This window comes from Magnolia sinica, chromosome 4 (genome assembly GCF_029962835.1).
Source record: "Magnolia sinica isolate HGM2019 chromosome 4, MsV1, whole genome shotgun sequence".
NCBI lineage: Eukaryota > Viridiplantae > Streptophyta > Magnoliopsida > Magnoliales > Magnoliaceae > Magnolia > Magnolia sinica.
Genome location: NC_080576.1, coordinates 3555767 through 3699945, shown reverse-complemented (window position 1 = coordinate 3699945; position 144179 = coordinate 3555767). Strand labels below are relative to the sequence as shown.

General features: G+C 40.9%; 3 protein-coding genes across 9 annotated transcripts; 2 read left to right on the top strand and 1 right to left on the bottom strand.

Moving 5' to 3' along the window:
* Positions 1–27225: 27225 nt before the first annotated feature.
* Positions 27226–29160, bottom strand: LOC131242183 (phenolic glucoside malonyltransferase 2-like). Its single transcript, XM_058240661.1, has one exon. The coding sequence runs from the start codon at positions 29111–29113 to the stop codon at positions 27722–27724; it is 1392 nt and encodes a 463-aa protein (XP_058096644.1). The 5' UTR covers positions 29114–29160; the 3' UTR covers positions 27226–27721.
* A 16146-nt stretch (positions 29161–45306) lies between these two features.
* LOC131242177 (probable disease resistance protein At4g27220) lies at positions 45307–134784 on the top strand. 7 transcript variants are annotated; one of them, XM_058240656.1, is made up of 4 exons: positions 45307–45601; positions 59659–62646; positions 62856–63110; positions 63552–64340. In XM_058240656.1, the coding sequence occupies exon 2, from the start codon at positions 59664–59666 to the stop codon at positions 62583–62585; it is 2922 nt and encodes a 973-aa protein (XP_058096639.1). In that variant the 5' UTR covers positions 45307–45601; positions 59659–59663; the 3' UTR covers positions 62586–62646; positions 62856–63110; positions 63552–64340. The 7 variants fall into 7 exon arrangements, with proteins under 7 accessions (XP_058096639.1, XP_058096638.1, XP_058096635.1 ...); XM_058240655.1 differs by lacking the exon at positions 45307–45601 and having other exon boundaries at positions 59490–62646; positions 62856–63050; positions 64008–64340; XM_058240652.1 differs by lacking the exon at positions 45307–45601 and having other exon boundaries at positions 59490–62646; positions 62856–63050; positions 63982–64340.
* Positions 107483–134363, top strand: LOC131242178 (disease resistance protein At4g27190-like). The gene is made up of 2 exons (XM_058240657.1): positions 107483–107565; positions 131399–134363. Exon 2 carries the CDS (start codon positions 131404–131406, stop codon positions 134320–134322), a length of 2919 nt encoding a protein of 972 aa, XP_058096640.1. The 5' UTR covers positions 107483–107565; positions 131399–131403; the 3' UTR covers positions 134323–134363.
* Positions 134785–144179: the final 9395 nt, after the last annotated feature.

The window sequence follows — 144179 nt, the reverse complement described above, 5'->3', positions numbered from 1 at the left end:
AGGTACTATGTAGCTGGTGTGGCTGGCATACCAGCCAATCGGCTTCCCACTTTCATGGGAAGGGATTGGCCAGTATACTAACTGTTGTGTGTCCTATCATGAGATATTTGTCATATCCAAATCGTCCGTAAGATTTGAACCTAAAAATAAGACATCTAAATATCAAGTGTACCACATTGTAAAAAAACAGTAGGTGATTTAACTTCTACCATTGAACCCCTTGGGGGATTTCTGAAGTTTTGGATAATGTGATATATTTTTCCTTTTCATGCCGGTGGGTGTGACCTTACAAAGAGATTAGATGGAAAATAAACATTATGGTGGCTCTAAGAATGTTTTAACAGTAAGAAGCATTGTGCTCACTGCTATTTGTGGTGTGGTCCACTTGAGCTTTGGATATGATTCATGTTTGATTTTATGCTCTAAAATGATTTTTCTAAACAGATGAGCGGTGTAGATAAAATAAATACATCATTATGGGGACATGTAACTTTGATCTCTTTAAATTGTTTGCACAAATTTAGAGCTGGAGGAGCGTGGATACATGTCCACACCAGTCAAGTCGGTGGCGTGCGGTACACCAGCTAATCCGCTTTCGAAAATAACATAGATGCAGAACCCAACGTTTCCCGGCGTACCAACTCATGTCTGGCAGTGCCCTAGGCGTTGGATTCTCACCACCAACTTCCACTTCAGCACTCATTACAAGGAAACTAGTGAATGGATCTTTGATGGGATGTTATTAGCATGTGACCCGGCTGTCATGGAAAGGGGCGGATTGGCTAGTGAACCTCACACCAGCTATATAGCTACTGTATTGACATCAGCAAGCCCGGTGGGTCAGATCATGAGGTATATGATATATCCAAACCATCCATCCATTTGGTGAGCTCATCTTAAGGTTAAGATGAAAAATAAGATAGATATAATTATCAAGTGGACCACACTGCAAAAAGTAGTGGGGGATTCAACGTCTACCACTGAAACCCTTTTTGGGGTTCCAGAAGTTTTGGATCAATATGAAATTTGTTTTTCCTCTTAATTCAGGTCTTTGTGACCTTATGAACAGATTTGATGGAAAATTAACGCTATGGTGGGCGCTACGAATTGTTTAACCATGAAAATCATTATCTCCTTTGCTATTTGTCGTGTGGTCCAGATGATCTTTGAATATGATTCATTTTTTGGATAATGCTCTAAAATGATCTCTGAAAATAGATGAACGGTGTAGATATAATAAATACATCACAGTGGGGCCCATGTAACTTTGATCTCCTTTGAGCCATTCGGACAAGTCGGAGCTCGAGGAGCGGTAGCGCTTGTCTTCGCACGACAAATACCTACAGCTATATAACTGGTGTGTGGTACACCAGCCAATCCGCTTCCATAGAAAGCCCCCAGGTGACGGAAACAGATCGGCTACTCCCCCTGCCACCAGCCCGGTGGTTGGTGTTTGGTGTTGTGGGCCCCACCATGATGTATGTGTTTCATCCATTCGGTTCATCCATATTTACAGATCATTTTAGGGCTTTTCCCCAAAAATTAGAGGGATATAAATCTCAAGTGGACCACACCACACCACAGGAAAACAATAGTGACTGAATATCCACCATTAAAATCCTCATAAGGCCCACTGTACTGTTTATTTGACATCCAATCCATTTATTAGGTCATACAGGCCCAGGTGAAGCGAAAAAACAAAGATCCGCTTCATCCAAAACTTTTATAGCCCCAAAAAAGTTTTTAATGGTTGACGTTCATTCAACACTGTTTCCTGTAATGTGGTCCACTTGACATTGTGATATACCTTATTTCTAGATTCATAACATAAAATGATCTAGAAAAATGGATGGACGGCATGGATGAAATACATACACTATGGTGGGGCCCACAGAGCACCAACCACCAGCCATTAGCGGGTGGCCGGGGGAGTAGCCAATCCGTTCCCTGGGTGACCACCAAAATGGCTGGGCTAGTTAAGATGTGATCTAAAAAATTAAGCAGATCCAAAAACTAAAGTGAACCACACCACAACAAACCGAAGGATTGAGCGCACACCTTTTAAATCTCCCCGAGCTTGGAATAGGCAGGGGCAGGGATGGTACTCCGAGCAGGGGTTGTACTCAACCAGAGTCCAGCCCCTGGTAGGCGCAAGGGTAGTACTACATTAAACATGTAATGTTTATTTTTGCAATTTTTTTAATATATAAAATCAATGGGTCCCATCATGATACATATGTGTTTGATCCATGCCATCCATCCATTTTAACTGCTTATTTAGGCTATAAGCCCAAAAATGAGACAGATGATAAGCTGAAGTGGACCACATCATAGGAAATAGAGGGTACGATGATATCCACCTTTAAAGTGGAAATTTGTGTAAGGCCCATGGTGACGGCCCATGATGACATATATCTATTATCATCTAACTTGTTTAGAAGGTCAGAAAGACAAGATAAACTACAAAACATAAATATCATCTTGATCCAAAACCTTTTTGGCCTCGAGGAGTTTTCAACAGTGGGCGTTCAATTTCCGCTTTATCATGAGGTGTGATCTACATGCGCTTTGGATTCACCTTTGTAATGACTCGAATAGATGGTCCCAATCCATACATGTATGCATGTATCAAATCAAACCACACACTATGCACCATTCACATGTTGTACACATGTGACACACATGCAAAAAAGAGAAGAAATAAATGAATTTAATAAAATTTTATAACGTTTGAATTCCACGCACTCCACCCATCTGGAACATCACATCTCACTATAGTCACCTTTATCATCTAGCCAATGTATCCCCACATTCATCTAAACCGTTTAAAGAATTCAATTCCTAACCTACTTCCCAATAGATGATCAAATCAATTAAAACCATTCAGTGGCGAACTGTATCATCTGGATTGTTGAATTAGAATCTGCGATGTGGAGTACCCATTTAGAAATTCAAACCATTCATTATCTGAACCGTCTAAGTATACATCTAATGGACTGTATTCTACCTTCAGATCTTGCTTATATGTATCTTATTTTAGATATGAGTTTAGGTGTTAGAATGAGAGGTGTTACGTAGGTTGGAACCTAATCATATTAGCAGTAATTATAGTACTTAAACTAAATAGTTTTAAAATTTTATTTTTCTCTTCATGCATGAAAACCATTATTAAACTTAGCATTTAAAAAGCAAAACTCACTTGTATGTTAAGAGTTGTAATTTTGCTTCGCATATGAAGCATATGCATAGATATTTATGGCATAGGCCTATAAATAGGGGTTTAGCCATTAGCTTACATTACGAAGTGAGAGTGTGGGTCTAGTTGAATTTGAGTTTGGGCCCACCCTTAGAATCATAACAATAGTTGGTGTGTGCATGGTGCATCTGTGAGTAAGTCAAGACTTGATTTTAGATGTACTGTGTACATTAAGTATATACATCAGGTGTGTATTACATGAGATTTGGTCCACCACTTCAAATCAGGTAGGTGATCTTAACTTGAAGTTTAAAATTTTCAGTCAATTGTTATATTATTTTATTCCAAAATTTAATAGCAATATTGCTTAAATTAATTATTAATGTAGTTAAGCTTTTTACTTAAAATTTATTTAATTATTTAGCTTAATTGTTAAAATTTTGAAATGTACCTTGAAACAATTATTGAATTAAATCGGTTTGGTTCATAGTAAAATTTTATTTTAATATTCAAATTATATATATAATCTTAATTAGTTTAGAATATAATATAATTTAGTTAATAAATTATTGAAAGTATAATTTGATTTATTTATCTTTAAATCAAATTTTAAATTCTAAACTTTTAGAAATTAATAATTTAAATAAATTTTGTTCATCGGCCTTAGAAATTATTTAATAAATTATATTATACTTTAGTTGATTTAAATTAATTTCATCTAAAGTTAAATTTAAATATAAATTAATTATTAAATTGTAAAAATACTTAATTCATATAAATCTATTAAATTTTAATTTAATATCAGAACAATATAAAAAATATATTTGTTAAGTTTATGTGATAATTAAAATAAATTTTAAATTTTAGAATTTGGTGAATAAAAATAGTAAATATTTTTGTGATAATATTTAATATTATTTAAGTAAAAATATTTTGATTTTAATTAAAGTTAGAATTTAAAATAAAATTTCTTATACATTATTAAATCTTAGTAATTCTTAAATTTAATAATAGTAAAAATAATATTTTATTTAAATATTTTAATTATTAAAGTTTTAATGAAATTATATTTAGAATGATTAATTAGAAATAAAAAAATTATATTGTTAATGTTTTCAATTCGAAGCAATGATTTATTTTAATATATTAGATGTAACATAAGCAAATAGGGAGATCATGTCCCTTAGGTGCAAGACCTTAAAGCTAGCAAGTAGGGTGATTGTGTCCCTTGGGTAAAAGACCCTAGAACTCACTGGATCCTTTAGAGTCTCCTTTGTATACGGAGTATGAATACAATTGTATGTGTAGACATACGTCAGAGGTATAACTGGAGCAGTAGCTTGACCAGTTAACGTATAAATTGATCCTTTATCACGAGGTACCGGTGCGTGGACGTTAATGCAATGTTGCCATCTACTTGGGTATGGTGTTGTAAGAGATGACATATATTGTTTATGAGAATTTATAAAAATCATCACATGCATAACATTTTTACAATTATTTCGCTTAAATTCATGTTATCTTATTATCCATATTATATTTTTCTCTTTTGTTTATAAAAAATTTTGATATAATCTGAACATTTTAAATTTTGAGTAAGAAATGTCTCTATTGCGCTGTTTTGCTCACCTTACTATAAAAAATGCACAGGTGCAAAGCTAGAATACTACAAGTAAATGGGCCTCTAATATTAGTTTTTATTTTTCTAGAAAGTTAGGTCTAATTTATATTTCAATTCAGTTTTTATTATTTAGGTTTATTTTAAATTTCAAATTTCAATATACAAAATAAAACTATCAAGAGAGTAAGAATTTAATAAACAATATATTATTTCAGTGGCATTTTCCTTTTAAATGACTCTAAATGTTTATTAAATTTGATGAAATTATGTGACTTATAATGAACAACAGTATATTAAAACTCACGAACTTGAGATTCGAGTCCGGAATACCCTATTTGGGTACCCGAATGTCGGGGCGTAACAACCTTATTTTCTGACTTATCCCCTAAGCTGATAAAATAGATGGACAATGTCGATTAGACAAATATATTAAGGTGGGCCGCTCAATTTTTATGTATCTTAATCTTCTTCACCTCAAGGTAAATAATTATTGATGTTTATAAGAATTTACTATGGTAAATGATACACCAAAATAGCCTAACAACACTTGAGGGAACATCATCATCTGAGTCTGTCCTGTGGAATTAGATGAAAAAGTGGATAGACCAATTGGTTGTAACATTAACATCATGTCCCGTCAAGCTGGATACTAGGTACAATTCCCTCGCCTGTCGTAAGTGTCGGAAGCGTACTGGCTGGTGTACCACACACCAGCTATATAGCCGGTGTATTGACGTCAGCAAGTTTTGTGGGTCCCATCATGGGATATGTGTTATATCCAAACTGTCCATCCATTTTTCAAGCTCGTCATAAGGCTTGTTATGAAAAATAAAACAAATCTAACGTTTAAGTGGACCACATTGAAAAATGTAGTCGGGGATTGAACGTTTGCCATTGAAACCATTTTGCGGTTCACGGAAGTTTTGAATCAATATGAAATTTGTTTTCCTCTTCATCCAGGTATTTGTGACGTTATGAACAGATTGGATGGAAAATAAATGTTATGGTGGGCCCTACAAAAATTTTAACGGTGAAAATCATTATCTCGGCTGCTGTTTGTGTGTGGTCCAATTGATCTTTGGATATGAATAATTTTTTTCTGGATAGTAGTCTAAAATAATCTCAAAAAATGTGTGAACAGTGTAGATATAAGAAATACATCATCGTGGGGGCCATGTAACTTTGATATTTTTTTGAGATCGTTCATACAACTCAGAGCTCGAGGAGCGTCAGTGCTCGTCTTCGCACAACATGTACCTACACCAGCTATACATCTAGTGTGTGGTACACTAGCCAATCCGCTTTCCGCCGGTCCGCCGACACAACACGCAGGGCCACTGAGAGCCACCATGATGTAGGGATTCATGAACACCATTCATTCAATTTCCCATATCATTTTTAGAAATAAGCAGGAAAAAAAGAGAGAGCCAAATTCAAGGTTGAAGTGGATCACATTACACTAAGCAACCTAGATAGTAACTCCCATAGTTGAAACTTTCGTAGGGCCCACCATGATGTTTATTTGCCATCTAACCAATTCATAAGGTTACATAAGCGAGAATATAGTCAAAATAAAAATATCAACTAAATTTAAAACATCTAAGGATTAAAGAAGTTTTTAATAGTAAGAGTATAATATTTAAAACATCTAAGGATTAAAGAAATTTTTAATAGTAAGCATATAATTTTTAATGTGATCCACTTGAGCCTTGGATATGGCTCATTTTTTAGATTATATCCTAAAATGAATGGACATAAGTTTTCAAACTCATATCCACAAGGCACCAATGTTGGCACTGGCGGGTCAGTACGCAGTATATATCCATGCAGATTAGCCACTAACATAGGTTAAGGGCCTGTTTGGGAGTGTGGATTTGAAATCCTCCTATTGTGTTTGGCACCTTGAATTGGGAATCAACTTTAATCCAAATGTAGCTATGCATGGTATATTTACGGGGGTTTGAATTTAATTACTAAATTAATTTTACCATCTCTAATTAGTGACGTATGTAATGTTTGACACAATGGTTATAATAAGCCCCTTGAATATATGCTTTGCCAAATGACCCCTAAATCCCTCCAAATTCATGGTGCCAAATGACCCTGAGTAGCGAGAAAGTCACTAATGAAGTGACATCACCAAGTTATGTGGGCCCCATCATGATGGATGTTTTGTATCCATATCATCCATTCATTTGGAGAGATCGTATTAAAGCATGAGTTAAAGAATGAATCATATCCAAATCTCAGGTGGACCCCACCACAGAAAACAATGGGGAGAGTGACGCCTACCATTAAAAACTTCAAAGGGCCATAAAAGTTCATAATCAAGATGATATTTATGTTTTCCCTTCTTTCATGTGTGTGTTAACACATGAACAAGTTGGATCTCAAATAAAAATCTAAGTGGACCTTGGGAAGGTTTCAACGGTCGGCATCACTCTTACCACTATTTTCTATGATGGGGTCCACTTCAGCTTTGGATCTGCCTTATTCCTTAGATGATTTCCTAAAATGATCTCTTCAAATGGATGAAATATATATATATATATATATATATATATATATATATATATCACATACATCATGGTGAGGCCCACAAAACGTGGTGACGTCACTTCAATAAGGAGTCTCGGTAGCCAACCTGTTAGTAGCTCGAGATGTACACAAGTCAAATTGAGTCAAGCTTGGCACAACTCAACTCGGCTCGGCCACTAAATGACACCAACTCGAACTTGGCTCGGTTCTTGAGCCTGACTGGCTAACACGGCTTGGTTCGGCCAACAGCTCAGGCTAGTTCGAGCCGAGTTCGAGCCTATGCAGCATTTTCTCAAACCCATGGAGTGCACCTTTGATTTCTCACAGTATGCAACATAACAGTAGCAATTTTTAGGTATTTCATCGAACACTCAATAAACAACATCAAAATCAAAATTTAAGGGTAGTTTTATCACGTAATATATATTTTTTAACAGCGATTTATTTCATATCCATACCTTCCTTGCCACCAGCCGATCCCACGGAGAATATATGCACCCGAAGCAACACTTCGTTGAGTCATTTCTTCAAACACTCGGTGAGCAGCATCAATATCAAAATAACTAAGTCACCGAACTGGTTTGATTCGAGTTCTATTCGAGTTGAGGTTAGATCTGAGTTGATTCGAGCTCGGCCAAGCTCGAAATCAGCTTGAAAATTTTTTCAAGCTTTAAAAATTAGCTTGACTTGGCTCGAACTCAATTTCAAATCAAGCCTTTTCAAGTCAAGTTGAGCGAGTTAACCGAGTTAACTTGGTTCGTGTATAGCTCTATCAATAGCTAATACACGTCCCCTCTATTTGGATGCAAATTTCTTCAAAAAGCCTTTTGCATGAAGTTCTTGCATGAGGATGCTGGGTGAGACCCATTGCAATGTATTTGAGAAATCCATTCTGTCCATACGTTTTGCGAGATCATTTAGGACTTGCAACAAAAAATGAGGTGGATAAATAATTCAAGTGGGTCACCCAAGAGGAAAAATTGGGGAAAGAAATTCCTGCTATTAAAACATTCTTGGACTCTACCTTAATGTTTATATTTTATCCAAACCGTTTATAAGGTTATTCCCAATGGGATGAAGTGAAAAAATCCATAAAGATAGCCCAATAAGAAACTTTCATGCCCATAAGAATGCTTTAATGGTGCTCACTAAATTTCCATTGTTTCCTCTTGTGTGGCCCACTTGTATTGTGGATATGCTTAATTTTTGGTCGAATGTCTTAAAATGTTCGACCAAAAATAAGCTTGCAAAACGGATGGACGGGGTGAATTCTGAAAAACATCTCGGTTGGCCCCACCCAACATCCTCATGCAGGAATTTCATGCGAAAGGCTTTCACAAAAAATCTGTGTCCTGTCTATCCGGGCTTATTGCAAGGGGAGCATATTAGATAACGTGCTCCCACGGGTGAAACCATGAAACCCTTCCACATGGGGTTAATATCTGGTTTGTGTTACTTGGGTAGAGTGCGACATCGTTATGACCCCGGTGAGATGAGTGTGAGCCTTGAGCATTAGGCCACCTTATTGTACGAATTGGATATCCATGTCGTTTTTCTATTTTTTTTTAAGGACTATTTTAAGCTATGTACCCAAAAAATGAAGCAGATAAAAGTTTTAAATGAACCACACCGCGGGAAAGAGTGGTCAATGAACATGCACCATTCAAAGCGCCTTAGGGTCCACCATAATTTTTATTGACCATTCAACCTATTGATAAGGTCAGGTAGACCTAGATAAAAGAAAAAAATAAAATAAAATATATCAGCTTAATCCGAAACTCTTAGGGCGTGTTTGGCCAGACCGATCCCGTGGGATTTGGAGGGATGGAATGGAATTTAAGGTAATGATGGTGGTGTCAGCGGATGTCGTCTAAACCCATGGGATGGAACAAATTCTAGGATGACAGAGTGCGTGTTTGGGATGGCAATTGGATTCGGTGTAGACCGTGGATTTGCAGCCAGGCGTGTTTGGAGTAGACCTCTACTGTATCCAATGCCCGCGCATTTCGTCGGCTATGTGGGCCCCACTATGATGTTTGTGTCTCATCCATGCCATCCATCTACTTATTGGATGAGCCACTGTGATCTTCCTTTGTTTTTGGGGTGTCTGGTCGTTGTAAATTTTTACCATCTTTGAATCTGGTTAGACTCCCATGATAGTTTATCACCGTCTAAGAGTGACACTAACTCGTCCAAGTTAATTCTTGTATGGACATCCAGACCGTCAAGGTTGCGGGGCACATTATTGATGGAGTATACAACAATGATAGTGTACGGTGGAAGAGGCATTGCCATTTTTTTAATGGTGGTGAACGGTCACAGGAACTCAGATGAGGCGTGGGGTATAGCAGTATATATCTTTTTTTCTTTTTTCTTTTTATTTTTTTCTTATTAATTTCTTAAACCGATGGAGGGAATGGAGAAAATGGTGGCATGGATTCACCGAATCCGATCAAAATCCCACGCAGCGTTTACGAGGGCGGCGTCATCACCCGTACAGATACTGGCCAAACAACTGGTGGGATGGACGAGTCTGGATAGCCACAGAAAATCGACGGATATCTCATATCCAGCGCCCGGCCAAACACGCCCTTATGGCCTATGAAAGGTTTGTAAAGGTCAATAACCATTGTTTCCTATGGTATGGTCCACTTAGGGCATATTTGGACAATCAAGAGGGATGGAATTAGGTGGGATTAGGAGGCTTATCCTGCGCCATCCCATCCCGTCTGCTGTTTAGGATGGGGGGGATGTATTTCATCCACTGTGTCCTTGTAAACGCCACCCGGATCCTGCCAATCCCGAGATGCATGTTTTCATTACTACGTGGGACCCACCGAGATATTAATGAGATATCCACTCCGTCCATCATTTTCACCAGCCTAAATTTAGCCACAAACCTGTTTTGAGGCAGATATCCATCATTGAGTGGGGCACACCACGAGAAGCAGTGGAGATGCAAACTCATCCATTAGCGACAGTCCAAACACTCTACGGTGTATCCCATGGGCTATCCCAAACCCATGGGATCAGGGGAGAAACACTGACACCACCATCATTACATTAAATTCCATTCCATCCCTCCTAATCCCATGGGATCGGTCGGCCAAACATGCCCTTAAAATTTGTATATACTTCATTTTGGGACCATAGTTGAAAATAAACAAAAAATACGAATAAAAGGAAAAAGATTCACAAAATCATACATCTTTATGGGCACTGGTCAGGGTCCCACCCACATAGCGGGTTTGGGTCTCAAAAAACCCCGCTCCACTCACCATGGCAAGCACCATCCACAAGCAAAACTTAACCGCGGCCCCATAACCAGTGATGTGGGACCCCTGACCGTAGGTCCCACCTCGATATATTCATTATATATCCATTTCATTCATTTGTTTTTTCCAGTTATTTTACGATAGTCTTAATAATGATGTAGATATAAAATTCACAGGAAACCATAGTTATCGAATACCTACTATTAAAAAAAACTTTCTAATTTCTATAGCAATGGTTATTTATCATCCAACCTAATTGATAATGTCAACAAAAATTGAATGAAAGGACAAAGCAAAAACCAGCTTGAAATAAAACTTTTCTCTAACTCATAAAAGGTTATTAATAGCTAAAACCACTGTTTTCGGTGTTTGGTCTACCTAAAATTTTCGTCTGTAAAATAAGCTGAAAATACTGATAAAGGGTGTAGAAATACAGTTCATACATCAAGGTGGGCCCTGCGGTCTAGGTCTCACCCACATGGTTGCTTCGGAATCGAAACCAAGTGTCGCTCGCATGCAGCTGTTGTTAGGAAAAAGATGCATCCGGCTACTGTTAGGAAATAGCTCACCCTTGAAAAAGAGAGTCAGATAACGATACTGTTCCATCTAACGTTGAAGTGTTGTACGTGACATTTCTGGGAAAGTCCACGTTTATCACGCCGTGAATGCCCTCGCTGAGATGCGGTAATTAATGGATAGGCAATCCTGACCGTCTATCTAGACAAACTCATGACAAAAACGCAGGATGAAAAACTTACTAGACTATAATGTTCATTAGCCATCCAACCCGTTGATAACATCACATGGACCTGGATGAAGGCAAAACGCAAACATCAGCTGCATCCAATATTTTCATGGCCCACAAAGTGTTTTTTAATGGGTAATAATAACTGCTGTTTTCTGTGGTGTGGTCCATCCAAAATTTTATATCTGCTTCGTTTTTGAATCATGCCCAAAATGGATGGATGGCATGGATATAAGGTTCCCAGCCATATTGCTGGTTATGGGATGGCAGCTAAGTCGACTACAGTGAGTAGAAGAACTGTTGCACGAAGAGCTCTGGCGGCAAATGCAAGTCTACTATCGTCTGCAATAATTTAACTTTATAATATATATTTTAAAAAATAAATTAGAAAAGTAGTTAACTAATATGGAATATTTTATTATCTTTTTAGAAAAAGGTTTTTGAAAGATACATCATTATTTAATATAATTATTATTCTACTACCTTCTGCCACAGTAGCTTTGCAAGCAAATGTTAGATGTACTCCACCTTATGTTAGCCAAAGAGCTCAAAATAAACTCTATTCACGATTGAGGTGGATCATATGATTGAAAATAGTGTATAGGGTAATGCTTACCCTCCAAACATTTTCTATTAGTGTGATTGAATCACAAATTGGTATGACTTTTCAAGCCATATATAAGCTTTATTTTTGTTTTTTAGATTTTGTGGAATTTAAAGGTGATAGTGAATGTTGAACAATTGTGAGCCTAGTAAAAATCAAAGGTAGATGTTACTCTCCCAACTGTTTTATTTCAAATGTTTTACTTGATATGGACCACCAAAATCATATGTCAACATAATACTTATTTATTTTATCACTGGGACGTTCCCATGAGGTCGACCTTGGAGTACCATTTCCCATATATAATTCAATCAAAAGGATCCTATCTCTCTCTTTATATTCTAACTATTAGATTTGTAATTTTATAGATGGCCTCATGCCAAAAACAACTGATGGACATATATATATATATAGAGTCTCTGTGTGTGTGTGTGTGTGTGTGTATATATATATATATATATATATATATATATATATATATATATATATATATATAATTCAATTAAACTGACCCTATCTCTTTCTCTCTATATTCTAACTATTAGATTTGTAATTTCTTGAACAGCCTCATGCCCAAAAAAGTTGACCTATCATTGATGTGGCCACACCAAAAGCAACGGTTGGAATAGAAATGTCCATGCTTGATTATACATGGTCTATCTTAATGATTATATAAAATTCACTCCATCTGTTAGATGACACACTAAAATTTAGTTAAAAATCAGACCTATGATTTAGGTGGGCCTCCCGTGCACACTTTCCAATTGTGTTGCCCACCTAATTCATGTATAGGGTTGATTGTGGACCGATCCTGTGATTAAAATAGGGCAAACCACTGCTGGTGGGGTGGATTTCACATAAACATCATGAAGGAGCCTACCTAAGCCGCAACACCTTGCTCGTACCATGCAACCCAACTTATTTTAAATTTTTTGATGGAAGGTATCCAATGATGATTACATTAATTATTTCGGAGCTGGTTGAAAAACTTTTTGAAAAGGTGTTGGGATGTCATGTAGGGCCGGCTGTTGAACTTGTTTCCTATCACGGGTCTTTTAGATGATTCCAGCTCGAGTGGAGCTGTGGAGAGATACAGAGCAATCAAGGTTGACTCTTGTGAGATGGAGACTGCGTGGTAGCTCTCCACCGTTGAACTCCATGGTGGACGGATATATATCATCTCACTTTAGTTCATGAGCTCCAAAGTGAAAGCATATCCAAAGATTAAGTAGACCACACCACGTGAAATAATGGAGATTGAATGCTTACTGTGAAAACTTCTTAAAGGCCATAGAAGTTTTGAATGAAGCTCATATTTCTTTTTTCCTTTTATCCGGACTGTCTGCCCTTACTAACAGGTTGATGACAGATGGACATCATGATGGTCACTAGGAAGGTTTCAACAGTGGAAGTCAATATCCTCACAGTTTTATGTGGTGTGGTCCACTTGAGCCTTGGATATGCTTTAATTTTGGGCTCATGCCTTAGCAAATCGGTTAGACAATGTGGATAAAACACATAAAATAGGGTGGGCTATGAGTTGATGTTTGGGTCACTATGCAATGGCAATTAGTGTCTCACTCACATTCATCCCTTTTCTCATATTATTTTAAACTATGCGCCCAAAAATAATGCAAATCCAACGCTTAAGTAAATACAAAAGTCAAATGTGGTGTGGTCCATTTGAGCATTGGATCAGTCACATTTTTGGGCTCATACTTTAAAATAATTTGAGAAAAGGGATGTACGGTGTGGATAAACAGATACGTCATGGTGGGCCCCACACATATCCGCTTGCTCATGCTAGAGACAGGCGAGATAGGATGCAATCCGTTCAACCTTACCGTAGCGTCTCCTGCTTGATGTATTCATTCTATATCCATGCCATCAATTCATTTTTCTAGATCAATTCATTCTATATCCAAATTCTAGGTGGACGATACTATTGAAAACGGTAGTGATTGAATGCCATACCATTAAAGACTTCCTAAGGCCTACTGTAATGTTTTTATAATGTTTAGTTTTCATCCAACCTATTGATAAGGTCACATAAACCTGGATGAAGGAAAAAAAAGTATCAACTTTCCACAACTTTTGTGGCCCCCTAATGATCAATCGCGGCTATTTCTTATCGGATGGACCAACTGAGAACTGGATCTGCTTCATTTTTGGACTTGTAACCTAAAATGATCTAACAAACCAGATCAACGGCGTAGATATATAGAATACATACATTAAGGGGGGCCCCACAGTAAGGGCCGAACGGTCTTCAGTGAGGCAGGGGCCATTTATTTAATACTTTGGACCTTGAATCATACCGACAGTTTTTTATGCACCTTCTCTAACGAACGTCAACCATATATTGATTTACGATGGTCTGTCGTAAAATTGGGACAACGGTCAGTTATTTAATACTCTGGTAGGGTACGTCTAGTAATACTCTGGCAATCGTAAGTTGTAAACTATACCGACTAATCTGAGGAATCCACTATCTTAAGCAACGGTCCTAAAATTAGATTGGTTGAGCAATCGTACTTCTAATCCGCGGATATTTGTCTCTTGAAATAAAATCGTTGGATAATTTGCATTTTTGACCATCCAATAAATCTGCACCAATTCTGATGTAGAGGGGTCGCGGACAGTTTCATGGCCAAGATGGATCAGAAAAGGCCCGGTCAATGATAGAAGTGATCCGGACCATCGGACCTTAGATCGGGCGTATCTCGAAATCTGGAATGAGTTATCTGACGTAAAATATATGATTTTGGGATAGAATGAGCTACTTTAGTCAACCAACCCTGCTATGCCGGGTTGCACAGCTCGGAATTATGAAAAACCCCTTGATCAACGATCGTTTCCCTGTTTTAATTTCGTTTTTACTATAAATAATAAGTTTTAGTTTGATTATAACTCTTCATCCGTCAGGGCTTTAGGAGTTGCGCCCAACGTGAAAAAAGCTTAGAATAATTAAGAGAACGGTTTGGTGAAGCCAAATAGGACACTTACTGTTTTTGGCAGAAAACCTTGCGCACTGGTAGACATCACGACCGTCTATAAATAGTAAGTTTACTATTTATAGTAAGTCGCGAATTCTAGGAATTTTAGTTGTAGTTTGATTCTGATTTCTTTCACATTACTTGGTACCCTTATTTAAAGGATTGTAAACTCGTTTTTATTCATTTATTAATCAATTTCAAATTTACTAGAATTTATTTCTATTTTCTGTTTTCCTTCCTCGTGGATTCAAAAAGTCTCTGTGAGGAGTCCAGAGAAGTTTTGTGGATTCGGAATAGTTATCCTCTTGAGGAAGACGGTGCTCGACCTCATGTCCTCCCCTACGTCAAATTCGATAGTCAGGAAATCAGATAACGTAATTTTCTGCTCAACTTATAAGCAATATCTAAGTCACGGAGTATCATCAGTCGCACTTTGCCAGAGTATAAACATTTTAATATTTCTTAAAACTTCTGCAGATCATATAATCTCGGAGTGATTGCAGCGTCACAGTCCTCACTCATCACTTCCAACGCATACCTAATCAGCTGCGGGAGACTTTCGTGGATAGGTTGAATACAGCACATCCTGATATTGCAGTAAGATACGGACGCTGATTGGATGAGAAAGTTTTTGGAAGGCGGGCCCACAGTGATGTTTGTGAGAAATCCATCTGATCCATCCGTTTTTTAGATAATGCAGGACGTGGGCAAAAAAATTAAGCAGATCCAGAACTCAAGTGCGGGCTGCAGGACTGCAGATTGGGTGGGAAATACTGACCATTGAAACCTCCCTAGAGTCTACCGTGATTGAGCCGATCAGGTGGTGTTGCCGACACCACCACCAGCAATGGTGTGTGATGTGTTGGGTGCTGTGGGCCAATGTGATGTGTGTATTATATTCACACAGATGAACCATTCATCTATTATGCCCTTTCATTTATGGGCATGAATCCAAAAATGAAGAAGATTAGAAAGTCAAGTGGACCGCACCACAAGAGACAGTGGTGATTGAATGCTCACCATTTAAAACTTGTGGGGCCACCAAAGTTTTGATCAGGTCGATATTTGTGCTTTCCCTTTGCTTATGTCTGAGTGACCTTATTAACTTGTTAGATGACAAATAGATATTACATTGGGTCTTACAATTGTTTCAACAGTGGGTGTTATTATCCTAATTATTTCTTGTAGTGATCTCTTGGATTTGCTTCATTTTATTTTTATTTTTTCATGTCCTGAATGAAAGTAAAAATAAGGGAATGGCATGAATATAATACACATGCATCGTGACTGCGACCTACAGTATTCAACACATGTTGGCAACACCACCTAATTCACGTTCCTCACCCAAGGACATTCTTGATGGAGCGGTTTGGATGGTGATCCCAGCACCAGCAAGCCAGGTGGTTTCAAAGCTTTGTGTGCCTCACCATAATGTATGTGTTTTATTCATGGCATTCATCAATTTTTTCTGTCATTTCAGGGCAGGAACTTAAAAATATGTTTTTATGTGAAGTGACGCTTGCTATAAAAGTTTTGGATCAAGCCCACATCTGTGTTTTCCCTTCATCCTAAGTTACATTACTAGATGCATAGTTTGGATGGCAAATAAACATTTCTATGGGCCTCTAACAAGTTCCTAAAGGTAAGCACTAGATCTCCATTATATTTTGTGGCGTTGTTTACTTGAGCTTTGGATCTGCCTCATTTTTGGGCCATATCATGGTGGTGCCCCACAGCTTTGACCGCAGCTAATTGAATAGTGTTTGGGTCACCAGCCAAAATCTGTCCATTCTTAACAAATCATCTGCAGGTCCAGTCATGGAGACCCAATTGCCTATAATTCAAGCATGGGAATTGCATTCAACTCGACCGTGGCCCAGTGAAAATGCCCAGGTAGGCCTGAAGTGACAGGGTGAGTGCCAAGCGCTGAAACATCATTTCGCTTTAGAGGAAGTTTTGCTTTTCACGTGCTTCTGCGTTGGGCTGTGATGCCACAATATTTAAAGGGAAGCGGATTGGCTGGTGTACCTCACACAAGCTATATAGTATTTCCGTTAGGTGGGTCTGATCATAAGAAATGTGTTATATCTAAAATATCTATTCATTTGGCTAGCTCATCTTAAGGCTTGAGACGAAAAATAAAACATATCTAACTATCAAGTGGACCACACTGCAAAAAGCAGTGGGAAATTGAACGTCTACCATTGAAATCTAGAAATCCCTTTTGGGGTCACAAAAGTTTTTGATCAATATGAAATTTGCTTTTACTCTTCATTCTGGTCTTTGTAGCCTTAAGAACAGATTGGGTGAAGATTAAATGTTATGGTGGCCCTATGAATTATTTAACGGTCAAAATCATTATCTCCGCCACTATTTGTGGTGTGGTCCAGATGATCTTTGGATATGAATCATTTTTTGGATAATACTCTAAAATGATATTTAAAAATAGATGAACGGTGTAGATATAATAAATACATCACTGTGGAGCCATGTAACTTTAATCTTCTTTGAACCGTTCGTACAACTGGGAGCCCGAGGAGCGTCCGTGCTCGTCTTCGCACGACACGTACCTACAGCAGCTATATAGCTGGTGTGAGGTGCACCAGCCAATACGCTTCCATTTAAAGTGAGATTCTTGTAGCCAAAAAAAAAAAAAAGTTCGCAGTCAACCAGAGTGATTGTGGTTATGAGGACAACCTGGCCAGATGAGAACGTACTTGGTGAGCTGTCAGCTTTGCAGATCTACGGCTTGGAAAGTTAAATTGTCATTTTATATAGGATTTTTTATTTTTAAAACAGGTGTTACATCTGACATGCACATCTTAAACGGAAGTGGATTGGCTGGTGTACCACACACCCGCTATATAGCCGGTGTTTTGAGGTCAGCAAGCTCTGTGGGTCTCATCATGAGGTATGTGTTATATCCAAACCGTCCATCCATTTTGGGAGCTAGTCTTAAGGCTTGAGACGAAAACTAAGATAGATCTACCTATCAAGTGGACCACACTGCAAAAATAAGTGGCTGATTGAACATCTACCATCGAAACCCTTTTAGGGGTCACAGAAGTTTTGGATTAATATGAAATTTATTTTTCCACTTCATCCAGGTCTTTGTGACCTTATGAATAGATTTGATGGAAAAAAAAATTTATAGTGGGCCTACAAATTTTTTAACAGTGAAAATCATTATTCCTGCTTCTATTTGTGGTGTTGTCCGGTTGACCTTTGGATATGATTATTTTTTGAATAATTCTCTAAAATGATCTTGAAAAATGAATGGTTATAATAAATACAATTAATACATCACTGTAAGGCCCATGTAACTTTAATCTCCTTTAAACCGTTCATACAACCCGGAGCTCTAGCATCAGTGCTCGCCTTGGCACAACACCTACCCACACCAGCTATATAGCTACTGCCTGGTACATCAGCCAATCCGATTCCATCTAAAATTTACCTGCAACAACCAATGATGTAACTTGCAGAAAAAAGTACCACACTCCATATGTGGGCATTGTCACTGAAAACCTATATGCAAAAATAAAATAAAATGATTTAGGCTTTCCACCTTCATGTCAGTGTCATCCATCTGTTTCTGCAGCTCATTTCAAGAAACGAGCTGTCCCTTGAAAGAAATTTAAAACTTGTGGGCTACACAGCAAGAAACAGTGATGAGTGAACATCTAAAATTGAAGCCTCACCAGTGACTATAGAAGTTTTGATTCAAGCTAATATTTGAATTTCACCTTAATCAAGTTGTTAGAATAACCTCATACATAGGTTGGAAAGTATGTAAACATCACAGTGGAGCCAGGGAGTTCCAAATAAGGTGTTTCCATCCCCACTGTTTTGTGTACCATGGCACGCTTGGGTTTTGGCTGTCACTATAACGGTCCACAAAATATTTCCTTCTCACGACTTTTAATAGCCCCCTTATGGAAGGTGGTGGAAACCAACTTGGATGGACCTTCTGACTGCACACACGTGCCTGAGATTTGGACATTCATCAAGCAGGGAATAGTGAACATGCCAATTCAGTGATACGGTTTGTGAAACTTGTACTAGAAAAATGGGGAGCTGGGAAAAGCATTTCAACAGTTCAAATTCAAGAGACCTCTGGGTCCACCTAAATTCGATCTATTAGAACTCAGTTTGTTTTCTATCACGTACAATGTATGAAGGTGTGTTAGAATCGATATAGTGAATTGATTCAAATTGATCACCTTTGACGCCAAGTGTGGAAATAGGCAGATATGTCTAACTTAATAATATGTAACTAGAATTTGAAAAGATCAATCGCTCACTTATAGAATATTTGTAATAATCAAGTGATAGTCAGAAAGTGGGATTCTTCATTTGAAGATAAGTTGCACCTTGACTTTTAGAAGAAAAGACTTTTTGGTATACTAGTGTAGTTAAACAAGAGGAACTACTTACAATCAATCATGAAAGAGCGGCCGTAAAGATGCTTTTTCTTAAAAAACTACTTATATTGGATAAGAACTAAGTTTAGTGTATGATCGCAAACTTAAATTATAACTAAGAGTTTATCACTATTGGATTATCACTACTCCTAAGATAGATTGAATTAAGATAAATTGATAGATTTGATTTGTTTATTGAAATTGATTGTGTCTTGCTTTATTTTTTAAACGTTTTTTCTTCTTTGTTGTACTGTTATAATAATTGAGGCGCTATCATCTAAATTCTTCTTTTATTATATTTTGCCTTTTGATTGTTCATCTTGTCTCAGCCAAACTCTATTCTTCTTTGTCATGGCTTGCTCTTCAAGTGCATTGTGATTCTAAATGTCTTGTATGTATTGCTTTGTTGATCATTGGATGACATGTAGCATTAAATCGATGCTAGCTATAATTCTACAAAAATTGATCAAAATATCTTAGAAAAATCTTTTCATACACCTCTTACATCTCATGTAATATCACATGTCACCCCTATTGACTTTTCCCCAAAAAAAAGGGTACAACATGGTCACTAAATTTTTGTTATATATCATGTTCATAATGCACACTATGCATGGATGGCCCAGATCTCTCATGTGTGTCATCTAATGCAGGAACTTGGGGCTTATCCCATCTAATGTGGGAAGCAAAACAGTTGGATGTGTCATGCGGGCTGTGCATTCTATTAGCCTTTTGACTACTGAGGCATTATCTTCTTAGGTGGCTAAGTGCACTCCTCTATCACATGTGGTGAAATATGACATATATTTGAAAAAAATCTGAAGCATTTGTTGGGTGGATCATAATCCTCTTTAACTTACCTAAAAATCAGAATGATTAAATCATCATATGGTCCAACAATTTCTTTAATTTATTTATAGCCCTTCATCATTGTTTCTTAAGCATCCTGATTTTTTTGGACACAGCCTGCATAATGCTCACACAGACCAACCTGATTACTTAGATAAGCGACACAGGGAAGGATGTGATGAGGTCAATCACTATCTTCTTCAAGGATAACTAATCTAAATCTATGGAGTTTCTATGGACTCCTCACATAATTTGCCTGAATCCATGGGCAAAGAAAATTGAAAATAATTTTTAATAATTTTAAAAATAAATTAATTAATGATAAAAATGAATTTACAACCCTTTAAATAGTGATATCGAATTAGGAAGAAATTTCAAATTCAAACTCCAATCCAAACTCCCTATCATTTATTTATAGATGGCCATGATTTCCTCTAGACTTCCTTTTTGGCCAAAAATAGTAAGTATCCAATTTAGCCTAATCATGTTATTTTCCTAATTTTTCTAAGCCCTTTTCATGATCGGCATGAGTCTGAAACTTAGTATAAATAGTAAAAACAAAAATAAAACAAACATTTGACCATCGACAGGATTTTTAAGGTTTTGACGATCTGAATCACTTCCACCTCTGATCAAGTCTTCTATAATCCATCTTCACCTGCAGCCCGCTCTACATCAATAAGATTTAAAACAATGTGGCCCATTTGATGAATGCCTCAAGATATTACACACATATGATACATTGCCTCGTGTAAGAGGCACCTAACAAATAGGTGCTTTTCAGAGGAATCTTTTTACAGTGTTTAATAGGACATCCATACTGAGGCACATGCACTCTGGCTTAGTATGTGAGGAATCCATGTATCTCAATCCAAACAGTCCAGATCATGGCTCCTGTATAAATTCAATTCATAGCTTGGAAATGCTATATAACTTCAATTGATTGATAAGCATGAAATGGACGGTTAGGATGTAATAATGTCAATAATCCAAACTAATTAGAAAGAGAAAAGTCCATTAAATGAAGGCTATTTTCATACGATTTGATTCAGAGACCCTGCCCCACCTATTGTACGGATATAACTTAGGCAGCGTGCATGCATGCGTATGATTAAGAGCGTGGATGTCTCTTTCTAAAAAGTAAAAAGTAAATAGGTGTTTACAGTGGTCAATTTCTCTAGAACAATAAAAAGTAAAAAGTAAATAGGTGTTTACAGTGGTCAATTTCTCTAGAACAAGAAAAAGAGAGGAAAAAAAAGTAAAAATCATGGATGCGTAGTGCACAATTTCTTTATCAGACTGTTCAGGTGGATGTTGGGAATTCGTCACTGTGGGGCCTACCATGATGTATGCGTTTTCAGCTCATTTCAAGGCACAAATATAAAAATGAAGCAAAATCAATTTTAGGTGGATCACACGACAAGAAACAATATTGTTATTGAATGCCTACTGTTATGGAAAGATCCAAGCTCCTTATAATCCCGAGGATGAACATCATACTAATCCAATGGGGCACATGAACTTCCGAGGTGATAAGCGTAGCTGAAGGATTCACTATTAAGTTGCAGCAACACTCCTACTCTGAGGCTATGATCGGCTCGGACCAATCTGAGACCGAAACAAATAGTGTAGCGTTCAGACTGAATACTCCAAGCCAATCCTCTACTGACCGACCAGATACGAACAATATAAGTTGCGGGAAAACTGAACTCGACAGGACAGGTCCGCCGCTTGATTCAGAGCTCGAAAGGAGGACCTCCAAAATGCTTAACATATAAATAAAGCTAAGTCACACTTTGTACAGACCAAAAGCTCGGTTCGAACTCATAAATCAATAGCAAGGTGCGCTTCCATCGAAGAAGGACGTCCATCTGAGTCAGGGCTTCATCCTCATCTTCATCATTATCTTCGTCCAACAAAAAATGTCCCGAGCCGAGGCCGGGGCAGAATGTAGGCGCCTCATGCGCTAAAATAGGAAACTACCTTAATCAGAAATGACCGATTTCCTCACTCACAGATATGCACGATATGCTATACGATCCCAGGATTGCAGGCAGTATCTCCATGATTCGCAAAATCTCGTTGATGGAACAAATTGTGTCGAGATTGACGGACCCAGTCTGTCCAATGATCAGGCATAAATACAAGGGAAACCCCATTGCTACAGATACGCAACATCTTACACTCTCCCTTGGTTCCTCAACTTAGACTCAGATTCCCTTGACCTGACTTAGGCATCGGAAGGTCCCCCGGCTTAACCAGGGTCTCCTTTGCTTGTTAGTGTGCAGGCTCGAAACGTTGAAGCGAGTCGGACCTCGATATTTGAAGTGGAGAGCCGTCCAGATTTTGTCCTCAACACCTACCATTAAATATTTTTGAAAGCTACAAAAGTTCTGGATCAAGTTGATATTTGTAAGGCCCACTATGATGTATGTGTTTTCAGCTCATTTCAAGGCACAAACCTAAAAATGAAGTAAAATTAATTTTAGGTGGACAACATGACAAGAAACAATATACTATTAAATGCCTACCATTAAATTTTTTTTGGGGGGGGGGGGCACAAGTTAATATTTGTGTTGTGTTTTCCCTTTTGTTCAAATTTGTGTAACTTTATCAATAGTTTGAATGACAAATAAATATCATGGCAGGTCCTAGTAAGTTTTTAATGGTGGACATTCTACCACTATTATTTTCCGTGGTCTACCGAATTTTGGTTATGCTTCAATTTTTTGGGTCACACCCCAAAATAAGAGGAATGGGTGAAGTGAATATAAAGCACACGTATCACGGTAGGCCCACAATCATAGATCCACAGATATCATAGATTACCCAATCACAGAGTAAGCAAAAATCCCTGAAAGATGTCTCCCTTTGGACGTGGATTGGGTGGTGCCACTGACCTCTCCACCCACAGAGTCGGATGCGGATTGCGTCCTACGCTGGGACGGTAATCTGTCCAGGTGGGGCTTTGTGGGGCCCACTGTGATGTAAATGTTTTATCCACGCCATTCATCATTTTTCTCATATCATTTTAAGAAATTTTTAAAAATTGAGGGAGGTCCAACACTTAATTGGACCACAAAATGGGAATTGAACGTCCACCATTAAAAACTTCTTGGGAGCTGGAGAAGTTTCGGACCAAGCTGATATTTGTGTTTTCACTTCATTCATGTCTACATAACCTCATGAATAGGTTGGATGGTAAAAAAAATATATAACAGTAGCCCTTAAGAAAGGTTTCAACGGTGGTTGTCATTATTTCCCTTAGCTTCCTTTGGTATGATCCATTGGAGCTGTTGACCTCCCTCATTTTTGGGATCATATCTTAAAATGACATGAGGAAAACGATACGAACGGCGTGGATAAAATACTTACATTATAGTGAGCCCCACGGATCCCTAACCGGACCAATCCACGTCCCACATAGTCCCTCTCTACATTTTCTTGCCACCACCGAAGTAATGGTGGCAGGGCCAATAAGCAATCATCAAGTGGGCCACGTGTACCTTGAAAGTAGACTGATGCGCAGGATTTTCCAACCACGGTCAGTAGGTAGATTTCCTACAACACCTGTAGCAAAAAGTGAGTAACATGGGCCACTATGATGAGTCTGTGACATCCACTCCATCCAATAATTTCTTCATATCTTAAAAAATATGAGCTCAAAAATCAGGCTAATCTAAAGTTAAGTGGACCAAAGATAGAGAACGGTGGAGATGGACCATGATTGTGATGAGACGTCACAGCTTCGTGGGATTCTCAAACTATTTTCATTGATTATCGACGGTATGGATGACCTTCACCTTGCACACGCTTGTACACACGAGATGAACCCCATCTTACACACAAAAGTTTGAATGCTAGCCGTTAAGAATCTTATTTTAAATTTCAGTTGCTTAAATTCGTCTATTATCTCATGATCATTCTTGACTGATTATGTAGGGCCACCTTGGATGTAGGCCGTTTATCATGTCAGATATTCGATGTGGGTTGTCCATCATGCATGGTCCACCTTTAATATGGACCGTCCATCATACTGGCCTAACTTTGAAGTGGACTGTCCATTATATGGAGTCTGACCTGAATGTGGATCATTCATCATTAGAAGTCCTTAATGTGATCAGCCCTCATCTAGGCCACACCTTACTATGGATCATCCATCATGTGGGGTCTACCATCGACGTTAGTTAGCGTCTATCATGTGGAGCCAGCTATTAATGTTAGCATCCACCATATGCGGCCCAACTTCAATATCCACTTCTGATCATATGGAGCCCACTTTTGACGTGGCCTGTCAATCTGAGGGGCCCACCTTAGATGTGGGCCAGCCATTTATGTGGACCATTTACTATAGGGGGCCACCTTGATGTGGGTAATCCATCATGTGGGGCCAACCTTCAATGTCCACTGCTCATCTTGTGGAGCCCAACTTTGATGGACTATCAATTGTGTGGGCCCCACCTTAAATGTAGGTTGTCTGTCAAACATGTGTCACTTTGGATATAGATCATTAGGGGCTGACTTTGGATGTGGACCATCTATGATGTGGGCCCATGTCAATACGAGTCATACATAATGTGGGGGCTACCTTCGATGTAGAACATCCATCATGTGGGACACACTCTTGAAGTGGACCACCCATCACGTGAGGACTACTTGGTATGGACATTCCATCAAGTGAAGAGGTGAGGAGGAGGGAGGGAAGTCTAAGAGTTATAAAAAAATAAATAAATAAACAAAATACTTTTGAAGTTATTTTAATCACATAATTTACCTTCATAGACTATAGATATTACTCTTGGGCAATTCTCAACTCCCGATCAAGGGTTCGAGTACCCATAGGTGGTGAAATTCCACTAGCGTGAGTAGAGCTGTACACGAGTCGAGTCGAGCCGAGCCAAGTATCACCCTATTCGTACTCGGATCTTAATGCCCGCTCGTACTCAGCTCTACTCGACAATCGAGCATGGAATCCCTGCTCGTGCTCTACTCGCGCGAGTATGAGTCGAGTACGAGCAGAAATCGAATCGAGTCGAGTCGAGTCGAGTCCGAGTATTCGAGGCGAGTAGCCGAGTCCAACTCAGGCAATCCTTGGATCTACTTGATACGAAAAATAGACAGTTGAGAAGAGTACTAGCACACTGTTCTACAACCAGATCAAAAAGGTCATGATATTGGTGGATGAAATCTTTCAATCTTTGTATTTTTTTGGAATGGTCCATCTACACTGTAATCAATAAACCAACGGTCTAAACCAACTAGTCAGAAGTGAGAACTAGTGTGTACTTTGTAAAGATGCAGTGCACACGTATCATTTGACACTTATGCAATTCCATTTCCAGCCACCCTTCCTTCCATGGTGGACCTTTTAAATGTAGGGTTGCAGTTCAAAACTGCAATAGCACACGTGGCAAACATGTAACCAAATCCATCAAAACCGTTCAAATAGTGGGCCATGTCGTAGATGGGACATTCCAAATATCATACAGAATAAACAAATATGAGATCGAATGAACGGTCAGGTGGTTTTAGAAGTTGGACCATAGGCTCCACCACCTGTTCAGTTAAAAATCACACTTTCAAGGATAACAACACTAAATATCAAGTGGGGCCCACTTTATGAACGGTTTTAGATCGGGATAAATATTGCAAAATGTATAATTAATATACGCGTGAAAATGGATATTCATACTCCTAGGGAGTATTAATGTTTTCTAACGTTATTATTGTGGCCGTCTCTTCTCTCTGTCTAACTCTGAAACGCTCCTACGTTTCCTTTCACGTCTCCCTACCTCTCTCTAGTTTCCACCCTCCAAGACAATGTAGTACATTTCTCAGGGTCCACTCAGCAAGGCCCGAGTCAAGTACATGAGTCGAGTACCTCTCAACTCGTACTCTACTTGTAATCAAAATGAGTCTCAAAAACCCACTCATTCTCGGATCAAACTCATGACGAGTGGAGTTGAATTGAGTAATTCTGAGTCGAGCGAGTCGAATAACTGAGCATACTCTGCTCGTGTACAGTTCTAAGCGTGAGTGTGTGGGGGTGTGTGAGTGTGTTAAAAAAAATAAAAAATTTCTCGGGGGGCACGGATTGGATACTGACAAGGTCAGTGGCCAAATAGCTATTGAAGTGACCTTACCAAGGTCTGTGGACCCAACCATGATCATTTCATGGCATTACAAAGAGAATGAGATAGATCTAAATTTCAAATGAACCCACCACAGAAAACGGTGGGAGCTGTCACACCCACCGTTGAAACATTTACAGGGCCCACAGTGATGTATTTTTGAGATCCACCCTATTTATAAGTTAACATAGAGATCGACGAAGCGAAAACAAAAATATCAGCTTCATCGGAAACTACTGCAGCCCTGAAGAAGTTTTGAATGGTGGATGTCACTGTCCTCACTATTTTCTACGGTGGAGTCCACTTGAACTTTAGATCTATCTCCTTCTCTCTGTAATGCCATAAAACTATTTCTAAAAATGGTTGGCCGGTATAGATACAACACATGTATCATGGTGGGGTCCACATAGCTTGGTGACGTCACTTTAGTAGCAATTTGGCTACGGACCTTGTTAGTATCCACTCTGCGCCCATTCCGAAGACTGATCCATTACCACGTGACCTTGTTGGATGCAAGGTGGATATATTTTAAATCCTTTCCCTGCATTAGAGAGTAACTTTAGGTAGGTATCCAGCTAAGGACCAGGTGCTTTCCATGTTACATTTACGCAGTCAAAAAGGTCGGTATCCAGCTAAGGACCAGGTGCTTTCCATTTTCCATTTACCCAGTCAAAAAGGCTCTGGCTGTACAAGGTGGAGCGAAGAGAAGGCAAGGCTCACCAATTTATGAGATGCGTTGGCTATTGCAAACACATCAAAGGTTGGAGGTTATCTACCAGCTCACTTCTTATTCACTGGACGTGCCTGTTTTTTTTTTTTTTTACAAGGCCCACCATGATGTGCATGTAATCCCATGTTTAGCTTAGAGCAAAAAATTAGACAGGCTTGTGATTTAGGTGAGCCACATCAAGAGAAATAATTGGAAAATAGATGTCCACCATTGATTTTTAGAGGTATATTGTGATGATTATATGAAATCCACTCCAACTATTAAATGCCACACTAAAACTTAAAATTAGATTCATCCGTATTCAAATGTACCACACTAAGAAAAACAGTTTGAAGAGTGAGAGCCTTTACCTGTGAAAATTCACCGAGTAGCGCCCACCCGAGCAGCCAACCTTTTTTTTTCGTGAAATAATCCCTTTCCCTGAAAGGAGAGAGAGAGTCCCTCCTGGTAGCGGATTAATAGTAGCTTATATAGATATAAATCCAAGCTGATTCCATCTGTCCGAGTGTGGACCTATCAATATCACTCTGCCATCTGTCCTGCGGAGAGATGGATATACCATCCGTCTATTCCCGCCCTTTCACAATCAACAAGGTGACGGACGGTTGGAAATTAAGAAAGACTTGCCAGGCCTTCCTTGAACAGCGAATCAAAAACGTTCATTTCGTAATCGGGTAGTGCCAGACCGATCTCAACCCCACCTTCTTCATCTCTGCTCTCGGCAAGAGACATCGCCCCCGTTCCTTCTATTGAAAGCACCTCCACCTTCTTAGGCCTCTCCCACCCAAAATCCGTATCGTAGATTCGGAACCGGGGCGACCCGGCAATAGAGAAGACCCGATCGCTCGCTAACTCCATTGCCCTCCGAATCCAACTCTCGGCACCTTTCAAAACCTCGTCTCCTTCCAACCCGCGAATCGCTCTCCCAATTGACTCGGCCGCGACAACCACCCCATCCTCCTGAGTCAACTCGCCCACCACCGCATGCGCAAAGCACGCGCCAATGCAGTTCCCAAAATACGGGGCGGGTAGCGGCGGGTCCAGCCGAGCCCGATAATCCACCGCGAAGACGAGGTGGGCCATCTTCTCATCATCCTCAGGTCCACGTGCCATGACGACGCGCACCCACACGTATGCGATCGTTAGGACGAAGGACGAGAGACGGGAATCTTTCTCGCTCCCATTGACTCGTCGAGTCGCGACCCAGCTCCGTAGTCGCTCGATATGGGCTCGACTCAGTAAGAAGGTGGCTCGTACCGCGTGCGGTTGGCTCTTCACGTCGAGAGCGTCGAGGCAGTCCTTGGCTTTGACTTTCTCCATCTCGAGGAAGTGCTTTGTGGTGAGCCAATCCATACCATTGGTGACGGTCCTGTCGTAAATCGGGAGCTGCTTGATCGACGAAGCATCTCCGGTTCTACAAATCGACGCCCAGGATTTCATGAAGTGTGTCGAGGTCCACCCATCCGCTGCCACGTGGTGCACGGAGATGCCGATGCAGAAGCCCGAGTTGGGGAAGAGAGTTACCTGCAAGGACAGGACGGGCGCGGGGAGCGAATCGGAACCGGGCAGGTGAGGCGCGAAAGGATGGAAATCCGTTACGTCTCGTGGATGGGACCCGATAAGATGTTCGAAATCGGAGTCAGATTCGGCAATGGTGAGCAGGACCGAGTCGCCGTCGGCGTAGAGGATCTCGTGGTGGCCGGTTTCAGGAGAGTGGGTCAGGTTTCCGGCGAGGGGGTAGAAGATCTGGAGAGCAAGGGAGAGGGAGCGCTTGAGGTTGGAGAGGAGAGTGGTGGTGTTGGGATCGGAGAAATTGTAGAAGAAGAGCCGTTGGACTGGTGGGATCTGCATCCATATGATGTCAAAGAAGGTGAGTCGGAGAGCGGTTGGTTGGACTGAGTCGGGTGGGGGAGCGACTCGGCAGTGCTCGAGCACTTTCAGGCAGCTTCTCCGCGGGCGGTCCATCACGAAGAGAGATGGAGAACAGCTGAAATTATTGCACATGAGAACTTTGAAACTCTGGATGAGTCTGATGGATGACACGCAGGCTCCCAGGAATTGCAAACGTGTCGTTCAAGTAACCTAAATTCAACTCGCGAAAAAGGGTAAAAGGGCAAGCGGATCGGCTGGTGTACCTCACACCATCACACCACCTGTATAGGTGCTGTATTGACGTCAGCAAATTTCGTGGGTCTGATAATGAAATATGAGTTGTATCCCCTTCCAGTTGGCGAGCTCGTCCTCATGCTTTGGCACGAAACAGAAGACATATATAGCTATCAAATGGACCACACTAAAAAAAAGCAAAAAGGGCTTGAATTGTCTACCATCGAAACATTTTTTAGAGTCACGAAAGTTTTGTATCAACGTGAAATTTGTTTATCCTTTTTATAGAGGTCTTTGTGACCTTATAAATAAATTGGATAGAAAATAAATATTATGATGAGCTCTACAAATTGTTTAATGGTGAAAATCATTGTCTCCGCTATTATTTGTGGTGTGATCCAAGTGATCTTTGAGTATGATTTATTTTTTGGATAATGCACTAAAATGATGTAAATATAATAAACACATCACTGTGGGCCATGTAACTTTGATCTCCTTTGAACCGGATCTTCGGGAGCGTCAGTGCCCGTCTTCGCACGACACGTACGCAGCTATAAAGCTGTTGTGTGGTACACCAGCCATTCAACGCGTATCTTATTAGCTGGAGTCATCGCTGATGACATGGACCAATGAGAAGTGGTGATAGTAAATTTTCCCGTGCCTTCTTTGCAGACTATCCTCACTCGTCCACCGTGACTCCGGCTAACAAGATAGGCCAGATTTCTCTCCCAAATAGATGCCTGCTGCCTGATGTGACTTTTTAGCATGTGAAACTTCTTTGGGCTGAATAATGATTTATATCTTAGATCCACACGTTACTGCATAAATTTTTACATATCATTCGAGAGTATGAGCAAAAAAAAAAATGCACGTTCAAAGCTTAAGTGGACCACATTGTAGAAAGTAACGGCGATTAAAATGTCGAAACCTTCTTACGGTCCATTATGAGATTTATTTGCCATCTAACCTATTCATAAGGTCACACTAACCTGGATAAAGGGAAAACACAAATATGAGCTTGATAAAAGCCTTCTATGGCCTCAAGAAAATTTCAACGATAAGCATCCAGTACCTACTGTTTTTGTAGTTTGGCCTACTTGAGCCGTAGATTTGCCTTTTTTTATTCCTTCATTCCCTAAAATGGTGTGGAAAAATGGATGAACGGTGTGGTTCTAATATATATATATATATATATATATATATAGGGAAAAGATACTATGCGCCTCGACCTCAGCAAATTTCATGGGTCTGATAATGAGGTATGAGTTGTATCCCCTTCCAGTTGGCGAGCTCGTCCTAATGCTTGGGACGAAACAGAAGACATATATAACTATCAAATGGACCACACTAAAAAAAAGTAAAAGGGGCTTGAATTGTCTACCATTGAAACATTTTTTAGAGTCACGAAAGTTTTGTATCAACGTGAAATTTGTTTATCCTTTTTATAGAGGTCTTTGTGACCTTATAAACAAATTGGATGGAAAATAAATATTATGATGAGCTCTACAAATTGTTTAATGGTGAAAATCATTGTCTCCGTTGTTATTTGTGGTGTGGTCCAGGTGATCTTTGAGTATGATTTATTTTTTGGATAATGCACTAAAATGATGTAAATATAATAAATACATCACTGTGGGCCATGTAACTTTGATCTCCTTTGAACCGGATCTTCGGGAGCGTCAGTGCCCGTCTTCGCACGACACGTACGCAGCTATAAAGCTGTCGTGTGGTACACCAGCCATTCCACGCGTATCTTATTAGCTGGAGTCATCGCTGATGACATGGACCAATGAGAAGTGATGATAGTAAATTTTCCCGTGCCTTCTTCGCAGACTATCCTCACTCGTCCACCGTGACTCCGGCTAACAAGATAGGCCAGATTTCTCTCCCAAATAGATGCCTGCTACCTGACGTGACTTTTTAGCATGTGAAACTTCTTTGGGCTGAATAATGATTTATGTCTTAGATCCACACGTTACTGCATAAATTTTTACACATCATTCGAGAGTATGAGCAAAAAAAAAAAAAAAAATGCACGTTTAAAGCTTAAGCGGACCACATTGTAGAAAGTAACGGCGATTAAAATGTCGAAACCTTCTTACGGTCCATTATGAGATTTATTTGCCATCTAACCTATTCATAAGGTCACACTAACCTGGATAAAGGGAAAACACAAATATGAGCTTGATAAAAGCCTTCTATGGCCTCAAGAAAATTTCAACGATAAGCATCCAGTACCTACTGTTTTTGTAGTTTGGTCTACTTGAGTCGTAGATTTGCCTTTTTTTTCTCCTTCATTCCCTAAAATGGTGTGGAAAAATGGATGAACGGTGTGGATCTTTTATATATATATATATATATAGGGAAAAGGTACTATGCGCCTCGACCTCAGCAAATTTCGTGGGTCTGATAATGAGGTATGAGTTGTATCCCCTTCCAGTTGGCGAGCTCGTCCTAATGCTTGGGACGAAACAGAAGACATATATAACTATCAAATGGACCACACTAAAAAAAAGTAAAAGGGGCTTGAATTGTCTACCATCGAAACATTTTTTAGAGTCACGAAAGTTTTGTATCAACGTGAAATTTGTTTATCCTTTTTATAGAGGTCTTTGTGACCTTATAAACAAATTGGATGGAAAATAAATATTATGATGAGCTCTACAAATTGTTTAATGGTGAAAATCATTGTCTCCGCTGTTATTTGTGGTGTGGTCCAGGTGATCTTTGAGTATGATTTATTTTTTGGATAATGCACTAAAATGATGTAAATATAATAAATACATCACTGTGGGCCATGTAACTTTGATCTCCTTTGAACTGGATCTTCGGGAGCGTCAGTGCCCGTCTTCGCACGACACGTACGCAGCTATAAAGCTGCTGTGTGATACACCAGCCATTCCACGCGTATCTTATTAGCTGGAGTCTTCGCTGATGACATGGACCAATGAGAAGTGATGATAGTAAATTTTCCCGTGCCTTCTTCGCAGACTATCCTCACCCGTCCACCGTGACTCCGGCTAACAAGATAGGCCAGATTTCTCTCCCAAATAGATGCCTGCTGCCTGACGTGACTTTTTAGCATGTGAAACTTCTTTGGGTTGAATAATGATTTATGTCTTAGATCCACACGTTGCTGCATAAATTTTTACACATCATTCGAGAGTATGAGCAAAAAAAAAAAAAAATGCACGTTCAAAGCTTAAGCGGACCACATTGTAGAAAGTAACGGCGAATAAAATGTCGAAACCTTCTTACGGTCCGTTATGAGATTTATTTGCCATCTAACCTATTCATAAGGTCACACTAACCTGGATAAAGGGAAAACACAAATATGAGCTTGATAAAAGCCTTCTATGGCCTCAAGAAAATTTCAACGATAAGCATCCAATACCTACTGTTTTTGTAGTTTGGCCTACTTGAGCCGTAGATTTGCCTTTTTTTTCTCCTTCATTCCCTAAAATGGTGTGGAAAAATGGATGAACGGTGTGGATCTAATATATATATATATATAGGGAAAAGGTACTATCCGCCTCGACCTCACTATTAGCTCCTGTGAGGTCGAGCTGTGTGGGCCCCACCGTGATGCATGTCGACCAAATCTCAGGTGGACCATAATAAGAAAACAGTAATAATTGATCATTAAAAACTTTTTGAGGGCTGATGTTTGTTTGCTCTCTTCATTTAGGTTTTTGTGACCTTATCAACATGTTTGATGGTAAATAAAGATTCCGTTGGCCCCATAAGTTTTTAATGGTAGAGATTTAATTATGACTATTTCTATGGTACAGTCTACCTAAGATTTGGATTTCCATCATTTTTGTAAGCTCATGACATGAAACGAGCTCTCAAAATGGATGGACAGTATAGATGTAAGCAAATACATCACAATAGGCCCCATAGCTGGGGACCCACCGACATTAGTGTATATGAAGATCCACCCAAACCATGCCCACTTAACCCGAAGGGGATTGTGACCCCAACACCGCCCACACCGTGGGGGCCAGCATAATATGTGTTTTCTTAAAAGCTATTTAAATAAATGAGTTTGCATATTTAAATACCTTAAATAAATCCTAAGATGCAATTTTATAAAATAACTAAGAAAACAAATATTGAAAAAAAAAAAAGTATAAATTTCCGTATTCAAGTGTATAGCTGAGTAAAAATTATCCGGCAAGCTTTTCATTTAAATCCAAATTTTAATCTGACTCGAATGGCCTCTTACGTTGAAACTTCATTAATTTCTTTATGGACTTCTTCGAGTCCATTTGTGATGGTCATGTGATTGCTCCACATCCTACGATAGATTCCTTCCACTTGAAAAAACTTGTCAATGAGTTATCATCTAGCTTTGGTTCATGAAATTCATAAAGGTGTGCATGAGATTTACATGTCTTTAGGAAGATCAACAACATAAACGTTATCACGGTGGACGTCATTATTCCCACTATTTTATGTGGTATAGTACACTTGAGTTTTGGTTTGCTTCAATTTTAGGATCATAACTTAAAATGATATCAAAGACCCATAAAACACATACATCACGGTAGGCTCTACATAGTATCCGTACACAATCCGCGACCCATAAAACACATACATCACGGTGGGCTCCACATAGTATCCATACACAATCCGCGTGCGCAAGCAGTAACAAAACTCACTCCGATCCAACAATCTTATTCATTTGAATTGACCCATTCAATATAGACCAAATTCATAAGTCTATCGGTTAGTTAGGATAATGCCACTTGTACGGTGGAACAGGTACCAAGACATATGAATGACCGCAATCTGTATTGAGTCGTGCTAACGAAAACGTGTACAGGGGAAATTGCAATTTATTATTCTAAAATGGCAAAAGATTCAAGCTCGCGTGCTATAGACTTTAGGGCTTGATGGAACAAGCACCAACGAATTTTGGGTATACTAGTTTGATGACCTCTGTAAGGTGGGGGCCACATTGGACATGCAAAGACAAAATAAATAAATAATAATAATAATAATAATAATAATAATAATAATATTAAAAAGGCCAGCATACGTAACAGGAGTTCCCGTGCAGATTTTAACTTATATATTTAAAGTTTAAAATAGACTTGAGGAATCTCCTTTTTTGAAACAAGAGTTTCACAAACGCCAATGCAAAATGACGAAATCCAATTTTAAAGAATTAAACAAGCCCTACAGGGAAAGATCCGGTGACAATTCAAGTATATGTGAGAAAGGAACTGATCACCGGAAAATAAAAATGGTTAACATTTAAAAGTCCATGAAAGGGTGTAAGTAGTGTTGGTTCTAATAAAGAGATTGACAGGAAATAAGACGTATTATTGAGAGACTGGAGGCACTTGTTACGGAAACGGATTGGTTACTCCCCCTGCCACCAGCCAATGGCTGATGGTCCGTGACCTGTGGGCCCCACCATGATGTATGTGTTCATCCATGCCGTCCATCTATTTTCCCAAATCATTTTATGGTATAAGGCCAAAAATGAGGTATATCCCAATCTCAAGTGGACCACATTACAGGAAAAAGTGTTGAATGAGTGTAGACCATTAAAAACCTTTTGGGGGCCATAAAAGTTTTGGATCAAGCTGATTTTTATTTTTTTCCCATCATCTATACCTGTATGACCTAATCAACAGATTAGATGTCAAATAAATAGTACAGTGGGCCTTAGGAGGATTTTAATGGTGGATATCCAATCAATATTGTTTTCCTTTGGTGTAGTCAACCTGAGGTTTATATCCCTCTCATTTTTGGGATCAAGCTCTAAAAGGGGATGGTCTCAGGGGGAGTAGCCAATCCGTTTCCACCTGTTACAGTCACGTGCATGCATGAGATGTCATGTATGCCCATGCGTAAATGACATATCCCACGACAAGAAGGTTTTTTCTTCCTACTTTCTTTACCCAATTGGACTAAATAATATTAGAAAATAAAGAAATTGATGTAGAGCGGGTTGTGGACAACTTCCTGGTAAAAATGAACTAGAAAAGGCCTTATTAGAAGTGAAACTGGTCCAGATCATTAGAGCCTTAAAACGAACATATCTCACAAACCGGAATGAGTTATTCTATGCACCATATATGATTATGGGTAGGGGAAGCTATTTTAGCCAACCAACTACATCGGGTTGCCCATGCCAATTTTGCAAGATTCCATTAAATTGTCAGTTGAAAATTCGTTTTATTTTTGTTTTTACTATTTATAATAAGTTTTAGTTTGATTATAACTTTTCATTCTTTGAGTTTTAGGAGTTGTGCCAGCATGAAAAGGGCTTGGAAAAGTCTTAAAAAGTTAAGAAGATAACATAGTTAAGCTAAATAAGACATTATTTTTGGCCAAAAACCATAAGTCTAGCAGAAATCATGACTATCTATAAATAGTACACCTAGATCCATAGCTCAAGTTGTAGACTGAGTAAAAGATACGTAGTTTCAACACTGAGGTTTTGGTATCGATTCCCTAGTGGGGGTGGTTAAAAGTGCAGTGTGAACTTACAGTGGGTGTACTAACAAGCTAACCAAAAAAAAATAGCTATCTATAAATAGTAAGTTTAATATTTATAACAAGTCACGGCTTTTAGAGAATTTTAGTTATAGTTTGATTATGAAACTTCTCCTAAAGTTTATATCACTGTTTAAGAGATTGTAAACTCATTTTTCATTGTTAATGAATTTATATTTGAATTTCTATAAAAAAATGTTTCTATTTTTTTATTTTCTTCATGGATTCGGCATATCTCTATAGAAATCTAGAGAACCTACAAGGATTTGGAGTAATTACCGCCTAGGGAAGACAAGAATGGATGTAATTTGCCTCTTACAAACTACCAGCCGCAACATGTGGGTAGGGTTGCGAAAGAGACAAAAAGTTTCGAGAGAGAGAGAGAGAGATAGATGAGGTGGGCGTGGGTAAGGCTGTCAATGGCCAATGGCGGGTGTGGGTGGAGCGATGGCCAATGGCATGAGTAGAGGGAGATTTTTACGTATTATTATTTTTTTAATTACAAAGCTGCCCTTGCAAAATCTAATGGGCCAGGCCTGACCAAACTTGGGCTGTTAATAGGCTCTTGTACATGGTCCAAACCTGACACTATTCAGAAACGGGCTTTAAGTTTTAAGTTCGAGCTCAGTTTGAGGCCTGATACTCTAATTCAAATCAGGCCCAAGTTGGCGAGGCCTGAAAGCCCGCGGGCCAGCCCAGTCCATTGATAGCCCTACTCAAAAATCCTGATCAGATCTTGATTTCTTGGTCGATAACCAGGGCTTTCCAATCCAGGGATCACATTTGGAAGGTCGGGATGGGTCTTTAGGTTTTGCAAGTGGGCCAACAAATGCAATGGACCTGGAGCATTGATCCTCCTCCTCTCTCTCTCTCTCTCTCTCTCTCTCTCTCTCTCTCTCTCTCTCTCTCTCTCTCTCTCTCTCTCTTTTAGAGATGGTCAATCATTACTGGGCCCATCAGATCAACCGTCTGGATCACCAAACCATCCCACTTGTACGAAACAAGGACCCAAGGAAAATCACCTGTCCGGGGCCTGAACACATGATAACATCTCAATCTGGTCCGGGTTGTTTAGATACACACCACATGAACCCACTTTAATAAATGGTGCTTACTTATGCTGCATACCTGTGTCATCCAATAGTTTAATATTGATTTTTCTATCAACATGTACATAATGTCAGATCTCTCTCGCCATAGAAACTTCTCCGGAGATTTTCGAATTTTGAAGCTTTTCTTCAGATATTATGGTAAAAATCCTGCCGAAAATAATAAATATTTATTGTACATTATTAAATAAGTTTAAATTTTAGATTTATATTTTGACAACAAATTTCTTTAGGTTTTTGCAATTTTTTTTTCATTAATATCACAATAATGAGGTTTTTGAAAATCTTGCAAGAATATTATTTAATGTATTTCTTATAATATTATTATAATATTTTCAAAATCTCGCTGATATTATATTTGTGAAGCAGCACATGGGCATGTTATTAAAATCAAGTAACCTAACCGGTGAGACAAAACCAAAACACTTTTTCAAATGAAGTTTTTAAAACTAGGCTGGGTTTTCTATTTATAACGAATGTGGAACTCCCTTGTTGTGCACCAAATTGGACTTGTGGTTCCCTAACAATCAAATTGCAAATTATTAGTGGTAGTCCAAGATCACATGGTTTGGACAACATAGCATTTTAATCAATAATATCGAAGTGGATATTAAATAAAAGGAAAATTTTCCACATACGAACTCATCCTCATCAGAACCTATGAGAGCCGGCCTTTCAAAACTCATCCTTGATGTTGCACGTACATTGTGCAGTCCACCATACAAATCCTTCATCTGGCTTCAATAAGGGTCATGCAAAATGTAGACGTGTCACGGATACATTCCTAGCATGGTTGGGCAAAAAAAAGAGGTGGACTGTAAATTGATCGTAACTTTTGGTGCGGGTATTGTTATGGGGCGCACAACCTATCAATCTTTACTGAAACGGGTCATTCGATGTGAACCAACCCACAAAGTGGGTCACATCTATCCATTGCATCAGAAAAAGCGTGCTTTCATCTAGAAACAAAATTTTAAGGAAAGTTACTATTTTTAATAATTCTGAATTTTTTAGTATTTTCTTATTTTTAAAGTTTTATATTTTCTTATTTTTTAGAAGCAACTTGTAATTATGCTACGACTCTTCTAGCAAAAGTTTATTTAGAATTTTTATTTTTAGAAATTAGGTTTTAGAAAAATTTTATTAGAATTATGATTTTTTTAGAATTAGAATTTTGCTATTTTTTATAATTACAAATTTTGAATTTTTTCTCTATATTAATAGTGTAACAAAGACATACATAACATATGATTATTAATTAATTTACAAATTTTCTAAATTATTATTTCTATTTTCTTACTTTTTTCCTTGTGGATTCAAGAAGACTATGTGAGGAGTCTAGGAAAGCTTCATGGATTCAAAATATATTTATCCTTGAGGAAGACGGTGATTGACCTTATCACGTTCATCCCTACATCATTAGGTGGCTCCAGTTGAAATCAAGAGTGGGTTTTTCCTTCCACCTCGTTCCTTTAGATAACAGCCCACTCATGTTTTGGATCAAGTTGATTTTCAGGTCTTAATATTTCATGAGGTGTGATGTACTTGATAAATAGGCTGGATGTACATGTGTGGAATGAATTTTCAAGAAAGTTTTTTATGGTGCGATTTTTAAAAGATCATTACCAGTAAACAATAAAACTCATCAATAATTGTAATGAGAAAATATTCATTTATTAGATGGTTGGAATGATATGATCAAAGCAATTGTTGTTCAACAACATATCAACGGTTGTCTTTGTTCGGTCATCATATGCATGTATCATCTGTATGGAATACAATGTGTAGTTATGAAATACAGTGCCACTGGAGGCAGTGAATCGTTTCTAATAAACCCAAGAGCTCATCTCAATATCCAGTCATTGAGTCAACTTGATAAATAATAGTTAAATTCAGAAGTGCCTTTGAGAAATATTGAACGTTTGAAATGCTGTGAATCATCAAAACAACTAACTTCTACAACACAGTCGATAGCATGTTGGTACATTGTATTAACAGGCACACTCACTCATTGAGTGATCCGATCCAAATCACAACGCCCAAGGCACATGGGTTGGAAGAGTTGAAATTGAATCATGGTTGTCATCGAGCTTCCTACTACTCATAGAGGTGGGCATCGGCTTGAGTCGGACCGGATTGGGTCCAACTCAACTTGATCCGATTTTTCAAGAACCTGACCCGAACTCGATCTGATCCGGGACCATGTCCAGCAAGGCTGACTCGATTCGATCCGAATCCTTATTGGCCTAACCCGAACCGAGTCCGACTCGGTCTGGAAAACCGAATCGAGTCGGATGAGTTGAGTCTAGGGAGAGAGAGAGAGAGAGAGGGAGGGAGAGAAATGAAGAGAGAAAGAAGGAGATGTGGGAAACCAGGAGAGAAAGAATGAGAGAAAGGAAGAGAGAAGGAAGGAGAGGAGGAAAATTGGGAGAGAAAGAGTGAGAGAAAGAGGAGAGATGGGTGGGTGCGGTGCCTCCTTCGGGTAGAGAAAGAGGGGTTAGGGTTCGTTCGGATTTCGAATCGGATCGGTCCGAATTGACCACGATCCGAATTCGATTCGATGTACGATCGGATCTGAGTGGTCTTACTCGATCCGCACCAATCCAGGCCTTCGGTTCGGTTCAGATCGTGTCGGATCCACCGGATCGGGTAGGATTTGCCGGATCGGGTGGGATTCTGCCAAGCTCTGACTACTCAGTCCAAAACTTCATTGTGTCGAGTTGACTCGGATGAAATTTAAGCTTAGTTAAGACTGCATGTAGGGGTGTCAATAAGCTAGGATTGGAGTTGCTTCCAATTTGGATCCTCTGCTTGCCATGAACCAAAAACTCATGTTTGTTACAATATGATTGGGCCATATCATCACACACTAAAATTTAATGCAACCACTTGGGGTGAAGGAAAATAGAATTTGCCTGCTTGTGACAAGCAGAAGATACGGATTCAATTGCTTCAGCCCAAAATTTGAATTGTTCACTCCAAGTTTATTTAGAATTTTAAATTTGCCTGGCCGTGAGCCTGCCCATTAACAACCCTGTTTGTATATGCCTATTGTTGGAAACGGATTGGCTACTCCCCCACCACCAGCTTGGTGGCTGGTGTTCGGTGCTTTGTGGGCCCCACCATGATGTATGTATTTCATCCATTCTGTTCATCCATTTTTACAGATCATTTTAAGGCTTAGTACCAAAATTGAGAGGGATATAAACCTCAAGTCAACCACACCACAGGATAAAAAAAAATAGCGATTGGATATCCACCATTTAAATGCTCTTAAGGCCCACTATACTGTTTATTTGACATCCAATATGTGCAAAAAGTTTTTAATGATTGACGCTCCTTCAACACTATTTTCTGTAATGTGGTCCACTTGAGATTGGGATATATCTCATTTTTGGTCTAATACATAAAATGATCTAAAAAAATAGATGGACGGCATGGATGAAACACATACATCATGGTGGGGTTCACGGAGCACCGACCACCAGCATCTATTTCCCTATTGTTAAGGTTGGGATTTCCTAGATGGAAATTAAGATAGGAGGACACGCAAGCTTGAAATCTTGGTCGTGGCATATATAACTCTAATTGACCGTCCAAGTCATATAACCCAATCTAAGGTAATTATAAAATAATAGTAATAATTGAAAGATATTAATATCTGATTTATAAAATTTTATTTGGTGAATTTGAACCGTTGATTGTTTTTCATGTTAACTGTCCATTAGACATCTACCAACCAAGGCATCAATTCGGGGTAGCTATTTTTCTAACAAACTATCTAAAGCGATGCCAATTTAATTTGAGACACACTCATGCCACATGTACAATTTATTAGCTCCCGTGTATCATCTATCATACTCTGCCAGAGTATGAAACTTATTATATTGTCTGGATGCAGCCAGTCGAAGCATGCGTTTCTTAACCTTAAACAGGAGAATCGCATAAATCGATTGTACTTTGAACTTCCACATACAACCATTTCTTCCTATCAACATATCATATTTGGAAACAAATCATATCGGTGTAAAAGGTGAACCAGCCTATGAAGATCATCTGATGTAAAAATCAGACTGATCCACTAATCAAAAAGGACACAATATCGAAATCAATGTAAAGTTCATGGTATGACTCAGGGTACTAGTGTGGCTCATCCAATGAATGGATCGGCACAATCTCATATAAATTACTCATCAATGTAGGGTTTCATATTTTTCACGGTCGGATATTCTACAAAAAACAAATTGGCGGAAGAAAATGGTGGATTTATGTGGAGTTCACATACTGCCACTGTACGTGATCATTTCTTTCTTAAATGGTTAGATTTCGGATCCGCATATTTTTGTGAGAATTTCTCTTTTTAATAAATAAGGAGAGAAACTTTGATATTCTGGCAGAGTGTAGTGTGATGGATGATACACAGGCACTTAGAAATTGCATACGTGGCAAACAAATAATCCAACTAAACCGATCAAATTAGGATTATTTGATTAGATGTATTAAGAACTAAAAATTAGGCTTATTTGATTATCTGATTATCAGATTGGTGGACATTTATTTGATGGTTAAAAATGAATATAAAAAAATCCAATGGTCTTGCTTAAAAAAAAAAAAAAGCATCCACGAATAAATGTCAGGATTGTTCAAGAAATCGATTCTAATTTAGTGCCAGTGGGGTCCACGATTTACGCAGTTAATTTGGGTCAATATATGCCACGTGTAAAATATCCAGGTGCCTGCGTATCAATCGTCATACGCAGCCGAAGTATCTCGTAGCTCTCTATAAATATGTATTCTATTCGACATTTCAAATCGAAACTAATAAACAAGTCATCTTCTCATAGAAAGATGAAGGGCTCTTGTCTCCCTCTCTTTGTTGTGCTTCTCGTCTTCCTCTCTTACGGTGATTTTTCTATTTTACAGCTGTTTTTATATATATTTTCCTGCAGAGTGCACGTGATCGCATGTCCGCGTTCATCATGATCACGGTATCTTAGGGGCAATGTGCACGGTGGGGCCCACCGTGGTTCTGTTGGACCCATGTGGGCCCCACCGGCCAATTCCCAGTATCATGTAGCATGCTTCAGGGACATCTGAATGGTGAATAAGGTGGGCCCCACTATGAAGATGGCCTGGCAATAACAAGCCTGGTTTCTGGTTACTGGTTAGCTCATCAGTGGGCTGCATGCATTTTGAATGTTGATTCGGGCCTAAACTGTCCCGCCCCTAGACCCGGCCCATTGCCACCCTTACTGCCATCCAAAACACATGCCTATTTGCTCCACATGTGTCGGATCCAAACCATCCATTACGAGCAATGTCAAGTAAATCTACAATAACACTGAAATCAGAGCCATCCATTCCTCAGGTGTGCCAAGAAGAAGGTGAATTTGAAACCTTGGTCGACATTCTCTGTTTGTTGTCATCTAAACGTGCCTTTTACAGTTTTCTGTTGCTGACCATCCATTAGTAAGGGTACGTTTGGTTGCACCAAATATCACGAAACCAAACGCACCCTCAGCCATTGATTTTATATATGTGATTTGGTAAATCCAATGTAGGAGAGTTTTTGGGCCCCCCCTTATATGCAGTTTGAAATTTACGATCACCAGACCCTGTGCCCCACTTGTACGGACCCAACCATGTGAACATTTTTCACATCCTGATGCATCAGGACCACTTATATCAAGCTTCTTGACCCCATGATTTGATTGGTTCTCTATGTGACAGGTGGCATGGTTGCTGCTGTGGACCATTGGTGTCTTTTCCCCAACGATTTTTACATATGCGCTGATCCCAGTTGTAACGAATGGTGCGCCACGTACTACATCAAAGGATCTGGATCTTGCACTGATGTGGACACATGTTTATGCAAGGCTTTATGTTCTTCCGGACACGAATAGCTTCATCACTGCTTATGATGGACGGCCTAAATAAGCTCTTCTTATTTTTAATTAAAGTGAGTATGGTAATAAATTGGTATTCTGAAATGCTGGCAGGGGACCTTTTTATCGGTTCTGATTTTATTTTAATTATCTTATAATGTATGCTCGTGTTGAGATGCTTTCCTTGAAATACACAAAAGCTAATCCGATGGCCTTCATGTTTGGCAAATCCTACATGATTCCCTTATTCTACGAGGAGTTACGACGTTTGTTCCTCCACGGGTGCTTGTGTATGGTCACTGTCATCCGTTGGGCCGATCCAAATATCCATGAGATCACACGTGAGGAAATAGTGCTGATTGAACGCTTACCGTTAAAAACTTCTCGGAGCCCACTGTAACCAGATCTGTAATGTTTATTTCATTTCCAACCCCTTTATAATGTCAAACTTCCATCTCCATTCACCACATTTTCTAGTGGTATCGTCCACCGAAATTTGGATTTGCATAATTTTTTAAATAACGTTTTAAAACGATCTAAAAATCAAATGGGTTGCATGGATATATAATACATTCATCAAGGTGGTCCGCCACTAATGTATTACCCGAATAACACCTAATCCACTGGCAGTAGTTGTATGACACATGCGTTGTTAGCAAACATAAAGGGGACATGCAATATCGTAACATATGTACAGAGTGAGTATATGTTCGCGTGTATGTATGCTGGTGACAGAAAATCATTATGAATTTATGGCAATTGTTGATGCAAAAATCCAGCTCACCCTTGCCAAGCTACAAGCACTCGCTCTGAGCCCTATGAATCTACACAAGAGAGAGACAAAGGAGACCCTGGTTAGAGCGGGGGACCCTCCAATGCCAAAGTCCGGATAGGAATTTGGGTCTAAGTTGTGTGGGTAGGTTTCAAGTGAGAGATTTTTCGTACCTGTTGAAGCCAATGAGTCACCTATTTATACCTTTTGGATCGAACGATCGTGTCCGTCTTTCTCGACATAACTCATGCCATTTAGTGTGAACGACGCATACGCTAAAGTTGATAGTTACCCTAAGATCGTGCACCGGATATTACTCTGTACATGCGTTACTAGAGTTAAGTCTTGAGCACAATTGTAGGGCACATTTCCATTCAAGCCGATAGTTCGAGTCCTTCCTAAGACAGTTTAATCATGTTGTCGATATGACGAGGTGTGCAATGACGTGAAAGCCTCACCAAGGAGCTTAGACATATTAATATAACTCATCTCAGATCGAGGGTTGTCTTATCTTACTCGGCTATCCCTTTTCCCTCACATGGCCGCTCAACTGGCCGAGCTATACTTGCCCAATTAGGGTCGGCTCAAATTCTCTCATAACAACAATCTTATAAATAAATAAAAAAAAAAAAAAAAGAGTTACCTTCCTTGCAATATGGAAGTGGATTAGTTGTGTATTACACACTACCGAGCTAGCTGGTGTGTTGAGGTTACCAAGTCTCATGAGCCCCCATCATAAGGTATGTGTTATATTCCAAGTATTTTTTAACTCAATGAGCCCGTCCTAAGGCTTGAGGATAAAAATAAGACATTCAAAAATCAAGCTGAGGACAAGTAAAAATAGGTGGGGGATTGAACATCAACCATTGAAACCCAAGTCAGTGTGACATTATAAATAAATTGGATGGAAAATAAAAGTTCTGGTGGGCCTTACAAATGTTTTAATAGTTAGAATCATTGTCCCGCTGCTATTTGTGGTGTGGTCCCGCAAAATGGATGAACAGTGTGGATATGATAAATACAGCATTGTGGTGCAATGCAACTTTGATCTCCTTTGATCCGTTCGTACAACTGAAAGCTCTTCGCGAGAACGGATTGACTACTCAGTGCTCTGTGGGCCCCATCATGATGTATGCGTTTCATACATGTTGTCCATCTATTTTTATCTACTTTTATAGATCATTTTATGGTATGAGCCCAAAAATGAGATATATCCCAATTTCAAGTGAACCACATTACACGAAACAGTGTTGATTGAACGTAGACCGGTAAAAACTTTTTGGGAGCCATGAAAGTTTTGGATCAATCTGATTTTTGTTTTTTCCTTTCATCTAGGTCTGTATGACGTAATCAACAGATTGGATGTCAAATAAACAGTACAGTGGGCCTTAGGAAGATTTTAATGGTAGATATCCAATCACTATTATTTTCATGTTGTGCGGTCCAACTGAGATTTATATCCCTCTCATTTTTGGGATGAAGCCCTAAAATGATCTGTAAAAATGGATGAACGGCATGGATAAAAGACATACTTCAAAGTGGGGCCCGCGGAGAACCGACCACTAGTCACCGGGCTAGTGGCAGGGGCAGTAGCCAATCGGTTTCCCGTCTTCGCACGACTCGTACCCACCCACCGGCATGGTTGGTGGTGTGTGGTACACCAGTCAATCAGCTTCCAATACAATATGCGAAGCGGTGAATTGGAAGTTACGTGAGTGAATTGTGTTATAGTGTCTTGATATTCATTGATATGCTATCCTATAGCGGCTCTAGCTTTTACTGGAAGTTGTTTGACATGGTTAGAGAGTAATCTTCTTCTTTTTCACGGTTGAGGAACCGAAGCCTGGGCGAATAATCGACATAGAATTCTCATACGGCTGTTGTTATTCCTTTCTTATCGATTTAAAAGAATGGGATTCTCAGCCTTCTGCAGTTGTTCCTTTCTTTGGCTTTGTCTTTTCCGTTGTAAGCATTGTAGGAATTGAAGATAACCCAAACCATCAACTTCACCTCTTCTTCTTCTTTCCATCTCTCTAGCTAGAACTTGGTGTTTTTGAGACTTCTGTATTTTTGCTTTCCTTTCTTACCGAGGAATACGAAAGATCAGGTTAGTGTGTTTTCCTTTTCCTTTTATTCTACGTTCAGAGTTTTGAGGGCTATTTGATGGGGTAGAAAAGCTTAGAACAGAAATCGATTTCCGTGGAGACCTACTTTTCTTGTCTTAGAGGGAAAAGAGCATGGAAATCAATTTTCGATTCTAAGGTTTTCTTTAAAAAACAATGGGAATCAATTTCTTTTTTTAAAAAATGTTAAATATTGATTTCAATGGTTATGAAAGACAATTTCATTGTCGGATCACTGACTTTTAATGACCATTTAATTTCCCAGTCTTTCATTTCTGGCGATTCGTGATGACTTTTCACGTCCACATTTCCGATTCTCTCTATTTGATGTTCTTACATCCATAGGATACGTGCTTGCATAGGTCACAATATAGTAACAACTTCTCAAGAAGTAATACACACAGCATGCATGTGTGGCACTGCTGACCATCTAAACACCAAGCCACCAAAAATTTAAATGATTTCAATATATATATGGGTGGACAAGATAGATGCATCACACAGCCACGTCCTGTAAGAGATTTATCTGCTACATCACGGTTCATCCGGCCGTACATGTCATCTCTCTTAATTTTGCATTATGGCTCATCAATAATTAAAGGTTGCATTACATTACTTGAGTTTGATGGTGAACAACTTTCAAACATGATTTGAGTGACTATCTTTTGATGGAAGCAGCTTTGGTAGATATATGACCATGGGGCCTATCTTGATGTATGTGTTGTATATCCATGCCCTTTGTCACTGTTGCTATCTCATTTTACAGCATTGGCCCAAAATTCAATTATATCCAAATCTCATGTAGATCACACCACATGGAATAATGGTGATGACCATTAAAAACTTTATGTGAGCAACAAAAGTTTTGTACCAACTTCATAATTTTGTTTTCCTTTCATCCAGTGTGACCTTATCATTGGATGGCAAATAGACATTACTATGAGCCATGCAAAGTTTTTAATGGTGGGCATTCAATAACCACTATTGCGTGCGGTGTGGTTTGAGGTTGGTTTATCCTTGACTGTGGGCCCACCTTGATGTATGTGCCTTGCATTTACGTTGATCCATTTTGACAGTTCATTTTAGGGCATGATCATCCATTTTGACAACTCATTTTAGGGCATATCTTTAAAATGAAGCATATCCAAAACTTAGGCGAACCATACCAAGGGGAAAAAGGTGGTGATTGATAACTGATCTCAAAAATAAAGCAGATACAAATCTCAGGTGAACCATACCACGTGAAAAAGCAGTGATTGAATACCTACCATTAAAAACTTTTTGAGGGCTATTGAATTGTTTATTTACTATCTAATCTATCTATGATATCACATAGACTTAGATTAAGGGACTACAAAAATATCAACTTGGTCCAAAACTTTTGTATCTCATAAAAAGTTTTTAATTGTCAATCACTACTTTTTCCTGTGATGTGGTCTACTTGAGATTTGGATTTGCTTTATTTTTTGCATCCAGCCCTAAAAACGAGTTGTCAAAATGGAACGGTGGCTTGGATGTAAGGCTCATACATTAGTGGGCCCCATAGTTAGAGATCCATGGACCTCCATGAAGCACCCGGCCCAACAGGCAGGGATATCAATGGGTAGAGCTGGGCAGATCTGACCCGATCTGATGGATCTGACATGATCAGACTCGATCCGACCTATTCCGAACCGAACTGACGGCTTGGATCGGTGCGGATCGGGTAGGGTCATTCAGATCCGACTTCTTTTTTGTTCGAGATCGGTAATGGTCACTCCGGACCGATCCGATTTGAAAACCCGATTCGAATGGATCCGGACCGACCCGACCGGACCCGATCCGAAGTGGTTCTTATCAATAATTCTACCTTTTTCCTATGGTATGGTCCACTTGAGCTTTGGATATGCATCAATTTTGGGTTCAATCACTAAAATGATCTGGAAAAATGAATGAACGACGTGGATGAACCAAATGCATTCACGATGGGCCCCAACGGAGTTTACTAAGCATAATAAGAAATATTCCTTCGTGTACCATAATAATAAGAAATATTCCATCGTGTGATTCATTTGATTATTGGATCTGCCTGATTTTTATTTTAATACCTTAAAATAATCTTAGAAAAGAGATAGATGGTTTGGATGTACAGATACATCGTGGTGGGCTCACCCACAGAGCTGCCCGTTCGGAGCTAGGGATGGGCCGGGGTAATACGCAATCCGTGTCTGTGGCATAGCCCGTAGGCTATAGTTGTAGACATGTGGCATGTGAAGACGAGCACTAACGCTCCTCGAGCTCCGAGTTATACGAATGGTTCAAAGGAGATCAAGGTTATATGGGCCACAATGACGTATTTGTTATATCTACACCGTTCATATGGTTTTAGAGATCATTATGGAATATTATCCAAAAAATAAATCATATCCAAAGATCATCTGGACCACACCATAAATAGCAGCTGAGAATGATTTTTCTAGTGTGGTCCACATGATAGGCAGATCTACTTTTCGTCTCAAGCCTTAAAACGAGCTCTCCAAATGGATGGACGGTTTGGATATAACACATATCCCATGATCAGACCTATTTTCGTTAACACACATGTCGTGCGAAGACGAGCATTAACGCTCCTCGAGCTCCGAGTTGTACGAACGGTTCAAAGGAGATCAAAGTTATATGGCCCCCACAGTGATGTATTTATTATATCTACACCGTTTATATAGTTTTAGAGATTATTATAGAGTATTATCCAAAAAATAAATCATACCCAAAGATCATCTGAACCACACCACAAATAGCAGCTGAGAATGATTTTTCCAATGTGGTCCACTTGATAGTCAAATCTATCTTATTTTTCATCACAAGCCTTAAAAAGAACTCACCAAATGGATGGACAATTTGGATATAACATATATCCCATGGTCAGTCCTGCATAACTTGCTAACTACAGTGTTTTCTTGAACAACACGTTATAGGCTTACAACTGTCATGCACAACACATTCATAGCTATAACGCCTCGAGCTTCGAGTTGTACAAACGGCTCAAATGATATCAACGTTAGATGGGCCCCATAATGATGTATTTATTATATTCATACCGTTTATCCATTTTTCATGATCATTTTAGATCATTTGGAAAAAAAATTTGAATCATATCTAAAGCTCAAATGGACCACACCGAAAATAGCAACAAGGATTATGATTTTTACTGTTAAAAAAGTTAATCCGAATCGCACCCAACTCGATCCGACTCAGGTTCTCTGACCGAGTCGGACTCGGTTCAGGTCATGCCAACCGTGTGTCGGATCGGATTGAGTTGTATGTCTCAGACTTGGTCTTGGATCAGATCGGATTCAGGTTAGCCCAACTAGATTTCGAACCGAATCGGGTTAGACCCAATCTGATCCGACTCGATCCGATGCCCACCTCTATCAATGAGCTGGGTTGGCTCATTAGGTCTCTGGGCTAGCTTGGGCTGGAGTATCCGGCCAGGCTGGCCCGCTAGGTTTAGAAAAATAATTACATCTGACGGGCAAAAGTAATTTTATAAATTTCAGTCATTTTGAAAGGGAGGAAAAACTTCTTATGAAGTAAGAAGTTTTCAATCACTACTTTCTCTTGTGATGTGGTCTTATTGAGATTTAGATCTACTTTATTTTTTGCATCCAGCCCTAAAATGAGTTGTCAAAATGTAAGGATGCCTTGGATGTAAGGCGCATACGTTAGTGGGCCCCATAGTCAAAGATCCATGGACCTCAGCTGGCTGTGTCCGGCCCAACAGGCAAGGATGTCAATGAGCTGGGTTGGTCCATCAGGTCTCCCTGCTAGCTTGGGCTGGAGTATCAGGCCCGGCTGGCTCACTAGGTTTAGAAAAATAATTACATTTGACGGGTAAAAGTAATTTTAAATTTCAGTCGTTTCGAAAGAGAGGAAAAATTACTTCATGTTAGTAAAAGAGGTTAGTCAGCTTGGGTGTTTCTCAACATAAGCATATATATGTAAAATCCACCTCGACCTACAGATGCGTAATCCCAGTTTAGTCCCAGTCCCAAAAATTAGATCTGTTCATATTTCAGGTGTAAAAAGTGTACATGGAAATATTTACCCTTTAAATGTTTCCCTTTGCATGGCCCACCTGAATAATGGATGGCCTGATTTTTGGGAGTCAACTCTAATTTTTGGTGTGTTATCTTAATGGACGGAGTGGATTTTATATAATCATCACTGTGGGCCTTTTAAATATTAAGAGTGGACGTCTCTCACATCTTTTTCCCTTGGTGTGATCCATTTAAATCACATGTCATCCTGATTTTTGGGTTCTGGGCATAAAATAGGACTACACATCTAATGATGGGAGTGGATCTCACATAAACACCGCAGTGAGTCTCATAAGAGTCAAAGGGTCTGCGTCCATGGAGAGTTTTCCTTACCCATCACGATTCCTTACATCAAGATAGGCACGTCAGAGGAGGGTGCGTCTCGAGGAAATGTTTCATATTATTTTTAGAAAGGCGGTTCATTAAGGCCTGTTGTTTGTTTTTAAGTGGTTTTTAAAAAGCAATACAAACTTGACATATGCACTTAGACGTCCTCGTACGGCCACCGAATTTGAGGACGAAAATACCCCTGCCTTCCTCTGGCTGGCGTGCAGAGACGAGCGCTGACGGACGGTCAGGTGGGGCCCACTGTGATGTTTGTGAGAAATTCTCTCCGTCTAAGTTCATTCATAGGGTTACAAAGACCTACATGAAGAGGAAAAACAAATTTCATAATGAGCCAAAACTTCTGTAACCCCTAAAAGGATTTGAATGGTAGACGTGCAATTACCCACTGCCATTTACAGTGTGGTCCATTGATAGCTAGATCTGTCTTATTTTTCATCTCAAGTCTTAATACAAGTTCTCCAAATAGATGGACGGTTTGGATATAATACATACCTCATAATGGGACCGACAAAAATTGGTGAGGCTTACGACAGGGAAGAAAGGAAAAAAAAAAAAAAAAAAGGAGCTAGCAAGTTGGGGGTCAGAGTCTACGGCTACGGATTATAACCGTAGTAAAATTGTAATGCTATGAACGTTTTTCTCTTTTTTATTTTTTATTTTTTTTATTTTTTAGAAAATTTTCCCCGTTACATTTTTCTATAATGCATAATTATGTAAATATGTATATATAAGTATACAGAAATATTTTTCTATATTTTAATTCATTTCTTTGCCTATTTATTTAACAAGTATATTTCCTAAACTAGAATGATTTACTTAACTTACCACATATGATTTTAAGGTAGGAGAAGCTAATTTAGCCAACCAACCTAGTTATTTTCCAAGAATCCATTGGGTCGATGGTCGAAAATTCATTTCATTTAGTTCGTGGTCAATTTCAATCACTTCGTGGTCAAATTGGAAATTCAGAGTGGCAAGCATGAAATTGAGGGAGGCAAACACGAAATTGAGCAAGGAAAACTAGAAATTCAGTAGGAAAAACTTGAAATTGAGTAGGGCAAACATGAAATTAGGGCTGAAAGTCGGGTGGGTTGGTTCGGGTTGGTGCTCAACCCTAATCCAACCCAAGGTTTCTATACCTAAACCTTGACCCAACCCAACCTAATCTTGGGTTGGGAATTCTCAACCCAAGCCTAACCCAAGAGGGCTTGACGGGTTGATTGGGTTGATCAGGTGTATACGTACTAATATTTTCGTTATTACATTAGTTTATTATATTTCAATATAGGACTTATTTTTTGTATTTATGATTTTATTAATTATATACGTGATTATTTATCATAAAGAACTTCATTTTTTTTTCTTTAAAAAACCAAGCTAAAATATAGGATTACTCCTTTAAAAAGTCATGTACCATAGCACGCAATCTATTTGGGAGAGAGAAATCTGACATATCTTGTTAGCTTGAGTCCTTGGAAATGACGTGGACAAATGAGACCCGACATCACTTGTGTACCTTCTTCACAAACAATCTACACTCAATTATAATTTACAAGTAACTAATATATTGATCGGGTTTGGGTTGGGTCGGGCAACCTGAGACCTCAACCCAAGCCCAACCTAAGTTTTATTGGGTTGGTGTTTGTATAGCCCAAGCTTGAGATCAGACCCGATATATCCTGCCCGAGCCCAACCCAATGTTAGGTCGGTCACGGGTCAGTTGGGTTGAACTCGCCCAACTTTCAGCCATACATGAAATTGAGCGGGGCAAACATGAAAATCAGCTGTGCAAACATGAAATTGAGGGGGGAAACTAGAAAATCTGCGGAGCAAACATAAAATTGAGCGGGGCAAATATGAAAATCAGCGGGGCAAACATGAAATTAAGCAGGGGAAACTAGAAAATCAGCGGGGCAAATATGAAATTGAGCGAGTGAAACTAGAAAATCAGCAGGACAAACTAGGAAATCAACGAAGCAAACTAGAAAATCAGCGGGGGAAACATGAAAATTAGCGGGGCAAACATGAAATTGAGCGGGGGAAACTAGAAAATCAGTGGGGCAAATTGAAAAATCAGCGGGGCAAACTAGGAAATCAGTGGGGGAAACTAGAAAATTAGTGGGGGAAACTAGAAAATCAGCAGGGAAAACATGAAAATCAGTGGGGAAAACATGAAATTGAGCGGGGGAAACTATAAAATCAGCGGGGCAAACTAGAAAATCAGTGGGGCAAACTAGAAAATCAGCAAGGCAAACATGAAATTGAGTGGGGCAAACATGAAATTTAGCGGGGCAAACTAGACAATCAGCGGGGCAAACTTAACAGATAACTTCATGGCTTGAGCTGATAAATCAAAACATTTCCAATGTTCAAATGGACCACACTAAATGAAATTTTGAATTGAACTTCTAATGTTGATAATTTCTTAGGAGCTACAGAAGTTTTAGATCAAACTTGTAATTGTTTTTCTATTAATCCATGTCTGTATAATCTTATGAATAGGTTTGATAACAAACAAACATCACTGTTGGCCCACTATGGTTTTAACGGTGGAAATTATTATGCCCACTAAATCCCGTGGTATGATCCACTTGATCTTTTGATACGCTTCAATTATTACACTTGTTACGCTATACAATGATGTTTTATTTGTAATACATCATGTTTAATACCCCTCCGTCTTCATCAGAATATGTATACACCAAAACCCCATATGTGGGAAGGAACCTAGATATTGAAGGAGGGAACTTAGACATTGAGTGGGACAAAGATGAAATTGAACGGGCCAAACATGAAATTCAGCGGGGGAAACATTAAATTCAGCGAGGAAAACATGAAATTGAGCGGGGGAAACTAGGAAACTTGATTTTCTAGTTTCACCCGCTCAATTTTATGTTTGCCCCGCTGATTTTCTAGTTTCCCCTGCTCAATTTCATGTTTACCCCGCTGATTTTCATGTTTGCCCCACTCAATTTCATGTACGGTTGAAAGTTGGGTGGGTTCAACCCGATCGACCTGTGACCGACCTGACATTGCGTTGGGTTTGGGCAGGATATATCAGGTCCAATCTCAAGCTTGGGTTATACAAACACCAACCCAATAAAACTTAGGTTGGGCTTGGGTTGAGGTCTCAGGTTGTCCGACCCAACCCAAACCCGATCAATATATTAGTTACTTATAAATTATAATTGAGTATGGATTGTTTGTAAAGAAGGTACACTAGTGATGTCGGGTCTCATTTGTCCATGTCATTTCCAAGGACTCGAGCTAACAAGATATGCCGGATTTCTCTCTCCCAAATAAATTGCGTGCTATACTACATGACTTTTTAAAGGAGTAGTCCTATATTTTAGCTTGGTTTTTTAAAGAAAAAAAATGAAGTTCTTTATGATGAATAATCATGTATATAATTAATAAAATCATCGATACAAAAAATAAGTCTTATATTAAAATATAATAAACTAATGCAATAACGAAAATATTAGCACGTATACACCCGACCAACCCAATCAACCCGTCGAGCCCTCTTGGGTTGAGAATTCCCAACCCAAGATTGAGTTGGGTTGGGTCAAGGTTTAGGTATAGGAACCTTAGGTTGGGTTATGGTTGAGCACCAACCCGAACCAACCCGCTCGACTTTCAGCCCTAATTTCTTGTTTGCCCTACTCAATTTCATGTTTTCCTTGCTGAATTTCTAGTTTTCCCCGCTCAATTTCATGTTTGCCCCTCTCAATTTTATGTTTGCCACGCTGAATTTCTAGTTTAATCGCGAAGTGATTGAAATTGACCATGAACAGAATGAAATGGATTTTCGACCATCGACCTGATGAAATCTTGAAAAATAACTAGATTGGTTGGCTAAATTAGCTTCTCCTACCCAAAATCATATGTGGTAAGTTAAGTAAATCATTCTAGTTTAGGAAATATGCTTGTTAAATAAATAGACAAAGAAATGAATTAAAAGATAAAAAAATATTTTATATACTTATATATACATATTTGCATAATTATGTATTATAGAAAAATGTAAGGGGGAAAATGTTCTCCTCCATGTAAAAAAAATAATAAAATAAAAAAAATAAAAAATAAAAAAGAGAAAAAAGTGCATGGCACTACAGTTATAGCTACGGTTATAATCTATAGTGGTAGGCCAAGCTCTGACCCGGCCGATCGACCCCAACTCGCTGGCTTCGGTTTTTTTTTTTTCCTTGTTGAAATCCCCAGCGATTTTTGTGGGTCCCATTATGAGGTATGTGTTATATCCAAACTGTCCATCTATTTGGCGAACTCAAATTAAGGCTTGAGGTTAAAAATAAGATAGATCTAGCTATTAAGTGGACCACACCGTAAAAGGTAGTGGGGAATTGAACATCTACCATTGAAACCCTTTTAGCGGTTACATAAGTTTTGGATCATTATAAAATTTGTTTTTCCTCTTCATTCAGGTCTTTGTGACCCTATGAATGAACTTAGATAGGAGGGATTTCTCACAAACATCACAGTGGGCCCCAACTTAGACGGGGGAGGATTTCTAATGGTTGATGCTCATTCAAAACTGTTTCTTATAATGTGGTACACTAAAGATTTGGATATACCTCATTTTTTATCTCATACCATAAAATGATCCGGAAAAATATATGGACGGCACGGATGAAAAGCATACATCATGGTGGGGTCTACAGACCACCGATGATCCGCCATTGGCCGGTGGCAGGCGGAGTAGCCAATCCGTTTATGTGAAAAGGAGGGGTATTTTCGTCCTGGGATTTGTCATCCGTACGAGGAGGTATAAGTACGTTTGTTAAGTTTGCATTGCTTCAAGAGTATCCAATGGATAAAAGGTAGGGTGGAGTCCACAGTCGTAATTTTTTATAATTATTACGATTTCACTGTATTTGAAAATTTACAGGAATTTGTGCCGGTGAAATTGGTTCAAAAGAGATAATTTTAATTTTTGAACTGAAAGGTAATGCCTATGATATATCCATTCCGTCCATCTATTTTATTACAACATTTTGGAGCATGAGACAAAAAATGAAGCGGATCCAACACTCAGGTTGCCCACGCTAAAAGAAACAATGACCCCACAAAGTTTTTAACGATAAGTATTTGATTCCCTTTTTTGTATGACGTGGTCCAATTGAGTATTGGATATGGCTCAATTTTTTACTCATACTATAAATTCAACTGGAATAATGGATGAACGGTGTGGATAAGCGAAATGCATTACAGTGGGACCCACGAATATTTTGTAATATTCTTAGTTTTCGTGTCAAAAAGTAAGCAGCCGAATCAGGTATGCTGCAAATGTACGGAGAAATAATAATTACTTTTGTACACGGCATTTACCAATTCACCGGGAAAACAAACACGCCCAAGTACCCAACGGAAGCAACCATATCCCTCCTCCCTCGCACTCCTTCGAGTTCCATCTCTGTCTCTCTTTCATTTCCAACACACTTCTCCCATTACTCTCTGCTTGGATCGACGAAGAACTTGCCGCCATTGCAGTATTTGGTCCATTGCCAGCGTTCTTGGCGATCGTAGTAAGTTAGCCTCTCTCTCTCTACTGTGGGACCTATCAAAAGAATTAATACACCGGATATCATAAGCGAAACGTGCCAGAGGTAGGCGTGGGCGCTAACATGGACTGTAACATAAGAAATAGTGGTGATTGAGTATTATTAAAAACTTGTGGGCAACAGAAGTTTTGGATCAAAATAATATTTGTTTTTTAGTTTTGTTTTTGTTTTCTTTTTCTCCCGTGTGACCTTTTTGAGATTGGATGGCAAATAAACGTCACCAAAGCATTACGGTGCGCCATAGGAAGTTTTAAAGGTATGGCATTCAATGCTTACTATTTCCTTATAGTATGGTCCACTTGAGATTTGGATCTACTTCATTTGGGATCATGTACATGGCAAAATGGATGAACAGGTGGATATAGAATACGTACATCCGACCCCATAAGGGCCGCCCCGCCCACCTAACACATAAAGCGGATTCCCTCTAACCCGGGCACAGAGACAGCAGCCCCATAGAAATGCCTGCGGCAAATCCACTCCGTCCACCTATTTTGAAAGACCACAATAGGATTGTATTCTAAAAATCAGGCAGATCCAATGCTCATGTGTACCATACCACACGAAACAGTGGAGATTAAACGCCTGGGGTGACAGAAGTTTTATATCAGGATGATATTTGTTTCTACAGTTTAAGTTTAGTAATAGCCTTATGAACGGTTTAGATGGTATATAAACATAATGGGCAGCTCCAAGAAGGTTTCAATAGTGGACATTGCTGTTGGCCCACCTGAGTTTTGGATCTGCCTAATTTTTAGAATATTGTCCCACCGTGGTCTTTCAAAACATATGAACCGAGCGGATTTATCACTGACATCTCTGTTGGCCCCACACAGCCCTGGGCATAGGCCTCAGGGTCACAGGCAATCCGCTTCCCTGCATGAGTACTTTTTTTACCAGAGCTATACACGTACGAGCTGAACCGAGTCGAGTCGAGCTCTGCCAAGCTCGACTCGGCTCAGCCATTAGCTGACCCTAACTCGAACTCGACTTGGCTCGGCCACTAGTTGACCCCAACTCGAATTCATCTTGGCTCGATCCTCGAGCCTGACTGGCCAGCTCAGCTCGGTCAGCAGCTTAGGCCAGTTCGTGCCGAGTTTGAGCTAAGATCAAGCATGTGTGGCATTTTCTCAAACACATGAAGTGCACCTTTAATTTCTGACAGCATTTAAAACATCAACAATAATTTAGAGGTATTTCATCAAACACTAAGTAAGCAACGTCAAAACATCAAAATCAAGATACAAGGGTATTTGTTTCATATCCATATCTTCCTCACGGCTAGCTGACACTTCGTTGAGCCATTTCATCAAACACTTGGTGAGCAACATCAATTTCAAAATAATTGAGTCACCAATCTGGTTCAATCCGAGTTCGATTCAAGTTGGGGTTCGATCTGACTCGGGTCGAGCACGGGCAAGCTCAAACTCAAAAAATCAGCTCGACTTTGCTCACACCCAATTTCAAACAGGGTCGAGTCGAGCTTTTTCGAGTAAGTCGAGCGAGCTAACCGAGCTAACTCACTTCTTGTACAGCTCTAATTTTTTTCCTTTCAATAGAATCGAGCAGGTCTATTAATTACACGTGCTTGTTGACAACCGTACACATTCACGCGGGTTGTATTCCACACGGTTCATCCTTTTCATATCATTTTAAGGCATGAGCTGAAAAATGAAGCAGATCCAAACCTCAGGTGGACCATAATAAAGAAAAAAGTGGTGAATGAATGCCCACCATTAAATACTTCCTAGCCCCCCATGATGTTATCCTGGTGTTTATTTGCCATCCAAGCTATTGATAAGGATACAAATACCTGGATGAACTAAAACTTTTGTGGCATACAAGAAGTTTTTAATAGTTACTTTACCACTGTTTCTTATGGTATGGTCCACCGGAGATTTTTATCTGCTTTATGTTTGGACCCGTTCCCTAAAATGATTTATAAAAACAAATGGACAGAGTGGATTATGGAATACATGGATCAAGCTCGGTAAGGGCCGCACCATCTTAGTTGAGGCCGGGGCCATACCTAATCCACTCCCATGCGGGCGAGCTTTATTTTTAACCGGACGGGGACCCGACCACCTAAAGTTCACAAGGCAGATAGCCAGGCGGGGCCCACCGTGATATTTGTGAGAAATCCACCGGGTCCATCAGTTTTTCCAGCTTATGTTAGGACATAAGGCTAAACAATAAGCAAATAAAAAACTCAAGTGGGCCACATGACAGGAAAAGCGAGGAGAAAATGCCAACCGTTGAAACCTTCTTGGGTTGATCCTGATGTTTATATGGCATCCAAACCGTTCATAAGTCATTTCCACTGAGATGAGCTGAAACCATAAAAACATTAACTTGATCCGAAGCTTCTGTGGTCCCATAACTGTTTCAACGGTGGGCACTCAATCCATAATGTTTCAACAGTGGTCATTCAACCCCCAATGAGGCCATGTACTAAAATCAGTGGCAAAATAGATTGACGGCCTAGATTTCTCACAATCATCACAGTAGGCTCCACCTAGCTTTCAGCGACAGGAACTGGGCTCAAGGCAATCCACGTCCGAGTTTACACCCCCGGCAGTCCACCGCATATCAAAACGAATGAATGGCTAAAAAAATTTAGCCCCCAATTTACTTTATAAGTGTGCCCACCTAAAGAGTAAAATTGTGTACTTTGTTAGGTAGAAGATCTAATCATTATTTCAAATCTAATGAAATCTCAGATCTCACACGTGTTTCATATTTGCACATGTGCCACCGTCTGGATGTGTAGGGATCTACTCGTGCTTGGAAATAGCAAACGTCTAACTAATGGATGTTTGCCAACCTAACAGGCTTGTCAAGCCCTGCTCATATGGCACACTTTTGCAAGGTCCAAAGCTTTCCTCCAAGTGGATCACACTCTCTAGATTAGCCAGCCTAGAGTCAGGTCATTTTATTCGCCTGGTGGGCCACACTTGTCAAACATTGTTACAGCAATCAACAGTGGGGCCCACCTGTTCTCATTTGAGTTGGGGTGGGCTCCACTTCACAATCATCAAATAAGGTGATGTGCTTGAAGATATCATTTCCCATTGTTGGGTTTTTTTTTTTTTTAATGGCAAAAATTAGTGTTGAAAAATAAATAAATTATTACAGTGCAGCCCACCTGATGGCAGCTTAGATCTTGCACATTTCAAGTGTGAAAAGCCAATGCCACAAAGGTCCACTCGAGCAAATGCACTTAGAATACATTCCTTAGCATTCCTTGCAAAAATTGAGTTTGTTATTTGTGTAAACGGGGCCATGGCACAATTAAATTAACTAAAATGAGCTGAATCTTGCAGTCAAACAGGGGACTGTTTGGTAGGTATGCCCAAAAATAAGTTCGTCTTATTCTAATTAATCAAGGGATCAAAAATAATATTTGATGAGCTAAAATGAGATGAACTCATTTTTAGGTGTCTACCAAACAGGCCTTAAGCAATCGATTAGCATTGAGAAGACCAATTACTCCAATAACATCAAACTATGGTAATTGTTGTAAAGCTAATACTCCCTATCCACAAGCACCTTCACAGGCAGCACACGAGCCACCCTGGCAAGTGCGTGGAACATCTGAGTAGTGCATAGGTGTCCCCCACTTTGAAGATGACCATGCATAGAGATCATGCCCATCTACTCACCAAACAGGCCATACATCCTACATTGAATGTGGACCGTCGGGAAGTTCTTCTAAAGCCACCCATTCTTTTTCATACAGGGGTGGGAACCTGACAAGTTGACCAGCCTCATTTTTCTGTGTGGTCATCTTCACGGTGGGGCGTTCCACCTTATGCACCACCCAAATATCCCACACATGGTTAAAAGACTCAAACCACACTTAGACCGACTCATATGGTCTTTGAGTCAAGTATGAATCAGCCCGACTCACCTGAGTCAGGGGTGAGTTGGGAAGGTGCCTCGTGTATCAAACTAGATCAAATGCTATTGAGTCTTTGTCGACTCAGACCAGTTGCATCAGTAACTGACCATTCGTTGTCTTGATGTTGTTGATAGCGGCTATGGACGTCATCGGACCCATCATTGAAATAGCGAAGAACCTATGGGTGCCTCTTTCTCAACAATGGAGCTACGCCAAAAGCATTTCAGAGAATGTAGAGACCCTGAGAAGGAAAATGGAAGAACTAAGTCACCAAGAAAAAGATGTGAAGACGGTATTGATTAAAGGCGAGTTACAATCAGGAAAGACGCCCAAGAACGAGGTCCGATTATGGCAGGAAAATGTACAAAGGGTAGAGAATGAAGCGCGCGATATCGAAAAAAAATCAAGAGAGAACCTGAGTTGCTTGAGAGGGTGTTTTCCAAATTACCCTTCCCGTATAACGCTGAGCAAGCTTGCAGTGGAGAAGATTAAAATAGTGGTGGAGCTTCAAGAGAAGGGCCGACTCTTTGGTGATTTGTTTGTTGATTCACCGCTAGATAGTGGAAAGACTTTACCGACAACGGCATTAGTTGGTAAAACGACACCAAAGAAAACAAGGGAGGCGATTTGGGAATGCTTGATGGAAGATCAAGTCAGAATAATTGGTGTCTACGGTATGGGCGGGGTTGGTAAGACAACCATCATGAAACACATATACAATCAACTCATTGAAGACTCGGCTTTTGATAGTGTCATCTGGGTTACTGTATCTAAAGATTCAAACTTGGAGCAGCTTCAAAAGGGTGTCGCAAAGTCATTGGATTTGGAGTTCTCCGACAATGCAGATGAAATGAGAAGATCGCGGGAGTTATTTGCAGCTTTGAAGCGGAGGAAAAGGTTCATACTCATATTGGATGATATGTGGGTTGCATTTCCTCTAGAGGGGGTAGGGATTCCAAAACCTGATATAGAAAATGGCTGCAAGTTGGTATTGACCACTCGGTCTTTAGAAATTTGTCAAGGTATGGAAACGCAAAGAGCAATCAGGGTAGAACTTCTTTCTGAAGAGGAAGCATGGGAATTATTCAAGGACAAAGTTGGAGGTGGTGTTGATTTCTCTCCCCAAGTAGAAAAAATAGCAAAGCTTGTCGCTAAAGAATGCTGTCAATTGCCTCTTGCAATTATCACTGTCGGTCGGAGTATGAGAGAGGTGAACGATATTAGGCTTTGGAGAAACACACTGAATGACTTGCAAAGTTCGGCGATGGAGATCAAAAGCATGGAAGAAAATGTGTTTGCAAGTCTAAAATTCAGTTATACTCGCCTAAGAAATGACACAATCCGAGCTTGTTTCTTGTATTGTGCATTGTATCCAGAAGATTTTGCAATTCCCAGCAAGGAACTGATAGAATACTGGATGGGGGAAGGGTTTATCGATGACGTCGGGAATAGAGAAGCCCAAATGGATAAGGGGCATGCTATATTGAATGAAATCACATATGCGTGTATGCTGGAAGGTGTTTTTGAAGGAATTTATGGCGAATGTGTTAAGATGCATGATTTGGTTAGAGATATGGCCATTGACATCACAAGAGCGAGTCCTCGGTTTTTGGTCAAAGCCAGCGCCGGGTTAACAGAAATGCCAAAAGTGGACGGATGGATGGAAGATGTTCAAAGGATATCATTGATGAGAAACAACATAGAGATACTTTCAGGTCGACCCAACTGCCCTAGACTATCTACCTTGTTATTGCAAGAAAATCGCCACTTGAAGTACATCTCTCATTCCTTTTTTGAGCATATGAACAGCCTCAGAGTTCTAGACCTGTCGTATACGAAGATTGAGGAGCTTCCACAGTCAGTTTCCAACTTGGGAAACCTCCACACACTCCTTTTGCATTACTGTGTAAGGTTAAAGAAGTTGCCTTCACTTGCAAATCTCAAGACATTGAGAGTGTTGGACCTATATTATGCCCCCATTGAAGAATTGCCGCAAGGGATGGAAGGGTTGGTTAAACTCAAACGCCTTGAACTCTCTTGGACATATAACCTTTACATGTTCCCAGCAGGGATTGTATCCAGGCTCTCGCTCCTAGAAGACCTAATGATGTATGGGAACCCATGGCGATGGTCATCAAACTCAACAGAGATAGGTGGTAACATTGATGAAATTAAGAGCTTGAACCAGTTAGCAAATCTTAGCATCCACATTGCAGACGTGCCAAGCTTCCTAGACTATGCTAGATCTATGAAGTGGCAAACATTGAAAAGCTTCCATCTCATGGTTGGGCTCCCTTCAGAATCTATATCACTTCCGTCAGATTGTACCATAGAATTTCATGGTTGTGATCTCATTTGCTATGAGAACTCTCTCATGGTCCCAAACAGCACTCGTGTCTTAGGCATTAGTGAGTGCAATATCACTCGGTTGTCAGAATTGTCAAGCTTATTGAATGTGACGGAGTTTAAAGAATGTTACATCCATAAATGTGAAGGGATGGAGTGCATTTTAATGGATGATGAGAACACCTTCCCAAGCTTAGAGACGTTAGATCTTAAGCTTCTGCCCAGTTTAAGTTCTCTCTACAAGGGCGTCATGCCATATGGCACCCTTGGAAGCCTGAAGAACTTGTACATTGGCTTTTGTAATAACTTGAAGAATCTGCTCTCCCTTGAATTGCTACAGCACCTTCAAAACCTTGAACAAGTTAAAATCCGCTACTGTGATCTGATGGAGGAGGTAGTAGAGGAAGAAGGAGAGATCCTTGAAGACATGACCGATGCCAGCTCTACCATAATACTCCCAAGGTTGAAGAGTTTGAGCGTAAGTGGGTTACAAGAATTGAAGAGCATTTGTGGGAGGACCATCATATGTGATTCTCTATGCACTATCAGAGTTCGTAGATGTCCGAAGCTGAAGAAGCTCCCTCTCTCAATTAATAATATCCCACTCACTCTTAAAGAGATCAAAGGAGAGAAGGAATGGTGGGATGCACTGGAGTGGGACAAGGCAAATGTCAAGACATTCTTCCAACACCTATTTATAGAAATAGGACAGTGAAATTGCAAATGAAAGAAGAAGACAAGCCACTTTACTCTCTGATTCAATTATCTATTACAAGGTTTTTCAACTTCTCTTTAACTTGTTCTAGATGTTTCCTAACTTAAGTGGCTAGATCTATATTTGAACCCAGTTCTTTCTATGGAACCTCTTGAGTGTTTGATAAACAATATAACATGTTTAGTACTTAAAAATAGTATTGGTATTTTTATGCAAAATTAGGGTTCATGAGGCTTCTATAGGGTATGATCAACTATTTACCTCTTTCAGGTTTTCCTTCTGATCGTTGTTTTGGACACTACTTCTTGAGCTGGAACAGAAGTGGAAGATAAGCATTGTAGCACAGCTCACATCGAGGAAAAATTGTTCTTGACCGTTGATCATCAGGCAGCTTGCAATAATTTGCATCAGAGGCCCAAATTGTTGGCCCATCATTCACGGATCCTAGATGAAGACTCCCTCTAGGTGAGTGACTCCTAACCCGGCATCGTTTCCTTGTAGAGATGACTCCTAATTTTTAGTTGGGTCCTTACTCTTTTTCTTTTTTTTTTCAAAAGCGGCTTGAATATTCATTAAACCACAAAAGGATACAGCCTGCGAAAGGGACCCAACAAAATCAACGGGTCACCCCCAGCAAAGCAATCTCAAGGCTCCAAGGCTACTATGCTGTACAGCCAAGAGGAGCACGGAGAGCTGCAAACAGCAAAAAGGAAAACAGGAAAAGACTCTATACAGAAACCGGGCTCCCAGAGCAGGCGCCCGCCTAAGCTGTCCGAACAGAGCCCAGCCTCACTCTGTCCCAGAGCAGGGTCCTTACTCTTGCTCGGGTAGTAGACTCTTAGGAGTTTCAACTCCTGGTCAAGGGTTCGAGTAACCATAGGTGGTGAAATTCCACTGGCGTGAGTGTGTGGGGTGTGTGTGTGCATGTGTAAAAAAAAAAAAAAGAGACTCCTAATTTTTAGTTAGGTATTATTGGTGTCACTTATCTTGAGGCCCAATTTTTGGTATGAAACGATGTTAGAATAACATAAAATTGGTCTAATGTGAAAGTTTATTGACTTGGCTTTCCAACGAACCCAAAATCATGAAATTTTGATATCACTGGGTGAGTTATTTACTTATAACTGATGTTCTAAAGGCTTGTGTGGCTGTGACGAGATCAAGTGGTACTTTGGTTTTTATTTATTTATTATTAAAATAGATGGGTAGGATTGAAAGCAATGGATGGCTAGGATAATATAGGGTTTCTTTTATTTTGGGAAATATGTGTAGAGAGATGAATTTCCATAATATTAGTTGAACGTTGATTTCTTTTCTGTAAGATTAATTTTATCTCAGTTGATTTCCTGTCCATGTGCTGAAGGAATTCAACAGATCCTCGCTAAGCTGCTCGCAGACCATTTGTATTTGGGTTGCATGTAGATCCTCGCAGAGCTGCTCGCAGATCGGCACATAACCAAGCCTTGCCTACCCTTCGCTAAGTCACTCTTAGGACAACAGGGTTGTGTATCCCATTCATGTTACAGCTTCCGCCATTGTGAATGGCACAGCCACATGCTCCAAGTAGTCAACATATCACCTTTGTGCAGCTTACTACACCTAATTTTGTTGATGCATTGTGGTTCTGACTAAACGAAGTTCTCATTATACAAAAAAGATCATTAACGTTGAGTTTGTGTATGTTGTCAGTTCAGATGATTCATTTATACAGTTTGCACAGCAAGTGTTTTTTATTAATTTATTTTTACTTGTTTATTTATTTTTGCACACCAAGGGTGTTTTCACCTAATATTTGGTGTACTTGTTCAAGGTTTTAGCTTACCTTAACTTTTCCAAATTAGCCTAAGGGCTCATTTGGCAGCATGGGCTTTCAATCCTGTGGAATCCAGTGGATTTTGTATCGACCAAATGAATTTTGCATATCAGCTTTGAGGTAGGAATGGAAAAAAAAAAAAAGGCTCCTTGGAGGGATTTTAATTCCCCTGAAATCCAAATCATTCAAAATACTTGCTACCAAATGACCCAAATATATGAAATCCCCTCAAATCCATCTAAATCCATGCTGCCAAATGAGCCCTAACATCACAGAAATTAACAATGACGCTGTTTTTAAAAGAGTACTATAATGCCAAATCATTCGTTTTCATGCTGATAGTTTTTCTTGGAACCAAAATCATGATGCTGCTATTAGAAGGGGAGAAACCAAATAATTCTACTCAGACCATGTTACATGTTCAGACAATGAAATGAGAACAAAGAAAAAAGAAAAATCCATTATGGGGATGGTAACCATATGACAAAACAAGAGAGAGAGCTGATACAACTGAGTGGAAGAAAATGGTTTTCATTTTATTTTTTTTAATTTTTTTTTTTTTTTTTTTACTTTTCAAATCCAAAACAATTAACAATATTGTGATACTCAATAGGACTTTCTGACATACCTAGTTCTCATAATAAGGTGATCAATTTTCATACTTCTTCACAATATGTATGGGCCTTCGAGATTGTTCCACCATTGTCTCCAAGTATCAATATTCTCTCTGCATAAAAATGACATGCAACCCAATTTCTCTGATAAGAATCAACAATTACTTTCATTGTTGGAAAACAACTCATATACCTGCCTTCCAACTTGCCTGAGTCTTGTGGGCTCCATAAGGTGGACTTGGCCAAGTTGGTGCAACTCCCTAACAATAGGGGCTGTTTGGAATGAGGTTTGCTCAAAGCTATCCTGTTGTATGACAATAAGATATGTCAGGACTATAGCCATTGGATCTGGGCCCTTTTTGATGAGACAAACCGTCTATTTGGTAGGGCTCTCCTTGGATGGGAGATAGCCAAAAAAAAAAAAACTCTCAAATTGAACATTTCAACTCATTTATCATATGAGGGTATGGTCACTGCTCATGTTCAAATCAAAAGAGCAAAATTACCAATGGATTGAAATGATCCAACTGAAGCTTTTATTTGTTGTCTTTCCACCATACATAGTGAGACTTGTCGTATAAATGATTTGTATCATTGGAAGATGACCCAGACTGAAAGGCTAAAGTCCCAATGTATCACATCACATTATGTTAGGATGTATTTGAGAAAAAGTTGTTTGGAATTACCCCGGAATCAGAATGGAATAGGATTTTCCCTAGCCCATGCAAGTTTTGTGGAAGTGAAGCTGTTTCCTGCATCTTGCAGAATGCAGATGAAGGATGCTCTAAATGAATCCACATTACGTGCTCCAAAATGATCATAACCCTTAAACATCACATTGTTAGTCGAGGGAATGGATGAATGCTCCCAATTCCAATTTCAAGGACATTCCAAAGAGTCACTTAGCCATTCGAAGATGGAGATCTCTCTCACAATGGTTCCTACCAGAGTCTTCATCTAACAATATCATCATTTCACTCTCACTCTAGAAGAACGTATCCTGAATTTGGCATGAATCCTGCTTCCTTCAACTGCAAAACTAAACCACCTAAACATTCATATATCTGAAAGCCTTTGGGGTGATACCTATCTTCAACAGTGAATGCATGAACTTTTATGTTCACTCAAATGAGGCTGCAGCCTGGCGATTTTCTCACCCCCTTGCCTTTCATCATCGCATGTATCTTCACAGCACCCTCCCACCTCCCAAGTGCTGAATAGATGTTTGCCATAGCGACATATGGGTGATCCACCACATACTCACCAGCCTCAACCTCATTGTGAAATCTGCAAGCACAAAGCAAAGCAACCCATCCCCACCATCAGCTTCAACAGGCATTCTCTGGATGAATTCCAATGCTTGTTTTAGTCTATCGCTAGCCCAAGAAGATCAGCCATGCAGCCATGGTGCTCTAATTCAGGCCTAAACTAATATACTTCATTCATCAAATTGAAATTTTCCCGCCCTTTCTCAAGGAAACCAGCATGAGTGCATGCTTGAAGAACAGCAAAAAATGTAACACAATTTGGTTTCAGGCTGGATTCCACCCTTCGAGAGAGATCAAAAGCCTTCGAAATCCCCATTCATGGCGTAGCCTGTGATCATATTCATCAAAGAGACTATCGTTTTCCCAGGCATAGAGTTGAAAAGACCCCCATGCTTCATTAATATCACCGCATTTGGCATACATGTCTACCATCGCATTAGAAACCATAACATTCTCTATCAACTTGTTTGCAATCATATACCTACTAATCCATCAACAGGGATCAAGAGCCCCCGTTTGGATACAAGCAAACAACATGGCAACCACACTAACTGCATCAGGCTTCTCACCAGCTGCTTCCTTGGCATAAAACAAAATCCAATGCCTCATCTATGGAAGTGGATTAGGTGTTACCCGGGTGACACCTTAGTGGGCATTACCATTACCGTGTGGGGCCCACTTTGATGAATGTGTTGCCATCCATCCGTTTTCCAGTTCGTTTAAGGAGATGATACCAAAATTTAAGCCGATCCAGGTGGACACAAAAAGTTTTGGATCAAGCCGATCTTTGTATTTTCCTTCCATCCAGGTCTGGTTGACCCTATCAACACATAGGCTGGCAAATAAACACTATGGTGGGCCCTAGGAAGTTTTTAATGATGGGCGTTAAATCACCACTGTTTCCTGTGGTGTGGTCCACCTGAGATTTGGATCTGCTTAAGTTTTGTTGCCTTGTCCTAAAATGGGCTGAAAAAACGGATGGATGGTGTGGATATACAAAAGAAAATAAAAAAAAAAAAAGTGGCCCCACGGTAAGGGTAGTGCCTATTGAGATGTTACCCGGGTAACACCTAATCCGGTCCCCTCATCGACATCCCACCAATCATCGCAGTCCCATAAACACATGTTCTATCCAACATTTTATCAAACAAAAAGCATGCGGAGAAAACGTCCCCGCATTTGGAATACATAGAAATCAGTGTTTACTACCGACACATCTAAATCAAACCTTCTTTGAAGGCAGAGTGGAATAGCTGGCCTTTTAGAAGCGAACCTGAATGTGCGCAAGCCGAGTAACCTGAGAATGGTGCTCAAGTCCGGTCTAGTTCTATCCTTACAAAATACGATGAAAAAAAAAAAAACCCGGATAAACTCAATGGACCTCACCAGATGGACTTAACCACCGATCATTGAATTCCACGAGACAGCTGTCCTCGCAGCCACAGAAACCCCATTAAATAGAGACTCTGCCAAGTCCAAATCATCGCACTTTGGCATATGCAGCGATCCAAGTTTTGGCAACGGAGGTATCAGCTTTGGAAGACAAAATACGAAAGAGAGAGAGAGACTTATACAGCTTGTTGGGAAAAATATGACAAGTCCTTGAGTCGGCTTGAGGGTTAGAAGAGTCAGTGAAGCAATGGCTTGGACTCGTCAGACGGCCCTCAAATGCTGAATGGAGAGACGTATCTCGGATTGTGAGGCACCTAGCCCGACCGAAGCCTGAATGTCCCGAGCCATAAAGCAAAACCTCTAAGGGAGGAAGTGCACCTCAAGGCTCAATCGAAGCCTCATAGAGGAAAGCCCAAACTGGCCTATGATAAGTCGGTCCTAAAGCTGCCCGAGCTTTAGTCCGACTCATAAATTGAGTCGGCCAATAGAGTGGCCGGATATTAGCAATAAAACCAATCTCGGCACGATCGTGTTAGAGAGATAAGAGTCGGCCGAGATATATTGCTCCATATCTGGAAGTTACCTAGTAAAACTCTGGATCTCCACTCGAGATTTTCGGGAGATAAGCTAAGATCCTTGAAAATTTATCTCCCGAAAATCCAGGAATATCAGGGATTATGGATCCCAAGAGATTGAGATCTACTCTAATTGCGGAAGCCCTACGGGGTACAACACCATTATAAATAATAACACATTTATGGTAAAAGGTATGCAGAAACTCTCACCCTAAAACTTTTATTCTAAGACCCAGATTCTGACTTAAGCATCGGAGGGTCCCCTGGTAAAGCCAAGGTCACCTTTCTCCTTCATCCTATGCAGGTCCAAGGGCCACAAAGGGGGCGAGCCGAAAACAACATCAACAGTTTGGCACCGTATGTGGGAATTGTAGGAAAAGTCATTTACTCTAAACACTGAGTAGTCTTCAATGGCGAGAACAAGGAGAACCGTCCAGAATGAACCCAGCGAAGACCCTATCACCGGACTTCCAGCGACAGAGGGCCCACCTGGGACGAACAGAGCTCAAGGGGCCTAGAACCAACCGGATAATCGATAAGGCTCCACATCTCGTCAGACAACCTCCGTTTCGACCAGGCACAATCAACGAAATCAAGGGAATAAACAATTGGATAAGGAGGTCCAGGAACTTTGGACCGACATGAACTACATGAAGCAGATGCTGGAACAGATTCATCGACAGGAGGTCCAGCTGCCTCAATAGGACGATGGTCGGGCAAATGCCCCACGTCAATTCGTCGATCCCCAGCCCGTCGCTCCGCAAGCTGTTCCTCAGCAAAGTCAACACCAGGGTCCGGTCGAGCCTGCACCCTCCCATATCTCTGTGACCGCCCCGCTGCCTGCCACCGATCTACGACACGAAATATAGATCGGAGAAGGCGCAACAGGCCCCTGGTTGAGGGCACGGCTGACAGTGACGAACCCTGGAAGACTGAGCTCCAGGACCTGCAGAAGGAAATGTTGGAGGAAATCATAGATATGAAGCAAAGTCATCGTGCCAGTCAGGTACGGCCTGAAGTGAAGGCGTCCCCATTCACAGACGAATCATGCAAGCTCGACTATTGGAACGATTCCGCCTTCCTCAGATCATGCCCTTCACCAGTAAAACCAATCCAACTGAGCACATTGAGTCCTTTTGGACTTATATGGAATTGCACGATGCCTCGGATGTTGTGATGTGTCGAGCCTTCTCTCTCACTTTGGCCGATGTAGCTTGGCTTTGGTTTAAACAATTAAAATCAAAATCCATTAGCTCGTTCATCGAGCTCAACACGCTTTCCTCGCTAATTTCATCAGAGGGAAGAAAAAATTGAAGTCGTCTGCGCACCTAAATAATATAATCCAAAAAGAGGGAGAGCTACTTAAGGATTATATCAAACGCTTCAATTTCGAATTGCTCCAAGTCTGAAAATATTAGGATGAGATAGCTCTCAATTCTATTATGTAAGGAGTCAGAGACAGGCCGTTTCTTGCATCCCTGGACAAGAACCTGCCCACTACTCTGGCCGAATTTATGGCCTAATCGGAGAAGTATGCAGATGCCGAGGAAACCCAAATCTTGCGCGAAGCCTCTCAAAACCCAAAAACCTCAACCAAAGAGTCAGCCAAAAAAGAAGTTGACTCGACTGACGGTAAGAAGCGGAAGGATGATCGGTCCCATGATGAACGTAGGTCGGGCAAGCGGCCCGATTACAAGTTTTCGACGTATACTCCGCTCAATAAGCCACAGGAGCAGGTCCTGATGGAGATCAAGGGTGAAGGATTCATTAATTGTTCCAGACAAACTCTGGAGTAATCTGCACCGATAAAGTAAGAATAAGTACTGCCATTTCCATCGCGATCATGGACATAACATAAGTGACTGCTATAATCTAAAGCAGGAGATTGAGAGGCTTATCCGAGAGGGCCACCTCACCGAACATGTCGACCTTGGAGCCAGAACAACAGAAAAATGTCCGAATGATAACCGACCTACTGAGGATATCCGAACTATTATCGGTGGCCATCTGGGTGGAGGCGACTCAAATAACGCTCATAAAAACCATGCGAGGAATGTTGGTCGACCTGAGTCCGAAATTATGGTTCTAGCTCGGCCCCTAAATGAGAGAAAGGTCAAGAAATACAGTGTAGTATTCACCGAAGCAGACACGAGGGGCATTCATCACCTACACGATGACACTCTGGTTATCACTGTTACTATCGCCAACCGCCGAGTTTTTAGGGTCCTCGTTGACACAGGCTCATCTGCAGACATGCTGTTTACACAGGCGTTCGACAAGATGGGTGCCAAATGTTCGGCTCTGAGACCCGTAAGGACTCCATTGATCGGATTCTTGGGTGAACAGATTCTTCCCGAAGGATCAATTCAGCTCCCGCTCACTGCCAGGGATGCGCCAAATCAAGCTACTGTTATGGTCAACTTTCTGATAGTCGCTCAGTCTTCGGTTTATAATGCGATCCTCGGTCGACCTTCCCTCTGTCTCCTTTGAGCCATCATTTCAGCTTATCACCTTTCTATGAAGTTCCCGACCGAAAATGGCATCGGGATTGTAAAAGGAGATCATCACGATGCTCGGCGATGCTACGTTACTACTCTACGGGCACCCACAACAATTTTGACGATCGAGATCGTGGATCCGCGCAACAAATCTCCCGGACGTGGCCAGCCTGTAGAGGACCTCATCCAAGTGCCTTTGAATGAGTCAGATGTCTCGAAGACCGTCCGGATTGGCTCGTCCCTGGCAACGTCGTTAAAAAAGAAGCTGGTAGCCCTGCTTCGCCGATACGCCGATGTCTTTGCATGGACTCATGAAGACATGTCGGGCATTGACCCTTCGGTCATGACTCACCGCCTTAATATTGACCCAACTTACAAGCCGATCTGTCAAAAAACAGCGTGCACTTGGCCCCGAGAGGTACGCCGTAATTAAGGAAGAGGTTAGAAAACTCTTTAGAGCCAATTTCATTGAAGAAATATACTACCCCGAGTGGGTGGCCAATGTTGTGTTGGTCAAGAAGGCTAATGGGAAGTGGCGAGTCTGTATAGACTATACTGACTTAAAGAAAGTCTGTCCTAAAGATAGTTTTTCCCTTCCTCAGATCGATCAGCTGGTTGATAGTACCACGGGGCATAAGTTACTTAGCTTTATGGACGCTTACTCTAGTTATAATTAAAATTGTAATGCATCAGTTTGATAAATCAAAAACCACCTTTGTCACCGACAAAGGTCTTTATTGTTACCGAGTGATACCGTTCGGATTGAAAAATGCTGGAGCGACCTATCAAAGGTTGGTTAACAAAATGTTCACCCGACTAATAGGACGGACAATGGAGGTTTATATCAATGATATGCTCGTCAAGAGCGTTAAGGCGACTGACCATATAGCTGACCTAGAGGAAATATTCATCATCCTTTGAAAATATAAGATGAAGCTCAACCTGAGCAAATGCGCGTTTGGGGTAGGCTTGGGAAAATTCCTCGAGTACTTGGTTAGCAAACGAGGAAGCGAAGCTAATCCGGAGAAAATCAAGGCTTTGCTCGACATGGAATCCCCAAAGACGATTAAAGATATTCAACGGTTGACTGGAAGAATAGTGGCTCTAAATCGCTTCGTATCCTGAGCTACTGATAGATGTCTCCCCTTCTTTAAATAATTGAAGGGCCGAAAAATTGTCGACTGGATAGCGGAATGCGAGATCGCCCTTCACCAACTCAAGGAATATTTAGGATCGCCACCACTACTTTCTAAGCCCGAGTCAGGCGAGCCTCTACTGATTTACCAAGCAATATCCAACGCAACCGTAAGCTCGACCCTGATCCGTGAACATGAGGCAAAAAATTTCCTGTGTACTACATTAGTAAGGCCCTCGCCTCAGTAGAGACAAGGTATCCGACTCTAGAAAAAGTGGCCTTGGCACTAGTCATATCATCCCAACGGCTACGACCATACTTTCAGGCTCATTCGATCATTGTCATGACCGACTAGCCTCTCCGCCAAGTACTACAGAAACCAGAGGCTTCAGGACAACTCACAAAATGGGCGATCGAACTCAGTGAATTCGATATATACTACAAGCTCAGGGTAGCAATTAAGGGACAAGCCATGGTAGACTTCATCGTCGAAGTCACAGTGCAAATAGAAATCTCTTCTATTGACACAGGGACATCGTCTGATTAATCCCCACCCACCCAACTCGTATGGTCTCTCTACATGGATGGCTCATCCAACTCTAAGGCAAGCAAGGCATGGGTAGTTCTGGAGATTCCTGTTCACACGGTTATACAATATGCCTTGAGACTTGAATTTCAAGCCTCCAATAATACAGCAGAATACGAAGCTCTGCTCCTAGGACTCCGGTTAGCAGCCAGCTTAGGAGTCACTTATCTAAATGTGTATAATGACTCCCAACTAGTCGTCAACCAGATAGCCGATATATATCAGGCTAGGAAGGAGAGGTTAAAAGCCTATCTTACGAAAGCAAAAAAAGCTGATCGTCGGATTCCACCAATGTTTTATTACCCGAATCTCGAGGGCCAAGAACGCCAAAGCCGACCTCCTAGCGAAGCTCACCTCAGCTGACGAAGATGACATCCCCAGGTCCGTTCCCATTGAATTTGTGGTTGAGCCAAGCATTGAGGAAACCAATCCCTCGGCCTTGCTCCCCATCAATTTCAAGCCATCTTGGGTCGATCTAATCATCAAATATCTTGAGACTGACGTACTTTCCAAAGATCGTGCTAAGGCTCGACGACTGAAGAACTGTGCAGCCCACTACACCATGCTCAATGGAGTGCTGTACAAGAAAGGATACTACACACCGCTCCTATGATGCCTAAGGCCAAGTGAAGCTGACTATGCCCTGTGTGAAATTCATGAAGACATTTGCGGTAATCACTTGGGAAGCTGGTCCCTATCTCACAAGGTTATTCGGTAAGGCTATTATTGGCTGACCGTTCAGTAGTATGCTCGGAAGCTTGTTCAGAGTTGTGATAAGTGCCAGAGGTTTGCCACTATCCCCCGACAGCCACCTGAAGAACTAACGCCAATGGCCGGTCCTTGGCCTTTTGCCCAATACGGGATTGACATTATCGAACCATTCCCTTTAGGGAAGGGACAGATTAAGTTCGCCGTCGTCGCTATGGATTATTTCACCAAATGGGCTGAAGCCGAGCCCCTGGCCAAGATAACCGAGCAGAAGATCACATACTTCCTTTGAAAAAACATCATCTGTCGGTTTGGAATATCTCGGACCATTGTTTCTGACAACGGAAGACAGTTCGACAGCAAGCAGTACCGGAAAATGTGTCAGAACCTCGGAATCAGTAACGTTTACTCGTCCCCACGTCATCCACAGGCGAATGGACAAGTTGAAGCCATTAACAAGGTTATAAAGTAGTACTTTTAGACTAAACTAGACCGAGCCAAAGGGGCATGGGTTGAAGAACTTCCTAAAGTTCTTTGGGCTTACCAAACTACGGCCCGAACCGTAATAGGAGAAACTCCATTCTCTCTAGCGTATGGCTCAGAAGCAATCGTCCCTATGGAAATCGTCAACGCCCGCTGCACCAGGAGCTAACTCAGAAGATGCTGATGGAGCCGTGTAAGGAGTAGTAGTAGAGGCGTCATAAGTGTATGCCTCGGGATCTACCCCAGCCGCGCCGTCAGACCTCGACTCGCCCTCATCGAAGCCAAACAGATCTAGATGGGGGAAAGATTCTTTCATCAACTTAACGCACTCTGCATAGCCCTCTCGATAGACAAGGACTCGCTCCTCCTCATAGGTTGAGGATGAGAGATACTCTTCCACCACATCAGCCTTCGTGATTGCGAGAGCGGCCTTGGTCCCTGCCGCAAGCTCCTGAAACTTCTTACAAGCCGAGGCACGCTCCATGGCGGCCTGCTCAAAGGCCACCCTGGCCTCTTCCAAGAGCAGCATTTGCCTTCTCGAGTACACCCATCACTCACTCCTCATCAGTCCATCACTCACACCCATCCTATCCTCTCCCTCTCTCTCATTTTCTCCAACTTTCAAGCAAGCAACCCACATCCAAGCCTTTCCATGGAAGAAGAGAGAAAGCTAGGTGTGGCCCACTTTCTACCATCCAATCCCACCCTCCAAAGATCATCTCAACTGTTGAAATGCATTCCTTAGATCTCTAGAACGCATCGGTGGAAGGAGAAGTCCATGATCAAAGCTGGGTAATTTAGAATATCCAACCATTGATTTTCATTGAGGACCCACTTGTGATGGGACCCATCTTAATGTATGTACATGGAGGAGCTCATAGTGGCAGAGCTCCTCCCATCTTCGTCGTTTCCTTCTCTCTCTCTCTCTCTCTCTCTTTTCCTTTTTGTATGGTGTTGATGATGATGAGGTGTGACCCACCTGCTGTGTGTGTGTGTGGCCCACCTATGAAGTATATATCATGTCCATGCTATCCATGTGTTGGGCCCACCTTGTTGGACCATCCAGCAGTTGGGATTGCTACCCGTCCGTCTGGACAAGCTCGGATGAAAGAAAGCACAAATATTAGCTTGCTACAGGTGGTGGGCCACATGCGTGGACCCACCAGCCGTTAATCCAAACCGCCTGCCAATCACGAGGCCACGCGGTCCCTTTCTGCCGTAACCTTCTCAAGTGCAGCATTTGCCTTCTCGAGTTGGCCTTTTATAAAGACAGCCCGAGACTCGGCAAATGATTGTCGAGCCTCCGCTTCTGACCGTCGAGTTTCAGCATCCGACAACAGAGCTTCCGCCTCTCTGGCACGCTTGGTCACAATAGATACCTCGGCACGGGCCTTCAGCATGCAAGAGGTGAACTACACAAGAAGGAAAGTTTTTTTTTTTAAAGGCGAGTCTAAAGCAAGATAAGTAAGGGAAGTCCCACTGTTACCTCGAGCAACAGTGTCCCGATCCTACCGAGCATGTCTTCCACAGAAGACGACCCTAGAAGGCCAAGGAACTCTCCCACGAACACCCATTGGCTCACCCACGGAAGGATCTCTTCAACCTTCTGGCGGAAGACTATCCTCTCTTCCTCAGCTGCTCCCTCCCTGAACGGTCCCCTCTCCTCAGTCCTTGGGACAACAGGGGCCTCGACCAGTTCTGGCTCGGGAGCCTCTCGAGGTTGTTCAGAGGCCATTGCTGCAACTGTCGTCACCTCCGCCACCTCCGTACCTTCCTCGACCTCGATAACAGTCGGTGGAGTAGGAGGGGTGGTCCTCGCCGAGCCTTTCGAGACCGTCTTATGCCTCTTCGAGGCTCGGGAGCCTGAGCGAGGTGGGGGTCGAACCTGAGACGAAGGACGAAGAGTGGGCTAAGCCTCAGACATGTCTACGTTCAAAAGACAAACGTCAAAACAGTTAGATATACAAAAAAAAACCCAAGTCTCTCACCGATCACAGCGAAGTCGAGGCCCCACTCGAAAACAAGCTCCGATTGGAGAAACCTCTTACAAGATCTCCTTTCTGGACTCAAGGTTCAAAAGTTTTGAATCTGAATCAGAGAGCCCGAGTCAAGTAGAGGATGCTTAGGTATCACTGAAAGGAAGGGAGAAGATGCATCAGTAATTCGATAGAAATTTGACTGAGTAAACGCAGTAAGCTCAACGTCAGCACTACCTACCATGTAGAAAGTTCGAGGGAAGAAGGGGCGGATAAGGCCTGTTTCTGCTGACTCCCATCGACCGAGGGCCCAAAACCACCTGTCCTTCCAATGCTTGTTCGATGAAGGAGGGTTGGTTATTAAGGCCTACCGGTATTTGGCAAGAGCAAAAAAAGAACTAGTTGGGATGCTGATTATGTGCCCGTACTTGGTACAAGTGAAGAAACTCGTTCACACTTAGCTCGGGCTGCTGCATCTTGGCCCAGAGCACCGCACAACCGAACAAGTCTCTCCACCCGTTCGGCATGACCCGTCCCAAGGCTATGCCTAAACTGCCCAGTAGGTCTTGAGCAATCTCCTGAAGCGGTAATCAGAGACCGCATTGCAGCGCGACATGAAAAATCACAACTGGCCGGGAGGAGGCTGGTCCGGTAGCTCTCCTAGCCGAGGGAGGATCAAAATAACTGAGTCCAAAATATGATATCGGGCCCAAATTTTGGACAGCTCCTCTGCTATCATTACGAAAGGCACGGGCCCTTTCACCCATCCTTCGGCACCAACTTCCTCCTCACCGCCCTCCTCAGGATCGGAACGACCAGAGGAGCCTTCAATGGCCATGTGCTCGGGAAGTGAGTCTCTACTGAAAGGTCCATCACTCTTTGTGAATGACGGAACAGGATATCTACCTCTTCAACAACATCCGCCAACAGTGAGGGTGATTCCGAAGCCGCCCAAAATTCGTTCACTTCTCCCTCATCGCTGTATTCTCCCTCCCTAGGGCTTGCGGGGCCAGACATTGTTGAATGAAAAGAAAGGGAGGAAGAAGGAGCTCACTGGAAGAAGTCCAAGAATGCCGAAAACAGCGAAGCAAAGGGCTCCTGCGCTCAAGCGTGCGAGAGGAAGCGAGAAGATGGAGCAAGCATTGAAAGGGGCGCGAAAATGGCGAAAGCGTGCTTAGGGCGACCCTCTTTTATAGAGCCGCCATGTGTCTCCGACATTAAATGAGGAGCCGAAACGACGTTCCCTCGGGCGCCCCAGCTCACATGTAGCGGCACCCCATGCATTGCCATCGAGTACTCCACCATAGGTCCAATCCTCATATGCCCTGACGCCGAAACGACGGCCGCTTCGCTCGTGCGGCCTCGATAAACAAACCGACGTGTGGTCAAGCGAGACGCTATGTCTCGAAAGCCGCGTGAACTGCCCTACAATCAATAAATGCTTCATCATAAACTTGGCTAAAATACAACCTGACCCAATTCCAAGATACTCCTTGACCACCTTAAGGCGATGCACGAAGTAGGGGGGCTCATTGTTAGGGGAAAAATATGACAAGTCCTTGAGTCAGCTTATGGGTCAGAAGAGTCAGTGAAGCAATGGCTTGGACTCATCGAGCGCGGAGTCCGGATAAAGCCCAAAGCCCTTAAACACTGAATGGAGAGACATAACTCGAATTGTGAGGCACCTAGCCCGACCGAAGCCTGAATGTCCTGAGTCATAAAGTAAAACCTCTTAGGGAGGAAGTGCACCTCAAAGCTCAATCGAAAGCCTCATAGAGGAAAGCCCAAACCGGCCTATGATTAGTCGGCCCTAGAGCCGCCCGAGCTTTAGTCCGACCCATAAATTGAGTCGGCCAATAGAGTGGGCGGAGATTAGCCATAAAACCTATCTCGACACAACTGTGTTGAAGAGATAAGAGTCGACCGAGCTATATTGCTCCATATCCGGAAGTAACCTAATAAAACTCTAGATCTCCACTCGAGATTTTCGGGAGATAAGCTAAGATCCCCGAAAATCCAGGAATATCAGGGATTACGGATCCCAAGAGATTGAGATCTACTCTAATTGTGGAAGCCCTACGGGGTACGACACCAGTATAAATAAGAACGCCTTTATAGTGAAAGGTATGCAAAAACTCTCACCCTAAAACCTTTATTCTAAGACCCAAATTTTGACTTAAGCATCGGAGGGTCCCCTGGTAAAGCCGGGGTCACCTTTCTCCTTCATCTTGTGCAGGTCCAAGGGCCACAAAGGGGACAAGCCGAAAACAGCATCAACACAACTAACGGAAAGAAAATGGTTTGGGCATAGAAAATAATTCGAATCCAAGGAATAAATTCTAGAGATATCCTCACGAGGAGATATGAAGACTGGAGTAAGTAATCAAGGGAAGCAGTGTTGGGTCACCGGGCAATCCGCTTTCTGTAACGGATGGACGGTGTGGATAAAGCACCGACATCGCGGTGGCGAGTTCAGTCCCTAGGGATATATGTAGTGTTGGTGACACCACACAATCCGCTTCCGTAATAGATAGATGCGGATTCAGTGGTGGGCATGGAACTAGGTTGGGTACCTCCCCTCTCTGTTCTGGGAGAAGATCGGGTGAGACCCCGGATCGACCATGGTGGATGGGACCTTGACTGTGGGGCTCACAACGATGTATAATATGCCTTAAATCCATACGATCCAATCATTTTTTAAAGCTCATTTTAGAGCATGAGCCCAAAAATAAAGCTAACTCAAATCTTAGGTGGAGCACACCACAGGAAACATTCGTGATTGAATACTGCTGTTAAAAAAAATTCATGGATTGCACTGGAGTGTTTATTTGCCATCCAACATATCGATAAATCCATATCACAAACACATAGATGAAGGGACCACACAAATATCATCTTCACCAAAGCTTTTGTGGCCCACAAGAAAATTTTTAATAGCCAATCACCATTGTTTCCTATAATACGGTTAGGGGTGCACATGGAACCGGTAAAATCGGTAAATTGGACCGGAACTTTGGTCCGGTTCTAAAGTGCAATGGTTCTGGTTCCGTTTCCAAAAATCAAAGAACTGATTAGTTCGGTTCGATTTTTGATTTGGGGTTATGTAGAACCAAACTGAATCGTGGAACCGATTTTGGAACCGAACCTAAATCGGACCATATATTAAAAAAAATCATAACTATCCATTCTCTTCATGCCCCCCTACTACCGTGCTATCCCCATTCCATCTCTCTCTCTCTCTCTCTCTCTCTCTCTCTCTCTGTGGATTATAAAAAGCCCAAAATGGCAGAACCGATCTGAAATTGAACCAGTTTTTATGGTCCAGTTCCGGTTCGGTTCTAGGGTGCAAACGGTCCGGTTCTTGTTCTGATTTTGAAAATCCATTAGGAACAATTCAGTTCCAATTTCACCCCAGAATCAAACCAAACCGACTTATGTGCACCCATAACTATGGTACATCTGGAATTTAGGACTGCTTCATTTTTTAGACTATGCCCTGAAATGAGCTTTCAATACGGATGGATGGCGTGGATGTAGTACATCACAATAGGGTCTAACCCACCTCAGTGGATCTGGGTCTCATCTAATCGGCTTCCCTCTGTTCCAATGATGTCCATTCATTTCCCCGTGTCATTGAAGGGCATGAACCCCAAAGAAATAAGTAGATGGCCACGAGCCCAAAAAATAGCTAATCCAAAACTCAGGTGGACCTTACCACAGTAATGAACACTCACCACTGCAAACTTCACGCGGACAGCAAAAGCTTTGAATCAAGCTGATATTTTTGTTTTCTTCTTGACTAGGTCTGTGTGATATGATCAACAGTTTGGATGACAAATAAATATTATAGTGGGCCTTAAGAAGTTTTTAATGGTAATTTTCAATTATCACTATTTCCCGTGAGGTCCACCTGATATTTGAATCTGCCTTATCTTTTAACTCTTACCTAAAATGAATCGGTAAAATGGACCAAAGGTTTGGATAAAACACATACATCATTGTGAGCCACAAGGCATTTGCAGCCCCAACATCCGTAAAGGAAGAGTCAACGTCAATTTCGAGCTTCTATATATATATATATATATATATATATATTTCAACGTATCTACAAACGGGCTCATTTCATGGCAAAAATTCAAAATTGAAGCATATCAAAAGCTCAAGTGAACCACGTCACAAGAAATAATGGGAATAATGACAGCTTGATCCAAGACTTCCGTTGCCATAAGAAGTTTTCAACGGTAAGTGTACCTGTTGTGTGGCCCACTTGAGCTTTGGATATGTTTAAGTTCTGGGCTCATTTCCTAAAATGAGCTGGTAAAACAGACAAACGGCATGGATAAGACACAGATGACGGTGGGCCTCACAGAGTTTACTTAGTATTACTAGTAAGAAATCGGCGTCCATTGACGAAGACCCAAAGACTCAAGTCGTCAACTTCACCTTTACTTCTTCTCCACCCCATCTCTGAGGGTGTTTTTGAGACTCGGTATTTTTTTGTTTTCATTTCCAACCAAGAAATCCAAAGATCAGGTCAGTGGGTTTTTCTTTTCCTGCTATTCTAAGTTATTTAAGAGCTTTTTGGTAGGGCAGAATCAAATTTCCATGGAGTTCTACTTTTCCCATTTGAAGGAAAAAAAACAAAAAACACAAAACACAAAAAAAGGCATGGAAATCAATTTTACCTTCCAAGGTTTTTCTTTAAAAAATAAAATTAAATTAAAGTCATTAATTTCTTCCCTTCAAAAATGTTAAATGATGTTAAATGTGGAATTATGTGGTTATGAGAGAATTCTCACTGCCTAATCACTAACCTTCTGATCACGAAAAACACACCATAATGTATGTGGCCTACATCCACGCTGTCCATTCGTCTTGACAGATCATTTTAGGGCTTGACCCCAAAAATGAAGCAGATCTAAATCTTAGGTGGACCAAACCGCAGAAAACAGTGGTGATTAGGTGCGGCCCAGCCTCACCCAAGATGGTGTGGCCCTTACCATGGGGCCCACCTTGATGTATATATTCTATATCCACACTGTCCATCCGTTTTTCCAGATCAATTTGGGGTAGGTGCCCAAAAAATGAAACGGATCCAACTCTTAGGTGGACCATACTATAAGAAGCAGTGATGATTGATCATTAAAAAATTGTTTGGAGCCGCAAAAGCTTTGGATTAGGCTGATATTAGTTTTTTTTTTTTTTTTTTTTTTTTAAATTTCATCCAGGTTCATCTGACCTTATCAATATATTAGATGGCAAATAAGCATTACAGTCTACCCTGGAAAGAAGAAGAAGAAGAAGAAGAAAAGATGTACAACGTGGATATAAAATACATACATCAAGTGGGCCCCATGGTAAGAGGCCGAGGCCGCACCTAATTTATTCCGCATGTGTGGCACCATGGACCATCTCAACCCTAGGCCACCAAATATTGCACAGACCAGATGATCTCAATCATCTGATTTCATGCACTGAATTCGGACCACCGACTGTTTTCCTTTTAGCTGTCACTTTGTATGGTTAAGATTATCTAGTCCATGTGATTTTCTTCAGAACTCCACCAACAATGGCATAGACAGTTTAGATGGCCTGGATAAGTGTGGATGTATGCTACAATATTCTTTGGGTGAGTTGCCAAAGTGAAATCTGGCAAGGGCATCCACTCATTTGATCACTAGATCATCCATGGTCTAAAAATCCCTCAATTCAGATGATCTGATCAGCTGTCTAATTAGTGGTCTATCAACGAACAGTTAAAACAAAAGGCCTTGCTTTGTTTCATTTACACTTACTGAGGGAGATGATACCAAGGAGCAGGAAAAACAGAAATATGGTAGAGCCATATCCACGGGACTTGTGGCAGTGTGATGTGAAAATCTCATATTCAAGGCCATGGCATGGATGGTATATGTTTCAAAATTACTTCTATTAGACAATCCTATCCATCAAATCTATGGCCATTGAAGGGTCGGTAGAAAATTAAGCAGTTAACGATTGTATATGATGGTGGGATAAACTGTATGAAATGAAAAAAATATTCATGGGTTTTATTTTTAAAATGTATGCTGTCCATCATGATGTCTGTATATGGGTGGACAAGATAGATACATCACTCTGTCGTGTGTCCCGTGGAGAGATTTATCTGCTACATCACCGTTATTCCAGCTGTACCGAATCATCTCCCCTGATTTTGCCAAGATGAACTGGGTCTTGGCAGGGCTTGGTGGGGCCCACTGCTATATATATGTGTTTTATTCACATCATCCTTTTATTTTGCCCGATCATTTTAATTTATGACCCAAAAAAGGAGGCAGATCCAAGGCTCAAGTGGACTATACAATGGGGATTGAACAACCACGATTAATATCTTCCTATAGCTGCAGAAGTTTTGATCAAGTTGATATTTGTCTTTTCCCTTCATCGTATTGGGAGCGTTGCACAAAAACCTTAGGATCTCGCCTCCCAAAAACGCCAGAATTATAGGATATAATAAAGCAATGAAATAAATCAAAGCATAAGCCACATGACACAGGGAATTTTACCTGAAAAACCCTCAAAGAGATAAAAACCACGTGACCTCGTCCAGATCAACAATTCACTATGAAGTAGAACGTTACAACCGATCACAAGCATACCCCACTTGGATCAAACCTTCTTCGCTCACGCAGGAGCAGATGAACAATAAGAGAATAATGAAAAACAGAGAAATCTCATCGATCACGAGGATATAGAAGTGCTGAGATGTCGACTACGCAGTAGATCACCTCTACAAGTAGAACCCTCCCTTCCCCAAGCTTCCTCTCTCTCTTTTCTCTCTCTCTTCCTCTAGAATCACTTTAGGAAGCTTTAACATACCCTAGAATAGCCCTAGGGACCCCTATTTATAGTTTAAGAAACTCATTTTTGCACCTCTGTGAAAACTGCCTCAAATTTACACAGTCTGCACAAGATCCGGACTGAATCTGCATAACCCTCGACTAGTCGAGCTGGGTTCTCGACAGGTCGAGCCAGGCCCTCAACTGGTCGAGGCCAAAAATCATGGCTTGCTGGGCTTTGAGTCGAGTGACCCTCGACCGGTCAAGCAGCGTAGTCCGATAAGATTTAGGACATCCATGCTATACAACCTCTCCTCTAAACTGAGGAGAAAAACCCTATCAAATCTCCCTTTTTCCGACTCAGGAGGAATTTATCTTTTTCAACTCAGCTAGATTTCTACGGACCTCAAACTTGCCCTTGAGTAATGTCTTGGTCATCATGTCTGACCCATTCTCGTCCATGTGGACCTTCTCAAGCGATAATACTTTTTGTTCCAGAGTATCCCTGATCCAGTGATACTGAATCTTTATGTACTTCGACTTAGAGTGCTGACTTGGATTCTTGCTCAAGAATATAATACTTTTGCTATCACAATAGACCATGTGCTTCTCCTTCTTCAGGCTAAGTTCCTATAGGAATCTCTTCATCCGAAGCATCTCTTTACATACCTCTATGACTGCAATTTACTCGGCCTGTCTTTGATAATGTTATGACCTTCTGTAGCTTGCTCTACTAAGAAACCGCTCTCCCTGCAAACGTGAACATGAACCTCGATGCAAAACTTCATGGATCTATATCACCTGTCATATCTGCATCTGTATAGTCTTGTAACACAGGTTTTCCATCACCATAGCATAAGATCAACCTGGATGAGTCTCTTAGATACCATGGTATCCACTTCACCGCTGCCCAATATTCTTTACCAGGATTGGTAAGATACTGGCTGACAACACCAACCACATATGCTATGTCTGGACGCGTACACACCATAGCATACATCAAATTTTCTACTGTTGACGCGTAAAGTATCTTCATCATCTTATCCACCTCTGTCTTTGTCTTAGGACACTGCTTGTCGCTCAATTTGAAGTAACCATCCAGTGGAGTACTGACTATCTTCGCTGCATTCATATTAAACCGCTTTAGGATTTTCTCAATATACCGCTCTTGTAACAACTAAAGCTTTCTACTGCTTCTATCACGGGTTATCTCCATTCCTAGGATCTGTTTAGCCGAGCTCAAGTCTTTCATCGCAAATGACTTGCCCAACTCTTGTTGCAGCTTGTTAATCTTCTTAATGTCTTTACCCATGATGAGCATGTCGTTAACGTATAACAACAGAACTAAAAAATCACCATTTGAGAACTTGCGCGTGAATATACGATGGTCCGACTTCGTTTTGTCATATTCATGCTTTAACATGAATGAGTTGAAATTCTTGTATCATTGCCTTGGAGCTTGTTTCAGCCTATACGAGCTCTTCCTAAGCCTACACAGCATATGCTCTTTGCCCTTGACTTCGAACCCCTCTGCTTGGTACATGTAGTTCTCTTCTTCCAGGTCGTCATGGAGAAATGCAGTTTTAACATCTAACTATTCTATCTCTAGATCCATGCTAGCTGCCAATCCAAGCAACACCCGTATAGATTTCATCTTCACCACTGATGAGAATATCTCCTCGAAGTCTATACCTTTCATCTGACCAAACCCTTTCACCACAAGTTTGGCCTTGAATATCGTTTGTGAATTCTTCTACTCAACCTTCTTTCTGAACACCCACTTATTGCTCAAAGCTTTTTTACCATTAGGCAAGTTCACCATATCATAGGTGTGGTTCTTATGCAAGGATTTCATATACTCTTGCATAGCTTTTAACCACTCCCCCTTATGCTCATCGGCTAAGGCCTCAGAATAATTTTCTCGCTCTCCTCCATCAGTTAGCATAATGTACTCATGTGGTGAGTACTTCTTGGACGGATACCTATCCCTATATGACTTTCTCACCTATGGCTCAACAGGTAGATCAAGTGGGGGCTGCTCCCCCAGTCCATCTTCTGTAAGAACTCCCTCATCCTCTATATCTTTCTGTACTCCTCTGTCATCAGGCATCACAAGAGGAATAACTGGATCCATGTCTTCTAGCTCACCCGAAGTAAGCTGGGACTTCTCTGGTTTACAAATGTCTTTTATACATTTTTTTACACACACACACACACCCCACACACTCACGCTAGTGAAATTTCACCACCTATGGGTACTCGAACCCTTGACCGGGAGTTGAAACTCCTGAGAGTCTACCACCCGAGCAAGAGTTACATTGATCTTCAAAGAAAATCGCATCTTTACTCTTGAAGAGCTTCTTCTCGGTTGGATCCTATAATCTGTAGCTGAACTTTTCATCACCATATCCCAAGAACACACATTGTCTAATCTTCGTATCCAGTTTGGACCTCTCATCTTTTGGTACGTGAATGAATGCCCTGCATCCAAACACCCTAAGATGACTATACGATGGATCTTGTCCAGTCCACACCTTCTCATGTATTTCTTCATTCAACGGGGCTGATGGAGACCTGTTTATCAAATACACTGCCATGCATATTTCTTCTCCCCAGAACGTCTTGGGCAACTTTGCATGTGATAACATGCATCTGATTTTCTCTACAATGGTGCGATTCATTTGCTCAGCCACACCATTATGCTGAGGGGTCTTAGGAACCGTCTATTCATGCCGTATACCCAAGGACTTACAATATGCATGGAAGTTACTAATGTATTCACCATCATTGTCAGTGTGGATGCACTTTAATGATATACCTGTCTCTCTCTTTCAACCATATCATGAAACATTTTAAACACACCAAAGACTTCATCCTTAGATTATAAAGCATAACCCCAAACCCTTCTAGATACATCATTTATAAAAATGACAAAATATAATGCCCCACCCAAGGTTTTTGTCCTCATAAGACCACAAACATGAGAATAAACCAAATCTAATGCATGCAATTTATTAACATAGGAAGCAAATTTAACAAATGAAATTTTATGTTGGTTCCCTAATAAACATTTAATACAGGTTTTGAGAGGTATACCTGTCATGTTTGGAAGGAGTCGCTTCTTTGTAGTAGCTGAAGCCCTTTTTCATTCATGTGGCCTAGACGCCTATGTCACATATTAATAGCTGAATCTTCCACTGTGTTCAACCCACCCTTGCACACACTGACACTTGCCTTATAAAGGGTACAACACTTCTTCCATCTGGCTGCAATTAACAAATCCTTGATGAGCTTCCAGCGCCCACCAACAAATCGACTTTCATAGCCATCATCATCTAACCTTCCCATCGACATCAAGTTGAGGCGAAGGTTTGTAATGTGCCTCACATCCCTGAGAACCAATGTGTAGCCCACATCGGTCTTCACACAAATATCACCAGCTCCTACGATCTTTGATACGCCAGAATTTTCCATTTTCACAGTCTCAAAGTCACCTGACTTGTAGCTTGTGAATAAATTCTTGCGTGGAGTCGCATGAAATGAGGCTCCCGAGTCTATCACCCAGTCGGTGTCCTGACTTGTACCTATGAGACAAACATCATGATCTGCTGAAAGAATAACTACAACGTCACCATCTGAAGCAACCGCAGTGGAGTCTGATTCATCTTCCTTTTCCTTTCATTTTCCTTTCTTGTCATTCTTCTTCTTACGACATTCATGCTTATAGTGGCCCTTCTTACTACAATTCTAGCACTCAATATCTTTCTTGGTACTCGACTTGCCTCTTGATTTATCTCGGGCCTTCCCGCCCTTTATGTTCTTTCCTCTCCCTCGATCTTGTGTCACAAGGGCCTCTTGTTGAGTAGACCCCTGAGACTTCCTCATTGTCTCCTCATTGAAGAGACAACTAGTTACCTATTCTATGGACATCTTTCCGTCTAGCGCGGAGTTATTCAGAGATACCACCAATGTCTCCCAATTGTCAGGCAAAGAGCTAAGTAATAGCAAAGCCTGTAGTTCATTGTCCAGGACCATCTTTATAGTAGAGAATTGGTTTAATATATTGCTGACCTCATTCATGTGCTCAGTCATAGAACCACCGTCTTTGAACTTGAGATTCATAAGTCATCTTGTTTGAAAAATCTTATTGTCGACTGTCTTCCTCTCATACAACCCTTGCAATTTCAGCCATAGGCTAGCGGCTGAGGTATCCATAGACATATGGTGGAATACGGAATCGTCCAGCCATTGTCTAATAAACTCCACCACTTTCCGATCCAACTTCTTCCAATCATCATCTGAAATATCCTTTGTATTTGCTGATATGCCTAGAATTGGAGCATACAAGTCCTTACAATAAAGCAAGTCCTCCATCTTAGCCTTCCATATGGTCTAGTTAGAACCATTGAGATTGATCATCCTTGATGAGTCACCTTCCATAATTCAGATTCGATCCTAATCTGTTCAACCAACCTGAATGCTCTAATACCACTTTGTTGGGAGCATTGCACAAAAACCTTAGGATCTTGCCTCCCAAAAATACCAGAATTATAGGATATAACAAAGTAATGAAATAAATCAAAGCATAAACCACACGACACAAGGGATTTTACGTGGAAAACCCTTAAAGAGGTAAAACCCACGGGACCTCATCCAGAGCAACAATTCACTATGAAGTAAAACGTTACAACCTATCACAAGCACCTACCACTTAGATCAAACTTTCTTCGCTCATGCAGGAGCGGATGAACAATAAAAGAATAATGAAAAATGGAGAGATCTCATCGATCACGAGGACGTAGAAGTGCTAAGAAGTTAACTGCGCAGTAGATTACCTCTACGAGCAGAACCCTCCCTTCCACAAGCTTCCTTTTTCTCTTTTCTCTCTCTCTCTTCCTCTAAAATCACTTTAGGAAGCCTTAACATACCCTATATTAGCCCTAGGGACCCCTATTTATAGTTTAGGAAACTCCTTTCCGCACCTCTGTGAAAATCGCCTCAAATTTACGCAGTCCGCATAAGATCCGGACTAAATCTGCGTAAACCTCGAAAGGTCAAACCGGGTTCTCGACTGGTTGAGGCCAAAAATCATGGCTTGCTGGACTTTGAGTTGAGCGACCCTCGACCGGTCGAGCAGGCCCCTTCGACCAGTCGAGCAGCGCGGTCCAGCAAGATTTAGGAAATCCACGCTATAGAACCTCTCCTCCGAACTAAGGAGGAAAACCCCATCACATCAAACCTACGTGACTTTATTAGTAGGTTTAATGGCAAATAAACATCATGGTGGGCCCCTAGAAAGGTTTTAATGGCAGGTCATTATCAACACGGCTTCCCGTCATGCGGTCCACTTGAGCCTTGGATCTATACCCCAAAATGATATGTCAAAACAGATGGATAGAGCGGATAAAACACATACATCACCATAGAGGCCCACACAGAGCCCCTGATGCAATTAGTGTCCACATTAGGCCCGGTCCTTGTACAAAAAGCTTATTATAAAAGTCTTATGTGTGGGGCCTACTGGGGTGTGTGTATGGCATCCAACCTAAGTTGTAGGGTTTCCCTCTACACAAGTACTTCTTAATAGAATTGAGCATGCGAGGATTGCCTAGAGGCTTGGTCCCAGTGACCCAATTATGTGGAGCTCATTGTAATGTACGTGTTTTATCCATGCAATCCATCCATTTTGCTAGATCATTTTAGAGCATGCGCCAAAAAATGAGGTAGATCCAAAACTCAAGTCGACCACACCACATGAAATAGTGGAGATAATGAGAAACCTTCTTATGGTCCACCATAATGTTTATTTGTTATTTGACATGTTCATAAGGATACACAAACCTGGATGAAGGGAAAACACAAATATAAGCTTGATCCAAAATTACTATGGCCTCCAAGAAGTTTTCAATAATAAGCATTCAGGCCCCACCATTTCACGTGTAATCCACTTGAACTTTAGATCTACCTCATTTTTTAGCTTATGCCCTTAAATGTGGATGGATAAAACACATACATTAAGGTGGGCTTGACAGAATCAGGTCATCAGGGAGGTCTCCAGTCAACCTGTGTCAAAGCAGGTACAAGTTTGCTAATTTCACATGCTTGAGCCAACATATCGTGGATGCATGAGTGCTGAGCTTTCCATCAATTTTTGAGATGCAGATTGCCTATGACCACCAACACAAGAAATATAAATATAGGTGGGGCTACCATAATGTTCGTGAGAAATCCACGGAAATAAAGCAAATCCAAAAGAAATGCCAACTGATGAATTCTTTCCAGAGTTTGCAGTGGTTTATATGACATCCAAACTGTGCATACAGTCATTCTCACTTATATGTGCTGAAAAAACAAAAATATTAACCTAATTCATAGCTTTTGTGGCCCACAAATGTTTCAATGGTCTGCGTTCAATCCTTAGCATTTCTAGTCAAGTGGCCGACTTGATTTTTGTATGTGCCTTAGTTTTAAGCTCATTTTTGAAAATGAGCCGGCAAAATGGATGAATGGGGTAGATTTCTCACAAACATCATGAGAAAAATCAGTTTACAGAAAAATCTGTGTTTTTCTCTATGTGTATTTGACAGTCAAAATGGACTGATATATATAAGCTTACAAGAGCAAATCAAGATCCTAAATTAGATCCTAAATTGCAGAAAAATAAAATAAAAATCTAACTAATTCTCTTGATTAAAGGGATTACAAATTTCCTAAATATATACATGAAATAATATCCCTTAATTTAAGTTATCGTAATCTTAACACTCCCCCTCAAGTTGGAGCATGTATATCCAGCATGTTCAACTTGATTCTTAATTTTTTAAACACATTTTCTCTAAGAGACTTTATAAAAACATCTGCTCACTGCAAATGAGATGGAACAAATTTGGTGATAATCTGACCATCTTGTATCTTTTCTCTTACAACATGACAATCAAGTTCTATGTGTTTGGTGCGCTCATGATATACTAGGTTTGCTGCTATGTGGAGAGCAGCTTGATTATCACATAGCAACCTTGCTCGTCCTGTAGAAACTTGCATATCATTGAGCAAAAATCTGAGCCAAGTTAGCTCACAGGTTGTCGTTGCCTTGGACCTGTACTCAGCTTCTGAGGATGATCTTAAAATCGTTTTCTGCTTCTTTGCTTTCCATGAAATCAATGAATTCCCTAAGAACACATAATAACCTGTAGTTGATCTTCTTGTCATAGGATAGTTTGCTCAATTAGCATCACAATAAGCCTTTAAGGCAAATGAATTGCTTGAGGAGAACAACAATCCTAAACTAGGACTGCCTTTTAAATATTTGATAATACGAAAAGCGACATCCCAGTGAGGCTTTCTTGAAGCATACATAAATTGACTTAAAATATTAATTGAGTATATAATGTTTGGTCGTGTAATTGTGAGATAGATTAGTTGTCCAACTAACCTCCTGTAGCGAGCTGGATCATGTAGTAGATCACCTTGATAATCTGTGAGCTTCAGATTCATTTCCATGAGAAAGTTTGATGGTTGAGCACCCAAGTATCCAATATCTTCTATAATCTCTAAAGTATATTTTCGTTGAGAGATAACAATACTTGCTTTGGACCTTGCAACTTCTAACCCAAGAAAATACTTAAGGAGTCCAAGATCTTTAATATGAAATTGTTGATGAAGAAATTGTTTGAGACTTTGCATAGCAGTTGTATTATTTCCAGTTATTACTATGTCATCTACATAGATAAGTACCATAGTTGTAGATGAGCCTTTAGTCTTCACAAACAAAAAATAATCTGAATGTAATTGAACAAAGCCAGCCTATTTAATAGCATGTGAGAATTTTGCAAACCAATTTTGAGGGTCTTGTTTAAGCCCATAAAGAGGCTTATGCAGTCGACATATGAGTTTCTTCCCCTGTCGACAAAGACCTGGTGGTGGGGTCATGTACACCTTTTCCTCTAAATCACCATGTAGGAAGGCATTTGTAAGACCTGTATCTTAGTTGGTACCATTCCGTAGGTTCCCACGATCCTCCCTATCGAATTCTGACAACTCGTGACCTGTAACCGGCATTTGTACGCGACCCTGAGACATACGCTGTCAACCCGAGTCAACTCAACCCGAAACTTGTACCCTGGCTACTGCGCTGTTGCCACGGTTTCGATGCCGCGTCTCGCGCGTCGAGGTGATACCCAGGCCAGGAGATGTAGGCCCGCGTTCAGTTCAAGGAAAATGCCGTGCGTTGCAAAACCCAAGAGAATCTCTACCTAATATCACATCAATTAATCCCATCAAGGGTCAAGTACATGTCAAGTACACATTACCTCACACCCATCCCCAAGCAATCCCATAAGTCAACAATCCCTTACACAACCCATACCCCTCTTACACAAACTACCCCAAAAGTCAAGAAAGCTCTTACACACCCATCACTCACCTCACCCATCGCTCCATCACCCATCTCTCTCTCTCTCTCTCTCTCTCTCTCTCTCTTTACAACCCTCTCTCTCTCTCATTTCTCAAACCCATTCCTAAGCAAACTAAGCTCCAACGTATGAGCTTCCCAAGCTCTTATGGAGAAGCTCTAATGTGGCCCACCTTCTACCCTCTCATCTCCCATCTCAACCATCAAAACTTTATCATCTTCCGTTGAAATCAAAGCCAAGGAGTTCGGCGTTCCATCGGACCAAGAAAGAGGCTAATAGGTGGGTGATCCACCGTTGATCTCGATTTCTAAGGGCCTACTTATTGTGGGACTCACTTGATGTATGCATTGTATTAGGGAGGGCCCAATAGTGGTGGGGTCCCTCCCCTTCTCATCTCTCTCTCTCTCTCTCTCTCTCTCTCTCTCTCTCTCTCTTATGGCTGTCGGTGTGTGTGTGTGTGGCCCGCCATGAAGTATGTATTTTATCCATGTCATCCACCGAGTGGCCCACATAGTGGAATACGAAATCGTCTAGCCATTGTCTAATAAACCCCACCGCCTTTCGATCTAACTTCTTCCAATCATCATCTGACTTATCCTTTGTCTTTGCTGATATACCTAGAATTGGAGCATATAAGTCCTTGCAATAAAGCAAGTCCTCCATCTTAGCCTTCCATATGGTCTACTTAGAACCATTGAGACTGATCATCCTTGATAAGCCACCTTCCATAATTCAGAATTGATCTCACTCCGTTCAACCAACCTGGACTCTCTAATACCACATTGTTGGGAGCATTATACAAAAAACTTAGGATCTCGCCTCCCAAAAATACTAGAATTATGGGATATAATAAAACAATAAAATAAATCAAAGCATAAACCACACGACACAAGAGATTTTACGTGGAAAACCCTCGAAGAAGTAAAAAACCAAGGGACATAGTCCAGAGCAACAATTCATTATGAAGTAGAACATTACAATCGATCACTAGCACACACCACTTAGATCAAACCTTCTTCCCTCACGCAAGAGCGGATGAACAATAAGAGAATAATGAAAAACAAAGAGATTTCACCGACCACGAGGATGTAGAAGTGCTGAAATATCGACTACGAAGTAGATCACCTTTACGAGCAGAATCCTCCCTTTCATAAGCTTCTTCTTCTTCTTCTTCTTACTCTCTCTCTCTCTCTCTCTCTCTCTCTCTCTCTCTCTCTCTCACCTTGGTCATATAAACACCTTAAAGGAATCACTTTAGAAACCCTTAGCATGCCTTAGAATAGCCCTAGGGACCCCTATTTATAGTTTAGGAAATCTCATTTCCGCACCTCTACGAAAACCGCCTCAAATTTACGTAGTCCGCATCAAATTCAGACTGAATCTGCGTAACCCTTGACTAGTCGAGCCGGGTTCTTGACTGATCGAGTGGACCCTCGACTAGTCGAGTAGTAAAAAACCCGGTCGCTGGACTTTGAGTTGAACAGTCCTCGATCGGTCGAGCAGGACCCTTCGACCGGTCGAGCAGCGCGGTGAAACATCCGTTTTTTTACAACCGGCTGCTTTATCTCTCATCTAAACCGAGGAGGAAAACCCCATCACACACACATGACAATATAGCACACGTGTGCAAGATTTAAACTTTCCATCAGGTGGGCCACACTTTTAGATTTTCTAGCCTAAAATAAGGTTGTTTTATTCACCTGGTGGGCGGCACTGCACAAACAAAGTAAATTCCGTTTGCAGTAGTAACATTTATGGGGTCATAAAACTTCCAACACTCCAGCGAGCGATGGTGGGGCCCACCTGTTCTCTCTTGAGTTGGGGGTGGGCTCCATTTCAGAATAATCAAAGCGCCCATAAGTTGATGTGCTTGGCGATATCATTTCCCATCTTTGAGCTTCTTCTTTTTTTAAAAGAAAAAATAACATTGAAAAACAATAGTATTGAAGTGTGGCCCAACTGATGGCAATTTGAATCTTGCGGATGTGCCGCATTGCACGCGTGACAAGCCAATGCTAAAAAGGTTCACTCCAGCAAATGCACTTTGCTTTCCTTGCAAGAATTGCATAATCATCGACCTCAGAATACGCATGATCATTGACCTCAAAATACGTATGATCTACTCGGATTTTTCATTTGTGCAAATGGGCCATGGCAGGAGATGGGATAATGGCTGGGAAAAGTTCCGCACCGGAAGATCCCATTCATCCAATCTCTGAGTGTCAGTTTGAATACGGGCTGTTGTGGTATTTCTTTCGTAGTTTCTATTTGTAGGCTATAAATTGAAGGACTAAGATTACTCTATTGAGGAGATCCGGGGCATGGCCTACCCATAGAGGTCCCTCTGGCTAATTTCCTAGCTTTGGGCCTGTTTGGGTGCCACTTAAAAATGAGTTCATCTCAATTTAATAAATCATAATTATGTAATAGAGATCATGGTTGTTGGTTATACACGTAACCTTTAATCCTCACCAAAAAGGAAATATGATCCCTAATGCATAATTAAAATTAACTAAAATGAGATTAAATCATTTTTTAAAGCAGTATCCAAACAAGGGGCTGTTGGTGGGGATGCTCATCTCAATCTAATTAATTCGAGGGATCAAAATTAATATTTGATGTGCTAAAATGAGATGAACTCATTTTTAGGGATCTACCAAACAGGCCTTGAAGCATTTGATTAGCATCTGAGAAGACCAATGGCTCTAGTAACATCCCAAATTATGGTAATTGTTGTAAGGCTAATACCCCTCTTTTAAGTGCTGTCCTACTTCTGGGATTTGCTAGCTCTAGACACTAGTACACCCTTTCCACAAGCGCCTTTCAGGCATCACACGAGCCACCCTGGCAAGTGTGTGGAACATCTAAGTGGTGCATATGGTGGCCCCCACTTTGAAAATGACCATGCACAGAGATCAGGCTCATCTACTCATCATGTCCCACATTGAATGTGGACGGTTGCAAAGTTCTTCTAAAGGCGCCAGCCATTCTTCTAATGTAGGAGGAGGCACCTGACAGGTGACCCAGCCTCATTTTTCTGTGTGGTCATCTTCACAGTGGGGGCAGCCACCTTATGCACCACCCAATATTCCACCCATGGTTAAAAGACTCAATGACTCAGACAGACTCATTTGGTGTTTTGAGTCTGAATCAGCCTGACTCGTCGGAGTCAGGTGGTGAATTGGAAGGGTGACAAGTGTATTGAACCAGATCGAGTGCTACTGTGTTCGAGTCGACTCAAATGTGTCGCATCACATAAACCAGGTCAGCACATGTGTTCCGTATGAAGGTGTATGTGGAGAGGGTGCATGAGAAGCTAGCAGACCAACCTAGTTCTCTCTTATTTCTAGTCTTATATTTGATTGATTCAGTAGCTGATGATTCGCTGTCTTGATGCTGTTGATAGTGCCATCATTGAAATTGAGAAGCACCTCTGGGCACACCAAGAACCTCGAACAGAATGTGGAGATGCTGAGAAGGAAAATGGAAGAACTATGGCAGAAAGATGTTCAAAGGGTGGTGGAGGAAACACGTGTTATAGAAGAAAAATCAAGAGAACATGAGTTGCTTGAGAGGGTGTTTTCCAAATTACTCTTCTCACCTAAAGCTGAGCAAGCATTCCGTGCAGATGATTAGAGTAGCATTGGCTCAAGAGAAGGACCGGCTCTTTGATGATTTGTTTGCTGATTCACCGAAGACAGCGTTAGTTGGTAGAACAACAACAGATAAAACAAGGGATGCAATTTGGAAATGCTTGATGGATGTTCAGGTTGGAATTATTGGTGTTTATGGCATTGGGAGTTGGAAAAATGACCGTCATGAATTATGTCTAAAGCTTCGAACTTGGAGAGGCTTCAAAACATTGTTACAACGGCCTTGGATATGGTGTTCTCCGCCAATTCAAATGAAATGAAGATGGCAGGAGTTATTTGATGTTTAAGGAAGCATGGGAATTACTCAAGAAAAAGTAGGAGGTGGTGTTGTTTTCTCTACACAAGTAGAAGAAATTGCAAAATTTGCTACTAAAAAATGTTGCTGATTGCCTTTTGCAAACATCATTGTTGACATGAGTACGAGGAAAGCGAACAACATTAGGCTTTGGAGAGACACATTGAATGAATTGCGAAGTTCGACGACAGAGATCAAAAGCATGGTATAAAAATGTGTTTGCACATCTACAGTTCAGTTATACTTGCCAAAGAAATGACACAATCTGAGTTTATTTCTTGTACTTATCATTGTATCCCAACGATTTTACAATTCCCAGCAATAACCTAATAGAATACTGGAAGGGGAGGGGTTTATAGATGACATGTGGAACAGAGAAGCTGACATGGATAAAGGGAATGCTATATTGAATGAACTCAAATACCCATGCATGTTGGAAGATGTTTTTGATGATATTTATGGCGAATGTGTTATGATGCATGATTTGGTTAGAGATATGGCCATTCACATCACACGAGATAGCCCTTGGTTTTGGGTCAAAGCCAGTGTCTGGTTAATAGAAATGCCTAAATTTGAGGAATGAATGGAACATGTTCAAAGGATATCATTGTTAAGAAACAAAACAGATACTTTCAACTAGACCCAACTGCCTTAGACTCTCTATCTTGTTGTTGCAAGAAAGCACCTACTTGAAGGACATCTATCACTCCTTTGAGCATATGAACAGCCTCAGAGATCTAGACCTATTGTATACGAAGATCAAGGAGCTTCCACAGTCAATTTCCAACTTAGGAAACCTCCACACACTCCTTTTGCATTTTTTTGCAAGGTCAAAGAAGTTTACTAGCAAATCTCAAGGCACTGAGAGTGTTGGACCTCTACTATGCCCCCATTGGAGAATTGCCGCAAGGGATGGAAGGGTTGGTTAACCTCAGAGGCCTTTTCTCTCTTGGACATATAGCCTTCACATGTTCCCAAGAAGGATTGTACCCATGGTGATGGTCATCGAACTCAACAGATATAGGAGGTAGCATTGACGAAATTAAGAGCTTGACTCAGCTAATCTTAGCATCCACATTGCAGACATTCCAAGCTTCCTTAACTACGTTAGATCTATGAAATAGAAAGTGTTGGAAAGCTTCCATCTCATGGCCAGGCTACCTACAGAATCTATAAAAGTTCCACAAGATTGTACCATAGAATTTCATGGTTGCGATTTCATTAGCCATTAGAACTCTCTCATGGTCCCAAACAGCACTCTGAGTCTTAGGCATCAGTGAGTGCAATATTACTCAGTTGTCAGAATTGTCAAGCTTATTGATTGTGACGGAGTTTAAAGAATGTGACATACATAAATGCGATGCGATCCAGTACATTTTAATGGATGATGAGAACACCCAGTTTAAGTTCTCTCTACAAGTAGAGGAAGAAGGAGAGATCGTTAAAGAAATGACCAATACCACCTCTACCATAATACTCCCAATGTTGAAGAGTTGAGTGTGAGTGGATTACAGGAATCGAAGAACATTTGTAGGACCATCACATGTAATTCTCTATGTACTATCACAGTTCATAGATGTCAGAAGCTGAAGAAGCTCCCTCTCTCAATTGATAATATCCCACCCACTCTTAAGGAGATCAAAGGAGAAAGGGAATGGTGGGACACAATGGAATGGGACAATGCCAATGTCAAGACATTCCTCCAATGCTGATTCATGGAAATAGCATCGTGAAATTACGAACGGAAGAAGAAGACATGCTATTTTACTCTTTGATTCAATTATCCATTACAAGGTTTCTCATCTTCTCTTTTACTTATTTTTCTATAGGGGATACTAAACTTTTTCCCTCTTTCAGGTTTTCTTTATGATCCTTGTTTTGGACACTCCTTGAGTTGTTACAGAGGTGGAAGATAAGCTTTGTGATGCAGCTCACATCTCTGCCAAATTGTTCTGAACTTTGATCATCGAGTGACCTGTGATCATAAGCATCAGAGGCCCAAATTGCCAGCCATCATTCATGAAAACTAGATGAAGAGTCCTCTAGGTAAGTGACTCCAAACTCAGCATAGTTTCTTTACAGAGCTGACTCCCAATTTTTAGTTATGTAGATGGAGTTCATGTTTCGCTTAGTAGTTAGTATTGATGTCACATATGTTGTGGCCCAATTTTTGGTATCAAATCATGTCAAAACAACGTGAAATTGGTCCCATGTGAAAGTTTATTGAGATGGTTTTCCAAAGAGCCCTGAATCATGAAATTTTGATAACATTTGAGTGAATTCTAGACAATTTTCTAAAGGCACATATGGTTGCGATGAGATTAAGTGATACTTTGGTCTTATTTTGTTTGTTTAAATAGATGGTTAGGATTAGAAGCAACAGATGGCTAAGATAATATTAGGGTTTTCTTTGTTTTTAAAAAGGTCAATAAATATGTAGAGATGTGAATTTTTAGTTGAACATTGATTTTTATTTTTTATTTTTCCTTTAAAATTGATTTTATCTCAATTGATTTCCAGTCTTTGTGCTGAAGGAATTTGATAGATCCTCGCTAAGCCACTGACAGACAATTTATATTTGGGTTGTATCCAGATCCTCGTGGAGTTCCTCGCAGACCCACCCATACCCAAGCCTTGCTTGAACTTCACTAAGAGTGACTAATTCTTAGGACAGCAGGCTTGTGTATCCTGTTCGTGTTACTGCTTCTGCCAATGTGAATGCCACAGCCACTTGTATCAAGTAGTCATCACATGCATCAAGTGACCAATGCCACTGTTTTCTGTGGTGTGGTCCACCTGAGATTTCGATCTGTCTCATTTTTTGAGCTCATGCCCTAAAATGGGATGTCAAAATGGATGGACAGCGTGGATGAAACAAATACAGCATGGTAGAGCACACAGAGCACTAATAAATACCAACAGCGGAACTGGAGGGGTTCCTGTTGAATCTAAGACCGGATTAGGATTGGGCACTGCCATGCCTCTACCGAGCGGAGGTGGATTAGTTGGTGCTGCCCGCACCACCCTGAGAGGTGGTGTGGCGATGTGTTGGGCACTGTAGAGCCCACCGTGATGTATGTGTTTTATATTCGCACCACCCATCTGTTTTGCCGATTCATTTTAGGGCATGAACCCAAAAATGAAGTAGATCTTAAACTCAAGTGGACCACACCACAGGAAATAGTAGGGATAATGACACCTAGCGTTGAAACCTTCCTATGGCCCACTGTGATGTTTATTTGTCATCCAAGTATAGACTTGGACATAAGGAAAACACAAATATCAATTTGATCCAAAACTCTTGTGAATCTCAAGAAATTTTTAGTGATGGGCGTTCAATCACTGTTGTTTCCTTTGGTGTGGTCCACTTGAGCTTCGGATTTATTTCAATTTCAGGTTCATAACCTAAATTGAGTTCACATAATGGATGGATGACATGGATATAAGATATACATTACGATAGGCCCCATAGTACCAAACATATCACCACACCACTGTTGGGCAACACTGCTCGGTCCACACATGTACTGGTATAAGGATGACATGGCATGATGAGATTTGATTGGATAGTAAATCACTGTTAGAGATGAGCTCCACTTAAAGTATGTTCGAAAGATTTTTTGGTCCAGCCATCCAATTAATCCCACCACCCTGTGCTCGTGCTGAACACACAAGGTGGTGTGAGTGTGAAGGTGTGTAAATTATTTTTTTTAAGAGCACAAGGGCAGTACCTAATCCAAGTCCACCACCTACCTTGTTGGTGAGATGACACTGCGATATTTGATTGGTGAGGCATGCACACGGTCAAAGATGAGCCCAAACCTTTTTTGGATTTTCTGGCTAAGTTCAGACTTGACTGGGCTCTAACGACATATATCTCTACCAATCAAACCTCGTCATGTCATCTCACCACAGAAATAGACCCAAATTAGGTAGTGAAACCCGCACCACCTCCAGCACACAGAGCAGATTATAATAGAGGAATGACATGGTGAGGTTTGATCAAGCCAGCCCATTATAATAGAGAAATGACATGGCGAGTTTTGATTAAGGCAGCCTATTGTAATTAAACCATTTTCAAACATGTTCTATATTACCTCACTTCTTATAATGTCAAATGGCCCAATCAAATCTCACCACCGCTGGGTCTCATGGTGTTCGATGAGACCCAGGGCTCACCTAATCAGCTCTCTCTATCAGTGGGAAAATGACACGGTGAGATTTGATTGACCCACCGTCTATGAGGCCATATGCAGTGTTATAGAGCGGAAGCTCATACCCGGCTAAAGGCGTTAAAACGTGCCGCCGGCCATAAAGAGCAAGCCAGTCAAATGTCACCGACACCGTAGCTGGAGGCGGTGCGGGCTTGACTGTCTAATCCACGTTCGCACCGAGGTCTCCTCACCAACCAATCCCCGTCCGTAATGGGTATGGAACCGTCAGATACCTAGGCCCGTCGATCCTTAGATGTGGGTCCTATTGTGATGTATGTGCCTTATATCCATGCCGCCCATACATTTTGATGGGCTCATTTTAAGGACATGATCCCAAAAATAATGTAGATCCAAATCTTAGGTGGACCATACGACATAAAACAGTATCGATTGAATTCCCACCGTTAAAAACTTCATGGGGCCACTGGAATGTTTATTTGCCATCCAGCCTATTGATAAGGTCACAAGACACAGACCACGAGGAAAAGATCACACAAATAGCAGCTTAATCTAAAACCTTTGTATGTCGTGATAAGTTGATAAGTTTTTAATGGTCAATTACCACTGTTTTCTGTATATTGTTTAATATTAGATTTAAATATAAGAAGGGAAATTTGCGTCTGTACGACCCATTAATGGCCCTATTTACGAGACCAAGCCCACCTTATTTTCCCTTGCGAGAATACGCCCCAGCTCTACAGATGACTTGCCAAAGGTCGAAAATACCCCTGCTTGTTCCTTCAAGCGGATAGGTGGTGCTCGAAGACGAGCGCTGACACTCCTCGAACTCCGAGTTGTACGAACGGTTCAAAAGATATCAAAGTTACATGGGCCCCACAGTTACGTATTTATTATATCCACAACGTTCATCCATATTTCGAGATCATTTGGGAGCATTATCAAAAAAAAAAAAATCATATCCAAAGATCGACTGGACCACACCACAAAGAGCAACGGGAAAATTGATTTTCACCGTTAAAAATTTTGTAGGGCCCACCATTACATTTATTTTCCATCCAATCTATTCATGAGGTCACAAAAGCCTGGATGAAGAGGGAAAAAAAATTTCATAATGATCCAAAACTTCTGTGACCCCTAAAAGGGTTTCAATGGTAGACGTTCAATCCTCCACAGCCTTTTACAGTGTGGTCCACTTGATAGCTAGATCTGTCTTATTTTTTGCCTCAAGCCTTAATACAAGTTCGTCGAATATATGGACGGTTTGGATATAACACATACCTCATAATAGGACCCACAAAAAGCGGTGGGGTTTCAATGGTAGACGTTCAATCCTCCACAGCCTTTTACAGTGTGGTCCACTTGATAGCTAGATCTGTCTTATTTTTCGCCTCAAGCCTTAATACAAGTTCGTCGAATATATGGACGGTTTGGATATAACACATACCTCATAATAGGACCCACAAAAAGCGGTGGGGATTATAACAGTTCAATCCTCCACAGCCTTTTACAGTGTGGTCCACTTGATAGCTAGATCTGTCTTATTTTTCGCCTCAAGCCTTAATACAAGTTCGTCGAATATATGGACGGTTTGGATATAACACATACCTCATAATAGGACCCACAAAAAGCGGTGGGGATTACAATAGTAAAAAAATAAAATAATAATAAATAAATAGGAACTTATGGCTACGGTGTTTTCTATAGCTACGGATTATAACCGTAGCCATAGCCGTTTCGATATGTCCTTTTATATGTATCGAATGTCTTTCGATTAATCGAAAAAGGTCTAGAACTTTCCAGCGAGTTTGCCTCAAAAATCCTACAATTTTCGATACATATCGAAGAGTATTCGATATGTATCGAAGGTGATATGACCAATAGCTACGGATTATAACCGTAGCCATAACTGTAGTTGTTCCAGTTTATGAAAATTTTTTTAATTTTTTTACATGGATAAATTTATTCTACTTACAATTTTCTCTAATACATATTTATATAAATATGTATATATAAGCATATAAAAAAAATTTCTCTTTTTTTTCATTTATTTCTTTATTCATTTAACGAGAATATCTCCTAAACCAAAATTAGTTACTTGACGTACCCTATATGATTTTGGGGTAGGAGAAGCTACTTTAGCCAACCAACCTGGATATTTTTCAAGATTCCATTAGATCTATGGTCGAAAACCCATTTCATTCACTTCGCGGTCAATTTCAATCAGTTCGCGGTCAATTTCATTCATTTCATTTACTTCGCGATCAATTCCATGCATTTCACGGTCAATCCCAGTGATTCTGTTTTGATTTATGATCATTTCCATGCATTTCACGGTCAATTCCCTTCACTTCATGGTCATTTGCATGCATTTCATGGTCAATTCGCTTCAATTCATGATCATTTCCATGCATTTCACGGTCATCCCAAACTATTTCGTGTTGATTCACGGTCGTTTCGAGGCATTTTGCGATCAATTCCCTTCACTTCACGGTCAGTTGCATGCATTTTGCGGCCAATTCGCTTCAAACGATGATCATTCCCATGCATTTCACGGTCGTCCCAAACAATTTCGTGTTGATTCACGGTCATTTTGAGGCATTTTGCGATCAATTCCCTTCACTTCACGGTCAGTTGCATGCATTTCACGGTCAATTCGCTTCAAACCATGATCATTACCATGCATTTCACGGTCATCCCAAACAATTCCGTGTTGATTCACGGTCGTTTCGAGGTATTTCGCGGTCAATTCCCTTCACTTCAAGGTGAGTTGCATGCATTTTGCGGTCAAATCGCTTCAAACCATGATCATTCCCATGCATTTCACGGTCGTCCCAAACAATTCTGTGTTGATTCACGGTCATTTTGAGGCATTTCGTGGTCAATTCCCTTCACTCCACGGTCATTTGCATGCATTTTGCAGTCAAATTGCTTCAAACCATGATCATTCCCATGCATTTCACGGTCATCCCAAACAATTCTGTGCTGATTCACGGTCGTTTCGAGGCATTTCGCAGTCAATTTCCTTCACTCCATGGTCATTTGCATGCATTTCGCGGTCAAATTGCTTCAAACCATGATCATTCCCATGCATTTCATGGTCATCCCAAACAATTCCGTGTTGATTCACGGTCGTTTCGAGGCATTTCGCGGTCAATTCCCTTCACTCCACGGTCATTTGCATGCATTTCGCGGTCAAATTGCTTCAAACCATGATCATTCTCATGCATTTCACGGTCGTCCCAAACAATTCCGTGTTGATTCACGGTCGTTTCGAGGCATTTCGCGGTCAATTCCCTTCACTTCACGGTCATTTGCATGCATTTCGCGGTCAATTCGCTTCAAACCATGATCATTCCCATGCATTTCACGGTCGTTCCAAACAATTCCGTGTTGATTCACGGTCGTTTCGAGGCATTTCGCGGTCAATTCCCTTCACTTCACGGTCATTTGCATGCATTTCACGGTCAATTCGCTTCAAACCATGATCATTCCTATGCATTTCACGGTCGTTCCAAACAATTCCGTGTTGATTCACGGTCGTTTCGAGGCATTTCACGGTCAATTCCCCTTCCCTTCACGGTCAGTTGCTTGCATTTCGCAGTCAAATCGCTTCAAACCATGATCATTCCCATGCATTTCACGGTCGTCCCAAACAATTCCATGTTGATTCAAGGTCGTTTTGAGGCATTTCGCGGCCAATTCCCTTCACTCCACGGTCATTTGCATGCATTTCGCTGTCAAATTGCTTCAAACCATGATCATTCCCATGCATTTCACGGTCGTCCCAAATAATTCTGTGTTGATTCATAGTCGTTTCAAGGCATTTCGCGGTCAACTCCCTTCACTTCACGGTCAGTTGCAAGCATTTCGCGGTCAATTCGCTTCAAACCATGATCATTCCCATGCACTTCACGGTCGTCCTAAACAATTCCGTGTTGATTCACGGTCGTTTCGAGGCATTTCGCGGTTAATTCCCTTCAGTTCACGGTCAATTGCATGCATTTCGCGGTCAAATCGCTTCAAACCATGATCATTCCTATGCATTTCACGGTCATCCCAAACAATTCCGTGTTGATTCACGGTCATTTCGAGGCATTTCGCGGTCAATACCCTTTACTTCATGGTCAGTTGCATGCATTTCGCGGTCAATTCGCTTCAAACCATGATCATTCCCATGCATTCCACGGTCATCCCAAACAATTCCGTGTTGATTCACGGTCGTTTCGAGGCATTTCGCGGTCAATTCCCTTCACTTCACAGTCAGTTGCATGCATTTCGCGATCAATTCCCTTCACTCCACGGTCATTTGCATGCATTTCGCGGTCAAATTGCTTCAAACCATGATCATTCCCATGCATTTCACGGTCGTCCCAAACAATTCCGTGTTGATTCACGGTCGTTTCGAGGTTTCGCGGTCAATTCCCTTCACTCCACAGTCACTTGCATGCATTTTGCGGTCAAATTGCTTCAAACCATGATCATTCCCATGCATTTCACGGTCGTCCCAAACAATTCCATGTTGATTCACGGTCGTTTTGAGGCATTTCACGGTCAATTCCCTTCATTTCACGGTCATTTGCATGCATTTCACGGTCAATTCGCTTCAAACCATGATCATTCCCATGCATTTCATGGTCGTCCCAAACAATTCCGTGTTGATTAACGGTCATTTCGAGGATTTTGCAGTCAATTCCCTTCCCTTCACGGTCAGTTATATGCATTTCGCGGTTAAATCGCTTCAAACCATGATCATTCCCATGCATTTCACGGTCGTCCCAAACAATTTCGTGTTGATTCACGGTCGTTTTGAGGCATTTCGCGGTCAATTCCCTTCACTTCACGGTCATTTGGTTGCATTTCGCGGTCAAATTGCTTCAAACCATGATCATTCCCATGCATTTCACGGTCGTCCCAAACAATTCCGTGTTGATTCACGGTCATTTCGAGGCATTTCGCGGTCAATTCCCTTCACTTCACTGTCAATTGCATGCATTTCGCGGTCAATTCGCTTCAAACCATGATCATTCCCATGCACTTCACGGTCGTCCCAAACAATTCCGTGTTGATTCACGGTCGTTTTGAGGCATTTCGCGGCCAATTCCCTTCACTTCACGGTCATTTGCATGCATTTCGTGGTCAATTCGCTTCAAACCATGATCATTCCCATGCATTTCACGGTCGTCCCAAACAATTCTGTGTTGATTCACGGTCGTTTCAAGGCATTTCGCGGTCAATTCCCTTTACTTCACGGTCAGTTGCATGCATTTCGCGGTCAATTCGCTTCAAACCATGATCATTCACATGCACTTCACGGTTGTCCTAAACAATTCCATGTTGATTCACGGTCGTTTCAAGGCATTTCGCGGTCAATTCCCTTCACTTCACGGTCATTTGCATGCATTTCACGGCAATTCACTTCAAACCATGATCATTCCCATGCACTTCACGGTCGTCCCAAACAATTCCATGTTGATTTACGGTCATTTCAAGGCATTTTGCGGTCAATTCCCTTCACTCCATGGTCATTTGCATGCATTTCACGGTCAAATTGCTTCAAACCATGATCATTCTCATGCATTTCACGATCGTCCCAAACAATTCCGTGTTGATTCACGGTCATTTCGAGGCATTTCGCGGTCAATTCCCTTCACTTCACGGTCAGTTGCATGCATTTCGCGGTCAATTCGCTTCAAACCATGATCATTCCCATGCACTTCACGGTCGTCCTAAACAATTCCGTGTTGATTCACGGTCGTTTCGAGGCATTTCGCGGTCAATTCCCTTCACTTCACGGTCATTTGCATGCATTTCACGGTCAATTCGCTTCAAACCATGATCATTCCCATGCATTTCACGGTCGTCCCAAACAATTCCGTATTGATTCACGGTCGTTTTGAGGCATTTCGCGGTCAATTCCCTTAACTTCACGGTCAGTTGCATGCATTTTGCGGTCAAATCGCTTCAAACCATTATCATTCCCATGCATTTCACAGTCATCCCAAACAATTCCGTATTGATTCACGGTTGTTTCGAGGCATTTCGCGGTCAATTCCCTTCACTTCACAGTCAGTTGCATGCATTTCGCGGTCAATTCGCTTCAAACCATGATCATTCCCATGCACTTCACGGTCGTCCCAAATAATTCCGTGTTGATTCACGGTCGTTTCGAGGCATTTCGCGGTCAATTCCCTTCACTTCACGGTCATTTGCATGCATTTCACGGTCAATTCACTTCAAACCATGATCATTCCCATGAATTGAAGCGAATTGACCGTGAAATGCATGCAAATGACCATGAAGTGAAGGGAATTGACCATGAAATGCCTCTCAATGATCGTGAATCAACACGGAATAGTTTGAGATGACCGTGAAATGCATGGAATTGTCCGTGAAGTGGAGGGAATTGACGGTGAAATACATGGAAATGACCACAAACTGATTGAAATTAACTGCAAAGTGAATGAAATAAATTTTCGACCATCGACCTGATGGAATCTTGGAAAATAACTAGGTTAGTTGGCTAAAGTAGCTTCTCCTACCCCAAAATGATATAGGGTACATCAAGTAACTAATTTTGGTTTAGAAGATATTCTTGTTAAATGAATAGAGAAATAAATGAAAAAAAAGAGAATTTTTTTTTATATGCTTATATATACATATTTATATAAATATGTATTAGAGAAAATTGTAGGTAGAATAAAGTTCTCCATGTAAAAAATAAAAAATAAAAAATAAAAAAATAAAATAATTTGCATAGACTTTTACAGACTGCAGTTATGGCTACGGCTATAATCTGTAAGTATATCTTCGATACATATCGAATACACATCGATTAATCGAAAATTGCAGGATTTTTTATGCAAAGTTGCTGGACAATTTTGGACCTTTTTTGATTAATCGAAAGACTTTCGATATATCGAAGTACATATCAAAAGACCTTCGATGCATAGTAGAGGACATATAGAAAAAGCATTGGCTGCGGTTATCTCTACGGTTATAATCCGTAGCCATAAATACCAGGCTTTTTTTTTTCATTGTTGTAATCCCCATAGCCTTTTTGGGTCCTTTTATGAGGTATGTGTTATCTCCAAACCGTCTATCTATTTGGCGAACTTATACTAACGCTTGGGAAGAAAAATAAGATAGATTTAACTATCAAGTGGACCACACTGTAAAAGGCCGTGGAAGATTGAACGTCTACCATTGAAACCCTTTTAGGGTCCCAGAAGTTTTGGATCATTACGAAATTTGTTTTTCCTCTTCATCCAGGTCTCTATGACATTATGAATAGATTGGATGGAAAATAAATGTTATGGTGGGCCCTACAAAAGTTTCGACGGTGAAAATCAATTTTCTGCTGCTCTTTGTGGTGTGGTCCAGTTGCTCTTTGGATATGATTTTTTTTGCTTGGATAATGCTCCGAAATGATCTCGAAATATGGATGAACGTTGTGGATATAATAAATACATAACTGTGGGGCCCATGTCACGTTGATCTCTTTTGAACCGTTCGTATAACCCGGAGTTCGAGGAGCGTCAGCGCTCGTCTTCGAGCAGCGGCCGATCCGCTTGAAGGACCAAGCAGGGGCATTTTCGACTTTTGGCAAGTCATCCGTACAGCTGGGCATATTCTTGCAAGGGAAAAGGTGGGCTTAGTCTCCTAATTGGGCCATAAATGGGTCGTAAAGTCGTAAATTTCCCTTTTATGTTTTGGACACTGCTTAAAATGAGTTTTCAAAACAGATGGACAACCTGGATACAAGGCAAATGCATCAAGGTTGGGCCTGCGGTCAGATGTTCCCAATTGAGTCCGGATCCTCTGTTATCAGGTCAACAGAGAATTCCTGATATCCAAATTCTCATTGGTCCACGTCACCACTCACTAAAAAAATAAACAGATGGACAGCCTGGATATAAGGCAAATGCATCAGGTTGGGCCTGCGGTCAGATGTTCCCAATTTGATATTGGAGCTCTTCTACTGTTCCACGCTGACATCCATTTGATAGCTCAATTTAGGAGCTGAGCCCAAAAAATGAGGCGGATCCAAATCTTAGGTGTATCACACCACAGGAAATGGTGAAAATTGAACACGAAATATTAGGAAATTCTTAGGGCCAAAAAAGTTTTAGATCAAATTGCTATTTGGGTTTTCCTTCGTCCAAGTTTGTTTGACCTGATCAACAGATTTTAGTAAATAAACATTACAATAGTCCTGGAAAGTTTTAACGGTGAGTATCCAATCGTGAAAATTTCCTTTGGTGTGTTCCACCCGAGATTTGGATCTAACTCATATCTGAGATCATGCCCTAAACTCAGCTGAAAAAATGGATAAATGATGTGGATAAAACACATACATCATGGTGAGGGCTCATCTTTGTTGAGGCGTCACCACCGATGCTCTTTTTTAGGTACAGACGAATCCCGAAGCTTTTTTAGCTTCAACATTTGTTGTGGCGTCGCCACCGATGCTCATCCTTGTTGTTCTTCTGTCCCCTCTTGCTAAAACATTTTCTTTCCGATACTTGCGATACTTCGGCGTTTTTTCTTTTTCTTTTATCTACCAAGGAATCCAAAGAACAGGTTAGTGGTTATATTTATTTACTTTTTATTTCCCTTGTTATTCTAAGTTAGAGTTCGAGGGCTATTTGGCCGACAGAAAAACTTGGAAGAGAAATCAATTTCCATGGATATCTGCCTTTCGCGTCTGAGGGTGTAAAAGGCATGGAAATCAATTTTCGCTTCCAAGGTTTTCCTCAAAATACAATTCGAACTTAATAATAAAAAAATAATAATAACCAGCTAAAATCTATTCTTACTAGTAGGTGCGTCACCCAACCTTAAATCAAGGTCCCGAAAATTAGCGACATCTATGATTCAGGTGTACCACGTGATTTGGAAAGAGTGTGCAGGGCAACACTGGCCATCCAAACTGATTCCATAAGTGTGGCCCACGTAAATCACAGATGGGTGTGATTTTTGGGGCTTAAGCATAAGTTATTGTGTGAAATATAATGGTTGGAGTGAATTTCATGTAATTATCAAGGTGGCGCTGTAAAAATCAAAGTTGTACATCTCTCTTCGCTGATACTTTTCGAGCTAAATACACGGAGGCGGTTTGGCTAGCTGATGGGGTGTTCTGTGGGCCACACCATGATGTATGTGATCCACACCGTTCATTCATTTTTTTCATATCATTTAATAGCTTGATCCCAAAAATTACGTAGATCTAAATCTCAGGTGGACCACACCACAGGAAAATAGTAGTAATTTAATGTCTACCATTAGAAACCTCCTAGGACCCACTGTAATGTTTGTTCGACATCGAACCTGATTACGTGGTACACAGGATTTTCTGCGAACCTGTGGATTACGTGGTACACAGGATTTTCCGCGACTGATCTTGATGCAAAACTGAACACTATCGTCATTTATTCCAGATAACCCCCTACCGTCTGTTATTCTAGATAACCGCCTTGAAGAATCAACTAATGAAGGGTGATGCTAAACAACTCGTCATTTCTCTGATTTTCCACATATAAGAAGTTCAATAATTTGAATGGTGGCTGCAACCTTCAGGCTTTCTGGCTACTGAATCACCCCAGTGCAGTTACAGCTAGGCATCGGACCGAGTCAAATCGGATTGGCTCCAACTCGATCTGATCCAAAATTTCAATGGCCTGACCCGAACTCGATCTGATCCGGGACTGAGTCTGGGTCACTTGCCTCGAACCGATTCGAAATGTACATGGTCTGATCTGATCCAAGTCTAACTCAGTTGGGAAAACTGAGTCGGATCGGATTGGGCATTGTTTGAATCAATCCAGTTTTCAAGAGAAAATTGACAAAAGGGACAGGCGATCGACATGTGAAGAAAAGGTTTCTTCTTAACTCCAAATCAGAAGTCCGAAGAAGAAAGATCAGAGAATTTTCAACATACTCCCCTTGGTCCTCGTGTTTTTTTTCTTTTTTATTCCACACGAATCACACATGCCAACTGAGAACACTTGTGCGAGATCTGATCTTTCCATCTGGTTGGAAATAATGTTTATATCCTCTGATTAAAAAGAAAAGGTCATTTTTCTCCTCGCATGACCAACAATATAGACTGATTTTCTTATAATTTTTTCTAATTGTCGATTTTTATTTGTATGGTGTAGTCCACTTTGGTTGTGGAATACATTGTTTTCTTCGAGAGAAGATTCTAGAAAGTATGTCGAGCATGATAGAAAGATATGATCAAGAACACGTGCTATTGGCACAGGTTTCTATACGTGGATGGACAGGGCTCCCCCGAGCATGTGGATTTGATGCAGGGGAGGATGTGAGGTCGAGCACCGTCTTCCTCAAGAGGATAACTATTCCGAATCCACGGAACTTCTCTGGACTCCTCACAGAGACTTCTCGAATCCACGAGGAAAGAAAGCAGGAAATAGAAATAAATTCTAATAAATTCGAATTTGATTAATGAATCAATAAAAATGAGTTCACAACCCTTTAAATAGGGGTACCAAGCAATGAGAAAGAAATTAGAATCAAACTACAACTAAAACTCCTAGAATTCGCGACTTACTATTTATAGACGGTCGTGATGTCTACTAGTGCGCAAGGTTTTCGGCCAAAAATAGTAAGTGTCCTATTTGGCTTCACCAAACCGTTCTCCTAATTATTCTAAGCTCTTTTCACGTTGGGCGCAACTCCTAAAGCCCGATGGATGAAGAGTTATAATCAAATTAAAACTTACTATTTATAGTAAAAACAAAATTAAAACAGAGAAACGACTGTCGATCCAAGGGTTTTTCACAATTTTGGGCTGTGTAACCCGGCGTAGCGGGGTTGGTTGGCTAAAGTAGCTCGTTCTACCCCAAGATCATATATTTTACTTCATATAACTCATTCTGGATTGTGAGATACGCCCAATCTAAAGTCCGACGGCCCGGATCACTTCTGTCGTCGACTGGGCCTTTTCTGATCCATCTTGGCCATGAAACTGTCTGGGACCCACTCTACATCAGTCCCCTCCACTTCAAAAGAACTTGTCCTCGAGTTCTCATCCTGCGCTGGTTCATGATACTCGGTCAGGTCCGCGACGTTGAAAGTCCGTAAAATCGTCATGTCATCTGGAAGATCAACAACATAGGCGTTATCATTGATCTTTCGGATGATTGGTACCGGTCCAATCTTTTTATTCTTCAACTTGTTATACGTTCCGGTTGGAAATCGTTCTTTGTGTAGATGGACCATTACTTGGTCGCCCACCTCGAACACTTTTTGTCGCCGATGCTTGTCCGCTTGCTTCTTATACTTTTCATTTGAGGCATGTAGCTTGGTCTGTACCTCCACATGAATGCTCATGATCTTGTCAGTCATATGTTCTGCTGCAATGCTCATGCCTAAAAGCTTGGGCAGAGGGACCAAGTCTAGTGTGTGACGATGTACTAGTCCGTAAATAACCTGGAATGGGGATTTTCCTGTCGAGCGGTTCACCATGTTGTTGAATGCAAACTTCACTTGAGACAGCCAAATTTCACTACTTCGATTTTTCTCCTGAAATACATCGAAAAAGGTTTCCCAACGTGCGATTCACAACCTCAGTTTGGCCATCAGTCTGTGGGTGGTAGGCGCTACTGAACTGAAATCGTGTATCAAATCAAGTCCACAAAGTCCGCCAAAAGTGGCTTATGAACTTCGTGTCACGATCAAAAGTAATAGTTTTGGGAACCCCATGTAGCCGCACAATTTCTCTGAAAAATAGATTCGTCACGTTTGTTGCATCGAAAGTCTTCTTGCATGGAATAAAGTGTGTCATATTGGAGAAACGATCTACTACCACGAACACCGAATCCATGTCGTGTTGTGTTTGTGGGAGACCAAGTACAAAGTCCATAAATAAATCCTCTCAAGGGCCGTCAGGCACGGGTAACGGGGTGTAGAGGCCCATATTATGAGATTGTCCCTTGGAGGTCTGACAAATATAACAACGTTGGACTGTCTTTCCCACATCACTACCAATTGCAGCCAATAATACCATTTTTTCACAAGAGCTCACGTCTTGTCTTGTCCAAGGTGTCCACTGAGGCCACCTCCATGTAGCTCTTAGATTATCTGTTCCCTTAGCGAACTGTTCGGGATGCACAGTCGATTTCCATTGAAAAGGAACTCGTCTTGTATATGTAAGTCACCGGGGTGACCTTCTCTGCATCTAACCCATGCGTCCTTAAAGTCGTCGTCATCAGCATATACGTCTTTGAGGCGCTCGAACCCGACAACCTCATTGCTCATAGTAACTAGCAAAGTTGTACGGCGATTCAGTGCATCAGCTACTTTGTTCTGTTGCCCTGACTTGTGTTTTAGTATGAACGTGAATTCCTGCAAAAACGAGTTCCATATAGCATGCACACGGTTAATGTTAGCTTGACTATTAATGAATTTGAGAGCTTGATGGTCCGTGTAAAGTATGAATTCCCTTTGAATTAAATAATGTCTCTAGTGTCGTAGTGCCTAGACCACCGTGTATAACTCGATCTCATATGTACACCACTTCTTGCGTGCATCGCTAAGTTTCTCACTGTAGAAGGCTACCGGCCTACCTTCTTGAGACAAAACTCCCCCAATTCCGACATATGAGGCATCACATTCGACTTCAAACAGTCTGTCGAAGTTGGGAAGTACAAGAACTGGGGTCGTGGATAATCTGCGCTTGATTTCGGTAAAGCTCCTGTTGGCTTCGTCAGTCCACTGAAACTGCCATTTTTTCATGCAATCTGTGATTGGTGACACAATGGTATTGAAATTTTTCACGAACCGACAATAGAATGTCGTCAGTCTATGAAAACTTCACACTTCGTGAATAGTTGTGGGAACCAGCCATTCTTTGATTGCCTTCACCTTTTCCTCATCCACCCGAATGCCTGTGGATGTTACGACAAAACCCAAGCACAATAGGCTATCAGTCATGAAGTTGTACTTTTTTAAATCGAGATACAGTTTATTTTTAATAAGCACTTGAAGGACCTTCTTGAGGTGTTCCATATGGGTGGTTTCGTCTTGACTGTATATCAAAATATCATCGAAATAAACCACAACGAACTGCCCAATGAAAGGTTTCAGAACTCCGTTCATCAATCTCGTAAATGTGCTAAGCGCATTCGAAAGACTGAAGAGCATAACCATCCATTCGTATAATCCTTCCTTGGTCTTAAAGACCATTTTCCACTCATCACTCGGCCGTATTCGAATCTGATGATAGCCGCTCCTTAGGTCCAATTTAGAGAATATTTTTGCACCCTCTAGCACGTCCAGCATATCGTCCAACCGTGGTATAGGAAACCTGTATTTTATGGTGATTTTGTTGATGACTCGGCTATCGACACACATGCGCCAACTCCCATCTTTCTTTGGAGTTAATAGAGTTGGTACATCACATGAACTCATGTTTTCTCGAATAAGACCCTTACGAATCAACTCCTCTACTTGCCCCTGCAGAATCTCGCACTCATTTGGATTCACTCGATAATGAGGACGATTAGGTAAACTGGAGCTAGGGACAAAGTCGATATGATGTTGGATATCCCGCTTGGGGGGTAACCCATCGGGAAGGTCATCGGGCCAGATTTCTTTGAATTCATGTAGCGGGGGCCTTAGTCTTTTAGGGATGATGGTAGGCTCGAATTCTTTCCCTTTTACAATTAATGCATAAGTTTGTCCTGTTTCTTTGGATTCTTCCACAAAGTCCCGTATGGTTAAGAGAAAATAGTTCTTCACTTTAGAAGTTTCAGGTGGTCCCTCTGGATCCATAGGAGCCAATATTGTAATACCTTAGATTTTTACCAACTTAGAGTTAGACGTCCTTAGGCAATGGGTCAATCATAACACTTTCAAAGCAATATGGTCTTTCGGCCGTCCTTGATGAAGATATATATGTTATCTCGCCCTTTATGAGTGGCGTCGCAATCAAATTGCAAGGGCCGACCGAGTAGTATGTGACATGCTTCCATGTCAACCACATCGCATACTACTTCATCCTTATAATGTTTGCCAATTGAAAAGGATATGGTGCACCGTTCAGTTACCTTTGTTTTGCTGACCTTCTTGATCCAACCGATTGTATATAGAGAGGGATGACGCTCCATTTTCAATTACAATTTTTCTACCATGACCTTGGAGACAATGTTCTCGCTGCTTCCACTGTCAATGATCACGTCACAAACCTTTCGATTCACCATACACCTAGTGCGAAAGATGTTATGCCAATGTGAATGCACTTCTTTTCTTGGCGCATATAATAGACGCCTCACGACGAGCGACTCGTTGTGATCTTGCTGAACCCAACCTAAATCATCTGCCTCGTCCTCGGTGGTATGCTCCTGTTCTTCAATATCTCGATCTTCATAGGCGTTATCAGCACTACCATCATTGATGGCGAGGTTTGCCACTTTTCGTTGGGGACAAGTATTTAATAGGTGGCCCGATTGGCTACAACGATAACAGTTATCTGGCCTTGGCCGAGCATAGGGGTTCGGGATTCTACTTAGATCAGCAGCAGTCGATACGCCCCTTTGAGGTCTAGCTTACCCGCTTCCCTGATCTTGGTTCTCAAACATAGGAGGTTGAGTGCGTGCTCCTACGGGCTCCTTCCCCTTCAGTTGTGCAGTTCCCTAGGGCGGACCTGCCATAGGGATCCTTGCAGTAGGATAAGTCCGTGTATTAGGACGTTCAAGTTGCGCTTCTGCCCGAGTAGCCAACTTGATCGCATCATTCATCGTCCAGACGGACTACATTTGGACCCGATCCTGGATAGCCATACGCAATCCACCGTTAAATCGAGTGACTTGCTGCGCTTCAGTCTCGACCAAATCATTACGCGCCACTAAGCGGTAAAATTCTTCTGCGTATTCTCTCACCAACCGACTACCCTGTCGATAATTTTGGTATTGTTGGAATAATACCTAATCGTAATCGTTAAGGAGGAATCAGGCATGTAGTAGCTGCTTCATCCGTTGCCAGGTGCGAATTGGTGCTTTCGTCTGCCTGGTTTGTGCGAGTTGCAGTTATTCGCACCAAGCTGAAGCTCCTCCTTTCAACTTGTAGACCACAAGCTTGACTTTCTTTGCTTCAGGGATGTTCATATAGTCAAAAAATCGCTCAACTTTAGAAAGTTAATCGAGAAAATCCTTAATGTGTAGTTGGTCATTGAAGCTAGGAATATCAACCCGCATCTTAAATTCTCGATCCGTTCGATCTACTCGATCGCCGCCATGTCTGAGGTGTTGGAAGATTATATCGTCGATTTCTTCCTCACTAGAGCCCCCTTCCTCAGGAATGACCCTTGGATGCACTGCTGGTACTATCCTGTGATCAGGGCGATTAAGAGTTTCAGCAATTGGCGGTGAAGGATTACCACCAGGAACACGGAGTTGCCTTAGATTTTTCGCCAAGAGATCCGCTATGCGGTCGATGGAAGCCTGCAGCCCTTGCATGGCTTGCTGATTTTCTCGTTGTGCTACTTCGAAAGCTGTCGCCGTTAAAGGTAAATTCCCTGGAGCACCGTCCATGGGATTGTTGCTCGACCCGTCGTTAGAAGTCATCGATACGAGGAGAAACCTCGCTTTGATACTAAATTGACGTAAGGGAGGACGTGAGGTCGAGCAGTGTCTTCCTCAAGAGGATAACTATTCCGAATCCACGGAACTTCTCTGGACTCCTCAAAGAGACTTCTCGAATCCACGAGGAAAGAAACCAGGAAATAGAAATAAATTCTAATAAATTTGAATTTGATTAATGAATTAATAAAAACAAGTTCACAACCCTTTAAATAGGGGTACCGAGCAATGGGAAAGAAATTAGAATCAAACTGCAGCTAAAACTCCTAGAATTCGCGACTTACTATAAATAGTAAACTTACTATTTATAGACGGTCGTGATGTCTACTAGTGCGCAAGGTTTTCGGCCAAAAATAGTAAGTGTCCTATTTGGCTTCACCAAACCATTCTCCTGATTATTCTAAGCTCTTTTCACGTTGGGCGCAACTCCTAAAACCCGACAGATGAAGAGTTATAATCAAATTAAAACTTATTATTTATAGTAAAAACGAAATTAAAACAGGGAAACAACTGTCGATCCAGGGGTTTTTCACAATTTTGGGCTGTGTAACCCGGCATAGCGGGGTTGGTTGGCTAAAGTAGCTCGTTTTACCCCAAAATCATATATTTTATGTCAAATAACTCATTTCGGATTGCGAGATACGCCCGATCTAAGGTCTGACGGCCCGAATCACTTCTGTCGTCGACTGGGCCTTTTTTGATCCATCTTGGCCATGAAACTGTCTGCGACCCGCTCTACATCAGGATTTAGTAAACCTATACTCGCCTCATCCCAAATATGGGGTCAGAATCCTCAACAACACCTGTTTTTACGCAACGCTCCATGCCCCGTGGGTCCCACCATGTTTTATATGTAAATCCAATCCGTTCATTGTGTGATAATCACCATTTTAACCGTAAATTTTTAAAAAAAAAATACTGATAAAAACTTGGGCCATACCAGTGAGAATGTAAACATGCTTCTAAAAACTGCTAACTTCACATGGTGTGGCCCGCTTGATATATGGAGGAGGCTGATTTTTTTTTAAACTTCATCCTCATAAGTTACAACTGATTAACGAGTTTGATAATAGACATACACACATACCATAGTACACCCATCTACAAACCTATGGTTGGAATTCCATCCACATTGTTCCATGTGGTGTGGCCCATTTGAATTGTGAATCCCTTTGATACTTTTCAAAATGCCCTGGAATTGATGACAAGAACTGATGGACGGAGTGGATTTGACATATAAGACAGTGGGCTCCACAAGTTTGAGAGTTCTACGCACTGCAAAATACAAGTGATTCAGAGGATTTCGGTCAAATATCTCTCCTCCAAATTCTATTCCACCTGCATGGATATACATACCATCTTTATCACCAAGGTAGATTATGTACGCCCTGACCACACCCATGACAGTGCGGCCCTTACCATAGGGCCCACCTTGATGCATATATTTGATATCCACACTATTCATCCGTTTTTCCAGATAATTTTAGACTGTAATCCAAAAAATTAATGAGATCTAATTCTTATGTGGACCATACCATGAGAAATAGTGTTGATTGATCATTAATGGCCCAAGAAAGTTTTAGATCAAGCTGATAATTATTAAAAGTAAAAAAGTACATTAGAACATCACCATACTAAGATCAAACTCATGCACCCATGTGGTGGCCCACATGGAATATATGTGCCTCAATCAATACCATAGAATTATGGGTTCCACTGTAGAAGACATAATATATAGGAATCATAGGCTAATTGGACATTTCAAACCATCTAATTAATAATAATAAAATGAACAGTTATAAATCAAAATCTACAACAGTCAAATCCAACTAGAAAATCATTTATTAACCAGAACGACCCGGATTTATCTCCATCTAGTGTGGGCCCTGCAACATGACCATTACAATCAAGGCCCATGAATCCTATAAGTAGATGGGGTGGATGGATATGTATGATCAAGTACATACTCTTCCAGATAGTGTTACTCAGTTCCTCTGGTTGTAATCAACGGATTAGAATAATCTGTGGTCCCCAAAGAAAAAAGGAGTGGGACCCACAGACACCATCAAATGTAGTCGAGAGTTGTGAGAAAGACGAAACCAAACGTTACTCCAAAACCAAAAGTCTGAAGAAGAAAGCTCTTTTTCTTCCATCTTCCATCTTCTTCTTTTTTCTTCTATTTGTGACGCAAAAGGGCGGAACTTACTCCAAAATGGCGATTCAGTCCTCCGCTACCTCTTCTATTATCTGCGCTTCCTTCCTTTAGTCAAGATAACAGGTATGAAAAAAATTATATTCAAATTGGTTCAAATTCTGGATCAGTTCGAATTGGATCTAATCGGATCGGATTCCGGATCAGATTGGGTCGGATCTAGTCCAATCCAAACTCGACTCGAAAATCTTTCGGATCCGAATGGACCTACCCGATCCACACCGATCTAGGCCATCGATTCGATTCAAATCAAGACGGATCGGGTCGGATTAGGTCGAATCCATCGGATCGGGTCAGAAATGCCCAGCTCTGAGTGCGGTACCGCCGAGAGAGAGGCAAGCTCACCTGCGCACCTGTGCACAAATGTCATCATAGACATCTAATTCGAATAGTCCATGTGATGTTGCATCCCATAAAATCTCATAGGACCAATTTTCACCTTAATCTAAAACTTTGGTGGGCGATAGCAAAGAGATGCAAATCAATGGAGGAAATTGATTTCATTTTCATAGCCCACCAAAGTTTTAGATCAAAGTAAAAGTTGGCCCCAACGGTTTCACCGGGCTACTGCATCACATGAACCGTTCGAATTTTGGACATACATCACTTATGATGAGTTCTCAAAAAGTTTGCATGAGTTCTGTTATGGGAAAATCTGAACAAGTATAATCAGGGTCAGTCTGAGCTACTCGAGTCAGTTATTGAAGCCTCGGAAGAATATCACATCAAGGCTCGGAAGGAGAATATCACATCAAGTGTGAACCGACCTCTGAGTTATGGCTATTAGTAGGCCGAGGCGAGTTCTCGTCCTCATCCTCGTCCTCCGCGCCTGAGGACGACATCCCATGGACTCCAACCCCGAGCATTCCGACAGGAAACTCCGACTACTCGGTCTCAGGCTTAGACAAGAAGAAGTCAAGCTTGGGCTGACACTCTGAATACTAGTACTCAGCCTTGGGTCCAGACAGGTTGAGACCAAGCCTGGGTGAGAACACTCCATGTGCCGAGCCTGGAGACTAACCTAAATGTAGACGTGACTGAAGATCTCGTCCAAAGATACGCACCCTTAAGACATGATACGCCACACGACACAGAGATTACAGATAATATCTCCACGATTACAATATCCGCGTGATTGAGTAAATCGTGCCGAGATTAACGGACGCAATCCTCTCTACCCACAAGTATAAATACCCCATTGCTACAAGTACGCAATATCTCGTACCCTTTCTTTACTTTCGACTTAGACCCAGATTACCTAGCCTGACTTAGGCATCAAAGGATCCTCCGGCTGAGCTAGGGTCTCCTTTTCTCACCCCTTTATGCAGGACCAGGGCTCGTTGGAGGTTCGTAGCATTGAGTGGAAGGTGGTCCAGATTTTGACCTCAACAAGTTCCATGCGAACTTGTGTGGATCTGCTCATTATATATATATATATATATATATATATATATAGGGAAAAGGTACTATGCGCTCGACCTCACAATAAGCTCCCGTGAGGTCGAGCTGTGTGGGCCCCACCGTGATGCGTGTCGACCATCAACACCGAGCATTTGATGGGTCCCCTCTAAATTATGGGATATCCCAAAAATCAGTCATATACGAAACTCAGGTGGGCCATACCATCTAAAATCATGTGAAGACATGCCTAAAACATAAAAGCACTTGGTGGGGCCCACTTGAGCTTTGAATGCTGCTGAAACTTGGTCTGAACCCTCATCCAAGTGGGACACACATAATGGATGGGCTGGATTTGCAAACCACATCTCAGTAGGCCCAAAAAATGATTATGAATGTTTTAATGGTGCACGGCCCGTCTCAACTTTTGTATGTGGTGTGGCCCACACTAGTCACGGATTGACTTGATTTTTGAGACCTGAGCCCACGATGGAATGGTGCATCTGAATGATGGGGTACATTTTCGACACGCATCACGGAGGGGCCCACACAGCTCGACCTTATGGGACGTTATCATGAGCCTAAAACATAAAAGCACTGAAGCACACAACCTTCGGGGAGGGGGGAGCTATTGTTATAAACGAGCATAGTCTCTCGTACCGCCGCCGCAAGCAAAAAATCCTGGTTATATTTATATATATATATATATATATATATTCAAGGTTGCTCTTGCAAACGGAATAAATGCGGAAGGAGCTACAACCTTCGGAGCTACAACCTTCGGAGGTGCTATGGTTATAAATGAGCGTAGTCTCTCGTACCGCCGCAAGCAGAAAATCCTGTTTTACTGCTTTATGGTTGGTTATGTTATTACTGATCTGGTCAGCACTGTCCCATTCAACGTAACATATGATAATGTGGTCTGAATAGATTGCAATAATATATTTTTGCTTGTGTCGAGCATATCCGGATACAATGATGATTCACGGGAGACGAGATAAACATCACTCGTCAACACCCAAATCCATTCCAAAATAATATTTCTTTTCTTTTTTAAATAAATTTTGTACTTTAGATGGAGTGAGGGGGACTCTTTTTTTCTTTTTTTTTGTAGGGCTTTGATAAATTTACTGTGATCACTAGATTCCTAATCTCAATTTAGTTCTAAATCCTAACTATTAAATTGACATGTGATTCAAGTGGGCCATACCAAAGAAAACAAATGGGATAGATGTCCATCCATTCCAACCGTTAGATGCCCCACCAAAGTCTAGCCTCGGAGTTTAAAAACAGTTTACCTAACATTAGGTAACACCTAACATGGGGTGACGCACCTGGCTCAGCGTGGACTTTACATAAATATTAAATATTAGGGTGGGACCCACTCAATCAAACGGCCCATTTGGCAGGGGTTCTATGGGCCCATCGTGATGTATAGGTTTTATCTACGCCATTAATATTATTTTTTCAGAATATGTTAAGCCATGAGCTCATAAATTAGGCATATTTAAGGCTCAAGTGGACCACACAGTGGGGATTGAATTCTCACCGTTAAAAACTTCATGGGGGTTACAGAAGTTTTGAATCATGCTGGAATTTGTGTTTTCCCTTCATCCAGGCATATGTAACCTTATGGACAGGTTGGATGGTAAGTAAACATGATGGTGGGCCCTAGGAAGATTTCAACGGTGGGCATCATTGTCACCGTTGCATCCTTTGGTGTGGTCCAATTGATACTTTGATCTGTCTAATTTTCGGGTTAATAATCTAAAATGATCTTGAAATATGGATGAACAGCGTGGATAATAGACATATATCATGTTGGAATGCACAAAGGCCCTGCTTGAACTGACATCCGTCCAACCTGGGGTAGTACGCAATCCACTTCCTTGCTTTGCATTAGGGCTGAAAGTTGGGCGGGTTCAACCCGACTGACCCGTGACTGACCCGACATTGGGTTGGGCTCGGACAGAATATTTGGGTCAAATCTTAAGCTTGGGCTATACAAACACCAACCCGATAAAACTTGGGTTGGGCTCGGGTTGAGGTCTCAGGTTGCTCGACCAAACCTGAACTGGATCAATATATAAGTTACTTATAAATTATAATTGAGCGTGGATCGTTTATATTGAAGGCGCACTAGTGATGTCGAGTCTCATTTGTCCACATCATTTCCAAGGACTCAAGCTAACAAGGTATGCCAGATTTCTCTCTCCCAAATAGACTTCGTGCTATGCTACATGACTTTTAAAGGAGTAGTTGTGTTATATTTTAGCTTGTTTTTTAAAAGAAAAAATGAAGTTCTTTATAATGAATAATCACATATGTAATTAATAAAATTATAGATACAAAAAATAAGTCCTATATTGAAATATAATAAACTAACGTAATAACGAAAATATTAGCATGTATATACCCGACCAACCCGATCGAGCCCGCTTGGGTTGAGAATTTTGAACCCGAGATTGGGTTGGGTTGGGTTTGGGTTGAGGTATAGGAACCTTGGGTTGGGTTAGGGTTGAGCACTAACCCGACCCAACCCGCCTGACTTTCAGCCCTACTTTGCATGCCCATCCAACCGGGAATCGGATTGGCTAGTGTACCACACACCAACTATATAACTGGTGTATTGACGTTAGCAAGTTATGTGGTCCCATAATGAGGTATGTGTTATATCTAAACTGTCCATCCTTTTTTATATCTCGTCTTAAGTCATGAGTCAAAAAATAAAAGAGATCTAAAGATCAATTGGACCAAACTGCAAAAAGCAGTGGAGGATTAAACATCTACCATTGAAACCCTTTTGGGGGTCACAGAAGTTTCAGATCAATATAAAATTTGTTTTTCCTCTTCATCCATGTATTTGTGACCTTATTAATATATTAGATGGAAAATAAACATTATGGTGGGCCCTACGAATTTTTTAACAGTGAAAATCATAATCCTTACTGCTATTTCTGGTGTGGTCCATTTGAGCTTTGGATATGATTCAATTTTTTGTCTAATGCTCTAAAATGATCTTGAAAAATGGATGAACGGTACTGTGGACCACACCAGAAATAGCAGCTAATGATTTTCACCATTGAAAAAATCATAGGGCCCACCATGACATCTATTTGCCATCCAATATGTTAATACGGTTTTGGATATAACACATATCTCATGACAGGACCACAAAACTTGCTGACGTCAATACACAAGCTATATAGCTGGTGTGTGATACACCAGCCAATCTGCATCCCTACAATTGATGTACCTACCAAGTAGAGGGTCATGAGAGCAGTCTGGGATGATAAAAAGCAGGAAGATAGTGTGATCTAACTGTCAACATATGATTGGCAGTAGGTTGTTGCATATGCCATCGTCCCACTGTCCCCTCTTAAATTCAGCCGAATCTGAAAAAATCATGATTGTGTCGCCACCACCCCTCACTGAAAGAGCAAATATTCTAAGTCACGTCTCTTTTGCAAGAAAAATGATGTTTGATTTTTTTACCTGCACTTCACCCCACACGTTCCTAGACACTTTCTTTTTTTTTAAAGGGTTAGCTTGTTAGTACACAAACATGTGAGTACACACACTCCATGTTAACCACCCCAGGATCGTTACCAAGACCTCAAGTGTTGAAATGAGGTATCTCCACTCAGTCTGCCAGTTGAGCTATAGATTTTGGTGTTGTTGGAAATTATACAAATTAATATAATTTTTGTATAATGTGGAAACTGAAAATTACAAATAAATCTGAAATATGGATAGCCTGAACACGTCTGAAACGCCGTCCTTAAAGCGTTATTTGCCCCTACTCAAGTGAATTGAGTATGCTGATAGGTTACAGGCAAACCACTTATAGGATACGACGAGCCTGATGTGGGTCTGCGTTCAGCAAACACAAAGGCCCACTAATGGAACTCTATTACACAGTGTGGCAGAAATACATAAATAAATATAAAAAAAATCCCATAATAAGAAAGAAGAGAAGAAGAATATTTGGAACTTAGACCACTGCACTGGTCTGTTTTTACTGATCTTCAGCACTGCACTGGTCTGTTTTTACTGATCTTCAGCAGCTACTGGTTCAAATAAACGTTGTAGACCACACTTCTGGTCTAATTCTCAAGCAATGGTTCAGACGAACCTTACTATACTACTGGAATTACTGCTGTATATGAGAAGAGTGGCTTAGGCTTAGTTCGTATGGGTCTGCTAGAGTGGGTTGAGAGATAATTTGGAAACCCATCCAGGCCCTCCTTTTATAGGCTATGGTAGCTGGGGGTTATGGTCCAGGGAATTAACCGTTTTCTAGCTATTGGAGAAAACTAGCCGTTTTATGATCATTTTCTAACTGTTGTACATGGCCATTAATCTGCTGCATGCTGACTGTTGTGAGACAGCAACTAGACATTTTCTAGCTGTTAGGCTAGCCATGCAGCAGTTTCTGCATAACTCCTGCAATCAAGTCCATAGCTGTTATACATTTGTGCAACAGCTATATTTCCAGTCTCTATATATTCAGAGGGACTTTCATTCAATCCTCTAGATTTTCGTCCAGCCATCTATCTGCCTTAACCACTTAGTCGCACAGCGACTCGCACACGTCTCGCTCCAGTTCCCTCAAGGTCGCGAAGGAGCGACCTTCTGCAACACGAAGTGCAAAGTGCGCCACTAGTGCCTCTATAGCCCCACTGCCTCACATGCCCACGCCCTCGCACCGAGCCCGTGACCGAGACCGAGTCCGAGCCCGTGCTCGTGCTCGAGCCCGAGCGCGAGCGCCCGCGCGGGTGTTCCAGTGCTATGCACTAGAACACGTAAGTTCCATTCTCCTTTGTACCATGTGGGTAAGTATTATAATACTCCACCATTCTCATATAAATTAAGTACTTTTTCTTATTCTCTTTTTCCAATGTGGGACTATTTCCAAAAAACCCACAAAACGGTGTTTTTCCAAACAACTTTTTATATATTATATATTATTTTATTATTAAAATATATTGTATTAAAATCAATATTTTTTGCAACAATCCCCCACTTGATTTTTAAAAATATTTTTCTCGATTAAACATTTCTACAAGAATAATCAGCTTAGATGCATAAAGAAAGATATCTTTCGATTTTAATCTTTCCTTAGTGTAAGTATCTCAAAACTCTTTTAAAATGACTGGTAACCGCAGCGTTGAACCAGTTATTCCTAGATAATAGAGTCGGAGAAACCACACACATATTCGCTATGTGTTTGTTAGAGTTCCCACAATCTTGCTCAACATATTTAATGGCCATGTACTTATCCTAATTCGTGAACAATCTCGAGAGAAAACTCCTAACTCTCATGAGAGACGGCACCATCTCTATGTTCATATAGGTGAAATTCTTCCAGTGTCTTCCTTACTATAAGACACTTGTCCTATAGACTGGATTTCATTAAGAGTTCTAAGACTCAACCCTCTTTCGTAACGCTCAGCACTTATCTATTATGGATGAGGTTTTATAATGTAGTGTTGAAAAACTTTCCACATATCAGTGACTTGTTCTTACCCATTAAACCTAAAATTAGAGATTTTCTGACTTTAGGTTGGGTTACCATCACTGGTGGAACTTTGGTTGAAGAGTTTTAACCCCATCTCTCTAGATGTAGCATTTACTACCTCTCTCGGTAGAGATTTAGTGAAAGGATTTGCCAAGTTATTGCTGGATTTCACATAGGAAATAGCAATGATTCCATCTCGAATCAATTGTCTGACATAATCATGTCGAAGACTGATATGTCTAGACTTACTATTATATGTGCCGCTATAGGCTCTAGCTAATGTGACTTCACTATCATAATGTAATGATATAGCTGATATAGGCTTTACACAGAAAGGAATTTCTAATAGAAAATTTCTTAGCCACTCAGCCTCTTTGCCTGTTGCATCCAGGGCTATAAATTCAAACTTCATAGTTAAGTGCGTTATACAAATCTATTTCTTGGATCCCTAAGATATAGCTGCACCTCCTAGGGTGAATACTCACCCTGTAGTAAACTTGTTGTCCCCTGCACTCGATATCCAGCTCACATCGGTATATCCTTCCAATACGATAGGAAACTCTGAATAAAATAGTCCTAAGTCTTTTGTTGCTTTTAAGTAACCAAGGACTTTACTAATTGCATTCCAGTGTTCAGTACTGGGGTTACTAGTAAACCTACTAAGTTTACTCACAGCATATGCGATATCGGGTCTAGTGCATTATATAGCATACATAAGACTCCCTATAGCACTCGCATATTCTAATTGTGCAACTGTTCTTCCAGTATTTTCTTTTAGCTTGATACTTGGATCAAATGGGGTTTATGTTTCCTTTATATTTAGGTGGTTAAACTTTTTTAGTATCTTCTCAATATAATGAGATTGACACAAAGTATAACCCCCACAATATTTTTTAACTTTGATACCTAAGATGGTATCAACTTGTCCAAGATTCTTCATTTTGAATACGGAAAATAGAAACCTCTTTGTTTCAGTCACACCTTCCATTTTATTACTTATTATTAACATGTCATCAACATACAGATAAATAATAACGATATAATTACCATTTACCTTAAAATATATGCATTTGTCAGCTACATTATGCATGAAACCATGAGATAGTATTTTTTAATCAAACTTTTCATGTTATTGTTTTGGTACTTGTTTTAATCCATGTAGAGATTTAACTTATCTACATACTTTGTTTTCATTTCCTAGTAGAATGAATCCTTCAGGTTGTTCCATGTATACCTCCTCATTGAGGTCATCATTAAGGAATACAGTCTTAACATCCATTTGGTGGATGTGAAGATGATGTATGGAAGCTAGTGCAAATAATATCCTAATGGATGTTATTCTAGCTACAGGAGAGTATGTGTCAAAGTAATATATCTATTCTTTTTGTCCAAAACCTTTAGATACTAGTCGAGCTTTGAAGGTTTAAATAATCTCATCAGTGTGATATTTCTTCCTAAATACCCACTTATAACCTATGAGTCTAAAAATTGAAGGTAAGTTTATTAGTTCTCATGTTTGATTTGATAGTATGAATTCCATTTCATCGTTTATAGCTTTTTTCCAGAAAGCTGAATCTCTAGAAGATACAACTTCTTTATATGTTTTAGAATCATCTTCTATAGTCATCACTATAGGTATTTTTCTTATAACATTTTCTTTATCTCCTTCTAGAAGATGGAAAATGATACGTTGTGAGTCTATGTAGTCATCTCTTAGACTCTTCTCTATTCTTGTTCTTTGACTCCTACAAGGTTCAACAGGAGCTTTCACTATTTGTGGAGCTGTACTGTCTGGTTTTCTATCAGGAGTTTAGATTTCATTATCCTTTAACTCCAAGGATAGTGAGTTTTCAAAGAACTCAACATCTCTTGATTCTATTATTGTATTAGACTCTATATCTAGAAGTCTATAAGATTTACTATTTTGTGCATACCTTACGAAGACGCACTTAATAGCTCTTGGTCCTAACTTAGTTCTTTTTGGATCAGGAGTTCTGCAGTATGCAAGACACCCCCACACTTTTAGATATCGTAGGTTAGGTTTTCTACCTTTTCATGTTTCATATGGAGATATTTTATATTTTTTAGACGAAATTCTGTTTAGTATATGGCATGCTGCAAGCAGTGCCTCACCCCATAGATTTAGTGGCAACTTTGCTCTTATCAGCATTGAGTTGACCATTTCCACTAATGTTATATTCTTCCTTTCAGTTATTCCATTTTGTTGAGGTGTGTATGGTGTTGTACATTGATGTATCAGTCCATTTTCTTCACAAAAGTTATCAAATTTATTTAAGAAGTATTCTCCTCATTTATCATTATGGAAAATTTTTATCTTCTTATTTAGTTGATTCTCTACTTCTGCTTTATATATTTTAAACATGTTCAATGCTTCATCTTTACTCTTTAACAGATAAACATACACATATCTAGAGCAATCATATATAATGGTTATAAAGTATCGTTTACCTCTACGAGTAAGAATGTCATTTAACTCACAGATATCACTGTACACAAGATCCAATACTTAAGACGATCTTTTAACACTTGGAAAAGGTTTCTTCGTCATTTTGGATCATATGCACACTTCACATTTATCGGTTTCATTATCTGTATATGAGATTAAACCATTTTTAGCCATGAACTTCAAATGTACTATACCCTATATGGGCTAGTCTATCATGCCACAGTCCATCGGATTCAACCATATACGCAGAAGTGCTACTTTCATTCAGAGAAAACTTAACCATCCCTTTACAAGCATATCCCTTTACGACAAAATTTTCATTTTTAGACATAATCAGTTTACCTGACTCGTACACCACCCTTATGCCTGGTTTTCCCAGAAGATTCCCAGAAACTAAGTTTGCCTCATGTCTGGGACGTGCAGTTCATTAGTCATAATCACTTTCTTTCAAGAAGTGAATATCAGTTCGACAGTTCCTTTGCCGACGACCTTCAATCGAACTTCATTACCCATTTGGACTTCTTGACCATCGGTCAATTCCTCATAGGTTTTGAAGGCTGATTTGTCATAGCACATATGTACTGTAGCGGCAGTATCATACCACCAACCTGGAACTTTACCTTGGATGGTATTCACCTCAGTGATCATAGCCACAATATCGCTTTTTTCTACTGCACTTGCCTCTTTTTTAGATTTGCGATATCGGCATACTCGAGCATAGTGCCCGATTTTTCCACAGATATGGCATGAGCCTTTGAACTTTTCGTTCTTCTTTTGGGCATTTGTCTTGAATTTCCCTTTATTGGGTTTTAGGGAATCGTCCTTCTCGGAATTCTTGTTATTAGCGTTCTCTACTGCATATACCTTAGACGAGGCATTCCCGTTATCATTTTTTCTGTTGCAGATACGAGATTCTTCCTCAATTCTAAGGTGTTTCTGGATTTGTTCCAGTGTGTAGTCCTCAGTTTTATGCAACAACTTCTTTCTATAGTTTTTCCACATCGGAGGCAATTATACAAATTAATATAATTTCTGTATAATGTGGAAACCGAAAATTGCAAATAAATCTGAAATATGGATAGGTTGAAGCACGTCTGAAACGTTGTCCTTAAAGTGTTATTTGCCCCTACTCAAGTGAATTGAGTATGCTGATAGGTTACAAGCAAACTACTTCTAGGATACGATGAGCTTGATGTGGGTCTGTGTTCAGCAAACACAAAGGCTCACTAATGGAACTCTGTTACACAGTCTGGCAGAAATACATAAAAAAATAAAATAAAAATCTCATAATAAGAAAGAAAAGAAGAAGATTATTTGGAACTTAGACCACTGTACTGGTCTATTTTTACTGATCTTCAGCAGCTACTGGTTTAGATGAACGTTCTAGACCACACTTCTGGTTTAATTCTCAAACAATGGTTCAGACGAACCTTGCTATACTACTGGAATTATTGCTGTATATGAGAAGAGTGGCTTTGGCTTAGTTCGTATGAGTCTGTTGGAGTGGGTTAAGAGATAGTTTGGAAACCCATCTAGGCCCTCCTTTTATAAGCTATGGTGGCTGGGGGTTATGGTCCAAGGAATTAAATCCCATGACCGTTTTCTAGCTGTTGGAGAAAACTAGCCGTTTTATGGCCGTTTTCTGACTGTTGTGCATGACCATTAATCTGCTGCATGCTGACTGTTGTGAGACAGCAGCTAGCCATGTAGCAGTTTCCGCATAACTCCTGCAATCAAGTCCATAGTTGTTACACATTTGTGTAACAACTATATTTTCAGCCTCTATATATTCAGAGGGACTCTCATTCAATCCTCTAGATTTTCGTCCAGCCATCTATCTGCCTTAGCCACTTAGTTGCACCACGACTCGCACACGTCTCGCTCCGGTTCGCTCAAGGTCGCGAAGGAGCGACCCTCTGCGACACAAGGTGTAAAGTGCGCCAATAGCGCCTCTACAGCTACACTGTCTCACATGCCCATGCCCTCACACCGAGCCCATGACCGAGCCCGTGCCCAAGCGCGAGCGGGTGTTCCAGTGCGTAACGCAAGTTCCATTCTCTTTTGTACCATGTGGGTAAGTATTATAATACTCCATCATTCTCATATAAAGTACTTTTTCTTCTTCTCTTTTTCCAATGTGGGACTATTCCCAAAATACTCACAAAATGATGTTTTTCCAAACAACTTTTTATATATTATATATATTTTTTTATTAAAATCAATATTTTTTGCAATAGGTGTCACATCCTAAGACACTTGCAACACATAATGTTTCTAAACTCTCTCTCCTTTACGTACTTCTTTTTATTTTATTTTTTAATTTGCCTACTTGGGTCCTAAAACTCCATAGAATATGACCCTAATGAAATAACACCCAAGCTCTGCTGAAGTCTTTAAAACCAGTAAAATCCTATTAAAATTAGAAGCCTCATGTTAATGTTGTATATATGAAAAGTGATACCTAATTCCTTCCTTTTCTATAATAGCATATGCTCTTATATGGGTTGTTGGAGAGAGATGCGAGGCATGGAAGGCTGGAAAGAGGGGCGCGGATTAGATACTGACAAGGTCAGTGGCCATTTGGCCACTGAAGTGATGTCACTAAGCTCCGTGGACCCCACCATGATGCATGTCTTGTATACATACCGTCCAACCATTTGTAGAGATCATTTTATGGCATTAGAAGAAGAATGATATAGATCTAAAGTTCAAGTGGACCCACCACAGAAAACCATGGGATCAGTCACACCCACCGTTGAAACATTTATAGGGCCCACCATGATGTATTTTTTAGATCCAACCGATTCGTAAATTAACATAAAGATAGATAAACTGAAAACAAAAATATAAGCTTGATCGGAAACTTCTGTGGCCCCTAAGAAGTTTTGAACGGTAGATGTCACTGTCCCCACTGTTTTCTATGGTGGGGTCCACTTAAACTTTAGATCTATCTCATTATTTTTATCATGCCATAAAACGATCTCTACAAATGGATGGACGGTATGGATATAACACATGCATCATGGTGGGGCCCACAGAGCTTGGTGACGTCACTTCGGTAGCGATTTGGATACTGACCTTGTCCGTCTAATCCGCACCAGGAAAGAGAGGCGATGTTGAAGGCTTTTGTTGTTGGTTTTTTTTTTTTAGGTAATCTTTGGTATATTACCAATTTGCCTTGCAAACCGAAATGGGTCACGTTGGGCTGGGCCGGCATGACGGGCTAGAACTGTACAGGGTCTCAACTCAGCCTGAATGAAAACGGGCTTGCATTTTAAGCCTGAGCCCGGCCATCAAGCCAATATCCCAGCCCAAATCTGGTTTTTGCGGGCCAGGCCCGAAAGCCCGAGGCCTAGCCTGCTCAATGACAGCCCTGGAAACAATGTAAAATCCGTTGCAGTAGCAACATTATTGTCAATAAAACTTCAAACACTCCAGCGACCGACAGTGGGGCCCACCTATTTTGATAGCAACTTGTATATCGCACATGTGCTTATATAGCACGTGTGAAAAGCCAATGCCAAAAAGGTTCACTCGAGCAAATGCACTTAGGATCTGATAGCTGATGGGATGATGACTGGGAAATTTTCCAGGCCAGAAGATCCAATCTTTGACCCTTGTCAGTTGTATATGGGCTAGGATTACTCTATTGAGGAGATCCGGAGCATGGAGGTGCCTCTGGCCCATTTCCTCTCTTAGGGCCTGTTGGGGTACCACTTAAAAATAAGTTCATCTCACTTTAGTAAATCGTAATTATGCATTACAGATCATCATTGTTGATTATAAAGATAATTTTTAATCCTCATCAAAAAAATAATAATAATAATAATCCCTAATGCACATAAAAATTAACTAAAATGAGATTGAATCATTTTTTAAGTGGCGCCCAAACAGGGGCCTATTTTGTCGGGGTGCCTAAAAATGAGTTCATCTCATTCTAATTAATGGATGGATGGATCACACACACACACACACACACACACACACACACACACACACATATATATATATATAGGGAAACGCTCACCTGCGAACCAGTTCATACGTACTACGTACGAACTTTTTTGAGAACCCATCATACGTGATGTGGATCCGAAATCTGAACCGTTCATGTGAAGCAGCACCTCCTGAAACCTCCAGGGCCCAAGTTTTACTTTGATCTAAAACTTTTATGGGCCATGAAAAATGAAAACAGTTTCCTCCCTTGATTTGCATTTCTCTTTTCTATGGCCCACCAGAATATTAGATCGGGGTGAAAATTTTTCTTGTAAGGTTTTATGGGATTCCTCATCACATGGACCGTTCAGATTAGACACCCATGGCACGTGTGCAAATGTGCGCACGTGCGTAGGTGCGCAGGGGAGCATGACTATATATATATATATATATATATATATATATATAATGAGCTAATATGAGATGAACACATTTTTAGGTGTCTACCAAACAGGCCTTAGAGCATTTGATTTGCATCTGAGAAGACCAATCGCTCCAGTAACATCCCAAACTATGGTAATGGCTGTCAAGCTAATATTCCCCAAGTGCCGTCCTACTTCTGGGGTTTGATAGTCCTAGACACATGCACACCCTCTCCAGAGCACCTTGACAGGCATCACACGAGCCACCCAGGCAAGTGTGTGGAACATCTGAGTGGTGCATGTGGCAGCCCCCACTTTGAAAATGACCATGCACAGAGAGCAGGCCCATCTACTCATCAGGCAGGCCACACATCCTACATTAAATGTTGATGGTCAGGAAGTTCTTCTAAAGCTACCCATTCTTCTCATATAGAGGTTGGGCACTTGACAAGTAGATCAGCCTCATTTTCCCGTGTGATCATCTTCACAGTGGGGACAGCCACCATATGCACCACCCAAATATCCCACACATGGTTAAAAGACTGTATCTCAGACTGAGTCATTTGGTCTTGAGATGAGTCTGAATCGGCCTGACTCGCTGGAATCAGGTTGACTCAGGAGGGTGATTCATGTATCGAACTGGATTGAGTGATACTGAGTCTGAGTAGCATCAGATTAGTCTGAGTCTTGAGATCATGACCCTACGTATATGCCAGGTCAGCACATGTGCTGTGTATATAGGTGCATGTGGAGAGGGTGCATGAGAAGTTAGCAGACCAACATAGTTCTCTCTTCTTTCTAGTTTTACCTTTGCTCAATTCAATAGCTGATCATTCACTCCCTTTATGCTGTTGATAGTGGCTATGGATGTCATTGGACCCATCATTGAAATTCTGAAGCACCTATGGGCACCTTTTTGTCGACTATATAGCGATGCCAAAAGCCTCAAACAGAATCTGGATACCCTAAGAAGGAAAATGGAAGAATTAAGTCACCAAGAACAAGATATAAAGATGAAATTGAATAGAGGCGAGGTACATGCAGGGAAGAAGCCTAAGAATGAAGTCCAACTATGGCAGGAAAATGTACAAAAAGCAGAGTATGAAGCGCATATCATAGAAGAAAAATCAAGAGAGAACATGAGTTGCTTGAGAGGGTGTTTTCCAAATTACTATTCCCGTCTAAAGTTGAGCAAGCTTGCGGTGGAAAGGATCAAGATAGTGGATGAGCTTCAAGAGAAGGGCCGGCTCTTTAGTGATTTGTTTGCTGATTCACCTCTAGATGGTGGAAGGACCTTAGCGACAACAACGTTAGTTGGTAGAACCACAGCAGATAGAACAATGGAGGCGATTTGGGAATGGTTGATGGATGTTCAGGTTGGAATAATTGGTGTTTATGGCATGGGGGGAATTGGCAAGACAACGATCATGAAGCATGTTTTCAATCGACTCGTTGAAGCATCGGCTTTTGATAGTGTCATCTGGGTAACTGTGTCTAAAGCTTCAAACTTGGAGCAGTTTCAAAACGTTGTCTCAAGGGCATTGGATATAGAGTTCTCTAACAATGCAGATGAAATGAGAAGATCGCAGGAGTTATTTGCAGCTTTGAAGAGGAGGAAAAAATTTGTGCTCATCTTGGATGACATGTGGGTTGCATTTCCTCTAGAGTGGGCAGGGATTCCAAAACCTGAGGTAGAAAATGGCTGCAAGTTGGTATTGACGACTCGTTCTTTCGAAATTTGTCAAGGTATGGAAACACAAAGGGCAATTAAGGTGGAAGTTCTTTCTGAAGAGGAAGCGTGGGAATTATTCAAGGAAAAAGTTGGTGGTGGTGTTTTCTCTCCACAAGTAGAAGAAATATCAAAGCTTGTTGCTAAAGAATGTTGTCAATTACCTCTTGCAATCATCAGTGTCGGCCGGAGTATGAGGGAGGTGAATGACATCAGGATTTGGAGAAACACGTTGAATGAATTGCAAAGTTCGACGACGGAGATCAGAAGCATGGAAGAAGATGTGTTTGCACGTCTACAATTCAGTTATACTCGCCTAAAAAATGACACAATCCGAGCTTGTTTCTTATACTGTGCATTGTATCCCGAAGATTTTGCTATTCCCAGCAAGGGCCTAATAGAAAACTGGATCGGGGAGGGGTTTATAGATGACTTGGGAAACAGAGAAGCCGAAATGGATAAGGGGCATGCTATATTGAATGAACTCCAATATGCATGCATGTTGGAAGGTGCTTCCGATGGAATTTATGGCGAATGTGTTAAGATGCATGATTTGGTTAGAGATATGGCCCTTCGCATCACACGAGATAGTCCTCGGTTTTGGGTGAAAGCCGATGTCGGGTTAACGGAAATGCCAAAAGTTGAGGAATGGGTGGAAGATGTTCAAAGGATATCATTGATGAGAAACAAAATAGAGATACTTACAGGTCAACCGAACTGCCCTAGACTCTCTACCTTGTTGTTGCAAGAAAATCGCTTCTTGAAGTACATCTCTCATTCCTTCTTTGAGCATATGAACAGCCTTAGAGTTCTAGACCTATCGTATACGAAGATTGAGGAGCTTCCACAGTCACTTTCCAACTTGGCAAACCTCCACATACTCCGTTTGCATTATTGTGTAGGATTGAGGAAACTGCCTTCACTAGCAAATCTCAAGTCACTGAGAGTGTTGGACCTCTATTATGCCCCCATTGAAGAATTGCTACAAGGGATGGAAGGATTGGTTAACCTCAGACGTCTTGAACTCTCTTGGACGCATAAACTTCACATGTTCCCAGCAGGGATTGTATCCAGGCTCTCCCTCCTAGAAGACCTAATAATGTATGGGAACCCATGGCGATGGTCATCGAACTCAACAGAGACAGGAGGAGGTAGCATTGATGAAATTAAGAGCTTAACCCGGTTAGCAAATCTTAGCATCCACATTGCAGATGTGCCAAGCTTCCTTAACTATGTTAGATCTATGAAGTGGCAAACATTGAAAAGCTTCCACCTCATGGTTGGGCTGACTTCAGAATCTATATCACTTCCGTCAGACTGTACTGTAGAATTTCACGGTTGCGATCTCGTTAGCCATAAGAACTCTCTCATGGTCCCAAACAGCACTCGAGTCTTAGGCATCAGTAAGTGCAATATCACTCGGTTGTCAGAATTTTCTAGCTTATTAAATGCGGCGGAGTTTAAAGAATGTTATATCCGTAATTGTGATGTGATGCAGTGCATTTTAATGGATGATGAGAACACCTTCCTGAGCTTAGAGACGTTAGACCTTAAGCTTCTGCCTAGTTTAAGTTCTCTCTACAAGGGCATCATGCCACATGGCACCCTTGGAAGCCTGAAGAACTTGTACATTGGCTTTTGTAATAACCTGAAGAATCTGCTCTCACTTGAATTGTTAAATCACCTTCAAAACCTTGAACAAGTTAAAATCCGCTATTGTGAACTGATGGAGGAGGTGGTAGGGGAAGAAGGTGAGATCGTTGAAGACATAACTGATACCACCACTAGCATAATACTCCCAAGGTTGAAGAGATTGAGTGTGAGTGGATTAAAAGAATTGAAGAGCATTTGTAGGAGGAAAGTCATTTGTAATTCTCTATGTACTATCAGAGTTCGTGGATGTCCGAAGCTGAAGAAGCTCCCTCTCTTTGATAATATCCCACCCACTCTTAAGGAGATCAAAGGAGAGAGGGAATGGTGGGACGCACTAGAGTGGGACGATGCTAATGTCAAGACATTCCTCCAACGCCGATTCATAGAAATAGAATCGTGAAATTGCAAATGAAAGAAGAAGACGTGCTATTTTACTCTCTATTACAAGGTTTTTCATCTTTACTTTTACTTATTTTAGCAGTTTCCTAACTTAGTGGCTTGGTTTGTACTTGAACCCATTTCTTTCTATATATGGAACGTCTTTAGTCTTTGATTAACTATATTACATGTTTAGTTCTTAAAATATTATTACTACTTTGATCAAAATTAGACTTCATGAGGTTTCTATAGGGGATACTCAAACTTTTTTTCCTCTTTCAGGTTTTCCTTATGATCATTGTTTTCGATACTTTCCTTCTTGAGTTGGTACAAAGGTGGAAGATGAGCTTTGTGATGCAGCCCACATCGAGGCCAAATTGTTCTTAACTTGATCATCGAGCAGCTTGTGATCATGAGCATCAGAGGCCCAAACTGTCTGCCATCATTCATGGATCCCAGATGAAGAGTCCTCTAGTTAAGTGACTCCCAACTCAGAATAGTTTCCTTCGAGTGCGGATCCTCTGTTTCCCGGAGTCAGGAACTCCCTGACTCCAGCGTTTTCATTGGTCAACGTCACCGTAAGTGCCACGTCATCAGAATTTTTAAATATATTAAAAAATTTATATTTCAGAAAAAGTATAACTCCTTAAATATATTAAAACGGTTTCACTTGGAAATCGGATTGCATACCGATTACGGCAAGCTCTTGCTCTCACCGTAGTTGGGCCCACCTTGTATGTATGTTGTCTATCCAGGCCGTCCATCCGTTTTTCCATCTAATTTAAGGGGTTGAGCCCAAAATTAAAGTGTCTCCAAATATCAAGTGGATCATACCGCTGTAAACAGTGGGGATAATGATTTCCACTGTTGAAACCTTGCTAGGCCCCACAGTGATGTTTATTTGTCATCCAACCAGTTCATAAGATCATAAAGGCATGGATGAAGAGAAAACACAAATATAAGCTTGATCCAAAAATTTTGTAGCCCCGAGAAATTTTCAATGGTAAACATTCAATTCAACTGTTTCCTATGGTGTGGTCCACTTAAACATTGTATATGCTTTATTTTTAGTCTCAAGCCCTAACATTATCAGGTAAAATTTATGGACGGAGCGGATAAAATACATAAAGTCATGGTGGACTCCGTGGAGTTTACTCAGTACGTACGCTGACATAGTAAGTTACGCACCACGCAATCAGCGGAAACGGATCGGCTACTCCCCCTGCGACGGACCAATGGCTGATGGCCGGTGCTCCGTGGGCCCCAACATGATGTATGTGTTTCATCCATGCCGTTCATCTATTTTTCCCGATCATTTTATGGCCCGAGAAAAAGAATGAGGTATATCACAATCTCAAGTGAACCACATAACAGGAAACAGTGTTGAATGAGGGTCGACCATTAAAAACATTTTTAGGGCCATAAAAGTTTTGAATCATGCTGATCTTTGTTTTTGCTTTTCATCTAGGCCTGTATGGCCTAATCAAAAGATTGGATGTCAAATAAACAATACAGTGGGCCTTAGGAGGATTTTAATGGTGGATATCCAATCACTATTGTTTTCCTATGGTGTGGTTCATATGAGATTTATATACCTCTAATTTTTTAGATAAAGCCCTAAATTATATTTAAAAATGGATGACCACTAGCCTTTGGGCTGGTGGCAGGGGGAGTAGCCAATTCGTTCCCGCAATCAGCTACCTTCTATTTGAGGATTCAGCGCATGGGTCAAGTAGGGAGACTACTACTAAAGTGATGTCACCTAGTTATGTGGGACCCATCATGATGTATGTTTTGTATCCACACCGTTCATCCATTTGGAGAGATCATTTTAGGGCATGAGCCATAAAATGAATCGGATCCAAAACTCGAGTGGACCCCAACACAGAAACAGTGAAGAGAGTCATGCCCACCATTAAAAACTTCAAAGGGTCACAAAAGTTTTCCATCAAGCTGATATTTGTGTTTTTCCTTCTTCAATGTCTATGTTAACTTAAGGTCCACTGTGATTTTTATTTAAGTTTTCATTTAGGGATTCAGTGCACAGGTTGAGTAGCGAGACTCGCTACTAAAGTGACGTCATGTAGTTATGACGGTCCCACCATGAAGTATGTTTTGTATCCACACTTTTCATTCATTTGGAGAGATCATTTTAAGGCATGAGCCAAAGAATGAATCAGATCCAAAACTCGAGTGGACCCCTCCACAAAAAAACAGTGAAGAGAGTACGCTCACCATTAAAAACTTCTAAGGGCCACAAAAGTTTAAGATCAAGCTGATATTTGTGTTTCCGCTTCTTTAATATTTGTGTTAACTTATGAACAAGTTATATGTCAAATAAAAATCATGGTGGACCTTAGGAAGGCTTCAACGGTGGACGTTACTCTCCTCACTATTTTCTATGGTGGGGTTTACTCCAGCTTTGGATCTACCTCATTCTTTTGATCATGCCCTAAAATGATCTCTCCAAATGGATGTACAATGTGGATACAACATGTACATCATGGTGAGCCCCACAGAACTTGGTGGTGTCACTTCAGTAGCAAGTCTAGCTACTCAACGTGTCAGTAGCTAATCCACCTCTAATTTCATTCTTCTAAAATTTAATTAGGTCATGTCATCTCACGATAATTTTATAAGAAAAAAATATTTACAAAATCTGCTTGATTAGCAAGGAATATTAGTTGTGGCCCAAGATGAGTGATATCCATAGGATCCTCGCTGTGGTCCCACCTTGATCTATGCGTTGTATATCTACTCCATTCATCCGTTTTCTCTTATTATTTTAAGACTTGACCTGAATCGGTACTTGTGATCGGGTCAGATTCAGTCCAAATTAGTCTAGGACAGACCCAGACTTGGATTAGGTTAGGCATGTTGGACTCCGTACCGAGTCAGGTCGAGTTCGGGTCAGGCCTATTTCAAAACTAAATCGAGTTGGATCGGCCCTAACTCGGTTTGAATCGACTCGATGCCCACCTCTAACCTACATTATATAGGACACAATTCAACGTGAGCCTTAAATCATGTGGGGCCACCGACAAAATAACGAGATTCATTGGACAAAGTGACGAGGTTATTAGACGAAGTGACAGAATTATATTAAACAAAGTGACGAGGTTGCCTGACAAAACAACATGATTCCACTAAATAAAGTAATAAGGTTAAATGAGATAAAGAAAATACGGTTCCATTAGATAAAGTTACAAATTCTTGGAAAAAGTGATGGACGTTACTAGACAAAGTGACCCGATTCCACTAAACGAAGTGACGAGGCTAGAAGACAAAGTGATTGGGTTTTACTAGACAAAGTTGTGAGGTTGCTGGACAAAGTGACGAGGCTATTGGACGAAGTGACAAGGTTCACTAGACAAAGTGATTGGGTTACTGGACAAAGCAATGGGGTTTTACTAGACAAAGAGACTATGTAGTAAGACAAAGTGACAAAGGTCTACTATATCAAGTGACGAAGTTCTACTATATAGAGAGTGATGAGGTTGCTAGACAAAGTGACAGGATTTCACTAAATAAAGTGAAAAAGGTGCTAGACAAAGTGACAAGGTTCTACTAGACAGTGACGTGATTATTGGACAAAGTAACGGGGTTCCATTAAACAAAGTGATGATGTTTCACTAAATAAAGTGATGGGGTTGCCAGACAAATTGATAGGGTTTTGCTTGACAAAATGACGAGTTTTCGAATAAAGTGACTTGGTTCCACTAGACAAAGTGACGATGCTACTGTGCAAAGTGAGAGGATTTTACTAGATAAAATAGCGGCTTGTCAAATAAAATGACGGGGTTTCAATAGACAAAGTGACGGGTTCATTTGACAAAGTGATAGGGTTGCAGCACAAAGTGACGGGGTTGCAGCACAAAGTGACGAGGTTGCAGTACAAAGTGACGGGGTTGCAGTACAAAGTGAGGGGTTCAGTAGACAAAGTGACGGGGTTATAGCACAAAGTGTCGGGGTACAGTAGACAAAGTGACGGGGTTCAATAGACAAATTGACGAGGTTGCAGTATAAAGTGAGGGGGTTCACTAAACAAAGTGACGAGATTGTAGCACAACGTGATGAGGTTGCAGCACAAAGTGACGGGGTGCAGTAGACAAAGTGACAATGTTGCAGTACAAAGTGACGGGGTTCAGTAGACAAAGTGACGGGGTTGCAGTACAAAGTGACGAGGTTCACTAGATAAAGTGACAGGGTTGCAGTACAAAGCGACGGGGTTCACTAGACAAAGTGACGAGGTTGCAGTATAAAGTGACGGGGTTTAATAGACAAAGTGATGGGGTACAGTAGACAAAGTGACGAGGTTGCAGTACAAAGTGACGGAGTTCAATAGACAAAGTGACGGGGTTATAGTACAAAGTGAGGGGTTCACTAGACAAAGTGACAAGGTATAATAGACAAAGTGACGAGGTTGTAGCACAAAGTGACGGGGTACAGTAGACAAAGTGACGATGTTGCAGTACAAAGTGACGAAGTTCAGTAGACAAAGTGACGGGGTTGCAGTACAAAGTGACGGAGTTTAGTAGACAGTGACGGGGTTGCAGTACAAAGTGACGAGGTTCACTAGACAAAGTGACGAGGTTGCAGTACAAAGTGACGGGGTTCAGTAGACAAAGTGACGGAATTGCAGTACAAAGTGACGGAATTGCAGTACAAAGTGACGGGGTTCACTAGACAAAGTGACGAGGTTGCAGTATAAAGTGACGTGGTTCAGTAGACAAAGTGACGGGGTTGTAGTACAAAGTGATGAGGTTTGGATTGGATTCAGTCGTAATAAATGGTGGGCGTGACTCTCTCCACTGTTTTCTGTGGTGGGGTCCACTCGAGTTTTGGATCCGATTCATTCTTTGGTTCATGCCCTAAAATGATCTCTCCAAATGGATGGACGGTGTGGATGCAAAATATACATCATAGTGGGACCCATATAAATAGGTGACATCACTTCAGTAGCGAGTCTCACTACTCATTGTGGCGCTGAATCCCAAATAGAAGTGAAAGCAGATTGGCTACTCCCCCTACCACCAGCCCAATGGTGGTGGTGGTCGGTGCTTTGTGGGCCCCACCATGATGTATTGTTTCATCCATTCCGTTAATCTATTTTTACATATAATTTTAGGGGTTGATCCCAAAAAAGAGAGGGATATAAATCTCATATGGACCACACCACAGGAAAACAATGGTGATTGGATATCCATCATTAAAGTCCTCCTAAGGCCCACCGTACTGTTTATTTGACATCCAATCTATTGGTTTGGTCATAAAGACCCGGATGAAGAGAAAAAACAAAGATTAGCTTGATCCAAAACTTTTATGGCCCCTAAAAAGTTTTTAATGGTTAATGTTCATTCAATACTGTTTCATGTAATGTGGTCCACTTGAGATTGGGTTATACCTCATTTTTGGTCTCAAACCATAAAATGATCGAGAAAAATAAATGGACGGCATGGGTGAAATACATACATCATGGTGGGCCCACATAGCACCGAGTGGCAGGGGAGTAGCCAATCCATTTCCAATGGAAACCGTGGATGCGGATTCACTAGGGAAAGCCTTTTGCATTAAGTTCCAGCCCTGGGATGTATGGTGGGGTCCACCGTGATGTTTATGAGAATTCCAATCCATTCATCCATTTTTAGAGCTCATTTTAAGACATGTAACCAAAAATTAGGATGATCAAAAACTCAACTGGGCCATACAAGATGAAACAGTGGAGAAAGAAATTCCTACCGTTGAAACCTTCGTAGGCGTCTTGATGTTTATATGCCATCCAAACTGTTTATAAGGTCATTTTTACTAGGATGAAGTGAAAACACCAAAATATTAGACCGATGTAAAACTTTTGTGGCCATATAAATATTTCAACGGTGGACACTAAATCCCCATTGTTTCCTCTCGTGTGGCCCATTTGAGTTTTGTATACAACTTAGTTTTGGTATGATGTCCTAAAATGATATCTAAAAATGGATGAACGGGTTGGATTTATCACAAACGTCGTAGTGGGCCCATCAGAATCCTTGCACAAGATCTTACTGCAAAAGGCTTTGGCAGGAAATTTGCGTCCTCGTTAGACACGTGAAATTGGATTGCGTACCGAGTCTTATCGTACTAAGTAAACTCTGTTGGGCCCACTGTGAATTCATGTGGTTTATCCACGTCGTCCATCCATTTTTTCAGATCATTTTAGGGGTTGAGCCCAAAACTGAAGTATATTAAAAGCTCAAGTAGACCATACCAAAGGAAACAGTGGAAGTATTGATTTTCACCATTGAAATGTTTCTAAGCCCCCAATGATGTTTATTTTTCATCCAAACTGTTCATAAGATCACAAAGACAAGGATGAATGGAAAAAACAAATATCATCTTGATATAAAACTTCTGTGGGCCCCCAAAAACTTTTCAACGGTAGAATTCAATTCACACTGTTTCAGGTGGTGTGGTCCACTTGATCTTTGGATATGATTAATTTTTGTTGTAAAACCCTAAAATTAGATGATAAAAGAGATGGATGGAGTTGATACAATGCATGAATGACGGTGGGCTCCACAGACTTTACTCAGTACGCTTACCATACTGAGTTACTCAGCACGCAAACCGCTTCCGTTTAACGTCTCCGTTATACTTCTTATTAAATGTACTTTTTTTAATATATTAAAAAAAATTGGTGATGTGGCACTTACGGTGACATGGACCAATGAAAACGCTGGAGTCAGGGAGTTCCTGACTCCAGGAAACAGAGGATCCGCACTCGTTTCCTTCTAGAGATGACTCCTAATTTTTAGTTATTTAGATGGAGTTCACATTTCCCTTAATAGAGAGTATTGATGTCACTTATCTTGTGGCCGAATTTTTTGTATCAAGCGATATCAAAATAACAAAAAATTGGTCCCACATAAAAGTTTATTGAGTTAGCTTTCCAAAGAGCCCAAAATCATGAAATTTTGATATCATTTGAGTGAGTTATAGCCAATTTTCTAAAGGTATATATGCATGGTTGTGATAAGATCAATGTTTAAAATATCGTTATCACACAATGTATCCCACCCTTGGGATACCGATACATATCGGTTATCGCATGAGATATATCGGTTGTATCGCCGTTGTCGGGAAACATGAGAACATTGGGAAATTTGTCAAAATTTTCAATGAAACTTCAGGGATTGTTGAAAAAGACATCAATACACACTTAGCAATCAAAACATTACAAAAAAAAAGTGCACATAATAAGGGTTTCCTTTCTATGGGGTCCTAATATATGCAATTTCCAACTGAACTGATGCAAGTATATTCAAAGTCTATTCGTATAATTTATAAACGTGTAACGCCCCGGTTTTAGACACCTGAGTATACAACTCGTTTCCCGAAAACCCGGTGTTAATTGGTGATCAATAAATAATTCAATCAAATCAAAGTGCGATTAATAGAAGCAAAGCATAGTATAGATGCATCCCAAATCAAAGCAGTATCCTGGGCCACTCAGCTGGGGCCTATATACAAAAGGTCCAAAATATAATTGTTCAAAACAAATTATCACAATTAATCCTACTGCTTCCTAATGCGACTCCTCATCATAAAATTCTTCTTCAATAATGGTTGACTCCGAGCCCGCCGCACATCCGTTAGTACCTGTATCTGCATCCTCTGTACTATTGAACATTGATGAATGAGTGGCCAGCTTTATGTGATCTTCCCTTAAGATTACACATCGCCGCCTTAGATAAGAATTAACATAAAAAGGTCTAGGAAACTAAAACATAGTAAATGCAATCTTGTTATATGCATAGATGCGTGAATATAATTATTACCTCGGGGATGCTCATCTGTGCGAACATTGGGCTCGTCACCCACGCAATGTGGCTGGTCACCAGCGAAAGTATGTAGTATGTGCATAGTGCCAAACTCACCAATATAGCCGGTCACCAACGAAAGTATATAGTACGTACGTAGTGCCAAACTCCCCAATATATCCAGTCACCAGTGAAAGTACATAGTACGTGCGTAGTGCCAAAATCTCCAATACGGTCGATATACTATATATGCATGATTAGCGAAACCATTATTAGTACAGTTACAATCAGCCAATTTAAATAAGCTCAAAGTCACTAAGGGGGCTCGTCACCAGCGTACGCCGACAGCTCGGGCATACGTCTCATACCACCATATTGAGGGTCAAATATTGCATATTAGACCCCAGTTATTACCTGTTTTTATGAACATAATACTATTTAATGCCCTATTTTAATCGTGTTTGTGTTACAAGGTGGATTTACGAGCGTGGACTAAAAATGATGCTAAAGGCATAGATTTTAACGTTTAAGAATCATCAAGGCAAGGGACGGACTCCAGGGGAGATCGAAGAATTTACACACCGAAGATCCAAGAAAATTAAGTGACTGGGTTTAAACGAGCCTGAAAGTCGCCCAGAATACAAGATCACAGGGTTCCCACCATCTGTTCTACTCAACTTTATATCTGACCTGAGGACCATAAATTAACCACACATGTCAAATTTTAGCCATTGGATCCATGTAGAAGTGGCCCAACGGAGAGACAGAGGGAACTAACCATTAAAGAGCATCTTGGTAATCCATAAGCGATCAAGGCTCAAACTTAGACGTTAGAAAGAGCGTAGAAAATAATAAGTATTGGTGAAATTTCGTCTCATTTGCACGGTATCGTCAGGAGTTATAGACGGCAGAAGTTATAACAAAAGAGAAGGGCAAATTTGTAAATAGATGTGCTAGCACCAAGAAAGCGTGAAGCCGATTGTATTTTCAATGGTGAATGTTGTCCGCACATCGGTTGAGCGTGTGGCGCACCCTGAAGTCGGATCTACTTCAAACTTGAGGCCATGGGCCAACACTACGTACAGGAACCGATGGAGGGAGTGGATTTTTAGGACGGACATCGCAGTGGACCCCACCTATTTTGAACAACATTCTTGACGAAATTGACCATACTCGCCTCGAAGTTTGGGCAAATTACCTAGAACGGTACGACACTCCATATATTCCTTAAAGGGCCTTCTGACAGCTTTTGGAGATTTTTTCGAACGAAAATACCCCTGACCTTGGTTCAGTAGTTGCACGGTTTAAGTTACCTCGTATTTAATGTCAATAAAGTGATGTGTACAGAACCCTTTTTGCGCGCGGGCAAGGACAAGCTCATGGGGCCCATATTGATGTATGTGTATAATCCATGCCATCTATCCTTTTTACCGTGTCATTTTAGGGCTAGGGCCCAAATATCAGCCTGATCCAGAGCTCATGTGGGTCACATAATAGAAAATAATGGTGACAATGGAACCCACTATTGAAACTTTTCAGGCTCCCCGTGATGTTTGTTAGAAGTGAATATTGCCCAAGTCAGGACTTTTTGGGCCTATGCCAAGCTGGCCGACAAAGTGGACGAAATGGATCTCCCCATTGTTGGCCTCAGGCGACATGGATTATTCACATACATCAATGTAGGGCCCACTAGATGGTCCTTGCCAAGGCCTATCAAAATGAAGACGTCGACCTGTATAGGAAGTGAACACATTGCAAACTACGAACCATACAACATGACAACCACGACCCATATAACATGTCAACTACGACCCATGCAAACCACGACTCAAATGGGCCCACATTGATGTATGTGAATAATCCATGCCGCCCATCCTTTTTGTTGTGTCATTTTAGGGGTAGAGTCAAATATCAACCATGACCCTTTGTAGATGAAAACCATGAACTTACAAACCACGAACCATGCAACATGACAACCACAAGGTGGATGGAACAGATCACCCCATTGTGGGCCTTAAGCTATGGTACCAATGGTTTGGCAAAAAAGGAAGTGAATACGTTGCAAACCACGAACCATGCAACA

Bases quoted from the DNA above. Each gene is read 5' to 3' on its own strand.
- LOC131242183 (XM_058240661.1), bottom strand. From the start codon at position 29,113: ATGTGCAATAATTTCAGCTGTTCTCCATCTCTCTTCGTGATGGACCGC.
- LOC131242177 (XM_058240654.1), top strand. From the start codon at position 59,646: ATGTTGTTGATAGCGGCTATGGACGTCATCGGACCCATCATTGAAATA.
- LOC131242178 (XM_058240657.1), top strand. From the start codon at position 131,404: ATGGATGTCATTGGACCCATCATTGAAATTCTGAAGCACCTATGGGCA.